The 125,483-nt window shown below is 28.4% G+C and overlaps 9 protein-coding genes across 13 annotated transcripts in view; 3 read left to right on the top strand and 6 right to left on the bottom strand.

Annotated features, from left to right (window-relative positions):
• Nucleotides 1-6,708: 6,708 nt before the first annotated feature.
• LOC119687819 (interferon-related developmental regulator 2) lies at nucleotides 6,709-25,230 on the top strand. 2 transcript variants are annotated; one of them, XM_038102324.1, is made up of 6 exons: nucleotides 6,709-7,512; nucleotides 8,216-8,560; nucleotides 22,245-22,941; nucleotides 23,012-23,255; nucleotides 24,794-25,015; nucleotides 25,081-25,230. In XM_038102324.1, exons 2-6 carry the CDS (start codon nucleotides 8,530-8,532, stop codon nucleotides 25,162-25,164), a joined length of 1,278 nt encoding a protein of 425 aa, XP_037958252.1. In that variant the 5' UTR covers nucleotides 6,709-7,512; nucleotides 8,216-8,529; the 3' UTR covers nucleotides 25,165-25,230. The 2 variants fall into 2 exon arrangements, with proteins under 2 accessions (XP_037958252.1, XP_037958253.1); XM_038102325.1 differs by lacking the exon at nucleotides 6,709-7,512 and adding an exon at nucleotides 7,579-7,944.
• Nucleotides 25,231-33,956: 8,726 nt separating this feature from the next.
• On the bottom strand, nucleotides 33,957-40,448 carry LOC119690069 (structural maintenance of chromosomes protein 2-like). The gene is made up of 9 exons (XM_038105058.1): nucleotides 40,208-40,448; nucleotides 40,053-40,154; nucleotides 39,782-39,991; nucleotides 38,993-39,722; nucleotides 38,505-38,932; nucleotides 38,284-38,430; nucleotides 38,094-38,216; nucleotides 35,472-35,665; nucleotides 33,957-35,412 (listed from the first exon to the last, which is right to left on the bottom strand). Exons 1-9 carry the CDS (start codon nucleotides 40,373-40,375, stop codon nucleotides 33,972-33,974), a joined length of 3,543 nt encoding a protein of 1,180 aa, XP_037960986.1. The 5' UTR covers nucleotides 40,376-40,448; the 3' UTR covers nucleotides 33,957-33,971.
• A 6,653-nt stretch (nucleotides 40,449-47,101) lies between these two features.
• On the bottom strand, nucleotides 47,102-48,352 carry LOC119689395 (RING finger protein vilya-like). The gene is made up of 4 exons (XM_038104219.1): nucleotides 47,909-48,352; nucleotides 47,689-47,846; nucleotides 47,385-47,628; nucleotides 47,102-47,317 (listed from the first exon to the last, which is right to left on the bottom strand). The coding sequence occupies exons 1-3, from the start codon at nucleotides 48,272-48,274 to the stop codon at nucleotides 47,394-47,396; spliced, it is 759 nt and encodes a 252-aa protein (XP_037960147.1). The 5' UTR covers nucleotides 48,275-48,352; the 3' UTR covers nucleotides 47,102-47,317; nucleotides 47,385-47,393.
• A 1,922-nt stretch (nucleotides 48,353-50,274) lies between these two features.
• On the top strand, nucleotides 50,275-53,070 carry LOC119662646. The gene is made up of 3 exons (XM_038072315.1): nucleotides 50,275-51,106; nucleotides 51,166-51,348; nucleotides 52,479-53,070. Exons 1-2 carry the CDS (start codon nucleotides 50,349-50,351, stop codon nucleotides 51,260-51,262), a joined length of 855 nt encoding a protein of 284 aa, XP_037928243.1. The 5' UTR covers nucleotides 50,275-50,348; the 3' UTR covers nucleotides 51,263-51,348; nucleotides 52,479-53,070.
• A 1,103-nt stretch (nucleotides 53,071-54,173) lies between these two features.
• LOC119689369 (salivary glue protein Sgs-4-like) lies at nucleotides 54,174-55,348 on the bottom strand. The gene is made up of 2 exons (XM_038104191.1): nucleotides 55,126-55,348; nucleotides 54,174-55,058 (listed from the first exon to the last, which is right to left on the bottom strand). Exons 1-2 carry the CDS (start codon nucleotides 55,304-55,306, stop codon nucleotides 54,253-54,255), a joined length of 987 nt encoding a protein of 328 aa, XP_037960119.1. The 5' UTR covers nucleotides 55,307-55,348; the 3' UTR covers nucleotides 54,174-54,252.
• A 5,315-nt stretch (nucleotides 55,349-60,663) lies between these two features.
• Nucleotides 60,664-111,609, bottom strand: LOC119688121. Of its 4 annotated transcripts, none has more exons than XR_005253309.1 (7): nucleotides 111,147-111,609; nucleotides 72,243-72,671; nucleotides 72,080-72,175; nucleotides 64,167-64,576; nucleotides 63,652-64,068; nucleotides 61,074-61,475; nucleotides 60,664-61,002 (listed from the first exon to the last, which is right to left on the bottom strand). XR_005253309.1 is itself a non-coding variant. In XM_038102773.1 (7 exons), exons 3-7 carry the CDS (start codon nucleotides 72,654-72,656, stop codon nucleotides 61,145-61,147), a joined length of 1,668 nt encoding a protein of 555 aa, XP_037958701.1. In that variant the 5' UTR covers nucleotides 72,657-72,671; nucleotides 96,665-96,988; nucleotides 111,147-111,609; the 3' UTR covers nucleotides 60,665-61,144. The 4 variants fall into 4 exon arrangements, 3 of the variants coding, with proteins under 3 accessions (XP_037958701.1, XP_037958700.1, XP_037958702.1); XM_038102773.1 differs by adding an exon at nucleotides 96,665-96,988 and having other exon boundaries at nucleotides 60,665-61,475; XM_038102772.1 differs by having other exon boundaries at nucleotides 60,665-61,475.
• A 4,416-nt stretch (nucleotides 111,610-116,025) lies between these two features.
• LOC119689472 (40S ribosomal protein S21) lies at nucleotides 116,026-116,712 on the bottom strand. The gene is made up of 4 exons (XM_038104306.1): nucleotides 116,610-116,712; nucleotides 116,469-116,527; nucleotides 116,151-116,342; nucleotides 116,026-116,084 (listed from the first exon to the last, which is right to left on the bottom strand). Exons 2-4 carry the CDS (start codon nucleotides 116,516-116,518, stop codon nucleotides 116,075-116,077), a joined length of 252 nt encoding a protein of 83 aa, XP_037960234.1. The 5' UTR covers nucleotides 116,519-116,527; nucleotides 116,610-116,712; the 3' UTR covers nucleotides 116,026-116,074.
• A 2,607-nt stretch (nucleotides 116,713-119,319) lies between these two features.
• LOC119687603 (ankyrin repeat domain-containing protein 29-like) overlaps nucleotides 119,320-125,483 on the top strand; it is a 47,821-nt gene continuing 41,657 nt past the window's right edge. The window contains exon 1 of the mRNA XM_038101981.1: nucleotides 119,320-119,397. The gene's annotated coding sequence lies outside the window, so the exon portion shown is untranslated. The remainder of the gene's footprint in view (nucleotides 119,398-125,483) is intronic.
• Nucleotides 123,503-123,763, bottom strand: LOC119688529 (protein dpy-30 homolog). Its single transcript, XM_038103203.1, has one exon. The coding sequence runs from the start codon at nucleotides 123,761-123,763 to the stop codon at nucleotides 123,503-123,505; it is 261 nt and encodes an 86-aa protein (XP_037959131.1).

The raw sequence follows: 125,483 nt of genomic DNA, 5'->3' as shown, positions 1-125,483 counted from the left end.
TCATGTGAATAGCATGCAATTATATTTGTATTTTATGTAATTTTATTAATATTTATTCACATAATTAGATACGTAAATCAAAACTATTAAAAAGAATAGTTACCACAAAAAAGCTGAATGCTTAAAAGACATAAATATTAAATTTTATAAATAAAATTTAAAACTAATTAACGATTTTAGAGTTTACAGAAATTTATATAGTTTGTTAATACGATACCTTAAATCAAGCTTATACAAACCAACTGTGTTAAATGTTTGTATAAACACGATTTACGTAAACATTATCTACTCATGAGTAGCAATTTTTATTTAACTTTAATATAATATTTAATATTACTAGCATTATAAACTTTCAGTTAGTAAATTAATAAAATTAATATAAATAGATATGTTAAATTAAATGCAAAAAATTTAATAATATTTATTTATTTATATATATGTTTATTTATTTATATATATATATTTATTTATTTATATATGTTATTTTATATATAAAATATAATATAATTGTTGTTCGAAAATTTGGCTAGAATACAAATTGTATGTTTGTGTATAGCAAATGTATTACTTTTATATATATAAAATATTAATGTATTATTTAAATATACTTAATATCATTAAATGAACATCAAAACAATTACTAAGTGGGTTGTGCTAACAAAGTTGAATTGTATAGTGAAACTTTAATTTTTTACTGTGTTGGGAAATTCTTGTAAACAAAATAAACGATTTTATAGCACGTTTTTAATTGCACGTATTCAGAAGACTCTTCCATGCACGGGTGAAACTTATGTGTGCTACACTGAGGTGACTTTTACGATAAAGTATTTTGTATCGTGTAAACATTGTAAGCACTCGTAAGAACACATCAACAAACCGATATATTCGATTTTTGATAAATTTTAATAACAGTTTTAATTTCAAATTAGCGTATTTTTTACTTTAACTTTATACATTTTTTAAGCCTTATATTACGTAAAAAAAAAATTTCCGGTTTATTTAGCTTCTAAAATGAGTTTAATATTTCAATTTGTAGGCGTGTTAGTTGTGCATAAATTCACCCTTTATAAAGCCTCAATATTTAATTATTTTAATTCTTATGCTCAACTGATAGTAGATAATGAAGGGACTGTTGGTCTCGGCTAATAGGTTTTTTTTTATTTGATTTTCAAGTGCTTAAAAAAATTTTAAATTTTGCACATTTTTCATTTACGAATAGCTGTCGAGTTGAACCAAAACCAATAATTCTTAAAACTTATGACATTAAAAGCGATTAAAAGCGATCAATCTTTAGGTAAATTGTTCTAGTGGAAAAAATATATAGTCCCATAAAAGAGGGCAAGACCGTAATTAACGTTAAGGAATATATGCTATATATATGCTAGAATAATTTTAAATTCGTAAAGTGTATATTCGAATTCTCCCTGATCGTAAAGTGTAGAGATTTGTTAGAGAACTGTTAATGTCCCCTATAGCAATTTATGTAGCTATTATCTTGTCGTAATTCCAATAAACTTAAACGTTTAATTGTCGAAAAAACCTGAAAAGGAACTGGTCACTATCCCTGTTTGAACATTAAGTAAAATTTATCCATTCTCTTTATATTTATCGAAGGACAATTAAGATGTTGATGCAAAATTAGAAAATTTATATAGGAAGTTTAGATGCATTTACCGTAATTTTACATTGAGACATATTGTCATTATCGTTAATTCTGAAAAATATAACAAAAAAAATTACCAATTTTGAAATAAAATTGTAAAACTTTCAATTTTGATAAAAACCGCTGAGATTTTTTGATCAATCCATTATAAATAAATAAGTAATATATACAAAAAAGCAACTATATCATTTTTAAATGTATTTTACACAAATAATATTTACGAAAAAGATACGTGTGTGTGCGTAAATGCTTAAATTAAAGTTGACTTAACTTAAAGTATTATTTATTTGTTATATTTTATCAAACAGTTAAATAATTGTATTATAATTACAAATTTATTTTTCATTTCGCAAGCAATTTGAAACAAATTATATGAATTTTTTTTCCGGCAGGTGGAAAAGAATTGAAAGCCACAGATTGACACACACCACACTACAACAACCTCTTAGGAATGTAAAATGGACAAATTCCATACTTGGGACCGTAAAGGTCAAAACCTAAAACTCGATTCCAGTTATTAAGGCAAAGACAGACATTAAAGAATACAGAAGGTTTAGAATTTAGACAACAAATATATTTAAGCCAAAATTGGAAATAATGAGGAGAGGAAGGAAGGAATTTTTAACTAGGTAGTAATTACTGACTAAGAGTGACCTCTGTATAAGGGGTTGTTGTAACTACGATTGTAGAGCGGGATCACACGAGAGATGCAGATAATATCGTCCAAGGTATGAAATATATCTTCAACTAGAGAAGGATAGTGAGAAAATTATTTATTCCAAAAATTTAACTTTGACCCAGTAAGTTCTTGGACTGTTTCGAATACCATCAAATATCTAAATATCAGTAGTCTTTGAAAACATCAATGGATTTCATTGTCCATACATATCGTTTGAACTACAATTCTCAAGAACTAAACCTATTTGTGTTATTTAAATTCTGAAGTTTTTCAGTATTTGTTGCTAAGGGCTATCCAGAACAGATCCGATACCGAGCCAATACACATTAATATGTTCATAATTTTTTTTAACAAAAATAAAAATACTGCGATAATGTTATATTTAGTTTTATTTATTTATCAAACTAAAAATACTTATTATTATAAGTAATAATAATCAAAACATAAAAAAATATATTTTAATTTATTATTTAGGATACCATAAAAATAAATTAATCCAATTATACCAAAATATTCCAAAGAAAAATGAGCGTAATTACATAAGAAAAAATGCGCGGGCCGCAGAAATATTAGGCTTGAGTCACAGCTCTGCTATAACTAATGCACAAATCACAGCTATATAAATTTATTCAAGTATTATAAATTTTATGTTTCTCAAATTTAAGCATTTTTGCTTCTAGAAGAAATTTCAGCATACTTGCTTTAGATTGTTTATATATACATTTGTTAGATAATTTAAATAACTATAAATAAATTAAATAACTATAAATAAATATATATAACCATAAATAAATATACATAAATATAAATAAATAAATATAAATAAATTTAAATAAATAACTATATTAAATAGACATCAAAATTAGTCAGTAAGAAATACATTTACTATATCACATTTAACACATTTTCTCATTTATCTCAATACTTTTGCAGCAATTAGTCACATTTAAAAAGTACGAGATAATAGCGCCAAAAAAATAGAATTCTGTTTCGATTTCCTTTGATGTGAGTATGCTTTCTCGAAACATTAGAAGGTGTCAGTTATACTTGTAAGTTTTGAAAAAAAAAAATGTAAAATATGACTACCCATTATATTTAACAGAAAATATCAAAAACAACAAGTGTTTATGTTAGTTAAACCAAATTTATTATGATAAGATCATTCAAAATTTTATTATATATTTAATATTATATTATATATTTTTTAAAGAGATTTTTTCGAACAGTAGTGAAATACAACAACAAAAATTTATATTTTATATTATTTTAATTAATTGAATTTTTGGCTGATCATACAGCTGTTTCGAGTATTGCCAAATACCCATCATCAGTGGTCTTGGAAATAATTCTTGTATTTAATTATTCGTAAATAATTATTTTTTGAGACTGCAAGTATATATTTTTATTGTATTATATCAACATTTTATTAAATATAACATATTAGGTTAGCTCGTACTTTTCAAATAAAAGTCAAGTAAAGTAAAATAACAATAAATCGTATTTTCTCTCCAAGAATATAGCAATTTATATAGAAGGTATGGGAGGGAATACTTTCAAGTAGATCTGTACTAAATCATATGTTTTTATTCCTACTAAAAGTTTTGTTTTAATGCGGAAGTAACAATTTTTTAATTTGTATACGCTTTTTTTTATTGATTTCAATTTTAATTATAACAAAGAATTTGTTTAATTTTTATTTCACAGCGTGTAGAGTTGGTTTTTCACTGTAATTAACAAATATTTCAAGTACATACATCTTTATACAAACACTTTTTTTGGTGAGCTTATACCACATATAAATTTAACACTTCATTTATTATGTTAACTTTATTATATTAATGTTTACTTCGATTCAATTGAATTAGCTATAATATATGGAAAGATTTAAGCATATAAATTTTGCGTCGTGACAAGAAGAAAATTCTTTTAATATTCATTTTGATATTTAATAAATAAACCGAAACACAGCTGACGAAACCGTCATCAGCTGTGTTTCGACTTTACTGATGACGTTTTCGATTGGTAAATCTGGATTCTAACGATCTGTCAAATTTTGTTGCCCAATCAAACATTTTTAGAGTAATCTAAATGTTTTGTAGTTGTGTAAGTAAATAAACCAATTGAATTATTATGTTCACACCCATTTCTTTTTCTGTGTAATTGCACACAACATTTACGATAAAATTTTTAACTCTTCTTTTTCAGTTTTTGTAAATGGTATCAAGTTGAAAAATATATCTTCATCTGAAGGTTTGTCATCGGTTGACAATGCATTTGCAGACAAATATGCTATTATTTTGATTTCATTAACTTTTTCAAAACGATAGCTAAATATATAAATAAACAAATTGGGCACATGTGAAAACAAATCAAACTTTTTTATTTGATAGATGAAAAAGTTTGATTTGTTTTTACATATAAAGCTATTCATTTCAGGATAATCTTGCTACTCGTGCAAAATATCTACAGTGTTATAAATTAATCTCGTGTGTTATACATTAATAGGCCTTTTCGGCGACTGGCAAGTGTAGCGAAAAACAACAAGTTACTGGCAAGTTTTTTCTATCTAAGCCAATAGTTCTATTCTGGCCACACACTTCGGCCAGTAAAGGAAAAAGTGATGCCAACCGATAAGTAAACTATTGTGAACCTTCATTGGAAATTCTAATGAATATTGCAATCATATGTCAATAGTTTGTAAACAAAAATTCAAACGAAATTCAAAAATTTTATAAATTTGAAAATTGGGAAAATTTCAGGATTTTATTTTGAAATTTCCAACATTCTATCCATTCCTTTTAATTTAGTATTAATTTTGTATTATGTGCACATAAGCAAGATTTGTTGTTTGTGAAAACAAAACATTTGATAGATTATAACAGTGATGCCAATGTCTCACTTAGCGCTTAAAAGCCAGTGTGCATTTTTTGCCACACATACGAGCCGCTGAAAACGCATAATATGTGCATTGAGTGGCTCGCAAGGGTGACAAAAAACTAGTGTGCAATCAATCAAGTATCTTGTATATGTGCATATAATGCAAGCAAATTTCATTTTGTATAAAAATAAATATTTATACTATTTTTAAAATGTTTGAAACAATATTAAATAAAGAAATATTGATAAAAATAAAAAATTGTGCGCAAAAATAACGCTAACTCAAATTTTAATTTAACATTAGCTGTATTTTCTTCTTCAGAGTAGGAAAAAAAATACTCGCAACTTACGAAAGAAAATATGTAAAGCAACAACAATGCTTTTAAACTCTTCAAAATTAAGTTTTACTTTAGTGCAATTAAATAGAAAAATCAGTCTATTGGGAATTTTCACTGGAAATATGTTCAAAATTCCAGTCATCCGTTAAAATCATATAAAAATAAAAAGCAATAAAGTGTAAAATATTAAAACAATAGGGGTATTCAGGCAACTGATTAGCTGCTTAGTAGTTGATTACAACAAAAATTTGCACACAAAAATGAAACTAAGCAGGGAATCAACTATTTCGGTGATTCTCAGATTAGTACAAATTTGATTAATAGTGCTGCCAGTCCCAAGTGTCGTAATAACAACTTTAAATGAACTTTTGTATAGAAATTTGTTAGCTATCTCTCTCAGCTGTTTGTATTGTGTGTAAACAATTTTGCAAACACAAGTATGTTTCACTTTTGCTATTGATGCGAGTACTGCCAAGGCATTTACACACAACAAACTAATCAGATTACGCATTTTGGGTCCTTCAAGCAACTGATTAACATCAAAATGCTAAATTTTTTTTATATGAAGTTTTTGAATCAACTAAACAACTAATCAGTTGCCTGAATACCCCTAATATAATAAAAAATGCTTACCATTACTTTTCTATTATTTATTTTGTTGTCTTTGGTTTAATTTAATTAATTTTTAGTGTATACAATTTTTATATTTTATCTTGTACACAACACAACCAAAAACATATATAATTAACATATATACGTTTTTAATATTTTAAAAGTGATGCCAATTTGTTTCAATCATTATTTCAAATTGTTGCAAAAGTCTTTAACATTTCTGTAAGACAAAACAAAATCAAAAATCAATTAAAAATTATATATATTTACCAAATAAAAAATTAACAATAAAGAGAAACAAACAAAAATAAAATTAACTAATATCGTAATTCAATATCACATATTTAATGAGAATGAATTTAAAACTGTAGCTCAGGCTACACTTCATTTTATGATTTGTCAAAGTGTAGCCACTGTTAAACGATGACTAATAAAAATGTAAATGTATATCTACTGCTGAATAGTTCATGCTTGAATGCATGAAATTGTTTTCTCAGTCCTACAGTTTACCAACACTGGTGATTAATATGAGCGCCATCGTGAAGAATTTCGTTCATTTGAGTAAAACTCGTATTGAATGGTACATCGTGGTTCGGGTGATGCGATTAGTTTAATTTCATAACGAAGTGGAATACCAAATGAAAGAAGCAGCAATTTAACAATTGCGAAATTGTTAAAAAATTTCTGTCTTATTCATATTTCACAACATAAATAACGCGGTCGCGCGGAGTGTGCGACGACTTCATTGTGATTTTTATTTTTAATATCATTACTAATATTGTGACTGTGTGGGCATACTTCACGTATTCACGTATTAAAGCGTCGCAAGTGCAAACAACACAAGACAATTTATTGGAAATTCGCAAAAAAGCAGCAGAAACGCGAAAAATTACTAATTAATAAATTTTGAAATACCTTGAATTTTGTTTTCAATTAACATTTATCACTCATCTTGTGTTCTGCTGATAAGTGGTGCAATTTGTGCAATTAATAAAATAGAAAAGAAAAAGCGTGTTTTTAACTGAAATTTACGTTTAAACATGAAATTTGTTGCAACCACAAAAGCTCAATTAACTATACAAGCACTGAGGGCAACGAATATAAATAACTTTCGCGCTGCCAGGTTAACAATAATAAAGAATTTGAACTCGACGAGTACAACAGGAACATCCTCAACTTTAGACTATAAAAAACAATATTTTTTATTAAATACTAAAAACAGTTTTAGAAACTTTCTGAAAGTAAAAGTGAGTGAAACCCAAAGACACAGGAATTTGAGGAAAGGCTTGAAGAACTGGAATAAACAAAACTATTCCATCGCTGGTGCATCTTGATTAAGTGTGGTTAGTGTTTGATTAAATTAAATTTAAAATAATATTCATTGCGTTAATCCTTAAATGAAAAATCGAAAATTGCTTCAATCTTCTATATTTAACATAAAGCAGTAAAATTTCGCATTCCGCAAAAATTTAACTCAAAGAAAACGGCAATCAATATTAAAAAAAAAAAAAAACGTGCGATTTTGAGCGACAGTAATTCATATAACACATTAAATTAAATTTTTTTAAGAAATCTTAGGGATTTCACGTGCAAATTTTTTTTTTTTTTTTTTTTTTTTTGCACTCATTTCGGCACCCTTGAAGTGTGTTTTTATTACAAAAAAAAAAAATTTAAGGTTAAAACCAAACATATTTGGCTAAGCATAAACGCAGTAAGCACACATCGCAACAAACAACACCTCGTGTGTCGGCTGCGTATGCCTCCTTGGCTCTCAGGTACAGTGCTGGTGTATGTGTGTGTGCATGCCTAATTTGTGTGGTGACTTTGACGAATTTTACAACTCTGCATTTTCCGCAAAGGCACAATTGGCTTGAACCAAACATTTTTTAAGTATTAATGTTGCCTCAAAAAATTGTTTCTTTTGCTTCTTTTTGTTTATTTTCAATGCTTACCATTTTAACCATTTTAAGTGATGAGCAAGAGCTATCTTAACATTCATTTTACTATTGAAATTAATTCGAAATTACTAAAATTATTCTCTTTTAGAAAAGAATTTTTGGTGATTGTGCTGATTCTGATTCGTTCAAAACAATCTAGACAGCGAATTTAAATAAAAGGATAAAATTTAATTTGTTTCAAAGAAGTAGTAAATACTTTTCGATTCATTGTCTCGACAAAAGGACAGGACAGGACAACTGATTAAGGAATTACAAGTTTGTGCAGCAGAAAGCGCTAACACGGCAGGCAGCATATCTTCTCTTTCAGTTGCAACCAAATCATTCAACACGGCGAATACCACAGAATCGATTTGCTCATTTAAAATTCTAAAATCAAAGGGGAAAAGGAATAAAAACGACAAAATGCCGCGCCGCAATAAAAAGAACACAAAGAGTAAGTTCAATAACATTTTCTACAATTTATTATTTTTTTTTATTTTTTATATTTTTTTGTTTTTATTTGTTTTCTATACATTTTATATTTTTTAAAGATTTATAAGATATTACTAAATAATCACATGATTAGAGATAACATATATATGTATCTGTGTATATCACTATATAATTAAATTTTATAGCGATTTGTTAATTAGTGGTAGTTAATTTGTTTATATTATTTTAAAAAATATTTTAATCAATAAGGTTTTGTATAATATTATAAATATAATAATATATAATATTTATATATTATAAATATAATAATATATAATATTTATATATTATATATATAATATAATATAATAATATTATATATATTATAATATTATATGAATTATAATATAATAATATTATATATATTATAATATAATAATATCATAAGTATAATAAATATACTTATAATAATATTATATATATTATATTGATAATAATATTACATGTATTATATAATAATACTATATATATTATATAATAGTATTATATATATTATTTAATATAATTGACGCGGGTGGTTGTCGTTGTCAAATCCCATAGAGGTCTTTTGTCTTAAGAGATCCCTGTTGAAACGAGTGGACGGTACTTGTACGTTTGTGCAGACGAGGGCTTTCAAGATACAGATTTGGGTGTTCTTTGAACCGCACTTGTACATTACAACATGTAATATATATCATGTAGTATATTGTGATATTATGTATCCTCTTACTAAGTGTTGCAAAGCAACTTCAGCATTTTACTTAACTATCTCTTTTAATATTTCTTTACTTTGTACGTCTTATTGCGGGACATGCCGTGCTATTGTCTCTGGTTCTTGTTATTATAGTCAGCTATTGTTTGTAGAACTTTAGGTGTGTTTGATCAGTGCTGCTTGTGGCACTGTGTCCATTGGGGAACTATAGTTTTCTGTCTACATAGATGTTTATTAATACTTGTATCAAAATATAGAAGCGGAGGATGAGAGAAGTTAGGTAAGACATGAAAGATGAAACGAATGAAAATAATTAAACATAAGCTGAGCCGAGATGAAGAAACCTTACTACCTGAATAGGGTGGAGTTAAAAACTAGTAGGAATATGAGTGTATGTGTAGTGTATGTGTTGTGACAAGCAACAGGTGGGTAATATCGTGGGTTCCAAAAAAATACAGTTTCTATGACCCGGAACCACTCGTTTACAGAGACGACCAATTATTTTTTCTAATAGAAAAATGGAATGCAGATATACTTTTGTTGATGTAAGTTGTACTGTTTTTAGTAAATCTACTTGATTTGCTTTCAATTGCAAAAAGTACTTAAGCGTTTTATGCATTCATCGTTGAGGAATGGCTTCGCAACGTTTGTCCTACATTGGATACTAGAACTGTTCTTTTTTTTGATTTCTTTGGAACGTTTATAGTGAAACTTCAAATATAAATTCCAACCTCTTTGCACTCTCAATTTTTTTTGTTTCTATTATTTAAAGTGACTGCTAGCAATGATCAAATATAAAATCTTTCTATTGTTTAATATATAGCACTTCCTATTGGTAAAGTAGATTACATTGGATTTATTATATCTATAGCACAACATAAATTTCAGATGTAATTGACTTTAGGTAATAAAATTCATATTAATGTTGATTTTAACTACTTTCTAGAAGTGATTGACTTTAGATGGTGAATATTATATTAATTGAGATATGATATATTTGTAGCAATTACACTGTATTTATTTAGCATACGTTATTTTAAAACTTTCTCATTTTAACAGAGTAACAATAGTTGTTAAGCTTGTAACACGACTAGATGTAACACCAGTTCTTAGCTTAGCATGCATATAGCAGATATATATAATAAAAACAATACTAGTGAGAGACTGCGAAGAGAATGGAAAGAAATTTAACAGTTTGTTATTAAATAATACAAATAAATTAATTACTTTGAGAAACTTTTATTATTTCATAGGTATGGAAATAAAGAAGTGTAATAGTTGTGCCTAACTAACTCTCTAGCATAGTATAATATTGATTTTACTATAACTACCGAAGAATTTTAAAGCAGATATTTTACAGATTAATTTAGAACTTTTTTGATAAATTTTTACAACAACAATATACTTTGTAATCATACTTTTTATTTATATGATATTATAAAGTCTACGAACTTTTTATATTCATTGTCAAACCTACTGGGGTAACATCCATATTTGCTAAATAGCGTTAAGATGATTTTAAAAGTTCCCGTTCAGTTAATTAATGTTTAAAAACTAGAATTGTAGTTAATTTACTACTAATACAATGGAATATCATATGACATGGTAAATTATAGTGTATATATATATCGCGTAGTGTCATTGTTTAGCATAAGTAATGATTTAGTTAATATTTCTATAATTTTATAATAGTACTCAACTTATATATAACTAAATATACACGCTTATGGTTCCCATATCCCAAGCAACTCCTCTTCTTCTCACTCTACTTTCACCCACTTATTCCATTCTGGCCACCATATATTTGTTAACTAATTTCATTCATTCTTTCAACTAAATATATTTCCACACACTATAACAACAAAGTATAACTAATATTTATTTATTAATTGTTTATATTGAAAAAAAGAACTAACTTAATCTTCTGTTTAAGTTTGACAATTTACACTATCGTTTTGAGGTTTAAGTTTAAATTTTTAGATAAATAATTAAACTATAGAATAGATTTTTACATTAAAGTATGTATTGTATTAATTTCAATTTTCTTTGGGCCTAGAAGAGAATTCTGGAATGGTAACTATTATCACCACCATGAATGACCATCTTCGTACATATTCTCATAATCCCTCACATATACTTAATGAAAGATGCTTGTTCGGTTAAATTGTGTTTCTGCACGAAAGTTCTGGCATTATTACGGTGTTTTGTTCTATTAAAAATCTACTCTATCTCTTTCGAATTGTTTTTTATTAACATATAATTAAAACAAATCAACGTTCTTTTAAAAGTTAAATTTCCTTTGGTTGGAGGAGACTTTCGCTTTTAAAACAGTTTAAAATGGTTATAAATTTGGATTTTCACACTTTTAAACTAGTGTAAACAATTTTTTATGGTTTGAACTACGCTAATTGCCTTGAAATTTATAGTGTAAACGCAGTATATGGTATAAATAAGCCAGATTTTATTTTTGTAGATATATATATTATACTGTACTTGTATATTAAATAGAGTTTAAAATATATATGATATTAATATATGTATAATGTTTCTATATATATATATATAAAAAACAATGATTAATTGCAAAAAAGCTAAGGTTTATTTTTTTTTTTTTTTGTGTCGTTAATGTAACATATTGAATGAGTAAATTATATTATATACGTTTTACAAATAATTTTATCTAAATTTATCACTATATTTAAATAAAATGAATAATATTTGATTATATTACCTTTTAGGAGAGGCGAAAATGTAATATAATTAATGAGTTTTTTATCTAACATATGCAAATGATATAACTTTGTGCTATTCATGTGATATCTATTGCTATATTGATTTTCCAATTTTTTCTTTATTTTAAATGAAGTCATTTCGGAGAAATTGCGTTTTCCGTTGAAGCAACGTAACTGAAATTTCACCCATAAGTTGAGTTAGTTTTAGTATCTAAAAGTTTGAATCCTTTAAAGCTTTTATTTGGTTAATAAAATTCTTTCAAAAATTATATATCGTATATATATTTTTAAAAAATAATAATTATTATTATATTTAATAAAGAATAATTATTATTATATTTAATAAAGAATAATTATTATTATACTTTAAAAAAAATAATAATTATTATATTTTAATTTATTAATCGTTCGTTAAATGTTTATAATAAGATATAAAATATATTTTTAGAAAATTCATTTGCCAATTTCTAAAATAAAAATAAATTCAAAGCAATCAGAATTTCTTTGCATATTCTCTTCTGCAGACATTGTAGATTTTTATTTAAATCTTTAAAATAATAGAAAAAAAATTGTTTGTATATATCTTTATCATTTTTTTTAGCATAGATAGGATTCATGAGTTTTCACAGAATTATACTTTCTTTAATAAACTCTTTATTATATAAAAAATTGTGCTAAAGATAGTGTAGATACATACAATTTAAAATATATCTTTATTTTACTAAAAATGCCTTTACGGAAATTAAAAGATTCACCGTTTCAGCGAATAAAGATACAAATATGTAGGGCTTATTTTTGGATTTTCTGTATGTCAGTTTTAGCTCAGGACAATGGAACAATGAAACCTTACAAGTTTTGAAATTAGGTAGTTCCGTAAATTTATATTTAAATTCGCACAACAATGTATTGTTGAAAGAACGAGCAATTTTGTATCTTTCAATTTATAAAATATTCAAACTACCTGTTGGCAACAATTTTAAAACGTCATTTCACAATTTTAAACAAGTTTCGAATTAAATTTAGGTACATTTAAAAACAGAACTTTAAATTCTGATAAATTTGGCAATGAATGCAGAAATTTCCTTTATATAGTATAGATTACCATATGTATACCATATGTTGCTTAAAAAAAGTATTCCTTGTGTTTTGACCTGGTGATATTACGATCGCCATAAAAATAAGATAATTAAAGATAAGATAAAAAAATTTGGCATTATGTCCTGCAATTGTTGATTTTTCCTTTTTTAAATATTTAACAGAACAGTAAGGATTATTTCATTTTGTATCACAAATGCACATATTGAATAGGCTCCTGGGAATGTATATTCTTACGGATAAGGCAATAAAACTCTGTAAAGTAAGTTCTATACTACTTTTTATTGACGCAATAGGGCTAAGAGACCTACTTTAAACCCAGACGAGTGCACAATAGACCGACCCGACGGTCGCAGTCCCACATCCTCTAACAATAATAATAATCACAAGTTTTTTCGACACAATCGAAGTCAGAGAACGTGAAAACTAAAGAAAAAAACTAAGATAAACAAATTGTAATTCTACTAAAATTACAGCGACCTTTTTTACTTCCGTAGTGATATCTTATATTATATTATATATTAGAATACGTCTTGATATATATAATAAAGAAGTAATCCATGCCTGTAACTAAGTTTCATAGTAATAATTTCAATTCTAAAGTTTATTCTTTCCTTCATTTTTTAAATTCAGTTAAGCATACATAGAGATGATAGCTTGATCCTTTAATGTTAAGCATACATAGAGATGATAGCTTGATACTCCAAAAATTTAATATAGTTGGAAATTTGGTGCTTCAAATATTAAACAAAAAGATATTATCAGTGTATATTGAAACTGATTATAAACCATTTGTATATTCCTCAAATGGATAATCCAAAGCTATTGCTTCATAAGGCTAAATGCTAGTGTGTTGGTATATTAACTGTGAGTATAAGTTTATTAAAAGCATAACGATCAGTTAAAACAAGTGATGTTATCGCAATAGACCACCTGAATCGTGGTATATAATAATACACTCGTAATAATAATGTACTATGTGAACTATCCAATCCGTTTCGATTTTTTCTGGCATCAAACCTTTCACTTGTAGATATTTGATAACTACACCAAACTGTTTATTTTTATTCCCAAAAAATACAAAGGTTGTCTGCTTTATCACATAAACAAGTGAAACTTCAAAAAGTCCAATTAAAAGTTTAGAGATACTACTTGTACTTAAGAGTAATGTGATAGAACCTTACCACAGCCATCCGTTGAGTTTTGTAATCAATATTGACTTTGTCTCGTATAGGTATGCACTTCAATGATTTACTAAGATACTATTATGGACGTGTGCGAGTTAGGCTAAGTTGCGTTCTAAATAAGGGAAATTCTAAGATGAGCCGATAATGTAGTGATGTGTCGATACGTGTTGATAAATGGCTAAATGTGTGCAGTGCAAAAAATCCCAAAAAATCTCCCATTTGGTTTAGCATCAACTTAGCCTAACTCGCACACGTCCTATATTAATAAATCACATATTATTACGATAGTTCCCTGAAGATGACTATCGAAGATAGTCGAAATATTGGTATAGTACTACAATAAAATATAATATGTTTAAATATAAATAATAAATTATAGTTTTCAGTTAAATTACGAATAAATCCGCTCAAAAATTATTATATTGTTACCATATATGTTTGAATTTGGTACCATATATCATGAGAGTTATGATATGTGTATATACGGTATCCGTATTTAAAATAAAACGATATATGGGAGCGCTTAAACGGATGCGGTATAGTTAATAGTACTGTGGTTTGTTACGATTAAAAATCATACCACAAGTGGCAGAAGCTAATAGAGCTAGCTAATTGCACGATAATAGGGAGTTATTTTTATAATGGAGAATGAAAGAGTGAAAATGAGTAAAGCAAGAATGTGTTATCTTTTTATTTTTACTTCCTTTCTCAGTTCTTAGCTCTTGTTAGAGCGTATCATGTTAAATAATACGCTATGTTAAATATTAGTATTAACGATAATACAAGAAACGCCTGTTTTTGTTGTAACCCTACTTATGAAAACCTTGGTCGTCACTGAAAACGTGTGGCACAGTGACGAAGACCCAACCGTTCTTGCAACCACAAGAAACTCTTCGTGTACTGTAGCGTATTTATTATTTGGGCTACTACTAATTCTATTCTAAACTTTACTTATATCGTTGCTGTAGATCGATACGATATTATAACACCGTATCTTAGAACATCGATGTATGAACGGTTTAAGATTTATTTACGGATTTAAAAATGATAATAACAGATACGTATTCTGTTACATTCAATTCAATGAAGATTTTTATATTTTGTAAAGATCATAAAGATGAGCAGTAAGTTATATACGGAACATTTCATCTTTTTATTGAAGAAAGAAATAAAAAGATCGTAAAGAAATTGTTTGCTTAAGTCACTAAAAGTGACATATGTAGTTTTCGTGTAGCTTTCATTTAATGAAGAATGCAATAATATATTTTCTTATAAATATACGAATATGTATTTGCCGTTCCACATAAATTTGCGCACACGCTTGGGCATTTTCTCTCAAAGACTCTTGATTATTCCATGTACGTTGGTAAGACACATCAACTATGAAAAAGCAAGTCTCTGTACATAACATTCACTTTCATATTATTGCTCTTGTATTTGTAGATATATATTTGTATATAGTATTTATTTAAATATATTAATTATACAAAATTTCGAAAAATTATACAAAAGTATCTCAGTTTTTTTGTGTATAATTTGTTTTTTTTTTTTTTCGAAACATATGTGTACAGATGAATATGATTCACAAGTGACCTTTCTAACAGCTGATCAAGCTGTGTATTTAATTTATGACTACATTGTATTTAATTATGAAAAAAAAATTTTTTTTTCTTAAATTATAAATATTTTTGTAGATTTATTTTATTTGTATGTGCTTGTTTGAGTACAACAAAAATCGATAGAAGAACTTAATTATAAACGTGTCATGTTTTGCTAGCACTGCTATTATCACGAACACTTATATATATATACCATATACACTTTTCATTTATCTATAGTAGCCAGTAAGTTTGCAAAAATTATTCACAAATAAATAAAGTAGCTTTCGTGTTGACGAAATGACACGGAAGTGTAATTTCTTTTTTAAAAAAAAGCAATGAAAATTAATATATTACTACAATTTTTATTTTTTAAATGAACTAAAATATATATTATTAAGTACGATGATTATCCATTATTTGGATTAACATAATACCTTTTGGCAGGGCACTTCACGTGAACGGAAAAAGTTGGTTAACTATAAGGGTTCACATAAGATAGTTCTCATTGTAATAGTATTAAAGTAAATTATTAATATAATTTACACTCGTTTCATTTTAAAGTTGTATTAATAATATATTATATTATAATATTTATATATTTTACATGACATTAAAAATTATTGTGCACCATTCATGAATCTTGAAGTCCTAATTTCTCAATAAATAGTAGTACTTGTCATATTTTTTCAAGTTTCATTCCATCGACACCATCGACTGAATTATTTTCCCCTAAGCGTTTCTTTCGTTCAATCATCAATCATCAGTAAAGAACAATTTTCCAAAACTTGTCTCATAAATTATTATTTTTCTTTGCAAATTCTACAAATTATATTTAAGCCTATTTCCAGTTTATTTAGGTGGTTAGCTGCTTAAAACATACTCACAATGTTAATTACCATAACTTTACGTGCTATAGTTTAGGAATGTTTGTTGGAAGTACGACCCGGTCTCTCGGAGCCACACGTCTTCTTAGGCCATTAGTTGCAGGGTACTTCTCCCAGCAGGATTTTAAAAAAATTCCTAGTTGAGTAACAACAACAATAAATACCTGAATCTTTTTAAATGTCAAGAAACGCATAACTCTGCGACATAAAAGTAGATGAAAACCTTAATTTAGGGTTTCAAGGTTTTAGGTAAAAGTTCTCAAAAATGCATTGTAGTTATTAGAAATTGTTGATTAAAATTGTTATCATAACTGAGAACTATGCCGAATACTGTTATATCTATTGCTATAACTGTTAAATCAATTGATATAACTGTTAAATCTATTGATATAACTGTTAAATCAATTGTTATAACTCTTATATCTCTTGTATAACTGTTATCTCTTAATATAACAGTTATATCTCTTGTATAACTGTTATCTCTTAATATAACTGGTATATTTCTTGATATAATTGTTATATCGCTTGAAATAAATGTTATATTTCTTGATATAACTGTTATATCTTGTTATATCTAGATATATGACAATATTATTAACAAATATTATGCTAAATAATTACAGAAATTGTTAGATAAAGACTAATATAGAATATATTTCATTTTTATTTATTACTTAAAAATGATATAAATTTAAATAACTGTTATATTTTTTGCTATATCTGTTTAATCTGCAGCAACAGATATAACAGTAACATCTGTTATATAATAGATAACAGTTGTATCTATTGACATACCAGTTATATCTCTTGATATAACTGTTATGACTCTTGATATAACTGTTATGACTCTTGATATAACTGTTATAATTCGTGTTATAACTTCTGATATAACTGTTAAAGCAATTAATATAACTGTTATGCCTATATATAACTGTATAGTATTCTGCTTAATTTATCTGCTAAATAATTACAGAGAATGTTAGAAAAAGACTAATATAGAATATATATAATTTTTATTAATTTTTTTAAAAATGAAATATATCAAATAAAATAAATTAATATGCGTAGGTTGTCTGTCCGTCCGCCTAATTTATGTACATCGTTTAATTACAAACTAAAGAATCTGATTAACCATAATTACTTTGTGTATGTTATATACACAGACTATATAAGACAATTTAATAAAAATTTTAAACTTCAAATATTATTCCAACTGTTCGAAACATTGAGTATTTTGATTTTGTTTAAGATAAAACGAAAATAAAATGTAACATAGAGCAGAAGACCATAAGGTGTTTGAGCATTTACTGATGTACTTCCAGTAGCGCTAATATTTTTGAACATCTGAAGATCCGAAATGTTCCCGTTTTGACTATATTCGATCTGTTCTTATATCGTAAAACTCAAACACTGTAACGAAGCTAATGTAAGTAATAGAAAACAAAAAACTGCAATTAACAGAACAAATGATTTCTCTATTATTTTAATTTTAAATTATTTATTCCTCTTTCTTGATATTGAAATCAATTTATAAACTTATGTATCTATAGGAACGATTGGATTAATCTAACATAAACATACATTAGGCGATTATATGTTCGAAAAGTAGTGAATTGCAACAACAAAAAATTTTTTTATATTATTTGAATTAATTGAATTTTTAATTAAGAGATACTAAGAGTTTTTTGATTAAATTAAAATTATTCTGTATATGTAGAAGGATCGTTTTATGATCAGGACGTTTCTAATGTCTGACTTAATTACTTCAGTCAATAATGTTAAAGATTTATTTCTAAATAATATTTGGTAAACAGATAACATTTAAATAATATTGGTATTGTATAAGATAAATCAATTATTGTAAAAACACTTGGAAAGCATTAGATATTTTAATATATATTATATAGTATGATATGCTATATAATACAGAGAACCTTTCAATTGAAATTGGTACTGAATAAGATAAATCAGCTATTGCAAAAACACTGAAAAATATAATATATTATAATATATATTAAATAGTATATTATAATATATATTATATAGTATATTATAATATATATTATATAGTATATTATTATATATATTATATAGTATATTATTATATATATTATATAGTATATTATAATATATATTATATAGTATAATACATTTGTATAAAAATAGATAATTTCAAAATGACTTGTTAAAATTAAAAACTGTTAACAAATTCTTGCTATTTGGCTCTGTTGCTTATAAAAAATTAAAAAAAATATATAATATTTTTCATTAATACGAATATATTAAGTTTAAATTATAAAATTATTATTTATTACCACTAATTTTTTTTTAATTTGTACATAAATTAATTCGTCTTTGAAGTTGTCTTAGTTGATTTCAATATATTTTAAAATATTTTTTTTTAGACATATTTACAACAAAAGCAAATTATTTAAACATATATATTTTTTTTTTCTTAATTTGTGATGAACAATTCATAATATTTTTGTAATTTTTTTTTTTTTTTGTTAACTCATGTAGTCTGAACGGCCTTAACGTCATTTGGTTCAAATAGACAACTTTCAATTAAACTTACACATATAAATTAAATAAAAACGCAGATAGACTACTAACTGTTAGCACTTAATAAAGCTTTTTGGTTGATTTGAAGTTTTTTAGATAGAGTAACGATGTTTAAAAGTCGAAATATTGTTCATATTGGTTCACATTTTTTGAATATAATTATAAGTTCTTTAAGAGCTTATGGAATATCATACATGACGGCCAAAAAAGACTTTTTAGTAGAGGAGCAATAAAGCGTGTAGTTCTAAATTTATATAATTCACTGCTAGCAATTCCAAAATATAAACCGTTCTTGATTTCTTGAAATGAGTTCATTTTATTATATACCATATTTGTGTGTAGTTATGTACAAACACATATAATATATATTCATATAAATGTAATGGTATACATATTCATGCCTTATTTAAAATCATTTTAAAACCTTCTTATGCGTAAACGTATATCTGTGAACATTTCATAGCAATTAATATAAATTAATATAAATTAATTAGTTTAATTAAGTATTTAAATAACACTTTAATTATTTGCGGAAATTTCTTTGTGTTCCGTTTATATGTCAAGACTCAATGTGAGTTTTTAGAATATTACGCCAGTTTGTCGACAATATTGAAATAATATTTCAAGACGTTTCTGTAGGTGTATAGAGTAATTAAAGCGACTTCCTGTACTTACATATACGTACACCTACCATGTGCCACTAAAAACGTATGCAACTAGTACTCATAATTGTGTAAATTCACTTTCACCTAAATTTAAGTATTTTTTTTTAATAAGCTCATATATTGTTGAAATTATAACCTCATATTATCTCTAATTCTAACTCGAGGTTTATTAATATACACCTATACAAATACAACATACGAGTAGAAATAAATGGTGGCAACATTAGATAAGCCCGTCAGCAGCACACCGTAAATTTTATTAAATTTTGTAGCTTTTATTTTGTATTTCACTTAACATTAAATTTCGTTTATAATATATATACATACATATATTATTTATTTGTGATTGTGTATGAATTAGTTATCAATAGCTGTATTTTTTATACAATTTCAAGGTTTTATTCACGTTGCTCGTTTATTTCAAACTTATGAAAAATTGCTATTGAATTTCTTATCTGGTCGGTATTTCAAGTTTTCTTGAGATGTTGCATGTACGTTGGTTTATTTTTAAGTGAACAGATATTTTTAATCACTGCGATATATGGTAATACATATTTAAGGCAAATAAATTTGAAAGTTGATCAATTTAACTGAAATTAACTCTTATTTGTTCAAGTATTTTTCTTCTTTTTTAATTAAATATATAATTTTTTATATTACCATTAATGTTTACGGATATATCGCTTGTTTTTTAGTTTTAAGTGAGAAGTTTTTCTGTAGAACTAACTTTCTCTGCTCGTTTCTCTTTCTTCCTATATTCTATGGAACTAACTTTCTCCTCCTAAATACACATATATCTTTCTATCTCTTTATATATTATTATTTTGACATGTTCTTCATTATAAAAAAAAAATTAAATTTAGAACTTAGTCTATTTACAAATAGTAGTTATAAAATTCCTCCTCCGTTGTTTCGGTTGCCACTGTTCTTCGCCAAGTGGTTTTGGAATGACCTCGACTCCTTATACCTTGCGGGTTTCATAGAAGCCGCAGGCTTCTATTGACAAAGGTTTGTTACTTTTGAGTCGACGCCCTCGTTAGCGACCATGTTTCGTACCCATATAATAATGTCGATTTTGCGCAGGCGTTGAATATTCTGATTTAGTTTCGACGCTTACATTGTTGACTTTCCAGACTTTGTTAAGCGACGGAAAGAGCCATTTACCTTTTTCACTCTGCTGTCCATGTCCTTTTACGTGCCACCATCGCTGTTGACTATATATATCTTCCCATTTCTTTCTATATACATATATCTTTCTATCTCTTTCTTTCTTTTGCTATATATATACTAGTAATAGAATAGCATTTTTTTGAAATGCGGCTCGACACACCGAGTCGCCACCAAATAATATGTCCACCAAAATATTCCTCAGTTTCCTTCCCACACAGGTAATAGTCACTGGGAGCCAAATCTGGAGAATATGGTGGGCGAGGAAGGAATTCGTGCCGTAATTCAATTAATTTTGCATTGACATGTAGGCGGGTGCGTTTTGCTTGATTTTTAGTCGTTTTTTTTTCTTGATTTCATCATTCAATCGATGCAATAGCAGTTTGATGTTTTCGTTTTTTCTTTTTCCAAATAGTTTATGAAAATTGTTCCACTTGAATCCCAAAATACGAAACCCAAAACTTTTCCAACTTGAATTATTGCATTGAAACTTTTACCAGATACATATATAAAATATAATTGATTTTGTTCTGCTGTTACCACCTGTTGTGAAGTCGTTAATCCACCTCGTATATATCTTCCATTCTCTTTATTCTTCTTTATCTCTGCCTCTTCGTTTCTCTTTTCTATTGATTCTTTGTTATAATTCCTTTTCTCACTACTTACAATATTTTGTTGTCCTCCTCTTGCAATTTTATTATCTTTTAGTTCATAACCTTTTCATTTGTGTTTTTATTTAATATTGCTTTGCTATACTTTAATATATTTGAGGAATTATATTTAAGATTATCTCTGTCTATCTTGAATTTGACTACTAATTAAAAATTTAAGACTAAAAACTGTCCATAGAGTGTTAGTGTACAAATCAGTATTTTATCTTACAAATAGTCGATTAATTTCGAGAAAGGGTTTTAGTTTCTTAAACATTTCTTTTGATTATAAATAATATCTTTGTTTTTATATTTTATCAAGTTATATTATATATATGATAAAAATTCTTATAGAACTGCTATTTTCCATTTAGTAAAATCCTTTTTTTTTTTTAATTTTTTCATTGTATAGATCGCGGTGTAGATTCTAACTCTGAAGATGATTCTTACAATGATAATGTCAGCGTATACTCATACGCATCAGAAAATGCTCCATCATCTGTTAACGATTCTGATGAATTGTCGTCAAATGAACGTTTCGAGGAAAAATTTTCACAAGCTCTAGAGAATGCAACAGAAAAATCAGCTCAGACTAGAGCAATGGCTTTACAAAGTATCTGTGAAATACTGATGCACCGCTATATGCCTGAGTATGTTGAAGATCGTAAAATGACACTCATCGATTGCATTGAGAAGTCATTACGTCGCGGCAAAGGTGCTGAGCAAGTATGGGGTGCACGTCTTGCACCTTTACTTGTACTGCAGTTGAATGGCGATGAGAACATACTCAAAGCATTAAATCAATTCCTTTTGACTACAGTTCAAGATAAGACCGTTTCATTTGATGCTCGCGCTAAATGTTGCACTGCTTTAGGTTTACTCAACTTTTTAAGTGCCGAAGATATTGGCGAATTCTTAAATTTAATGCAATTCTTTGAAGGAATTTTCAGCGGCAGCTACTTACGTGGTGATGACAAAACACCGATTTCAGTTAGTGCAGAAGCAGGAACTCTGCACGCCGAAGCGCTCTCAGCTTGGGGTTTGTTATTAACAGTTTTACCCGCTGGTGACTTTGTCTCATGGATGTCTAGCGGTCAATCGATGTTACCGTATGTTTTTCTTTATTTCTATGTATATAATGTATTTATATTAATATTGTTTTTTTTTTTTCGTTTATAGCTCTTTTAAGAGACTTATGGGTTTGTTACAATCACCCCATTTGGATGTAAGAGTTGCCGCTGGGGAGACATTAGCATTGATTTTAGAATGCGGACGTTCACACGATGAGGACTTTTTGGAAGAATATCTTGGTGATCTCATTGATACTGTAAAACAATTGGCCACAGATTCACATAAATATCGCGCTAAACGTGATCGCAAAGCACAGCGTGCCACATTCAGAGATGTGTTGCATTATTTAGAGGTAAAAAGGAATAAAATCAATTATTATCGTAGAATATTCTACTAAATAATTAAATTAAAGTATTAATTAAGAGTTTGAAGAACTATTGTCATGTATATAAGAACAAACTTATTTATTATTAATTGGACTTTTTAGAAAAAAAGTTGTTGGAAAAAAAACTAATTAAATCAAACAGATTATTCGTAACAATAACAACAATAATAATTAAAACAATAAAAAGAACAATATTTTTATATTGTATATTGTATTAATAATATTATTAATACCTGCGCAATAACCCTTCAGACTTATTCAGATTCAGTCGGTGTTGTAGGGGACGTGGTGACAACTTTGAACACATTATATTTGGATGTAGTGGCAGAATACATGCACATTACATAGTATACTCGCGTAGCAGCATTCACTAGTACCTTAACACAAATAACAGCAGATAACTATACTTCAAAGCCTAACCAAACAACTCTATTGGGAAAGAACTATAACAACGACCAGTCAATACCAACCTAATAACATTCTTTTTCATCAAAAGAAGTAGGATATAGATCTTTAACTTTAGCAGCAGTAACTTTAGTCGAAAACTGTAATCTTCAGTAATAGTACTGAAGTCAATTTTATTCAGTGAGGATGTAAGCATTACCTCCATTGTTAAATATAAAGCATTAAAAAGCTTAATTAGAATAATTTTAAACTGCACATTTACATTAAGCAGTTTCATTAGATATAAGAAGCTATGTCCTAGATTTATAAATATGTTTACAGTATACAACACAACAACCTGGAACAGCATAAAACTTAGACTACGGTCCATCAACACATAATCCCTTAGTATTTATTATTTGCGATATGTTATATCCGCTTAATTATAATTATGATAATAAATAATACAGTATCCGCTGTCTTAAGCGTCTTTTTATAGGAGTGTTTTTCTTACGCCCACGTGGGGTGTCTGTTAGAATAATTATCACTGTAATTACTTCTACTTTTTAATATTAGTTTGACAAAGCTTATAGAATGTTGTGAAATTCATTTTTGGTCAGATATGGCCTACTTAAAAACAACACTATTATAGGTGTGGCATTACTAATAAAACTAAATATATATCCATTTAGAGTTGAATAAGTTGACGACATACCACAACTTTTTGTTCAGTCTATAACAGCCGAAAAAAAATAAAATGAAATAATAAACGTAAGTTTACGTGACATTAGTACTACATAGTGCTAACGATTATAAAGGAAGTTCTACTGTAAATGCAGCTAATGTCTAATTGAGAAAAGGGATTGTTGAGTAATACAGGTGTTGTGTCTTTAACGACACACAATCAAATGTGATGAAGTCAAATTTCACACTGGGATTAGATATAAATTATATGACTTCTTGAATTAGATTCATAGTGTCAAACTTTATCTTTAGAATAGTGCACTATTAATCATTTTAATAAACTTAATTATACAGTAAATATGTTGAAATAAACTATAAAACACAATTATAAATATGCATATGTACAAAATAATAAAATTTTAAATATTTCTTTATAGGAGGATATCTCACCCGAAATTAATATTCGCTTTGGCAATGAATGCCTAGTATTGGATTCCTGGGCCATTCATCATCAATATGCTGCATTATGCGCTGTTATGGGACCAGGCATGTCCTCCCATTTGCAAGAAAATGATTTTGTACGCGATATCTTTCAGTTAGGGACAAAATTAAATGTCACCAATGAATTGGGCAAAGGCAAACAAAGCAAATTAGAACGCGTAAGTATTATACACTATTGATTTAGCATATTTTAGTATATACTAATTTTATTTTTTTTTATTAGCACTTGATGAATGCCGCTGCTTTTAAAGCACGTACAAAATCGCGCGGGAAAAATCGCGATAAACGCACTGCTGTTTTTACTTAAATGTTGAAACATTTAAATCTTTTAAATTTACCAAATTTAAATTTATTCTGTATATTTAGATAAATATGTTATATTTATTATTTTAACGCTCACAAACATATTTTACTACTTTGTTTACATTATATAATTGAATGAACTTTGAATCAAAATTTCTTTATATATCTACAATAAATTTAATAACATTATTTTCATGCTGTTGAATTTTTCCATTTCACTCCTTGTATACATTTTATAAAGAAACGATTTTAATAATTATAATACTTAATCACTTGACGATTTGGTTTATAAATGCCAACGCCCCAATTAGATTAGCTTTCTTTGTTTCATTCAGAGTGACAAACAATGAAAAACATCTAACGAAACGTGTAACAACAACAATTTCTAGACATATAATATCCAGTATTGCCAATATAATGCAAGTGCTTGATGAAATTTCTGTATAGATATTGCAATATTAAAAGACAGCAATCTTAAAAAATTGTCATAAAGAAAAAAGTGTATACAACTTTTTTTGATATAGCTTCCTTTGGTAATACTGACTTCTTTCATTGAGACTTCATTCAGGCTGTTTATTTTTCAACTCTGAATAACAAGGAGTAGGACATTGTAGAAAATAAATCATGCATTGTTTACTTAAATTGAAGTAGTTTATTCATAGATTAAAAATATTATTTATTTTAGTATTATTACAAATAATGTATGTATACATTTCTAAAATTTTGGTACATATTGTTTTGAGTCAGTCTACTTTTATTTATAAAACTAGCAATTTGTCCAATATTTATAATGCCGGCAAAATTTTTGTCAATTGATAATTTATGTTAAATATTTTAACTTATGTAAAATGCTAACATTTATAAAATTTTTGAAAAAAATTATAATTTATGCTAACGATAATTATGCTATCATTTTGTAGAGTGAAGCCAATAAATACTATCAAATAAATATTAATTATATAATTATAGTAATTATGTATTGTATATATAATACATAAATAGTATATATTCATTTATGTATATATATGTTTTCATATACATATATATATATATATATATACATGTTTACATTTCATATAACATATAATATAATTATAACTTTTATTTGAACGGAAAGATTTGAACATTGATGAAATACATTTAGAACATTTTCCTTTTTAACTACCAGTTTTTTGTTGAACACACAACTTTTTGTAATATTGTCAAATACCCTTATCAATGGTATTTGGAATTCTTTCTTTGATTTAATTATTTTAATTATTTAATCAAGTTTATTAACTAATTGATCTAAAACTGTACTTGACTTGTGTTGTTCTAAATTGAATAAAAACGTGAATCACAACTATACATAATTAAATTAACTTATTATAACTATTGCTGTTATATTTTAGTAATATTAATTTTGTGGTGGCAATTAATTAAAAAATGAAATTTTGTTGCTCTAATTCTTAACTGTTCATAATATATATATATATACATATATATATATATGTATATATTTATATTACACAGTCTTATATAAAAGTGTATAACTTATTTCCCCTCCAATGTCGGTAAAATGCACAATAAAATTTTCACAGGAAGAGAAAATTTTGTTACCGATAAAGTTAGGGATAGATGCTTTAGGTTTCAAATTATAAAAGTTTAGTTCTCATGGTATTAACCAATTTAGTTAGTATAAAAAATTTAATTTGACGTAGTGAATATATTCAAAATGTATTGATTGTATTAATTGCTTCATTCTCAATATATAACAGATATATATGAATTTTGACAAAAATTAAGTTTTTTAAGAACCATTAAATCAATTATTATTAGCAAATACATATATTCAATGATAAGTCGGAATAACATGTTATAGATTTTAGAAATATAAAGTATATAGATTTTTTAAAAATTATTTTCTGTAATTTAAAATTCAAATATAGAACATTTAAAAGATTTTCATATGATAATATTAAAGAAGAACACTTGTAAAAGCTTATTACTTGTGTATATCACATTTTTGATTGTGTGATGTGTGATGCATATGAAAAATAGTTTATATATGGTTTAGTTATGTTTATATGTAATATTAAAATATTGTAATGGAATTTAGAAGTCATATTTATTGTATACAAATTATATTTAATAATAAATTAGAGGGCAAAACAATTGTAATAATATAAGACACGACAGACTGAATCAAGATGAAAGTATGTACGATTATTTAAATTGAATTTAAAATATTTGTTTTAACGTGCTCTACTTATAAATTATGCTCTAGTCTATTAGTAAAAAAATGTATACTAAACAACATAAAGATAAAAGATAGTTCTGTTTGAATATATTAAAAAGTATTTGTCTCTTTTGTATGAGGATGTAATGTGTTAAGATAAATTTAATTGAATTAAATAGTTTACTGGTCACATTTAGGTGAAACGGCAAGTACAAAATTAATATGAAGACAAATAATACAGCGTTTGTATGTATAAGAAAGTAACTGTTGAAATAATATAATCATTTATTTTATGTACTCTTGAAATGCAGCTCTTCATTAATTTCACACTTTTACGTACGAATTCTACCTCAGATGTGAAGTTATGAGAGAGCATTCACATTAGTTTGCTTCTCAAAAGAGAGCTTATAATATAAAATGTATATTTTTACATAAACAAATTTTTATTAATTAATTTTATTAGGCTGTTGTGGTATAATTTATTTTAATTATGTTTCGAAGTATCTATTAAATTAGTAATATATGCATTAGCTGCTTTTTAGTTTTTCTTTGAATTGTTTAATTTAATTTATATAATTTTTAATATTTGTTATAAAACTAAATTTAAAAATAAGAAAAGAATAAAAACGCTTAAATTGTTTTAAACAAATATGTGTATCATGTGCTTCATTGGTAATATCAATGTGTTCGATTTTATCTTATAATTTAATGGTTCTGTTATATGCAGCACGTTTAGGACAAAAGTACATTTAACTTTATTTAATTCAAAGGATTGATGGATATTGATGGAGAATTTTAATTGAATATAAAATATGTAAAATTGTATATTATTTGATAAATATTTAAAATATTATATGAATGTAATTTTTAATTAAAATGTAAAAACAAAATGCAAAAAAAATATATATATGTATATATATGTTAATTATTCAGGTAATTTAAAAGTGTAAATGAGTTTATATAATAAATAAGGGAGAAAAACCTTAAAAAATTGTTTATTATTTTACTTTTGTCAGAATACAAAGATTTTGGTGCCAGCAAACACTTTAGATCGAGTTTGTCCACCGCCGTTACACTTTTAGCATTTTCGTTATTGTTATATAAAAAGTTGACAAGATGCTGTACAATGGCGTGTGATGTGGAGAGTGTGGAATGGGTAGATATGTTAAATCTAATATGTTCTTCGAACTACAAACGTAAGATTTCTCATGTAAGAGTTTTAAAATTGTGCATTTACATTTCATTTCAGCCCTATTCTGAATCGCATGGGAATGGGAGTTTTTTCCCTATTCCCAAGTTTGCTATTCTAAATAATTTGGGAATGGGTGTTTTGTTCCCTGTTCCCAATTTTGCTATTCTGAATCGCATGGGAATGGGAGTTTTTTCCCTTTTCCCAATTTTGCGCAAATTCTTTCCCAAGCAAATTGTTTGGGAGACAAGTTAAAAAAGTATTAAAAATAGTTTAAATAAATATGAAAGTAACTTATAATGATCAGATTTTTGAATATATAGTCAAACTTCCATAACTCGAACCAACAACAGTGCACCAAGGTGTTAGAGAGCAAATTACACACAATTCTGCTTCCATAACTCGAACTTCTATAACTCAAATTTCTGTATATCTCGAACAAAAATTTTGTTCCGGGTCGATAGGCAGATGCGGAAAGTACATTCTATAAGTCGAATTTTTATTTTAAGTATAAATGCATTTTGCTGTTAGGGTAAGTCCCTCTTTCCAAACTAAATGTTTCATTTTTTCTTTCTTATGTTGCTCTAAATTACTGGATCCAATTCTAAGCGCAACGGAAAGTGATGATGAGGGTTCTGTGGATGTAATTATTTATCAGCCTTCCAAGAATGAAGTAGGAGACTTATTCAAAATTCTGAATGTATATTTGCAAACGAATGATACTACAACTGATAGATAAGAGTAAGAGTATGAATAAAGTGGAATTTCTTTTTACTGAAAATGAGACAAAAACTAAAGTCTCAAACCCTAATTTCTGCATATTTTACTTTACTATAACTTCTGTGCTTTATTTGATTGCAAATAAATAAATTTCCTTAAATGTAATTCTAGTTACTTTCAAAAATAAAAATAAATAAAAAAATTCTCTATCTCGAAGTCTTCATAAGTCGAACCTTTTCTTTGCAAAATTTGACTTCGAGTTATGGAAGTTTGACTGTATTTTAAAAAAATTATTATTATAATAAATTTAATATTTTTAAAGTTTTATTTATTTACTTTATCCACAAGGATTGATCAGTTTTTCGAATGTATTTTAATAAAATTATTATAATAAATTTGATATAACCACATTTTTATTTAATATATTTTATTAAAATTATTATTTTAATAAAAGTATTATTATAATAAAACTATTATAATAAATTTAATATTTTCTAATTTTTATTTTTTTATTTTATCCACACGTGTTGATTAATTTTTTTTTGAATTTGTTTTAATAAAATTATTATAATAGATTTAATATTACTAAATTTTTATTGAATAATATATTTTATTGAAATTATTATTATAATAAAACTTTTTTAATAAATTTAATATTTTTAAAGTTTTATTTATTTATTTTATCCACAAGGATTAATCAGTTTTTCGAATGAATTTTAATAAAATTATTATAATAAATTTGATATAACTAAATTTTATTTAATATATTTTATTAAAATTATTATGTTAATAAAAGTATTATTACAAATGTAATGTATTTAAATTTTTATTTATTTATTTTATCCACTAGGGTTTTTTTCAACAAATTAAAGCGTTAACTATTGTTATTTAAAATAATAGAATAATGAAAGAAACTCAAATTCTGAAATGAATGGGATTCCTAGAATAAAATAAAATAAACCTTTGCTATTATGCGCAGGTAAAACAGTACTTCTTTTAACTCAAAACATTAATAATTAAAACATTAATAATTTCAATTAATAAATAAGATCTCTTACTTCGTTCTATTGTATATAAGAAAATAATAAACTATATACATGTTTAAATAATAAAATAAAAGTTTTTTATTATTTACTTTTTATTATGACTTTCTCAGCATTACAACAACATTAAACAATTAAAAATAAAAAATATAATTAATTAATTAATTCAATTATTCTACAGCTGTTAATAAAAACTTTCATAGCAAAAGTAACAAAACTCCAGAAAAATATGCGAACATAAAAAAAGTCAAGGACGGCTTTGGATCAGCTGGTTAAGGTGCGCTGATTCTGAGCTTCACATTTGGCAGGACCCGAGTTCGATTTCTGGTACTATTTGCTGTCTCAAAAATAATTATATACGAATATTTAAATACAAGAATTATTTCCAAGACCACTGATGATGGGTATTTTGGCTATACTCGAAACAGCTACGTAATCAGCCAAAAATTCAATTAATAAAAATAATATTAAAAAATAAAATTTTTGTTGTTGTAGTTCACTACTGTTCGAAAAAACCTGAAACACTAAACAATGTTTATATGTAAACAGAAATGGCAGAAATTTTATGTAGGCTAAATTTCAATTTGGTGCCTTTATAATTAATACAAAATTATTATTTTCGATTCAACAGTTAATATCATGATGTCTCAACTGTCGAACCTCGCCATTGGAACCACCGATCCGGATAATATTGTATTTCATCCTTTAACGCTATAATTTTCTGGAAAAATATTGTTTACTACCTAACAGTTCAAAATAAAAAAAACAAAATATTAATTTTTTCTCAAAAAGAAAAACAGACACACAAAAGATATGGTTATATCCTGTAGCCTTTCTGTATTAAGTTGAATATTCACACTACTTGTGAAATTATATCTTTTCCATTGTGATTTAAAAATTACAATTATTTTACTGCAAACACCCTTTCACACAGCAAATTAGACATATTAAACAATGGGATATTTGCAGTGCTATATCTTAAAATATATAGACGCTTGTTTAATTGGAATTGAGGTAGAGCTTGAGTAATATAAACCAAACCTATCCCAATCTGATTTTTTAATTTTCAGGTAGAATTTAGTGCAATTATTATGTTAAGCCTTTTCCAAGTTAGTGCATCTGAGCACTTTTACTCTATAATAGCTGGGAGGATTCTGCAGAGTCCCGCCCATCTCACTGGCTAATTTAAGTATTTCTGATAATCTTAGTCATTATTCAATGATTGATCTAAGATCTGCGTACCACCCGTGCGGTTAGTGATTACTCTGAGATTAGACAGTACTAAGTAGGGCAGCCTGTCGGTTTTCGCATATAGCTTCAGAGCTCTGTCCCTTATGCATTTTTTGACCGGATCTATTCTAAGCTCACCTAGCATTCGTGCGGATGTACCATGGCACTTTGAAGAGCCTTCGGAGAGCCTGACTTTGAGCAACTTGTAGCTTTTGGATAGTAGAGTCAGCAGCTTTGCTATACGCGGCACACCCATAAAGTAGTGCTGGTCTAAATATCGGGCTGTAGATCAGCTTTCTGTTCTTCACGCTAAGGTTGTTGTATTTGAAAAGTGGTTGAAAGCAGTGCAGTGTTTTTACGCAACTACTTCTTTTGACTTGTACGTGCTTGTGCCAAGTGAACCGCTTATCAAATGTGATTGCTAAGTATTTAATGCTGTCCTCCATATTAATCGCGATGTCACCGACTCTCACTCTAAGTGGATGTTGTCTGTGTTTACGAGTAATAAATAGGGTTTTAGTTTTCTCATTGTTAATTTTTATTTTCCATTTCTGGAAGAACTCCAGGATGAGATTAACATGCTCTTGCAGCGTGTTGGTCATATTTCTGGCAAGTTTATCGGAATATAACGAGCAAGTGTTATCTGCGTATAAGGATAGCACCAAGGGACTTAGCATTGGGATGTCAGACGTGAAGATGTTGTAGAACATTGGAGAGCGTGGAGATCCTTGTGGAACACCGGCTTATATTCTGCGCACTGACGACATGGTACTGTTCATTTTTACACAGAACAACCTCTCGCGCAGAAAGCTGCCGAGGATTTTGATTAGCCCGACTGGGATACCATAACGAGACATTTTAACTATCAGGCCGTCATGCCAGACCTTGTCAAATGCCTTGGCGATGTCAAATATAATCATACCCGTTCATTCTCTTCTGCTTAGGGCTGACTGTAACATCTGAGCCGTCACACCAGTTGCAATTCTGTGGAGATGTCTTCCCTAAAACCAAATTGCTCGTCAGGGATATTCTGCGAGTGCACCGAAGTTTTAAGTCTGTCTAGAATCACTCTCGGCTAAGTTGACAATCAGCTTATGGGCTGCCAGTTCTGCGGAAACTTCGAGTCCTTGTCGGGTTTAGGGAAGACTGCAACTGTGGCCTATTTCCAGATCTTAGGATATTCGCCTAGCGTAAACATACAGTTGATTATATTCGCGATGAGATGGATCTCATCTTCCGGTAGGTTACGTAAGCATCTATTGTTAATTTTGTCGTACCCTGGTGAAGATCGTGTCTTCAATCTTGAGGTGATTATGCCGATTTCATCACTAGAGCAGGGCGCGATGTCTTCATCAGGTTCTTTATCCAGAGTCATCATCACAGTCTTCGTAAGGCTGGAATTGAAGCTCCAGCGAGTCAGCAAAGACCTTGGCCTTTTCTGAATCTGTGTATGCTATGCCGGTCGCCCCATGAATAGGCGGCATTGCCCATTTGCGTTCCGGTCTGAAGTATTTGTTTATGGCCTAGAAGGATTTATTACCGGTTTCTAGCCCCAACAAGAATTCACCCCAGTTTTCATTTCTGAAGATGCCAATCTTTCTTCTGATTTCCTTTGACAGGCGGCTGTCCTCTCTTGGACAAATTTACAGACTCTGTTTCGGTGCCTGATTATTTGTTTAATATGCTGAGGAATGTTAAAGTAGTTCCTGGATTTTCTATTTTTGATACTAGAGCTGTTATCTAATGCCTCTTAAATTTGATAAGTAAGGTTGCGGATACACTCCTCCAGGTCCACTAAAGTTTCAGGTTGGTTCAACACACCTCCAACATCTACCAGATTCTTGAAGGCGTCCTTGTCCGTGGTAATGAACGTGGGAGTCGTGATGTTTATTAGAGCAATACAGTAGGTGTTAAACTTTGGAAAGTGGAAGAGCTAACAACATTATTACTATTTTATATGTGTCTGAATTCTCTATCAGATCTGATTAGATGTGTTTTATACGTGAAAACTGTAATAAAATTTAAGTCAATAACACTTCTAAGTAAGTAAATGCAAAAAACAAAATATGAGAAATTTTGGAATACCATGGAAAACCATGTTTAAAACAGTCGTGAATGTTTATGTCGTAAGATAGCTGCATAATAAATTTGTTTGTATCCAAAATAGAAACTATGCTATAGGATTATATTATTAATATATTGCTGATATTATTTTACTTGTATAGATTTTATTATTCCCAAATACAATTGATTTAAACAAAAAAATATATATAAAAGTATATATTTTATGTCATGTACTTTATTGAATATGATATATAATAGAACAGTAAACTTTCAAAAAAGATGAGATAAATATTTTTAAATGTAACAAAAATTAAACAATCAAACGTAATACATTTTCAGTTTAGTATTTATTTACTACCCTGCGCTGCGAGCTTTGAATTGAGAGTTCTTGTAACAACTGATATTCCCTCTTCAAATTTGGTACGAAATAAGACGTTCGCATTGTTAAACATACTATCTTTTAAAGACACAATTATGAACTGTGAATTGGTGAAATGTTCTTTTAGCATATTCCCAATATTTTGTGTATGCGTCATATCTAGCGCAGCATCGACTTCATCAAGAATATATAAAGGAGCAGGCGAAAATTTAAGCATTGCCAGTACCAATGATAGTGCGACTAATGATCTTTGACCACCAGATAATTCATTCAATGACTCCTTCCAAACTCCATTAAATCCAACTTTAATTTCAAGTCCAACCAGGTGATTATCTTGTGTTATAGGATGAAGGCGAGCTTGTGCACCTTGCAATAATGTACCAAATATACTACCAAAATTTTCGTTGACCATTTTCCAAGAACTCTCTAACTTTTCCCGCTTTTTTTCGTCCATTTTGCATATAATGTTTTTAATTTTTTCTTTATCATTTTGGACGATATTTATGCGCCTCATTGTTGTTTGAAAGATTTCTTCTTCTTTATCTAATACCATCATTGCTTTAACATTAATGTGTTTTTCCATTTTCTCTTTTTTCTCACGCATTCTTGACAATTTTTCTTCTGCAGCAATTGGATTTTCTTTGCTATAATCGTAACGAGTATTTTTTTGACCGAAAAATTCGCAATCTTCAAGAATCCAAGAATATCTATTCTCCAGATCTGTTATGTTTGCCAAAGATTCTTCTTTTTCAATAGTCATTTTATTTAATTCAGTTTCTTTTATCTTTATGTCAAGATTCAAATCATTATTTTGTTTATGCAACTTTTCCTTTTTAATTTCTAGAGTATTTAATTCGCGATTTTGTAATCTAATAAATTTTTTCTGTTCATCAATGTGATCTCTAAACTCAGACAGTTGAGACGAAGAATTTTTGCAGTTGTTCTGTAAATCAGTAACACTCGATTTCATTTTAGATATTTTTTCGATTAAAATCTCACGCCCTTTTTTGGACTTTTCCATATTTTCGCGTAGTGCTTCTATTTCAAACTTCAGTGTTAAATATTCGCTTTCATGTTTCGCCACATTCTGTTGAGATATTTGTGCTTTCTTAGCAGCTGCCTCCATTTCCTCTTTTGCCTGTTTCAATTCACGTTTTCGATAACCATCAGCGTCCTGAGTTTTGGCTTTTAAATCTTTAATCTTAGCCCGATTCATTTTAACTGATTCGCGTGATTTAACTAAAGTCGATTCTAAATCAATTATGCTTTGCTTAAGCGAATTTATTTCTTCTTCGTGCTCCTGAAATGAAGTCAGGGATAATCGTTGCAAGCAGCCGGCTAAATGAAGTTGCGCGTCTTCCACATCCGCTTTAATTTTATCATAAGCAGCTGCTACCACTTTTATTGATCTATTCCAAAATAAACAATTTCTTAAATGTATCTAAATCTATATTAAACATCAACTTACTCTAATTTTCTATTAACGTTTTGTAACTCTATATTAAGATTTTTTAATAATTCTTCGTTATGTTTTATATCTGCCAAAATAGGTAGCAAATCATCACTTTTTTCACGAGCGCCACCTGTCAGAGTTCCTTCTGGTTCCAATATATCACCATCTAACGTTACTGATCTACAACTTACTTTAGGATTGAAAGTTATCTATAAAAATATAAATACAAAACAAAAAATTCGTACAAAAGGAACATATCATATTTATAAGATAGAGCAAGTTACATAAATTGAAATCGCATTAAGGATATTTGGTTTGTTTCAAAGGATTTATCGAGTTCAAAGGATATCACCCACCATGTTTATACTCTGGAATTCGCTTAATGGGGATAAACTTGATTAAGATTCAAAAGTATCGGATGTGGTTTTAATTAAACTCAATACTTATATATACGAACTTTCTTCGCTTATTGTATAATCTATTGAGAAATTTCATCAAACTTTTAAACGTATTCGAGACATTTTAATTTATAGCACTATATTTATAGAAATAAATTATCTAAATATCCACTTAAGATAAAAGTGATCTAATACACATAATCACATTTAAAGGAAACTTTTGACAGTTATTCTGTAAGCAAGTTGAACTATATTTAGATTTTAGATTTTAATGGACCCTAAATATGCTTATGTAAACTTGGGACTATGGTACCAACATTAATCTATTAATATGAAATTTTTTTCATTCATTGTGAAAAATGGAAAAAAAGAAAATATTGCGACGTACTTAGGATGCTTGGTTGCCAGCGACGACCAAGTGCCGTTCAACACCTTCCAAAGGGCCTTGACAAGCAGGCCGCAGCAGATTACAACAACGACGTACTTAAGTTCTTATATAGAAATAAAGAATCCCTTAACTTGTCACCATTTTACAAAGAAAATAAAACAGTAACAGACAACGACGTAATTAAGTTCTTAACTAGAAATAAAGTACCCCTTAACTTGTCACCATTTTACCATGTAAACCAAACAGTGGCATATTAAATGTTTCATTATCTCAATAGCTTCCAATTTCTAATGTAATGTAAATTCTGCAGAATTCAGTATTGCAAGAGCTTCGATTATAACTAAAAAGGCCTCAGTGTTAATATTATAATATTGCAATCTAGCTCAGAAACAATTTAGGCGCAGACAGTATGTCTAGCGCATTTACTATAACAGAATTTTGTATACCGTCGTTTAAGAATTTAACTGATATTTGCCTTATATACATTTTTAGTTACTCTGATAGATTTAAAATTTTAAACAAATATTAAGTAAAATGGAAGACCTATTAATTAGATGTTATTTATACTCAAAAAGACAATTCTTTGAGCCGATGTGTGAGAGATTACTTATGGTGGGACGTTGGAACTGCCAAGTTATCACCAATCCAATGGTGTCCCAAGACAGTCTTCCTCCTACTTGCCAGTGCTGGACATTGGCACAATATATGCACCGCTGTCTCCTTTTCTTTTAGACATAGTCTGTAAGTGTCTTCTTCAGCAAGAGTAATCTTTTTGAGGTGATACTTGAAGTTGCTATGTTCAGTAATTAGTGAGGTCAGCCAGCTCAGGGTGCCCCGCGGATAGCTAAGCACTTTTATCGCTTTCCTGAACCACGGATTCGGCAACATGAGTTTGGTCTGTCTACAAGTGTTCATCTCTCTCCATCTGTTAAGATGAAGTGAGGTTATCCATTTATAGACATAGGCTGTCATCATGTTGTAACCCAATGGTATTCTGGGTTCTGGGCCGCAGAAGTTATGGCTTGATCCTTGCTTTGCTAGTTCATCTGCCTTCTCGTTTTGCTCAATACCGATATATACCTTGACCCACATGACCGTTACCTCATTTCCATGAGTACATTCCATGAGCTTGGTTACACATTCTTGAACTAAGCTGTTAGCTATGTATGTCTTTTGCATGCTTTTGATAACTGCTTGATAGTCCAGTGTTTCATAGAACACTTCTGTCTCATAAGCTTTCCTCATAGTCTCCAATGGCATCTGCGTTTCCTTGACGAGGTCAAGAATTTTCCGATGACCCACCAATTTTCCGAAGTTGTTCCATTTGGAGCACCGGTTTATTCGAATTGTTCCCAGTGCCGCTGTTTTCTTTATATGTAAATCCAACGGAAGCAAACCTAGCATCACCTCTAACGCCGGTGTTGGTGTGGTGAGCATAGCGCCCGTTATTCCAACACAGGCTAGTCGGTGGACCCTACCTAACTTCGCTTTTATTGTCTTTTGGGTGACTTCACCCCACCAGACAACTGACGCATATGTTACAATAGGTGAGAGATTACATTGTGCATTATTTCTGGTTGGTTTTCTTTATTTCCTTGAACACTAATGGTGGTGTACCAGTCAAATCATGATAATGAATCAAATTTGCTGAGTAAATTCTTGGCTTTGGTTGACATTAAACGCTTAAATAACAGAAATATCAAGAACTGCAAGTGTTTGTATATAATATAAATAGTGACATTCATAAATACATATACACAATATACATATACAGTTGTGCGCAATTGTTATCAAAATTTTCAACAAATACACAGCCAATAAGAAAGGTAAAAATATAAGAATCATATTTACCTTTTCAGCAACATCTAGATTCTTGCATATTACAGAGTGTCCAAAAGCAAACTTCATTACAGAATCATAGTGTTTATCGTGCTCTATTAAATTAATTGGTGTTTTTATATTTTCCTCTCCAACCTATTACAAAAATACACAATTATTTGAGTTAAAAAATTAAAATATGTGATCGAAAACATTTACTTACAAGTTTTTGTGCATTTTCTATTAATTTGGGATCAATACTTCTTTCTTTAATTGTATTCATGGGAATAATGGTTACCCTTTTAGTAAGGTCACCCTTTTCTAATATTTTTTTACAAGTAATATCATTATCTACAACATGACTGAAGAGCTGGAAGATAATAATTGAAATACATAAAAAAATTATAAACTTAAAATAAATAAAAAAACATTAATTTAACTTACATGCCCTCCAGCTACAGCTTGTAATGCAATATTATACTGAGGATCCTTTACATTAAATAATTTTCCAACCATGCCATGTACTTTAGACCGATCGAAATTTGGTTCTGGATCTTTATAGTCTATATTAAAGTTCTGTGCATTAAGTTTATTTAATATATTGAGTATATTTCGAATTTCCATATTGATCTGCGTTTTACGTTCTTCTACTTTTTCATATAAGCCATCTTCATAATTCATTTGTCTTAGTTTAGCTTCTAGTTGCTTTATTTTTTCTTCAAGTTCCATTTGGCACTCTTTATCCTTAATATACGCATCATCATTTTTTTGTGTCTTATTTTGTTGATCTCTAAGTTTATTACGAACGTGAACCAATTCCATTTCAGTAACTTTTACTGCAGTTTCGGCATCAGTAAGTTGTCCAGTAGTACCTTTAAAATATACATCAAACGTTTATAATTTCATACAATTTAAAAATGGTTAATAATTACTTATTAATTCATCTTGTAAGGATGTGGTAACCCCTTCCTCATTGGTAGTTAGTCCTAGCGATACGTTATCCATTCGTTTCTCCGCTGCCTCATACTTAAGCTTATCAACTGTTTCTGCTTGTTTCAACTGGTCAAAATTAGTTTGAATATTACACAGCTTAGTTTCTTTACTTTCTAGTATTCGTTCATCATCTTTAATCGATTTATCAATTCTACGAAGATTTTTCTCTGTATGGGCAACATCAGTTTCCGCAGATTTGAAATCAGCATTTGCAGCTGAATCTTTTGATACGAGTTTTCGAAGTTCTTCTTCCATTTCTTTTAATTTTCCGCTGCAGACAGTATCGATTTTATCTTGTAGTTCCTTACAATTTTCATCGATTATTTCACATTCTTTTTTATTTTCCTCAATAGTTTGACGAAATTTACTAATGTCTGTAGAAATCTTCTCGAGATTTGCTTTATGAGCATCAAGACCTTGCTTGTGCTTTGTGTATCGATAAGATATATGAATACGTGTTAAATAATCAATATCTTTACAAATCTTTTGAAATTCTGTGTAATCTGCCCGTTCTTTTCGCAATTTTTCCAGTTTTGGTTCAAGTTGTTCAGTAAGTACTTGGTTTGCTTCACGTATCCTCACATCTTTCCTTTCTATCAGTTTATTAGTAGCCTCACGTTTGCTATCATATAAACTTGTGCCAGCAGCTTCCTCAATCATGGAAAGAATCTAATCATTTATGTAAAAAGTTATATCAATCTATTTTAATTATTAACTGACAATCTTACTTCTTTTGGTTTCATATTTATGACTTTAGTTATACGTCCTTGCATAATAAGAAAATTGGGATTATTAACATTGAGCTGTACCGAACAAAAGAAATCCGCGATTTTTTTATTTTGAACAATTTTGCCATTTATTAAATATTTGTTCTTTCCACCTACAACAATTTGGCGTGTTACTGATATTTCCCTGCATTTTTCATAACCTAACGGACACTGTAAATAAAGTTTTTATAGAATTCATTACTTCACTTCTAACATTGCTTTAAAAACTTACTTGCTCTGGGTCCGTATTGTCGAATATTAGTGTAACTGTAGCTTTAGTTATGCCCGCTTGTCCACTTTTAAATACTAAGTCTTGCAATGACGCAGCTCGCACCTGATATCTGATATTAGCACAAAGAAAATACAAATTATATTAAAAAACATTACCTGACTTAAATTCATAATGCCAAGTACAAAACATATCGAATCAAGAATGTTTGACTTGCCGGTCCCGTTTAAACCCGTTATGGCAGTAAACTCTCTATCAAAACCAAGTATCTCCGTACGTTTCCCGTAGGATTTGAATCCATCTATATACACGGATTTAATATACATTTTACATGTATACCAAATCCAACGTTACGACCCGAGAAAAACCAGCGTCTACTATTCAAACGAGGCCGCTTCAAACGAGTTTACTTGCAAGCAAAACAAAAAGTACTAGAATATAAAGGAAATAAAATTAGTAATGGACATGTTGACATATATATCAAAGAATACTTTGGAGTGGGCGAACTTTCCGGAAACTAATTCTTTGCTTAATATTACGTTTATGTTATGTTTACTGCTATGTTCAGACACCCAAATTTCCTTAATTTCTTTAAAAAGAAATTAAGTTAATTTTGAAAGTGTTCATACTGCCCCAACTTAAGGAAATCATATGTTTTTTGTTTACAAATCGAATATATAAAATTACATGCTCCAAACACCATTTGTATCTGAAAAATTTTAAAAGTTGATGATTAAAACTTGAGCGATTTTCGTGTACGTGGATTATTATTTATCACTCTATTAGTAACAGTGCTATTGCGCACTTTTACCCTATTGTGGCTGGGGAGCTTATCCCTACCCCATACTAAACTTTAACAATACTAGAATCATTATCATTTATTTATTTTCTAACTGATGACGGACCGTAGATCAACATATCTTCCTGTGCGTCCTGAGGTGGACTTAAGGTTTGTTAGAGCGGGGTTGGGCAACGTAATCACTTTTTTGAATAATTTTAGGGCTCTATCCTTGATATACTTTTTGACTGAGTCGATTTTTAGATCTCTATGCATGTCTGTTGTTGTAATATACCAAGGAATCTTAATTAGTTTTCTTAAAGCCAGATTTTGTGCTATCTGTAATTGCTTTATAGCAGTATTTGAGGCTTTGCTGTAAGTTACACATCCGTACAGTAGTGCTGGCCTAATTATTTGAGTAAATAATAACTTTCTATTTTTGAGGTTGAAGCGATTATTATTAAACAGCGGCTTAAAGAGATGTAGAATTTTAGAGCAACTGTTCCGTTTGCATTTCATATGTTTATACCAATTAAGCCGTTTATCAAAAATGACCCCTAGATATTTTATGCTTTCCTCCCACTGTATCTCCGTGCCACCGACCCTCACTCCTGGAGGATGCTGCCTTCTCTTTCGTATTATAAATATAGCCTTGGTTTTGTCGTTGTTAATTTTAATCTTCCATTCCTGGAAGTATTCCATCATGAGGTCTATATTGCTCTGTAAGGTGTTACTTACATTTATGGCATCCCGGTCAGAGTAGATCAAGCACGTGTCATCTGCATAAAGCGCCATAGACACTGGGCTTAAGGTGGGGATATGTGCCGTATATATATTAAACAATGTGGGTGAAAGTGGCGACTCTTGATGTACACCTGCTTCTATTGTTCGTGCGGACGAAAGAGTGCTGTTAATTTTAGTTCGGAAGGACCTTTCTTGCAAGAAGTTACCGATAATATTAATTAGCCCACTTGAGACCCCAAAATGGGCCATTTTGACTATAAGGCCATCTTGACAGACCTTGTCAAAGGCTTTGGCTATGTCAAATATTATCATCCCGGTATGATATTATTCCCGGGATGATAGAGCGGTTTGTATCAGCTGCGATGTTCTGGTTAGTTATAGTTCCGTGGAGAGATCATCCCTAAACTCGAATTGTTCGGAAGGATATTTAGGGCGTTCACTACTGTTTTTAGCCTAGCCAGGATAACTCGTTCTGCCAGCTTCCCCAGATTTGGGAGTAGGCTGATGGGACGCCAATTCTGCGGAAATAAGGGATTCTTGTCCGGTTTAGGAAACACTACAATCGAGGCCATCTTCCAGGCCTTTGTGAACTTGTCTAGTCTAAACATGCAGTTGATGATGTTAACGATGCATTGGATTGCGTCTTCTGGGAGATTACAGTTTTTTTCCTATGATCAAAATTACAAATTTTCCGGTTTTAATAACGTCAACTGTCATTGACGTATGTTACAAAAAAATTCATATTTTCGTTATCTCAACTTATCTGTTGCTGAAAATTTTTCTTACGCATAGTTGTATTTGAAATGTCCTTCATTTCAGACTTCAGACTTTACACAAAGCTGTTCGATGAAAATCTGCACTTTATTTGTGTTCCGCTCTCAGTTTGGACTTTACTTGTGTTTTACTCGAGTAACTCGTAGAACAGAGCTATTATTGATGTATGTCGAATTTTCAGAGAACATAAACGAATTTTTTTTGTATAAAGCACTTCTGTCCGTTAAAGAAGAAGTTAAAGTCTTGTTAAACAGTAGCAATATTTATAACCTGTACAGAAGATTAATATGAATAATAATATTAATAATGTACGCCAATCTGACACACAACAAATATGTTATTGTGAATTTAAATAATAATACATGATCTAACTACAAATTTTAAACTCAATGTATACTTAGGACGTGTGCGAGTCAGGCTAAGTTGCTTTCTAAATGAGGGAAATTCTAAGTTGTGCCGATAATGTAGTGATGTGTCGATACGTGTTAATAAATGGCTAAATGTGTGCAGTGCTAAAAATCCCAAAAAATATCCCTTTTGATTTAGCATCAACTTAGCCTAACTCGCACACGTCCTTAAATCTATTTCTTTTATTTGTTATACCGTATAATTTTCCGGTAATACTTGACTAATCGCGTTGACTGTGAGGTCGCTAGAACCTTATGGGCTAGGTTGGAGAAAAATAAAACGAAAAGCCTTTTAGGCGTCAGCAAACCTGCAGTTTGTGTGCTTATTGGAGTACTAACGGGGCACTGTGCCATTGCACCTATGCTCCAACGGTGGCGAATTCGAAAAAGCGGATTATACAGTAGTTGCTAAGATGAAGAGGAGGTAGAATCCATCAACCACCTCCTTTGTCTCTGTCCAGGACTTCAGACAAGGCGACTTCAATGCCTAGGGGATCGCTTTTTCATCTGGAAAACCTAATGGTTTAACAGGGACTACAATATATGCCTCCGAGTGGAAGTACTGACAACGGTCAACACACGCCTTCCGAACCTAACCTAACCTATAAAGCTTGAATTCATTCAAATCACCTCTATGAATGCAAAATGAATAAATTTCACCCATTGAATCGTAAAGGTCGAAAGCTGAAACAAGTATTATTCTAGTATCAATGGAAAGGCAGACATTAATGTACATTAAGTAAGAGTAATATTTAAACAGAAATATATCTAACCCAAAATTAGAAACAAGTGAGGGGAACATGGCAGATTATTTTTGCTGACTTTGTTTAAGGGTTTGTTGTAACCACAATTGCCGGTACACAAAGAATCAAGAGCGCAACATCAAAAACAAAACGTTGCTACGTCTTAACTAATTTCTTAATAAATTCAAAGATATCATTAGGGGGAGTATAATAAATCCAACGTAATAGTCATAAAGTATAGAGCTCTTAATCTTTTTTATGCAGTAATTTCGTAAGACAAATATGTTTTAAAGTGTTATTGCTTCAATGATTTTAATTATATTTCTAACCCCACAGACTTGAAACATAGATTACGAATTGCCTCTCCCCTTGTGAGGAAAATTGTCGGTAAATGCTACATTTTAAAGTTTTTTCGGAACAAAAAGCTTAAATATATGTTTAAATCAAACTTATACTCACCTTAAGTAATACTTTATAATACGTCACCAATATAATTACGTGCCCTCTAGCACTGAGTAATTTGAGCCTAGTTGAAATGAATCTCCGCCTAATTTTTTTGTTTTTTTTTTTTTGTGGTGAGGAGGTGGAATGATTAATGCACCATTAAACCGATCGTCGTCGGAATGGTGTGTCCAACTCCCTAACATTAATATGTAGTATACGGACTAAACCATCGAGGAGGATCTCTTTTATGGTGGCATTTCCAGCCACGCTCTTGTGATTTTTGATCTGCGTTCAGACCTCCACTTTTTTACCGTATTTTCTTGGTGTCTGCACTATTTATTATTCTAACTTCTGGTTCCCCTTTCTAAGTATAATTTCTTCGTTTTGAGGACTTGAATCAAGTATAAACACATAATTACAACTCTCTGGGTTCGTTCTCATCGTTGCCACTATATTTTCGGGATTTATAGGTTCAACTTGTGCTATTATATCCACGGTTGCCACTTATGGTACTTTAGTACCAAAATTGGTACTTTTTTTTCCGTTTGGTACTCTGGTACTCATGTTCAAAAAATGGTACATTTTCGGCGACCCAACTTTATTGTGGATATTGTATTGTTTTATACTTATTGTACATTTTATATAAATTGTATTTTCTTATAAAAAGACAATAGAAAAATTTTGGACCTTTTTTCACAGAAATGGTACCTTTTTAAACCAATTTTGGTACAGAAAAAAATTTTCAAGTGGCAACCGTGATTATATCTTCTCCACTCCTTGCTATCGAAGTAGCAAGATTCTTATACTTTAATTTTTCTCTCATTTTCAGTAAAAAGAAATTCCACTTTATTCATACTCTTATCACTATCAGTTGTAGTAACAATCGTTTGCAAATATAGATTCAGAATTTTGAATAAGTCTCCTACTTCATTCTTGGAAGGCTGATAAATAATTACATCCACAGAACCGTCATCTTTACTTTCCGTTGCGCTTTGAATTGGATCCAGTAATTTAGAGCTATAGTGCTGAATATTATCGTCAACTGTAGGAAAACTTGATGTACAAATTTTTTTGTCAAGCTCAATATAATCGTTAAGAGTAGCATTGGAAGTTATTTTATTTACTTTAAACCACGCTGCAACATAAGAAAGAAAAAATGAAACATTTGGTTTGGAAAAGGGACTTACCCTAACAGCAAAATGCATTTATACTTAAAACAAAAATTCGACTTATAGAATGTACTTTCCGCATCTGCCTATCGACCCGGAACAAAATTTTTGCTCGAGATATAGAGAAATTTGAGTTATAGAAGTTCGAGTTATGAAGCAGAATTCTATATAATTTGCTCTCTAACACTTTGGTGCACTGTTGTTAGTTCGAGTTATGGAAGTTTGACTATATATTCAAAAATCTGATCATTATAAGTTACTTTCATATTTATTTAAACTATTTTTAATACTTTTTTAACTTGTCTCCCAAACAATTTGCTTGGGAAAGAATTTGCGCAAAATTGGGAAAAGGGAAAAAACTCTCATTCCCATGCGATTCAGAATAGCAAAATTGGGAACAGGAAACAAAACTCCCATTCCCAAATTATTCAGAATAGCAAACTTGGGAATAGGGAAAAAACTCCCATTCCCAAGCGATTCAGAATATGGGTGATTATAATAATTTTATTAAAATATATTCGAGAAACTAATCAACCCTTGTGGATAAAATAAAAATCCCTTGTGGATACGATTCAGAATAGCAAAATTGGGAACAGGGAACAAAACACCCATTCCCAAATTATTTAGAATAGCAAACTTGGGAATGGGGAAAAAATTGCCATTGCCATGCGATTCAGAATAGGTTTAATTGTCTTTTCAAAGAAACGATTTTTAAGATGATTATGGCTATGATCAATAATTTACCTAATTTAACAGACTTCTCAAACATTTCAATATATTTTGAAATTTTTCGCAGTTGTATATTATTACTTACGAGCTCTAACGTCGATAATGACAAGATGTACTTGTGCGAATGTATTAACACTTGAAATTGCGGATCTTATCGACCAGGAGTTAAACTGTAGGTAGTGTTGTCTTTTTGGAGTAACCATGCTAATATGTATACATTTTATGACTTCATTCAGACTGTCCGATTTTTACTGTAACCACAGCTGTCGCAGTCGGAATCATAAGTCTACAAGCAGGCAGTACAAAAAATTTTGTTTGAAAATTTTTTTCAAAAAACTCAATTTATTAATTTATTGGAAACTTACTTTAGTGTTTTTTTATAGCATTTAATGCACAAAGTTTTCAAGAAGTTTCTTTGCACGTGTTCACAAAACAACCGAGATAACGATACTTTTATTGTCAAGGATAGCGAAACAAGCGATCAAAAGTCTACAGCTAATCAACGTTCACAAATTACATATAGAAATCATTATTAAATAACTATAAATAATATATTCAGTATTTGAAATGAAATATCATTTTAATAAAGAAGAAGAAAAAACGATTTATTTCACAATATTTCATCGATTTCGACTTAAGTCTATAATATATAATGTAAATGAAATAAAAATTATTGTAAAATTAATCCTTGTTTTGCTTCAAAATTTTTTTTTTTTTAACAATAGTAAAAAATTTTACCAATTAGCTTGTAAAAGCGCTATATTTTAATTAACTCCAATTAAAAATTATAAACAATATAAGTATTTGAATATTTCTTTTGATTCATTTGTATAATACAACAAAAATAAATCAAATTTTTTTCACGCAAATTAAAAACATAATAATAATAAACAATTAAATTTTAATATTAGGTAATTAATTTCTTAGTCATATCCCTTAGATTTTTAAGACTAAATTCTTATCAATTTAACATATTATACGGTTGGTTACGTTTGAGTTCTTACAAACATATATAAACATAAACTATAATTATTTTAGTTCATTTATATTTACAAAGAATGCGTAAAAATATATTAAAAAAGAGCATAAAATTAGCAAATAAACCAATTGAAATTGAATTTGAAATAAAACATAAATGAATTCGAATCATTATTCGACAATTATGAAATCATTATTATTATAATTATAATTAAATAACATAAATATAAAAAAACCAAAAAAATTTATTCATAAAATAATTTTTAAATTCAAAAAACAGGTAGAAATAAATGAATGAACGGGCTTCAAAATATGTACGGTACGGTAATATTAAAACTATAAATCTCGTTGACTGCCAAACTCTGAGAGATTTCGATTGGTTTCAGTTTTTGAAGGACTATACAAAACTATACAAGATATGAATTCTGGAACAGCACAAGGTTTCCAAAAGTTTTTGCTATGAATATTGCAGAAGGGCACTGAAGAAAATGGCAATGCTATCCTGTTTAAAGATTTAAAAAGAAAATGATGAAAAATACTAATTTCGCACTGAGAAGATCAGTGCTTACCTTTAATGTTTACAAATGGAACGCATGCTCTGAATTTTGTGCGAAGCTAATAACGTTCGCTGCAGAGGGGTTAGGCATGCGCATGCCTAATGTTACAAAAGGAGGTACATTTTTACTTTGCTGAGTTGTACTTAGAATGGGACGCAAATATCGTGGACGTATTGAATCACCACATTGCAATAGGGTGCTAGCGACCGACCCATCTGTTGAAAAGTGCGCAGGTTTTTGTGATTTTGGTTGACATCTACGACATAAAACATATCATACAATTACAATATAAAACGTATTGATTTTAATCACTTACGCTGCAGCTTCAATGGATTTCCGTTTTTTGATTAATTGACGTATTTGGCTTTCTGTTTTTCTGCGTTCGTTGCGCATGCTTTCAAGTTCATAGAATATCGACTTAGCGTTACTGCGCTCGATTTCTAATTTTTCTTGCAATTCTTTTATATTTTGTGACTGCAAACATTTCAATTAAAATTAGTTTTTAATAAATTCATTATTTGTCTATTAATACCGACAATTCTATCCATACCGCGAAGGAAGTGTGCACGATGTCTCTCCTGGAATTCCGTAATACGTATTGTGGGTAGATCCTTTAGCCAGGGCTCTGGATGGAACAGTATCTTTATTTGTTGTGGCAAAGTATTATTTATTATTCTGCCACGCACTATTTTTGCACAAATTGGACATTTGTATGTCGGCATGGATTCTGTTACCAATTGAGCGGGACAACAATTCTCGCAGGCAATATGATTGCATGCAAATAACAGAAATTGATGTTCTTTTTTTGAATAAATTTCAAAGCAACGATTACAATGTATCCATTGTAGTCGCTGAGTATTATTATTGACACTATCAATCCATACATCGCTAGTCGACGTCATTTTGCTCTTAATATATGTACATATATGCTTACTTAAAGTTTAAATGCAAAAAAGTTAAATTATTCCATATACTTTTATTTTTTGACATTTTGCAAGTTACGTTACATTTTTACGGCGAATTTGTTTAAATGCAAAATATGATGGCGCACGCTCATTTACAAAAACGAGATATAGTGGGCGATAAGCGCACTAATAACTAAAATCTATTATGGAAAAGGCGATATTATATTTGAAAATATTTTAATGAAATAAATGATGGCGCACTGGTCAGTCAATAACAACAATGAAACATAGCTAGCGTTAGAATCGTTAGGTAAGAACTGAAATTTATAGTGAAAATGCTGGTTATAAATATTGTCGTGTTATTCTAATTATAAATGCGAATAATATACATACATATATAATAATTGAGGAAGAAATTAACGTACAGTGGACTTCTATAGCAGATATAATAGGTCTGTTCTATAGTAACTTTGACTCATAGTAACTTTGAGTGAACACTGTGTATACACAAGCGCGTTCCACCAGCAAATTTTCAAATATTTTTGTGTAAATTTTACTTCTGTTTTGCTCATGTTTTACTATGAGTAGCTCGTGGAACAGACCTAATAATTGCCATTGGTGGAGCAGGTAAAGATGCCAACGGTTCATCTCTATTCTAAATATTCCCAGGAAACAAGTCTCTCTATTTCCACGCTATTCCCAAGAACACAACACCCTTATTCTGAATTGTTTGGGAGACGGCAGTTTTGGGAACAACAAAAGTTTCAAATTTGTTTTGTTAAATTTTGGCAACCATGGCACCATTTCTAATGACGAAAAGTGCGAAAATGAGCAAAACAAAGAAAAGAATTGGGTATCATATCTTGATTTAAATGTAAAAAGCGCATTATTTGTCTGCTGCACAAATGATCACAAATAAATATATATAATGAATATTTTATAAGTAAATAATAAACAATATTTTTATTTTATTTATTTATTTTATTATTTAAACATGTATATAGTTTATTATTTTCTTATATACAATAAAACGAAGTAAGATATTTTATTTATTAATTGAAATTATTAATGTTTTAACTAAAATTTTAGCACTTCTCCAAAATTCGTATTTATTTTTATAATTAGGATAGAAATGTTCTTTAATTAATAAAAAAGTAATGATAATAATAGTTTATAATTGCGCAGATGTTAGAATAAAAAAGAAGCAATGTTTTACCTGCACATAATAGCAAAAGTTTATTTTATCTTATTCTAGGAATCCCATTCATTTCAGAATTTGAGTTTCTTTCGTTATCTCATGTTTTAAATAACAATAGTTAATGCTTTAATTTGTTGAAAAAAATCCTTAGTTGATAAAATAAATAAATAAAAATTTAATTATATTTAATTTATTATAATACTTTTATTAAAATAATAATGTTATTATAATAATAATTTGAATAATATATATTAAAAAAAATTTAAATATATTAATATTATCATAATAAATTTATTAAAACATATCCGAAAAATTAATTGATAAAAAAAATATGATCATAAAAAATATTAAACTTTTTATAATAATTTTATTATAATAATAGTTTTATTAAAATATATTCTCATATCTGATCATTATAAGTTAATTCACATACATATTAAATTAAACTCCTTTTAACTGATCTCCCACACAATTTGCTTGGGAAAGATTTTGTGCAAAATAGGGAAAAAACTCCTATTCCCATATGATTGAGAATAGGGAAAGAAACTGGGAAAAGGGAAAAAATTCCTATTCCCATATGATTCAGAATAGGGAAGGAAACTGGGAAAAGGGAAAAAACTCCCATTCCTATGAGATTCAGAATAGGTGTGATATTGTCAAGCTTTACAAAACCCTATTAAAATATTAAAATAAACATAAAAAATACTAATTAAATTCAAAATATTTAATACAATTTATATAGAAAAGAAAGTAGGCAGAAAAATAAATTTTTTAAAACATTAATTACAACTTATTATTATTCTAAGATATAATACGTTATCAAGTTTACCAGTGTTCAAAATTTCAGTAGTTATAGACAAAAAGTTTTTAAAAATGCAATATAGCACTTATAAGGATGACTTTAGTTCACCCTATCTTGACGATCATTGGAAAGCTTTGGAAAGTGCCCGATTGGTCCATATAAACGTTTACGAAGCGAAATATCGTTACAATAAAATTGAAGATGATACCGGAAAAAATTTAACAGATGACGGGAAAACCAACATTACTGAAGAGTCAGCTGTAAAGCGTTGTTTAAACGAGAACGCAAATGCTATTCTTGGAGTGTTGCGTAGAGAATATCCTGTTATATATGATCAACTAAAAGAAATACCAAATGATGAACTACGTACTCTTTTAAATAGTCAACGGTTACAAACATCGCATCAAAGAGCGTTTGGAGGTAGTAGTATGAGACCGAAATGTGGCAATATGAACCAGATTAATCAGAGAATAGCACCTAAGGATATAAGCTTAAATGATTTGTATTCCGTTTATAGGCCTTGTACTAAGCAAACACATCACAAACAAATAAATTCCGAAGAAACGGATGAATATGGTAATCTTAAGACGTTCTGCAAAAAGAAATGTATGCTTCCTAAGATTGATATTGCTAGTACCGGAAAGCCCATGGCAAAACCTCGAACAATTGTAAAAACAAACTTGTTATCAAAGCATCCAAATGTTACTGAATATTTGGAAACCATCAACAGAAGTGGTTGTATGATTATGCACAATAGAATACATGACCACAGTAGATGTGGCAAGGGTACTTGCTCTCATCACATATATCATCAGTGTGCAAACTTAGGGTTTGACTATTTACTACATGTAATATATATGTGATTTATTTATATCTTTCTTATTGTAGAGATGACTGCTTACATCGTAAGCCTATTACACGATTTAGGGTTGCAAATACTTTAAATTTTTCAAATCGCGCTAAAGAACATCCAAAACATGCATAAATTCAAGGTGACAAAGAAAAAAGCCAATAAATATTATAAAGAAAATCTATAATTAAGCAGGAGTCAATACAAAACTTAAAGATTAAGTAAGTAATATTTTTAAATATATTTATTGTATAAAAATTATGATGTTTAATAAAAATAATGTTAATAAAAACAATTATTCTGTTTCGATAAAGCAAGCAATATTTTTAATGCATACACTGAAGTTGTCAAATAAATAATATAGGAAGTAAGAACCTATAGTGGATAGAAGTCTTCTAGCAACTATGGAGTGGTGATTATTTGATTAAGAAGATAAAGAACTCTCACATTTTTTATGATTGATATTAAAAATTTCCTGATAATTCCTTTCTCTAAAATTTCCAAAGATCTCTAATCGTTCTTCCAATTATATGGTATTAATCCATATAATTGGAAGAACAAAGTAGGAGAGTGTAGAAGTATTTTTGTTTGTGGAAACAAGAATCGACTTTTCTATTGCCTATGAAAGGCATACGAAGACTGCTTTTTCATTTGATGTTATTACTGGGGATAATACTGACTCCAAAGTGGTTAACGTGGACTCCAAGATATATGTTTTTCAACGAGTTGTAAAAGCATTGAAAGTTTATGATAGTAAGTATTTTAAAAGACTCTGAACTTCTCCTCTCGTCCGACCAGATGATTTCTCCTGAAATGATCGTAAGGTATTTCGTCAGGAATATCATCATAAACAAAGAGTTAAAAAGGTGTTGATTAAGTCAGTTCGTGTGTTTCTGCATTGCATTGTAGTGAGTTTGGGTTACCACATCCGTATTTCTTCAGCGTGTTTTATGTAACTCGTACTTGTAGATACATAAGCTATACGGAGAAGAATAGAGTTTGAAGCCAGTAATTTTTTTTTTACTATTGTGTGGACTTGTTGTGCTTCACATCTGTAATAGGACTCCAATCACTCATAAAGGTGTTTCTCCAAATAACACTTGATGCTCCTTAAAACACAATCTAGTATCGAGACTATTCATTCAGGGTAACTAATAGATGGTGGCTAGATGGCAATAATTTTATGTTTCTGTCTTTTTGGTTGCAATCAACTTTAGGCGATGTTGAGTAAGACATTTTTCGGCTATTGGGTCATAATAGTTTTTTATGTTTTTTGAATAAATAAATTCTGTCTTCCAAAATTGTATAGTTTTTGGAATAGCCTTTGTATACATATATTTTTGTTTTGTAGATAAGCCTGCGTAACTATAGATAAACAACAATAACTTGTGATGACTCTTTAAAGCATCGGGAATAAGAATTTTCAGTATATCAAAAAATTACAAGAAGAACTTAGAACATATGTATTATTTTTTAATTGGAACTGTTGTATAGATAAACAACAATAACTTGTGATGACTCTTTAACGCATCGGGAACTACAAATTTTCAGTATATCAAAAAATTACAAGAAGAACTTAGAACATATATATTATTTTTTAATTGGAACTCTTATGGAAGCATTACGGATTTATTAACATAACATCAAAACGGCAAATGTACTCTATTCTATTCTTATTTGATAATGAGTATACATTAAAAGCAATCAATCTGGATCAAACTGATACCTCTATTTATAAATATAGATGATACAGTATTCCAATCATTGTTTGCTTGTAATTTATAATCAATACAAATTTGATTGTTCGTAACTTGTATTTTGTAGTTCAAATAGTGTTAAGAATTAATAATAATCAAAGTGAAGAAATCTGTAATCTATTATATTAAGAGGCTTTAATATATATGTCAAAAACTATATTGCATATTTAAGAACAAGAAGAAATATAGCAAATTTTTTCATTAAACCAACATATTGTTTTTTTATTTCAATATAAAATTGGTTTTGAGAGGATTATTTAGATATTCTTTATTATTTTTAAAATTATTTTATTATATGTAGAAATATATGTAGGAATCGGATTTGCACCATTCTTTTTCCTGATGTGAAGAAGTGTTTCATTAAAAACATAGCGAACTCTAAAAAGAGCATGGTAAAGTGTAGCGTAAAGTTCTACTTTTTTGCAAAAAAAAAAGTAATAAATATAGAAAAGATTGGACATCGTGCAGTGAATCAATTCTCTATAAAAAAGTTTTAAAGGCAATGGAAACTCATACCGAAGTAGTAAATAGAGTTTGGTAAATGTGTTTCTACAGACACAAAGGCCTGAAAGTAGCCAGTTTATTTGAAAGTAATCGTACACGCTTTAAAGAGGATCCATGCGAATGTTATCTAAACACTACAGATAACAATAAAATAATATAAAATAAAGTTTTAGTAGAATGTCGATTGACTTAGATAGATTTAATAAAACCTTTGGGAATTTCAGAATTTTGAAAAAGAGTGCAGGTTTCTGGTAGATTTTGCAGCATCCCACAAAATATAGGCCAACTAACAAAGGCTGATGTCGAAAGGATGATGACCACATATTTTTATAGTCACTATATACAAATCTACCCGACTTTTCGGTGAGGGATATTATATGGTAATATGATACTATATAGGTCTTTCTCTTGTAAAAGAGAGCTTATAGATTTCAGCTCAGATCAAGCTTTAGATTTAATTAACTTTAAGAATATAAATTAAAAATTAAAAAACCAGATATAAAAATATAATAATATAAACCAAATTTGGCACTAGGAGTCTACCTCTTAGTTTTATACTAAAACTATCTTCTAATGTGTAGATACACAAGATCACTGTCGTGTAGCATGTGACTATTTTGTCGATCTGGCACAGAACCAGCCAGTGTTTTTGCTAAGACCGATTGTATTGAAAACCTAAAATAATCATCCATTTAAATAAAAAAATACATCGTTTTGCAATGTTGTAGTTCAATTGGACTACTCTCTACAATTATATATTCAAAAGTCTTAAATAAAAGAAATAGTTTTTACGATTAATTTTAATTTTTATTAATCCCCTCAGGAAGGGAATGGTGTCTGTGTGTGTATTAACAAAAGTTTATCTCAATCAATTTTTTGTTTATTTATAAATAAAGTCACCAAACTTTTTTCTTGCTTATCACTCTTTGGTGTTGCGGACTTATGTTTGCAATTTAGCCGGTCAGTTTGGGTTTCCTGACTCTTCTTCTCAGTCTTACAACATTTTGGGTCTTGAATTGGTTTATTACTTGGATTGCAGTTATTTGTTATTTCCGATTTTTGTTTCTCGGCCTTACTTTTTTCGGAATTCGACTTTTGACTTTTAAGAACGCTAGGGTCAAGTTTATTGCAGTCCGGCTTTTGATTTTTTGCATTATGCTCGGGTTTCTTACAGTCTGGTTTCTGATTTACTGCACAGGGAACAGGTTTTTTGCAGTCCGGGGTTTTAACACAAGGCTCTGCTTTGTTACAGTCCGGTTTTCGGTTTTTAGCACAAGGCTCTGCTTTGTTACAGTCCGGTTTTGGGTTTTTAGCACAAGGCTCTGCTTTGTTACAGTCTGGTTTTTGGTTTTTAGCACAAGGCACTGTTTTATTACAATCTGGTTTTTGATTTTTAGCACAAGGACCAGCTTTTTTATTCTCCGGCGTTTTATTTTTAACACAACGAATTGGTTTTTGGCAGATCGATTTGCTCTTTGCAACACACTTCGAATTTGATGAACGACCACCACACAGCGACATGATGACGTTTTGAACAATCATGCATAATACATAGAATACCAGGGTCACCACAAAGCAAACAAGTAAAAATGCTATTGTCATAAGCATACAGATTATTATTGATTGTGGTTGTAGAAGATCTGTGTTTCCCTTTTCATCATGTAGAAAACCTATAGCAAAATGTTTGTAAAATAAACTACAAAAGAAATTTTAAAATGCTTTAGAATTGAAACTTGCTATGTATGAATCTCATAAAATCGCTTCCCGATTCTTCACGTTTCCAGTCTAGAAAAAGTTCAATCCAGTCCTTGTCACCAAAACCAAGCGGAAGATTGTTCACCTCTTCACCACTTTCGGCAGAGAGAACACTTGGACATGATCCATTCCGTATTTTGTGTTCAAGGGATTTAAATGCCATAACTTAAAATTTTGATTTTTTAATAAGAAAACAATTTCTAAATATTTTTACTACAACTAAATAAAATTAGTTTTTAGTTTGAGTTGAAATTTTTCAAACATATTCTATTACTACTAAGTTTAATGCAAATAGTAATATGGTTGCATAGTAAATATATTGTTTTATATAATAATGTATGGTATACTTCGATGATATTTTATATAATATGTTGTATTGATGAGAAACTCTTACCTATTTTATGGTAAAAAATCATTTGAATAAAATTTGGTTAGTACTTCACTTAAAGTGTAAAGGTGATAGGAGATAGAAGTGGCTGTTAGTCATCTAGAAGAAGTATTAGTTGCTTCCTTTCAGAACAACACAGATACTGGAACTGCCACAGTTCCTTGGTGGAATATACAATTAGTTAATAATCCTGAATAGGTGAGGAACTCATTCAATAGGACAAAAAGCGCTATAAGCTAGGAGAAATTTATATAGGTCAAAATGGATCTCACTTGGCGCAGCCATTGTGAGAGAACAAGTGATGTATGCATCCCAAAGATATCCAAAAAGTGTAGGACATCTTTCCTGCTACTACAAAAATTCATCGATGTCATTCTTGATCCGTTGATCAGGCTCTATTTCTTGATCCATTGATATCCTGTAATTTAGGAATAATTGAGGAGTAAATATTATGGTTTTTTTTTTAAATAAGAGAATAAATTCCTCAACTAACTAAAGTCCTATAGACCAATTAAACTCTTGCTTTCCTTAGGATAGATTACAGTTATAAGTGTGATCGACAATTATATATGTAACAAATAAGAGCACTGTGGCTCTCTATTCCATTCAGTTCGCCTACTCCAAAAGCATATCCGCTTCACCATTTTCAGCAAAATCGTAATGCCTTTCAATTTAAAGATTTATTGTTTTACATGATATCATGGATGATAAACGAACTTTCACATCACATTTCGAATGTATCCATACTTGGAAGCTTGACTTTAAAATACATTAATTCGTTTACAATTGCTTGTATACATAGACAGATTTCTGCAAGCTACAGTACAAACCACTACTGATAGCATCAATATTGTACGGTGCTGCCTTTAAGGTCGTGCTCTCTCACTACTGCTATGCATACTGATAGTCGACTACCTTTCACTACCTACCTTTTACCCTAAAGCAATCTGGGTGTAACATCTTAGATGCAAAAACAATCATCTGGAATTATAATTTGTGGCAAATATGACGTCATTGTTACACCAACTATTAGAACTATTGCAGAATGAAATGCATAAATATAAACCCAAAAAAGATTGGGAATGTACCACTTTTCATCATTCTATAAACTGAATATAAAATCCTTATCTCTTTATGAGAAACACCTATGATGAGATTAAATATATGGATATTACGTTAAAAGAAACATCAGTATGTAATTTATTTCTACTTTAAAAATAATTGTAATAAATATATATTTGTTTATTTATTCAGTATTCATTAAACATTTTATACATGTTTGAGCTTTTATATATATATATATATATATAATTATGTTTAAATTTAAAACAATTTTTTTTTCGCATATTGTATAAAACTGAGATATAATTTTTATGTTAGTAATGTTATAATTATATTAGTAATTATAAAATGCATGCACTTAATATTTAATAATTAGTTAAATTATTTTACCACTACTAATACTCTTACTAATTATTTTGGTTAGTATATGTGGACACTACAAAGCCGTTTTTTTTTCTTGAAATTTTATCATTTTGTTGAATTATATTTATGCAAATAATCTTATTTATTTATTGAAATGACGAACCCCACCACTCTAATGGTAACATTTTTTACATTTAACATTTTTAAAAATTTTACTGCAACATATTTCATATTTATGCGTAATTTAAAAATATGAATTAAGTATCGCTATCAGGACTTCTGGTAATAATTTAATTATATACAATTCAAAGAGAGAAGCATTCATTTTACTAATATATATAATAAATTTGGCATACGATAAATACATAAAAATATAAATAAAAATAATAAAAAATATATTAAACATAAAAACTTAAATCAATACCAATTTTTTTTTTTAATCTATATAATATGTATATTATTTTTTTTATTTGTTTTTCAAGCAATATTATTTTCTAATAATTGAATTAATATGATAAATAAGTGTAACAATATTGAAAGTTATATATACAATGTATACATACTATTATCAAAAATGCATACATTCTGAATATTAAAATAAATTTCAGAACTGAATTGACAACTGAAAGAAATCAATTGATTTTTGTCAAAACAATTTTGATATGCAATTAATATGTGAAATTTAAAACTAAGAGAATTTTTCCGTACTTGATATTTATATCTATTGATGATAGCAAATATATACATTCAGCTAATTGGTTCAAAATAATTTTGGTCGGGAGTATAAATTATCATTAAACGCGATTAATTGATCATTTAAAAACCAAGAAGAGGCTGTTAAGAATTACGCTTGAAAATTAATTTTATGCATTTCGATTTAAAATAAACAAACGGTTATTTTATTAAACAAGTTTTGGTTATTTAATTAAAAACTAATCATTTTATTAATAACGACAACATTGCCTAGATCTGTAATGTTTCAGTTTTTAAATTTGCTTCATTTCAGCATTACTAGTAATGAAAATCTTAAGAAGTAATAAATTGTGATTAAATTTCATTATTTAAAGATCACTAATGATAATTCAAATCTCTTAAATTTGCTATTAAATGATTCTTCAGATACGTAATAATGATTTATGATCCTGTCTGTCAATACTTTAAGATAATGTGAAACATAAAAGTAGATGTGAAAAAAATTTATATTCAATATAATAAAATAAATGTAATAATAATTAACACTATAAGAATGAAATAAAAATAAAATAAAAATAAAATAAAAATAATATAAAAATAATATATTTTAAACAATAATTATTAAAAATATAATAAATAATAAACTAATAATAATAAATGTTATATCTATAATATTAATAATATAATAACTAAAACGATAATAGTTTACACAATTATAATTAAAATAATAATAAATAATACAAAAATTAATGTAATAAAAATAACATAAAAAATATAATAATGATTAATATATAAAAAATTAAAATAATTTTAATAATAATTAATAAATTAAAAATTAAAATAATAAGTAAAATAATAATTAACACGATTGCAATTAATTTAATAACAATTCATATGATAATAACGTATACAATAAGAACTAATATAATAACAATTAATACAATAATACTTAATATTATTATAATTAATATTATAATCACTGATATATAATAGCAACTAATATAACGAAGTAATTATAATCAATTTAATAATTATTATAATAATACTTCAATAATAATTATTGTTATCATACTTATCATTATTATCATATTGACATTATTATAATACTATGATAATATTTATTATTATTATTTCATAATAATAATTATTATTATAATTCCATAATAACAATTATTATAATAGTTCTACAGTGATAATTATTATTATAATTCAATAAAAATAAATATTATAATAGTTGTATAATAATAAATATTATAATAATTCTATAATAATAATTATTATAATAATTCTATAATAATAATTATTGTAATAATCCTATAATAATAATTATTTTAAAAATTCTATAATAATAATTATTATAATAATTCTATAATAATAATTATTATAATAATTCTATAATAATTATTATAATAATTATCATAATAATTCTATAATAATAGTTATTATAATAATTCTATAATAAAAATTATTATAATAATTCAATAATAATTGTTATAATAATTCTATAATAATCATTATTAATATATCAATATCAATATTATAACAATAATAATTATCATAATAATTCTATAATAATAATTATTATAATAATTGTATAATAAAAATTATTATAATAATTCGATAATAATTGTTATAATAATTCTATAATTATTATTAATATATCAATATCAATATTATAACAATAATAATAATTAATATAATATTAATTACATAATAATAATTAATATAATATTAATTACATAATAATAATTAATATAATACTAATTATATTATAATAATTTATGTAATACTAATTATATAATAATAATTAATGCATTAATAAATAATATAAAAATAATAAATTTAATAAGATTAAAAATAATTGTACTTAAGTTTAAAGGTTTAATAATAACTTTAAAATTAAACGTGCAATTTAAGACTAATTAAAACTGGGTTAATGAAAAATAAATAGCGGGAAATTAAAAGAAATTGATTTTTTGATATATCTTTTCGATTAGTGCTAAATTTTAGGAATTGACTTAACTCGAGCTTTGAGCTACTAAGTATATTAGTAATTAAAGAAACATATTAAATTTTTATTAAATGAATTTATGTCTTAATGTGAGCCTGTTTAACGCAACTACATTCAACTGTAATTACGAACATTAAATACAAGACTACTGTATTTATGCTTAGTTACTAATTGAAATGCTTTGTTTATTTAATATTTGACAAGTGTATACCCCCAGGAACCTATTTCTTTTTTATTTAGATTCAGTTATTGATAACATAGTCGTTAAATATTTGCATATTATTTGCTGCTTTATTATTCTTATATACTAATATCTCATATAATTATTCCTTAATACATATTTATATATAAATATCATATACTTAATTAAAATACATATAAGCAATTATTTAAGGTTCGATATAATTAATATTCTTCTGGTATTTAATTTAGTTTTGCTTTAGGAGACTTATATATTACATATGCTCTTAAATAAATTTGGTTGCATTTGACGGAAAATTTCAACAACCAAAAAATAACTATAAATTTTTTACAATTTAATATGTATTCGAAAATATTAAATAGATTTTTGGCATAGCAAAAGTACAAATGAGTAATAGTTTTTTTTTAATCTAATATTAAATTGACTTTGCTAAAATGCTAATATTAATAAGTTAGTCTAATCAATTATGCTTAGTATAAACTACAATGTAGAACAATTAATTGAACTAAAATAATAATATTGCCTTAAGGAAAGAATAGATTTAAGAAATATCATATATTGTGTTCCTTGCAGAACAAATTGTTTTTTGTTTATCTTTAAATATAAAATATTTATTAATATACAGTAAATGGGATCATTTAAAATAAGAGGAGACACGTCTTATTAAGACAAAATAAAAAAAATTAAAGCCATTAAGTGGAGTTGGTTATGTACATGTTTAGAATATAAATATGGCCAATTATTTTTAATTTAAAAATATTTTTACTTTTTATCGTTTGCTTACATACAATATTTGAATCTACAAATAAACAAATAAGCCGATCATATATTTTTAAATTAATTTAAACTACATACAACATTTGAATGCGTAAATACTTTTGCCAATGTCAGTAATTGCTTACATGTACGTATTATATCTGTATATATGCAGTCCATATTTAATAATAATAAATATAATTGAAAGTAATTAAAACAATATGATAGCAATTATGAAATACGTATATTAATAAATTAATAAATTTAAATTTCCTTTGCAATATTATTCGTGGCAGAGACGTTGATACGATCACCACAGCATCGGGTACAAAATCGAAGAATTGATGCACAAATTACAAATATTAACGCTCGTATTCGGTGGTGCTGGAAGCAATTGTGTCAATGAAGTTGGTTGTATCTCACTCAAAAAAAGTGTAAGAGGCAATTATACGAACCATTATGGTCACGCTAATTTTCTACCGATGGCTTCTTATGTACTCTTGTGAATCCAATAAAATTACGCTAATCATTGTTGTGAATGGCTTGTGCCAGCTGTTGAGCTTGTTCGGGTACCAACATCCTCACATATCGTATGTAACTTTTCCATTTCTGTTTTTGTGACAATATTTATGGAACTGACTTTGGCTCGTTGATATGCAACTACGGTATTTTCACCAAGGCATTTAATACAAACATATCCAACAAGTACGGCTACACCAACTGTTAATACTCTTACTAATGGATCGACATATAATTGAATAACGACCCATGCACTAGCGCCGGCAATGCACATAAGCGTTATAAGTATTACAGTTTTCGACCAATGTTGTATCGTAAAGCCCTTTTCCCAGTCAAGTCTACAAAAATAAAAAAAAATTTCAATCATATTAGTAAGTGTTATATATTTATTAATTACACATAATATTATACAACATGCAATACATAATATTTATAAGCAATATTGTGTGAACCATACCCTGTTTATGTATTTAAACTTTATTTCTTATACTGGATTCACACATGAATTTTGTTTGTAATTTTAACTGTTAATTGTTGTTGCTTTGAATGTAAAATAAAAATTTTTGACATCTCAAATCACATCTCATTGAGAAACTATACGCCAAGCTGCGCTGGAAAGCGCATGTTAAGAAAAAACGGGAGGAGCTTAACCTAAAACTAAACATAGTTTTTCACCTTTTTGAAAGGCGCTCTAAACTAGCAATCTGTAACAGACTAATGGTTTATAAACAAATACTGAAGCCGGCTTGGACGTCTGGCATACAATTATGGGGTTGTGCCAGCAAGAAACACATTGCAACTATCCAGTGTTTTCAAAATGAAGTACTATGTGACATCAACAGAATCAACAGAAATCTCCACCGTGATATTGACATGCTAACAGTCGACGACATGGCTTAAAGGTGTGCCGTTGTTTACAAACAGCGTTTGAAAAGACATGTCAACGTTACAGCATCCAGTCTTCTCCAGGCGGTTGCCCTACCTAAATGGCTAAAAAGGAAAACAATGGCAAACCTAATGGACAGCGAGTAGCTTCGTTTTTACTTTAAATATTCCAATCAAATTGCTAATTAGTACTTCTTATTTGTTATTTGTACTAGGCGTAATATTAAAACGATTTTTGTTTATATTTTAAGAATCGTTAATAAAAAAAAAATAAAAATAAAAAATAAAAAAAAAAAATATAAAAAATAATAAAAAGAAGAAAAAAAGAAAAAAAAATCTCAAATTACAAACAAAACTCTCGTGTGCATCCAGTATTAGACTTTGTTTTACTAAATTAACTAATCGGTAATATAACTTAAATACGTGTACTTCATTTGCACTAAGACGGTAGATACCATATTCCTATTTATGGTATATAGAGTTACGCATATTTATTTAAAATCAGATTGGATTTTATTAAGTATATATATAATTAATTTTTGTGAAGTCAGTTATATGGTAACTTTAAGTGGCAGTAAATCTCGCAAAACGACAGGTTCAAAGAACGGCCGTGTCTACGTTTTGGAGTCACTAGTTGTCAGCGATGAGCAAGGGCCGCTCGAAACCTCTCAAAAAGACTTTACAAGCTGGTCTTTGCGGGTTACAATAACAACAACACGATTTATTTAGGTTCTAAAAGTCCTAAGATCTACTGTTTTATCACAATTTTAAATGCACGCTAGTTATTCTAAGAAATTTATTTAAAGATATTGCTATTTCGGATCAATAAAGCATTCGTTGGCTTCTTAGTAAGACCGGCAATGTCTTTGAAACCTATACTAGAAACATCAGACAAAGACTGTTGGACAGTGCCAGTGCAAATAAACAATTTGCACTAATTTTTCTTTCTTCTCTGATCCACAGCTAAAATAGTAAGCCTCATTCGAAGGAACCCCTAACTAGTTAGCACATTTGCTCACTGCACTGTGCTCTGTCAGTATAGCAATTGTATTGGTCAGTGAATGGTGAGCAAATTTAATCACTTATGTTAATCTAGTACTTTTGTACGTGTACTTAGGGGTAGTCATATGCGTGGTTTAGCAAGTCAACTATATGCATTGGTACTGTATGTTTTTTGAAACGATATATCTCTGCAAATTAGTTTAGTTATTATTTACATTTGTTTTTATTTTGTTTCGGGATATTAACATATAATGCTTCATATTATTAGGTGTAATTTGAAAATATAAAAGTTGCATATTTAAAATTCTAGACCGGATAAAGTACATTAAATTATCTTTTGTACAGAACCTGTGAAGTATATGATGGAGATTTTTATTATTTAAATGTCTTTTAATTTATCTATTAATATCATTTAATATAAAAAGAAAAATTCTATGTTATTCTATGATTTCTATGTTATCTACGATATTTTTTTTTAAACGGTGTTTTTTTTTGGGTCATTCAACCCAAACGTTCATAGTATTGTTTACTTCAACAATTTAATTTTAATCTTAATCTTAACATCTAATTTTAATCTCTGAATTTGTATACAATAACACAAATATATATATAATTATTTTTACTCACTTTTTAGTTTTCTCAATTTCGTATGGAAAACCACAGACTTTACAAGATAATTGTGCATCACTAGTACTACAACTTTCCACAAGCCAACGTTTTAGGCATTCGTGATGTACGGAACTAACATCACCAGTGCATCGGCAGGGTTGAATCAGTGGTTCTGGTTTATCATTATCGTAACAAATCCAACAGTCTTTTTTCGCTAAAAACGATTGCCCTTCTTCAGGTGAAAGAGTTTTGCTATCGGCTGATAAAGTGGGTATTGATGGATCGATTTGTCTTGACAATAATTTACGTGGATTTAATATCCATAACTGCTCCGGTGCCATAGAATTCCACAAACAACAAGGAAACCAAACAGCAACTCCTATTTCAACAATACGAAAGACAATATCATGCCAATTACGGGAATAGACAGGAACTCTGTAAAATACATATATATATAAATATATGAAGTTATTTGCAAATATAACAATTAATATAATTTATTGTATTTATTCATAATACAATTGTTTACTTACTTTGTTTTCCAAAAATCACCCAAAGTTTCAGAGGTTAGGAATCCAACAATAACTATAAGCATAATTGCTTGGCTTAGCAGTCCAAAACGCGATTGATGTAGCTGTGATGCATTTACAATCGCTTCACTTGGACCAAGAATTTTGCCCGTTTGATCGTACACAAAACCTCCACGTATTTTAAAGAATACCTCCACTCCATATATCAGGAAGAAAATGACAACTATGAGAAGGAGTACAGCGTAACAACCATTAAAAATGTGTGCATATGTTTGGCGTTCAGCATTGATTAGTGATGAGAAAACCTCAACACCAAACAAACTATACAAAAAGAAATTAAATGCTATAAAGCCAAGAAAGCTCTTTGACAAAAACTGCGACTTTTCCCAACGTATATCACGCAAATGGAATATCTGTTAAAGAAAATGTAAAATTACAAATAAATATAGATGTAAATCAGTCAAGTTAATAACAATTTATATTTGTTATCACAATATATAACACAAAGATATTTGAGAAGTAAAGAAAAATGTTAGAACTCATGTGCTAGACACAGGCGATCTATTTAAATAAAAAATTATGTTTTATACTATTTCAACAATATAAAATAAATTATAACGCTATTAGTCTATTGAAAGATCTTACTATTAAAAACAATATACTAGAAATCATAATTTATTTAACGGAATTTAATATACAATATCCGCGTTGAAAACTCTGACAACTAGTGATCACTTCTTTAATCATAAGATTTTAGGCTTTGTAATTAATTAAAAAAAATTATTAAATTCTGCTTAACGATGATAACATTGAATAGTTTGTACACATAAAATAATTAAAAAGTAATATAGTTTTAATATAAATTAAATGCGCTATATAAAAACTTAGGGTCATATAAGTCATATAATAACTCTACTAAGTTTGAAAGTATTTGGGAAAAAAACAATTACATAAAAGTTAAGAACTTTTGTCATCTCAGAGGAACCGAATTGTCAATCAATGAAACTGTGTGTAATAATTATAATTAATGCAAATGCGGCACCATAGTTTCTTATAAACCAATTAAATTAATTAATTAAGGGTTTCAACAAAAAATTCATATTGTAAAATTTTTCTGTTCTTCTGTGAAATACTTTCCACAGGGCAGTTCATGGTTTCGTCTGCCTTGTGGATTCTTGTGGTCATGAAGTCGTTTTGAATAGGTTGTTGCTTATTGTGCACCATAAATGTGTGTTGTAAACGGTTTTTGGCCAATAGATTTTCAGGATATCTCAAAAACATTTGTTAAGAAAACTGGTTATGGAAGATGGCATTCGTTAAGGTTCAGGCTTTTTTTTCATACAAAAGTACCTGACTTGAAAGCAGTGTTTTTCGCACAAAAATAAAACAGAATCTTAGCGTTAACTATGATGTATATCTTTATTTATGTTTTTCCTTTATTAGGTGCAAGATCTACTCTTTTTTGATAGTCTTCATTTGACTTTATTTGTGAAAATTGGATTTTTGCCATTTTTATATGCAATTACTTTATAAAATGAAATAAAAAAGACTTGACAGACGTGTGAACATTTTTAAATTTTTTAGACAATTTTGTATTCCAGTAACCCTCCATACATTTTTAAGATTTGTAACTGCACTTTTTATCTTCTGCAACTAATATAATGTTTAATGATTGAGTAAAATATTCAGTACAATTTCTCTTAATCATAAATGTTGAAATGATTTTTGTATTCATTCGGAGAGACGTAGTCCTAGTGTTTCTAGTTCTTAGTTCTACCTATATATATCTGGATCGACTAATTCATTTTAAAAACACCATTCGTTGTTATAGATTTAGAAATTAATTGAAAAATATTTATTTTAAACAAATTTAACTATTTCTCTTCAACTACTACTAACATTTAAACCACGCAGCCAATATTAATTTACTTAATTTGTATATTTTGCTGATGATTATTCTGGATTTTCTGCAACTTATAAAAATCATCCACCATAATACACTGTAATAATTCTTATTTAGTTGTAGATATAAGGATTTATCGTTTGTTACAAAGGTTTCCAGATTTACTTACAGAAATTACAAAACGTTTAAAGAAAACGTATAATAGTTACTTTCATATCTTTCAACAAACAAATTTCATAAATTTCGATATACTTTTAATAATAATAGTTAATGATCTATTCACTCAAAAAATGATTCTAAACGTTAGTAGTGTAACTGTTCAAATGATAAATTTTCACTAAAGTTTACTTTTAAATAAAAAAATTTTTTATCATGAGAAGAAACGAAGTTGATTGTCATCAATGACTTTCGGAATTATACTAATTAAATAGTATACTTTTAATCTGCTTACTGCTAAACGTTTCTATGGTACGCAGAATGAAAAACAAAGGAAATCTAATCGATTAATAATAACAAAAGATAAGTTCCACTTACCCATATAAAATTAAATATATTTCTTTAATAAATATTTCTTTATAGTTATAAAAATCTGCATCTCATCACAAGGGACGATTGCGAAACGCAGTACTTTAGAATATTAATTAAAATTTAAGAGAATATAAATTATAAAGATTCAAACTATAAAACTAATAGAGCACTTCAGCTAACGAAAAATAATGACTTTATAATTAATTAAATACATTAATAACTTTAAAAATAATTAATAAACTCCTATAAAAAAAAATTGGAGTCTATAATTAATTATAAATTAATAGATTATATATATAATGGGTATTTAGAATTCCAGTCATGGATAGTACTGTTGCCTGAACAAATCTTTTATACTGCTCCATAAATTCTCTAAACTCTAAATGAGTTTGTTAAGAAGTAGCTAGTTTCAGATGAGAACTTAATTAAAAGTCTCATCTTCTTTTCCAGACTAAAAATGCATTGCTTTATATCAGTCGATTTTATGTTGTTGAGACGGTAGCAGAGGTATCGTCTCAAGACAGTAATAGATATTATATGTAATACCGAAATCCTTTAATGCAATCATTCTACCTAGACATTAATAGGAAGAAGAATTAAGCACATTGAAATGAAAGCATATTGTTTTAATGGGCGCATCAAAGATGGCATAGGGGTGGGTGTAGGAATCCATGTGTATATACAGGACCTTTAAAAGATTTGTTCAACTTTTAAGCTAAATTAAACTAAAGTATTTGCTATCAAGAAAGTCGGCAACTAATCGCAAAACATTGTAATCAGTGCGCAATCTCATTATTTTGTGACATCTTCAGCCATCTTCAGCAAAGAAACAAATACTGAACTCATTAAAAAAAGCAATCCAAAAGCACATTCTAAACGATTTTTTTTTGGAGAAGGAAAACATAATCGAAAATCTTTAAGACGCAAAAAATCCAAACAAGCATGACCTATTTAGAATTTATTGAAAACGACGGGCTAAAATGTTCGTGGCGGTCCGAACAAATAGTTGACCAATAAGCACCAAAGTTGAGAAATTAAGCATCCTTTTAACTGGTATAGCGGAGCCTAAAGTGAAGTAGGAGATTAAGAGACTGCAGGAGACAACGTATGTTATCTTTAATTATTGGCGAAATTAAGAGATTCCAGTACTGTAATCCATAAATTAAGCAATTTCACTGGTATAACAGATAAAAGCCTTACAAAATAATACAAGTTTGATTAAAAAAAAAATAAAAACATAACATAATTACAGAACCTTATGGCCAGGTGTGTAGCGCTTACATACTACTTGGACAGAACTGGAAACTTAGCCGCCACTAAAACTAAATAATAATCAATAATAATTAATTAATATTAATTAATAATTAAATTTATAAGTTGTCGTTTGTGTTTTTAACTGAATTAGAAAAATACTTATAGATAAACATAAAATTGATAACCATCTAAGGAAATGGTGGTAGTGCGAAGTGATTTCTCATAAACAAAATAATTTACTTAAGATATTTTTTAATATTATTGAATAAAAAAATGTCAGAAGATTTTGACACCATTTGAACCATTGCGCCTCGGACAACAGTCCACTTCTCCTTCCCTCTCACGTCCCACTACTGAGCAATAGGCATTTGTATTTATATTATAATATAAACAACTTCACTACCATTAACTGCAAAAAAATTTAGTTGTAATTACATATATAATTACAGAATGCTTTTATTGCTGATATGCGATGTCGTTATTTAAAATACAACGAAAAACAAAAAATATAGTAAATAAAGATACGACTTGTGTATAAATTAATAAATAATAAAAATAATGCCATACATCAAGTGAACTTACTTTTAGAAACGTGTACGGAAATTTGCACTTATTTTAGGTGCGTCTGCACTCAACGGATATTAATTAATAGTAGTGATAACGTAAGTGCTCATTGCGTAGGTATTTTTTAGACAGTAAGATTAATTTTTTTTGTAAATTAAAATTTATAAATTTTATAATGTTAGTAACAGTTTTAAAACAGTACAACTGTTAGTAATTATAATAACATAATCTATGTAATAAGCGAAAAACTATGTCGTAGAATGTTGGATATTCTATATCAATTGACCATGAATAATGAATGAATGAATAATTGCAAACTATAGTTTCGAACACAATTCGAACTGTTCGAATCTTCGAGAATTTTAGTGTTCAAGTTATCTTGCAAGCGAGCATTTGATTTCTGCACAAACAGGTGGTCGAAAACTTTTTAACATCACTGTTTGAGCGTTTGCTGGTATACGGCCGATTGAAGTGTTACCTAAGCGACCATATCTTTTTTGTGTGAAATTATTTTTTATTGACTCAAATAAGAAATATTTGTGGAAATAATCAAAATTTCAGAATCCTTTCACTCTAGCTCGTTGTGGATAAAGACCACCTTTTGCCTTAACTATGGTCTTCAAACGGTTAAAGAATGAGTTGCATGCTTTATGAATGTGACCTTCCAGTATTTTGGCCCATTCTTAAACAATGGCTTCTTTAGCGCATCCATACTGTTATATTTTTTACTCCTCATCTTGCTCACCAAAATAATCCAGATAATATAGTCCATCAGATTTGCATTTGGCGAACTCGAAAGCTATTGTATGGACGAAATGAAGTGTGAAACATGATTTTTTTAAACATTATTGGTTCACACGAGCTTTATAAGACGATGTCGAGTCCTATTTAAACGTCCATGGTCTACAATCGAAATGTTTGCTTGCCAACGGCTTACATTACAAGGAAAATTACTCCGGGTGGTCATACGTAGTCTCCAATTTTCGGCAGTGCGTTCAGTTAAGTTAACACGATCATTATGGTCATGTTGCCACCATAACGTTTGGCGGCGCTGCCTGTACAATTATAACGATATATGTTACGATACATAAACATTTTATTCACTTTGAGGTGGTTGAGCTCACGAACAATAGATGGTTGTGATTTTCCAGCCATAGTTCTACAAAACTTAGAGACAAATACTTATGGTAGCTTGTTAATGATATAAACAGCTGTCATTCGTATAAATTTTACGTTGTTCACAATATCAGTTTGAGAGACATACCTGTGTATATTTGGTAACACTTTAATCGTCTAATTCTATATACAAAATAACACGAAAAAAAAAACACGAAACCGAACAGCTCAGTAGTTTCAACATCCTTAAGTATTCCATGGAAGTAAATAAAAATAACAATAAACAATTTAAAAAAAAAATGTAACGATTCACCTTTTTATATCTTCTATATTTATGAAAACTTTGTAAAGTACACATCTTAATATTAGAAAAGAGAAATAAGGTCTATGTTCAGGATTTTCTTATGAAACATTAATAATGTGATTTAACGAGGAAAAGTAAAACTTAACATATCCTACTGATGTGGAAAATTATCACTTTGATCAACCATGTGTGTTAATGAATGCAAGTTTTGATGTAGTTGACAAATGGTATTCATTAGGTTCTCTCATAACAAACACAGAAATATGCTATTACAAAACTACGAAAAGTTAGCACTATTAATAGATCTACAAAATATTGATTGGTGTACTCTATCTAAAATACCTAGATAAATTAGAGTGTCTAAAATTATATTGATTGCTTTTTTGTGATTGAGGAACTTAGCGTAAAAAGCAGACTAATGAAATTAGTTTCTGATACATAACTGATTCATTTCGGTCCTGTAAAAAAAAAGAGGTAGATCGCTCACTTAATGGGTGGATCAATGAGCGAAGCGATATATTCAGTCTGTGATCGAACAATGAATACATAAATCGTAATATACAATTAAGAATTGTAAAGTACAAGGAACTAAAAAAAGAAGTACAGATGTGTTCAGAAATTTTTAAAAATAGGTGTTTGTAGTGAGGTAATCATTTTATCAATTAAGTAGATTTATTATCGGCTAACAGCACAAATATTAAAAAAAAATAAATAAAAATTTCATTTAAATTTAGTTAAATTTTCATCACACTCTTTCAATTGACACACCGATGCTGATGGTGATGATGCCGTGTTTAAAAACAGTCAACGCAAATTCATGAATATGGTAGAGGATTAGAATAAATATGCAAGAATTTACAAAATATTAATCAAAATCTTCATTGATCAGCTAAAGAACGCAAACGCAAAGAGAAGAGTGGTATGATGTTGGGAAACAAGCTTAGGTTCTAAATGGACTGTATAGCTATGACGATTAAGATTAGTAAAGAGAAACGTATTTTTTAATACTACTTTTAATTATTCGTGGTCTAACTTGTGCAAGATGAAGATATTTTTGAATAGAATTTGTAGTATCTTCATATATTGGCTGCCATAAGTGCCTTTCGCATTATAAACACTTTGCAATCGATTATCTATTTGTACAGACATTCGAGGAATTACTTTTTGAAAAAAAAAATAGTTATAAAGGTTACTTTAAAATTTAGCAAAACTATGACAATCTATGATAAAAATAAATTTATAATTAAAAATAGAAATGGAGCAAATAATAAATTATAACTATAAAAAAATATTTAATTCTTGATTTACATAAAGAGGTTTTTCGAAAAGTAGTGAACTATAACAACGAGTATTTCGAGTATTGTCAAATACCCAATAGCAGTGATCTTGGAAATAATTCTTGTATTTAATTATTCGTAAATAATTTTTTGAGACTGCAAGTACCAGGAATCGAACTCATGCTCTGCCAAATTTGAAGCTCAGAGTCAGCGCTCCTTAACTAACTGACCCAAAGCCGTACTTGATTTTTAAGTTCGCACATTTTCGCAAGTTTTGTTAATTTGTTGTGAAATTTTATATTAAAAAATCCACTTGCCATGTTATATTAGAACGAAATCATAAACCAGTTGTAGAATAATTGAATTAATTAATTATATTTTATTTTTAATTGTTAAATTTCAATACTATTCTGTTTGTAGATGCATTATTTGTTGCATGCTTTTATATTATTCTTTCTTGTGTATAGAACCTTATCTAGAAACGTAATACCAAGAAAGTCATGCTAATGTCACCCCACGATTTGCACAGGCGAGACTGAATTTTTTGGCTGACTGATTTTTTGCTTCGGACTATTAAGAACCTTTATCGATGGTCGTTGAAAATAATTTTTTTAAAACTTTTTTGGTTCAATTTGAACCCTGTTAAATTTAAATCATAGACTCATAGACAATAACAAATTTCACAGGTATACATAAAAGCATTCAAAAAATTCTATTAGTAAAAACTAAATTGTTGTAGTTGTCATTTTTCTCACTATTTGCTTAAAAATTATTAATCTTTTTCGTAGCACAGAAATAGCATATTCAAATATTTTGAATTTATCTTTACTGTTGCAGAGTATCATATTAAAAAAAACAATTATTAAGATTTTAAACTGTCTTAAAAATGAAGCTATGATTAACAATTCAGTCTTTTGCTGAGAGTATATGTATTACCCATCCATAAATATTTTTGTGATGATTTACTTACTTCTGCCCACATGCAAACGATCAGCGACGCACAAGTCATTAAAAGTGGATAATATGCAGACATTAATGTTACCGCCCATTGTGGCTGTAGATCAAGCTATATCACAGATAGAAGAATAATTTTAATAAATTTATAAATTACTTTCATATAAGAAACAACATACCGGCGTTGTAAAATATGCCCCACGCAAGGACGCCGCCACGAACACCATAAAATATAAAACTTTTTGCGTAGTCAAACGACACGCCCGCAGCACAGATGGTTGCTTTAGACGCTGATATTCGGCTACGATGCATATTAATAATTGAATAACAGATACGAGAGCGACTAAATAAAAAACGCCCGATATGCCTACGTAATATGGGAAATTGAAACCACTACACTCATCGCCTGAGTAACGTATTTCGCATAGGCAGGTGCCATTGAGGCAATCGCCTCGACCTGAGCAAGTAGCTGTGTTGGGATCATCATTTATGTTACTGTTGAAAGGCACTGGTACGCCACCAGTCATGGATCCTGTTGTGGATTGTAAAACGCTCGAAGAGCACCTCATTAAAGTATGGAAGCTGGGTAGCATTCTACGTAAAAGTAACTGTAAACAAAAAAATATAGTTTTTATGAATATATTATTTAGGGTAATGTTATGTGGGATGTTTAGATTAATTTATATAAATTATATAAAGGGCGTATTTTTAAGAGGTGTAGAATTTTAAATTTAAATAAAGCATATACAAATAAATTAACTGAACTAAGTTTTCTTTCTATAGACCATTAAATGGTATTATTGACAACAAATTTTATCGAGCATATGGCGATCTCCAACTCGTCTGAAAAAATTTATTATTCAAGACAACATCTAACAAATAGAGCGCAAGTTGTTTATATTCAAAGCTGAAATCGATGTTATTTTGTCCGCATAGACCAATGATGCCACATATCTCTACAGAAAGTAGTCTAGTGGCATCTCCTTGTTTAGTTCCTGAAATTGGCCAATCTCTTAATAGCTTCTGTGAAAGCTCTAAACGAGTCAGTTGTCTCTAATATTGTTATGGGTAATTAAATTGTTGAATTTGAAAGTTTTTTGTGGGTCATGTTATACAAAGTCATGGTCACGTCAAATATTAAATCGTTGTTTTCAATGTAAATTGAGAAATTGTGTGTGAGAGGAACAGATAACTACCCATTTAAATTTAGTTACTTGATGACGCTTTCGGTGCCTCGTCACGTTGATGAAAATAGTAACAAATGTCAGAATTCGCGTTTATTAGTAGTAAATATATGTATTTTTGTATGGATATATTAGCATCTCTACACAAAAATAAATATCACTCAAATTAAGGCACAAAAAACCTACTAAAATAGTAGTAGATTTGACTCTTTGTTTAAGATGCCTTTTAGTCATGACGAAAAAGAGCGTATAATGTCGTGATTATTGGTTGTAATATATATATTTTAAATTGGATAACTTCTTTTCTAGAGCTTTCGTCTCACGTACTCGTAAATTAATTTAACGAATTTTCTTCTGAAAAAAATAACGCCTATTAAGAATCTGAATTGTTGCTTTCTGTACGTTTTGAGAAAGTTATATCAAATCATGTATGTAACTTTGTTGAGAAGTTCTAACAAAATACTCAGTAAAAAAATGTAAGAGAGAGCAGAAGTTTCGTTCGTTCCACAACGAAACTTAGAAAAACAGCATTTTTAAAAATGTACTGAAATTATCAGATGGTATACTTAATTGCTTTGATAAACTATTAACAATAATTATTACAGAATGAATTAAAAAAAAATAATATTAATAATTTTATATTAATATTATATAAATTAATATTAATATTAAATAAATTAAATTAATAGTAAACGGATTTATAATTTAGATAACATATATATGATTTTCCAGAAAATCGGAAAAGATATATGTAAATATGCAAAATATATACATATACATTTTGTAATCTATTTGAAAATTAAAAAAATAAATTTTGATTGATCATTTTTTTAAGAGGGCTTCGAAAAGTAATTAACTATAACAACACAAATTCTTTTTTTTATTATTTTAATTAATTGAATTTTTGGCTGACCATACAGCTGTTTCGAGTATTGTCAAATACCCAACAGCAATTATCTTGGAAATAATTATTGTATTTAATTATTTGTAAATGATTTTTTGAGATTGTATATACCATGATTCGAACTCATGCCCTGCCAAATTTGAAGCTCAAAGTCAGCGCTCCTTAACCAACTGAGTCAAAGCCGTACTTGACTTTTATGTTCGCACCGTTTGTTAATTTGCTGTGAAAGTTTTTATTAATAAATCTACTTGCTGTGTTTATATTAGAACGAAATCATAAACCAGCTGCAGAATAATTGAATTAATTAATCATATTTTTATTTTTAATTATTAAACCTAATCTAAAAACCTAATACTGAGAAAATCGTGCTAATGTTAATTTATGATTTTTATTTAATAATTTTAGATACTTTTTATACTGAATGTACATATTTGAATTATATTTTATTATAAAATTAATTCAGATATTTTAATTCTAATGAAAAATAGAAAATCGAATGGGAGTATTATATATAAATAGATTTAAAAAATTTTAAAAATATTATATTAGGTAAAAAAGAAAACAACAATCAATCTATGATTTGAAGTTAAAATAAAGCCAAAATTTAGAACCAGCACATGGTTGTACCATGTACCAATAATAAACGGGCTGTAAAAAGAACAAATAAAGATATTCTAAAGTTAAAGAAAAATGTTTTTTATCCATAAATCAAGCATTTATATGAAATATATAAATGAATTTTAAACTAGTTCAATTATGGATTGGATTTATATATGTATATGATATGTAAATAAAGTAAATTTTAGAAATATATATGTAATTGATTTTCTAGTGTAAAATTCCTATTTGCTTAGTATAGTACGTAATATTCACTAAATATAAACAAACCAATGAAAATGCACATTAAATCGTTTACTCTTTGGAGGTTACAAATACCAGAAACCACCCAACCTCAATTATGTTGTAGATTATTTAAATAAGCACTTCAATTTAGTGTTCATTGATGCGTACATAATTTATGTAAACAAAAATGTTTACAAATGTTTGCTATTCTGAAAACCGCTTCCCAAATCAGTTACCCCCTCCCTCATTATTTATTATTTTTTATTTATTACAAAAAACACAACCACTCGTATGTCGATATTATGGATAGAGTGATACTTCTCGTCTAATATCGCTGCTTTGGGTATGGATACTTGTGGACTATTTTATTGTTTATTTAATGTAGAAGTTAAAGTTTATTTCTGGCAAACCACTTATCGATGTAGTTGACTAGTTGACAGAGTAAATTTAATCATTTTTATTTGGAATGAATAATCTACAATGTTGTGGAAAGAGAAATACATTATTAAAAATACAAATTGTTATAAAATGGTTTTATTTAATAAATTTAATTAAATAAGAATAAAATCAATTGTTTTTTTTTTTATAATTATATGCATATTCATAAAAGTTTAAGAAACTAAAGTGCTACAGATCTTATAATTGAAAAAGTTATATGTGACCTCGTATAAGACAGATGTTTTAGCATTATTGCTTTATAGGTTAGGTTGGGTTATACCGACAATCTCAAGGGATCCATTTAGATCCCTATAGGCCTATTGTGTTATCATTATCATAAAAGTTTTATGTGACTTCGTATGAGACAGATGTTTTAGCATTATTGCTTTATAGGTTAGGTTGGGTTATACCGACAATCACAAGGGATCCATTTAGAACTATAGGCCTATTGTGTTATCATAAACAGAAAAACTCAGAGGTTAGGTTATTGCTTTATAAAGCACCCCGATTTTATAAAAAATGATTCATGACTTATAGTCTTTATAGTTTATAAAGGCTTTGTATTTCTAAGATTTATTTCTCATTAAAAATAGTATATTGCATATACTTTTATAAATATTTAATGGGTAAGTTGATAAAAGTAAATAATTAACATAGAACGCGGTATTGCACAAATAAGTTATATTGAATTGCAGTAAAGGGCAGTGATGCAACAACAAAATACATAGTAAAAACGGTTTTATATTTTTTTATTATGTGATTTGTTATGATTCAGTGATCTTTCTTGAAGAAGTGGCTTGCAGAATATATCATAAACTTAATATACCTGGTGTGCCATGAATAGGTCAGTAAGTCAAACGACAGTGATTTGCAAGTTACGTACATCAAACCCGAAATCAGTGATTGCAATAATCACAGTGTCAGCAAGTTTCCTTCATCCTATCCAAATGTTTAATAGATTATTTAAAAGTACTAACCCGATTGATATGAAAAAAACTATATCAATTGGGTTCTGCTTTTTTTAATTACTTAATTCTTTGTATAAATTTATCTTATAAATAAACAACTATAAAAATATATTATCTTTTGAATTTTGCAATGAAATCTTTAAACAACTAATATATTATTGATATAGAGCGACTTATGAGAACTATATTGTTTTCATTAAAGAATATAGTTTCATAGGAGGGCATGTCACGTCACTCATGTCAGTTGTCAAATTTTCACTCAGCATTGAAATCAACAACAATTGCCGTGACATGAATGCAATCGTAACGTGACCATAAGCTAACATGAACCAAATAACGCTTTTGATAAGCATTGCAATAATGCATTTTTTTCGATTCCATAAAAGCATCATGAAGGTCCAACAAATCTTTTCTAACAATCATAGGACACGTATATAAGATCGGAAAATATTTCACTCTAAATTTCAAAGAATCTACAGGTGTCAACATTTTTTTAATTGTAACTCTAAAAGATGGCATTTAAATAGGTAGAGCGTCTATTAAAACAGTAATTGTTAATCTGAGTTCAAAACTATCCAGACAAAGAATGCTATAAGCGTTTTTGTTATTAACCGTAGAGAGCTGTTTATAATCTCTTAGGTCTTCGGCCTATGACTGCGCATATAGGCCTATGACCTATATATTCGATAGTGTTAAGTACTGAGGCAGTCTGATAAATGAGTAAGTGAGAAAGGTCTGTAAGCTGTTTCGTTATCGTTGAATTCACTGTGTTCAGATATAGAGACGAATGTTAATTTATTGATGTTAGCCAAATCAGATATGCGATTAATACAGTTTTAATGGGTCTAAATTGAAGATATATTTTTAACTGTCTAATTATCCGAATATAGTTATTCTGACGTTTATGCAATGCTTTCGAAAGCATTTCAGAACACAGATTTCGATGTGTTCTACCTATAAATAAGGTGAAAAAGTTTCTCATTCGAACGGGTAGATTGAATCTGAGTTTATGGACGTCAGTCAGTATCGCTTTTTTATTTTGTTTTTATTTTATAATAAAATATATTGTATATTGCAATTTTAAATAAGTGATAATATGTTTTTATATTGCACAAAAGTTATATTTAAAAATGAAATTTTATTAATTATATTTAAAATGTAATGCAAAGGACATAATTATTTTGTGTAAACCAACACTATGTGACTTATCTCGATATTTGATAGATTAAATTCCTGAAAGTATTTAAATTATGTTCCTTGCAGTATAAGCATCTGTTTCAAAAGTATATAGGTATTTTTCTTTAAAAAAATCTTGTAGTACTTTACTTAAAATAAATTTATAAACAAATCTGAATACATTAACTCGTAAGTATGTTTATTATTCAATTTCTAAATAAGTCTATGTGAAACTATTTTATTAAAATCTTATCTTTGAAATCTTAATAACATTGTATTCGCCTTCAATTGATAATATATCATACAAATTAACTAAACTGTTTTCGTGCACTGCAGTAGCCGTGGTTTTAGATAGAGATAAATTCAAAACATAGCAAGTATTTGGTTATGACACATTCTAATGGGTACGTTAAATGCTTGATCATTTACTTTTAAAACAAAACAAATTGTGGATTAACTTAATAAATGAATGAGTCATATCGATTTCTAATATCCATAAATATGACTAATAGCAATTACGAGTTAGTTGAATTTTTTCACACACATAAAAAACAATTTCTTTCAATTTAAAAACACAACAAGATAATTTTTTTTAATTCTTTTATAAAAATTAAAATTATACTTAAGAGAATTATAATTTATTATTAAATGGACAATCACATCTACGACAAGGACATTTTAAAATAAAACTGATTTATAAACTTTTCTTCTTAATACAGTTAAAGTAAAGTTAAAAGGACGCTCTAGCAAATATAACAAATATCTCTCTCAACCGCGCAATGTTGCTAGTCCCAGTTTTAATTATTAATACAAAATATATTATTTTTTATGGGCACTTCTATTAGATAGAATTACTAATTCTTTCGTTGTTCTCGATTTGAAAATATTTCTTAAATTTAATTATTTGTAGAAGATTTTTTAGATTACTCTCATAAAGAGACATCTCTCTTAATCATGCAATTAAGAGAGATGTCTCCCCAGTTTTCATATTTAACCAGACAGAACTGACATAATCGATACTCTCAATTTTGAGATATATTACTTTCCATAAATTTTGTATAAATAATTTAGAAGATTGCATTTTTCGAGGGTTAAACTTGTATCGTATCAATTTTGAAGCTCAAACTTAAAATTAACCAACTGCCCTAAAGCCGTACTTGCTCCAAGTTTTTCTAACTTGGACTTTCGTCAATTTTTTTGTGATGTTTATAGGAATACAACCATTAAATTGCTACATAATCAATTAATTAACTAATTATAATTTTTGCTCGTATTTATTGCATTTACTACAATTCAAAAGCCTAAACTATTTTTGTTATATTTGACTTAGAAATTTAATATATATTTTTACATTATTTTCGGTATAATGAATGCACTGGAGCGTATGAGTTATAATAAATAAACTTATAATATAGCTAGTTAAGTATTAAAATAAATATGGTATCAATTTTAAGGTTAATGATCTAAAAATTATTATCAAAGCTGTTAGTAAGACCTTTTTTTTAGGTATTTTCTAAAATACCTAGTGTATCTGTAAATATTGAAAATGAATCTGATTTCATTTTATAAATCGACGAATCAACTTCAAACTTTACAAAATGTTCCCTAAGAGACATCTTGTTTGGTGATCGACATATGCAAATACGTAAAATAGTTAAGGAGATATATTTCATAAACAAATCACCATCATCATTTATTAATATAATTAAATTTTATTTTTAACTAATTTAACTAATTTTTAGTTTTAACTAATTATATGCAGTTTTTCTAGGCACTGCATTAAACAAATTTGGGCACTGCATCTGATGAAATTTGAAAGTCCTTAAGAAAGTTCTTAATACTTCGGTATTAATCAATTCAATTAATCGGCATTCTCTGGTTTGGGCAATTTTATGTAAGACTGAAGTAAACACGCGTATCGATCGCATATATTTCCATTTAAAAGACAGTGAGGTTCTTGCATAGACATTCGAAGTGTCTTGTCATTGTCACTCAGTGTGCTATCCGCTTATCCGCTTAACAGTATACACTATTATATATTGTTTAAGTTTCATGTAGATGATCAAAAATATCATCAATTTTTTTTGTATATCTTTAGGGAAAAGTATATTCATTGAAAAGAATATTAACTATTGCATTTGGAATATAAACCTATAATTAACTCCTATCTGCCTTTCCATACAATCGTTTTCAGAAACTTTCTGTCATGTACAATACATATTTGTTTTTAATTTTCTCTATGCTTCAATCAATGTACATGTTGTTATAAAAGTTCCGGAAATCGTTTATTGAATAATCCGGCTTAAAGCTTATAAGGAAAATTTTATGTTTCAAGGTTGGTATAGACGTATACTACTATTGCCACGTAATTTTAAAGCAATCTAGAAGCTAATGTTTCCTGTGCAATCAACCATAAATTTCTTTAAGTGATAAAAATATACACAAAGTGACGTGGCTCCGGATCTCAGCATGTCTAATGAATCCGTTAGAGTTAATGTAATTGAAGTTTTTAGTAACTAACACGCTTCATCGCGTAATGTCGCTGAATTTTCTTAAAGAAAACACACAGCAAAAAAGTTTCGAAAGAATTGCTTAAATGATTTAGTTCAGAACCTACATTCATAGAAGGTGATATAGGAAGACGAGTTTAATATATAAACCAAACTAACATCTATCCTTTTGGAATGGATTCATTTCCTTCAATCAATTATTATGTCAATTATTATACTATTGGTGGCAATAACTCGACCTCAATGCCGGTGAGCATACCGGACTTGCCACCGTATCCGGAAAGATTTGAAATCCCTCCGGAGAGCAAAACAATCAATAAACATTATTATACTCATATGGAAGTTATGATGCGTCTGAGAAAAATTGTTCGTTAGAGATCAGATTTGCAAAACAACAATTTTATGACAATTGTATATAATTTTGCTAAACATTTCATATTTTTTCCACACAAACTTTTTTTTCCATATAATAATGTTGGCACGTCAAACGAAATATTGTATGCTTTTAAATTCATAATAGGAACCTGTATTCTCTAATCTTTCTGGAAAATATAAAAAATTACTTGGGCTAGTATGACACGTTAATGATAATATAAAGCAAAGTTTGCACACATTGATTTCTAAAGCTTTTAATAACTTTACATAATAATTTAAATATTATTTTTAAATATTTAAATAATTTTAAATAGACCCAACGGTCTATTTAATGGTCTAGATTAAACTGAATCTTTTTACTAAACTAATGTGCCTGGACATACTAGATTAATTCCATAGATTGAATCCAATTTTTGTAACACTTCTTACACAGTTAAGTTGATGTTTAGAATGACAATGTTAAATCCTTCTTGAGCCAGTTAAAATAAAAAGGTGATTAAATTATTATCATTATTCTTTTTTCGTTTTTTGGTATGTTATTTTTTTACGCACAAGTTTTAACCCCGCAATTAATCCAGTGTAGCCTCACATAAAAATGACTAAATTAATTGCAAAAATAAATTTTCACGATTAGTTCTTAAAAATCAAACCATTGTGTTTAGGATCCATTTTGGTGGATTATTTTTTTGCTAAATGAATTTCATAATATGATAATATATATGAACTGTTAAAAACTCATTTGTAAAAAAAAAAAAATGAAAAAAAATTGTACATAGAATAATTAATTTTTTAATTAACCGACTCAGGAGCGATGAAACATTTCAATATTAAAAAAAGTTTTTTAAAAATTAGTATCAAATGAAGAAATTAATCTAGTGTGTCCTGGCACAATCTGTTACTGTAAAACTTTAAATTCAGTTCTCAAAAATTCAATTTCATTCTCAAACCCCTACTTCATATCTGTGAGATATAAATATATTTTTTTATATTTAGTCTAGTGTCTTTTGCGTATCAATAACGATACGATAAGTTGTGTTATCATTTAATGCCAAATCATGCAAATACATATAGCTTTAGGTAGGCTGCAATTTTTGGGTATTTAACACCATCAATAAACACCGATAAATTTTAATTTTTAAACATCTGGTGTCACACTGCATTAAACAAACAAAAATAAATAAATTGCAAAAACAATTCAGATACATAAGTACATACATAAAGTTTTATGGAAAGGCGAACGTACCGACAAAAGCGACAAGTAGGCAGTTAAAAAATATTCATGATAAAACCAATTAATATACAACCAAGCGATAAGATATTTAAAAAAGCATGACAAACTATATAAAAACAAAAAAACGAAATTGCAATATAAAATTTAAGAAATTCCGAGTTTAAATAAATACTTAAATACTTGCATAAATGTAAGTAAATGTAAAGTTCTAGCACTTAATACAGAAAATAGAAAATATCTATATTCTATAGTAATAAACGGATGAACATATGTACGTACTGAGATACTAACCTAAACATTTTGTGTCATGTCTTAGAGCTAAAAATAATATTTTTTGTAACTTTTATGTTTTACATATTGAATTTTTTTCAAAAAAAATTTGTTTTTTTTAAACGTTCTAGTAGAACTATAATTAGTCAATTCATGTAATAATTTATTCTTTTATATTTGAGTTTTTTATTTTCAATTGTGCTTTTTAGCATTTTATCAGTAACAGTAACGAAATTTGAATTTTTCAAGCATTTTTCGAAAACACTCCAACTCGTCTATGGCAACGTTAACGTTTAAAATGTGTTGACTGAACTGAAATCCATATCAAACCAAAAAGACTAACAACTTAAACTGTGAGAGCATGAACATCGTGAGTTTACCAAGCGAAAGAGAGGACCACGAGTATAAATAATTCAGTGGTTTCAATTGGCTATTCAACCGAACTTTTCAAACTTAACATATGTGATTTCGCTTTTCTATATCGCCATATGACCCGTAGTACTCAAACTCAACGAGTAGTACTACACTATAGTCTAAAAATATTGAGACACCCCTATGAGGTGTGAAGCAACTGATAGCGCATGCTTTACAAGTTTTGTCATTCATTGAAGTGACACTTCTCAAAAAAATACTGTTGGCACAGAAATCATGAAAATTTGGATTGCAAATTAAATTTAAATTATATGCAGCACAAGATACTAGAACTTTTTCTATAAAAAATAAATTATAAGTGGGGTCGCACAATAGACTTCGTTGCATATATTTAAATATGCCAAGCACACAACTGAAAGTGAAAATATATTGATAGGCTTGAGGCATTTTGCGTGAAAAACATTCATCAAGTATTTTACTCCAGTGTCGGAACGATATAAAAAAGATTTTATATATATATAAATAATATGTATTTATATATATCTATAATATATATCTATAATATATATCTATAATATATATCTATAATATATGTCTATAATATATATCTATAATATATATCTATAATATATATCTATAATATATATCTATAATATATATCTATAATATATATCTATAATATATATCTATAATATAGTAATACTTTGAATAAATTAAGTTATGTTCTGTTGAAAAATTTTTTATAAAAATACTTAGTCATTAATATCAAATTAACTCTATAATTATTCAAAAGTTTTATAATAAATAAGTTTCCAATAAGGTTGATAGAAATAATATATATATCGAAATTTTATCTGAATAAATGCATTTGTGAATCTAGTAAAAATTTATGTGGATATATAATATTTATTTGACATTTTTCTAAAATATTTCTTTTTATTTAACAAAATGTCTTCATTGAATCGCTTTTATTTAAAGCCTAACGATAAGTTTTAGAATCTTAAAAACTAGTAAGGCATTACAAATTATTTTATATATACATATTATATGAATGAATTTCAAAATGAATTGTAAATTATTTTAAGGGGCCTCTGAATAAGTAGCCAGGGCTTATTTACTAGATATCATGGAGCATAGGTTGAATTAAATAATCTTTAGGAAAGCAGGATGGCAGGTGTATTTCTTCCGTTTCAGTGTAGAGGAACTTATCATTATCATAAGATTTGAAACATGTTTCTGCCTTATTCTCTCGAACTCGACTTTATCCATAGGATTTTTCTTAAATATACTCTTTATTAATTTTCTTACAGTCACTATTTATATACCATATATATTTGTATTAATAAACTTCAATGAATAAAATTTAAAAGCCTTTATGTTATTAAAACATACACATATATATTATATAATATATAGAATAGCTCTACGTATAAAATTCATTCAGATATCTATTGTTGTATAAGATTGTTTATACACTTTTTTATAAATGTGCACCAAATATGGTATAGTCAGTCTATATATTGGCACAAAAAATATGTTAAACTTTAGATATAGTTGATATATATATTTCCAATATTATTTTAAGTCAAACCTTTTCAAACATTAATGATTTCGTACATAACGATATGTTGTTAGTTTTACACATTTCAGTGGATATCTTGATAGAGTGATTTAGATATAGTTATAATTACTATATAACCGGCTACCACACTTAACACATGGCAAGAGAAAATCAGGAGCAAACCATCGAACTGTAGCAATAACGATGAAACAATAACACTGAAGTAAGACGGACAGTTGGACTGATACCAAATATAATTACCTGGCTCAAATGCAAGTCCGGAGACACAAATTACTATATCACTCAGATGTTGACCGGACGTGGATATTTTTGCATGTACCTGTACCGCATGGGAAAGGCGAATCTACCCGTGAGAATTTATGGGAACGGAAACTGTTACGACACAGAGCACACCTTCTTTTACTGTAATAGATGGCTCACATTATTAGACCTAGAAAGGAGAATCAAAAAGTAGGCTTATAAATAGTGCAGACATCAAGAAAATACGGTGAAAAAGTAGAGGTCTGGTAACAGATCGTCGGACACACAATTCCGACAACGGTCGGTCTGACGGTTGAAAGAGGTGTTTATTTTTGTTTGTATTTAGTTTGATTTTTAATGTATGACCTTATATTTATGAAACAACAGCATTGTTGCTTTTATATATGTCCTTATTAATAGATTATACGTTGTTAAAACCTTTTTTTATCAATTTCTTAAGCACTGCTACTGTTAATTAAAAATAATAGTCTGTATCTTTATTTAAGTACTAGGTTATGAGAAATACGAAAGTAATAAAAGGGCAGATTGCCTAGTCAAAATAGGCACCGGTAATACAAATCGTTCTATGATGTTAACAATAGTACAAAAACAGTTTAATTCACTATGAGAGGTAAAATCAATCTCACTGAATTCTGGAGAGTTTAAAATGAAATACGGTAAGCAATAAGACTAAACAAATTAAGTTAGGCAAATTAAGGTGTTTTAAACACCTTAGCAGAATATACATAGAAATCTACACTGAATGAATATATCATCTAATCATTTATATGACGATAGTTTTTGTAAACTGCATCATGCGAACCACAAAGTAGCATAACATATTCGAGGTATATGTCATGCTGCTGCTAAACTCATCTAGATCTCATCTCGTTAGATATTCTTAGATTTTGCAATAGGCTATAACTGAGGCAACTGTTATAGAAAACTGTACAAAATATGTTCTTATAATAAAAATATGATTTTTAGAAATGTTACATACATATTTTCTAGTTGTCTATTTCTATGTCTCAGATATCCTCACTTGAAATAAATAAAAGTTATGTAAACTGAGGATATTTTAAAAAAAAATGATTCGTTTAATTACAATTTTAATAATTTACAAGTTTAATTACTTGCTTTAAAAATTTTGTTCAAAAATATTACTTTTAATATTAAAAATACGTAATAAATTCATACTTCTTTTTATAAAAACCAATTTGCCATATTTGTTTTAACACAAATTAATTAAAAAATTTAATGAGTTTTTGAAATTCAATATTGTACTTCATATATAAATAAGTTCAATTAAAATAGGACGTAATTAAAGATTTGACATTGTCGATGGGTACACAACATATGTTTTAATTAATTTAAAAATTAACGAAACTGTAGTTTATTTCCTTTGTCAGAATATAAAATACTTGTGTAATAGAAAAACAAAATTCTGTTCAAAGTTACAAAAATATAAAACAATTATACATTTAAATATTATAAATGTAATAAATAAAAGAAAAAATTCAAATTAAAAATCTAAAATAGAAACAAAAATTCCAAACAAGATATGCATACAAAACACAGTAATTTAATTTGTTGAACGCAGTACAAGCCGGGTACTTATATATGCTTATATATATAAATACATAATTTTTAATAAGTTTAAATAAATAGTAGATAATTATGTAAAAATATTAATATTGGAAGAAATAGTTCTTATTATAATAGCGACTGAAATTGATTAATAAAAAGCAGAGACTCCCAAACTTTTCCATTATCAACCTTTACTCAACACTATTTTTTTTGTAGTAATATAAAAACATATATATTATATATATGTATACATAGGAATTCCAGACTCTGAATATATTTATTATTACTTTTGTAAGCAGTGCTACTATTAAGTGAAAAATTAGGCGATTTTACATAAAAATAAAAAATTACTACAAAGAAAGTGATATACTGCAAAGGAACCAATAAAAACACTTAAGATGTATTATCAAAGCTCTATGGTATACATTTATGATACTTCTCAAAGATTTAACAAAACTTTTGTCAAAGACGAAATTTATATATTAAAAACAAAAAAAAAACAATATATATATATATGCATAAACTAAACTTTTTAACCCTGGCTTATATTTATATCATGCATTATATATACAGATTAGATTATTGAAGTGTTACCAACAGGTAACAGATATATCTGTCAAACTGATATTGCCAACTACGTGAAATTCACATAAATGACAGCTGTTTATATTGTTTACCATACGCATTTCCGTCTAAGTTTTATAGAACAAAAGTTAATTGAAATTAAATTCAAACGTAATAGTCTGATTGCGTTATATTTGCCTGGAAAATCACAACCAGCTATAAAATGTTTGTGTATCGTACCATAAATCATTATAATAGTACAAGCAAGACGAAAAAAAACCAGCTACATCACCTGAAATTGTTCGGAAAGTGAAGTCTAAACGAAATCCACATCGTAGTGGTAATCAAATGGTCAAAGAACTGAAAATATACCAGTGAAACATCTGACGCATATTCCAAAATGAGCACAAAGTAAGGCCTTAGAAGTTCCAAAAACTATAAGATCTTACACTAAAGCAACAAAAAGTTAGAGCAAAGGAGTTGTTACGCTTGCACGAACGTGACGAATTTCCAAGCATTGTGTTCTCTGATGAGAAAAATTTCCCTATTGAATAATTCATAAACTCTAACTGCATAAAATGATGGTGTTTACTGAATGCTCTGCCTTTCACTGCCGGAAATTTGAGACTACGAATAACCACCCGAAGTAACTTTTCTTTTCCATCTCAAGTAATGGTATGGGCAGCTGTGACCGCCGCTGGACACACTCCAATCGTTATCATCGAGTCTGGTGTCAAAGTTAATGCGGTTTATTTTCGGGAAAATGTTTTAGAAGTTGCTTTAGAGCCGTGAGCGCGCAAATATTTCAATCGTAGATCATAGACGTTCCAATAACACCTGACACAGTCTCATAAAGCTCGCGTTAACCAAGAATAGTTACAAAAATCACAATGGTTTTCGATTTCGCCAGATGCAAATCCGAGGTGGAAAGCAAGTTAAAGACTAAAAAATATACCAGTATGAATGCGCTAAAGAAAGTCATTGATCAGGAATGGGCCAAAATACTGGAAGATCACATTCATTAAGCAAAAGGTGGCCTACATCGAGTTATATTGAATAGACTCTGAAATTTTGATTTTGATTATTTTCACAAATTTTTGTAATTTAAGTCAATAAAATATAATTTCACACAAAAAAGATATTATCGCTCTCCCAATAACATACATACATACATACTCTGGCTACATATTCTTTGTAAAACATAAAGACCAGGAATGTATAAACTAGAAGAATTAATATAATTTTGTGCATACAAGCGAATTGGTTCTCAATATTATAAACTATATTATATTAAACTCTCAATATCAATAGATTTTTCTCTTCGAATAAAGGAGTACATTCGAATAAAATCTTGAACTAGTTCGTAAGTTTGCTTAATCCAATTAGGACAATTGCATAATCTAATATATCGCTTTGACCGTCTCGTTTTCGACTAGCGCCACTGTCTGCTTCACATTGAAGAGACTATTCACATCAGTTTTACGAAGCCTTATTAATCATGAACCATTGGTTTTCTTTATTACCTTTATGCAGCCCATTTTTCAGAAACAAAGATCAAAATGGTGATCAGTTTACGGACCTGGCGGACGTAGTACCGCTAGTTATGGATATAAGAAGAGCAAAAACAGAGGATAAATAAAATTAACTTTTTAATTTATATATTCAAAACGTGTCGATATTTTTTTAAAAGCTTTTTTCGTAATTCCACCAGTTGTTAAAAATATTATTAATTTAAAAAAAATGGAATTTTCAAATAAAAAATAGTTTCACTGCAATACTTAAAGAATAGTTTATTAATTTTTTAAATAATTTCATTTTTCAAATTTAATAAATATTTTGCAATAAAATTTTACAGTGTTTCTGCTTTCTTTAAAGTGTAACGTGTGCTGTTGCTTATGAACCTTAAGTTATTAATTGGATTTTTTGTAATTCCATTTAAGAATCAAAAATAATGTTAATAATAAAACATAAACAAAGAAAGAAGCGAAATTTTAATTTGCTAATCTACTATATCGTTTACTGTGACTTATATAAAAGAAGTATATAACGTATAACATATTTGTGAGTTAAGCACAAAGAAATAATCGCATATTTATAGCATAAATGGTAACCGGATATATTGAGGGCTTATCAACACATTGGTGTGGAGATATTTTTCTAAATTACGTCTGCTGAAATTATATTTCGTTTATATAAGGCCTTCTTTTACTTTGGAAATGATAGAACTTTCAATCAATGCAATCATAAGTTAAATATATGATATATCACATTCAGATTTACTAGAATCTGATTTATTTAGAAAAAGACTCATCTCATGCTTACCTATTTTTTTATTGATTTTAGAATTATATTTTCAAGAACAGTAGCCTGGATATTAAAATTAAAAAGAATTAAAACGATTTTATATTTTATTTTATGTCTCCCACATTATTTAATATATATACAGCAGACATCCCCACCTTAAGTCCCACGTCAATGGCGCTTTACGCAAACGACACGTGCTTGATCTACTCGAATCGGGATGCCATAAATGTAAGCAACACTTTACAGGGAAATATAGACCTTATGGTGGCATACTTCCAAAAATGGAAGATTAAAATTAATAATGACAAAACCAAGGCTATATTTATAACTCGAAAAAGAAGACAGCATCCTCCAAGAGTGAGTGTTTGCGACACGTAGATACAGTGGGAGGATAACATAAAATATCTGGGGGTCACTTTTGACAAACGGTTCAATTGGCTTAAACATTTGAAATACAAACGGCTATTCCGTGCTCTAAGATTCTACATTTATTAAAGCCGCTATTTAATAATTATCACTTCAACTTTAAAAACAGAAAGTTACTTTATACGCAAGTAATTAGACCTGCACTACTGTACGGATCTGTTACATATTGCAAAGCCTCAAATACTACCTTAAAGCAATTACAGATAGCTCAAAACCTGACTTTAAAAAAACTGTTTAAGATTCCATGGTATATTAGATCAACAGACATACATAGAGATCTTAGGATTGATTCAGTGAAAAAATATATCAGAGACAGAGCTTTAAAATTATTCACTAAAGTTGATACGCTAATTAACCCCACCCTAACAATCCTCAAGTCCACTTCTGGACTCTCAGGAAGATATGCTGATTTAAGGTCCGTCATCAACTAAAAGATAAATAAATTATATGATTTTTTTTTTTTTAGCCTGATATGATTTTTTTTTTTAGCACTAACTCAAGAAGAAGAAGAAGAATCAAGAATAAGGACAATATGAAATATCGTATAGGTTAAGTATTTATGTAGTACAAATTTTAAAAAAACATTATCCATACCTTATACAATAACAACTCATGTGGTTTTCCGATTTTTCTAATCCACTGAGCTAGTTTTCTGGGATGTCGTAATTTGAGCAAGTTTTTCTATTACGTTTTGAGTTATAGATAATTGAAGTTGTTAAATAAGCAACTATAGAAAAAACGGTGACGTATAACTTGAAGACAATGAATGGGTTGTAACATATATAGAAATTGCTGTATTTATATAAGGAATACACAAGAATAATTGTAAAAATATGCTACAAATTCTAATTAGAGTTTCAAATATAATTCGAGCTGTTCAAAATTTTAGGTATTTTGATGTCCAAAAGTGCTTATGCAGAATTGAATATTTTGCAGCTCAAGTATCTTCAAAATCTTCGAGCATTCGAAAACTTATAATTTTTGGTCTATATATACGAGTTCGAATGTTTTTGAAGTGCTTCAGCATTGTAATGCCAATATACTGAGAGTAAGCAGTTTTAAATGTTAAGTTTGTTTGAACATAATATTAGACTACTTGTTATTATTAATCAATAATTATATTTTTTAATAAGAATATTTGATCAATATAATTTTAAAAAGAAATTTATTAATGAAAAATTACACAGTTATGGAAATAGTAAAAATACTTAATATAAAGATTATAACTACATAAAGTCAAATACGGCTTTGGGTCAGTTGCCTAATCAACGCTGACTCTGAGCTTCAAATTTGGCAGGGCACGAGTTCAACCCTTGGTACTCAAAAAATTATTCACGAATCTTTAAATATAAGAAATAATTTCAAAATAACTGCTGATGGGTATTTGGCAATACTCGAAACAATTGTATGGTCAGCCAAAGATTTAATTAATTAAAAATAATAAAAAAAATTTGTTGTTGCAATTCACTACTGTTCTATTAAAACCAATAGTTTATATTAAAAATTTAGTTTCTTTCTTCAAAACGGACGTTAAAAATCTATTTATTATAGGATTATAACTATAGCTTTTGGATGACTCTTGATGCATATGCAATATGTTATAAAAATAAATCCAAAAATATTAATTATTATTTCAATAAATTATATTTATTTTTAAAATGATCACATTCTTAATTCAATATTTTGTCACATGCCATTTTTCGAGTGCTATGTTTATCTTAAAGTTTGTAACGCCTGAATCAATTAGAGTATAGGGTGTCAAAGGGTATTTAATTGATTTGTAAGTATGCTCAACTTTATTAATTAAGTCCAAAATATATTTGCTGAATACAAACAAATTTTCTTATGTTTTTGATTTTATGAATCATATTTACTTGATTGATTACTGTTGTATACCTATTTGAAGACTTAATTATATATTATAATAAAAAATAATGAAAAATTTTTGGTATGTGAACTTAACGTTTAAATATAATAAAATAAGTTTTATAATAATGTTGTAGTTTGTACGGTCCATTATTAACATATAATAAAATGAGAGAACGTAGAGAAAAATCAGAGAACGTTCCTGATAGTTTCAAAAAAAGCATTATATTTCCCATATTTAAAAAAGGCGATGTAAGCGATCCATCTTATTACAGAGGTATCTTTTTTATTAGTGTAATAACAAAAATATTCACCTCTATTCTTCTTACCCGACTAACCAACTGGGTGGAAACATATCACCCCAGTATTTTTGTGCTGACGTCAATTGCAAATGAGTTCCTCCAAAGTAAACGCAAATTATATATGTTTTAAGTAGATTTCAAGGCGGCTTTTGACACCATCGATAAGCGTAGTCTTTTTTTGAAACTAAGTAATATTGACATCTCAACTAAAACCTTGTTTGACACCACGATTTGACTCAAACCATTCTGATAGATATTTACTATCCCAAACCGCAGTTTTGTTTTTGATATATAAGCTTTGAATTACACTTAAAATATACCATCCTATGCAATTCATCTCGAATAGGGGCTACCAATATTATATACAATCACCTTACAACTGCATTTTGACTATATCAATGAAAATACCAGATCACCTACTCCAATTCAGATCGCAGTTCTTTGCTCAATGGGATGTACTTGCTGAGGAATACAGCAGTTCCCCTTATCTTACTGAAACAGCTTTGTGGCGCCAATGGCAAACACAAATACTCCAAAATATTGACCTTAGCTCGAGAACCCAATTTGAAACACAAGTACGTGTAAGCAGTACAAGAAATACATACAAGATGTTGGAGTATAATCTACACCGCGACGATATCATTATTATTCAAGGCAAGGAGAGAACTGATAAGGCTGAACTATGTCCCATACGCACAAACAACTAATATTTACTGCACCCTATGCAATATGTACGAAAAAGAAGACATCATTCGTCTCATGGGACGCTGCCCTATCCTATGTGAAATTAGATGGTTTCACTGGGGCAAAACCAGTGTGGCGAGTGATTTCGACGTGTAATTTTTAACGTACCACTTCTCTTATATTATGTATATCTGTTATTAGTAATAATATACTTTTTTCTTTTCGTTTTTTATTATTATTTTTATATATATTATGTATCTAATTCTCATATCCTTTTTTACGGTTTTTGAATTTTAAATTTCTTCATCATTATAGCATTATATTAGTATTGCACTATGTTCAAATCGCATTTAAATTTTAATTAAGACAGACAACTTAACCTTTATGTGCTCGGGATATTTTTCTTACGTTGCCGGTCGGAAGTCTACATTTGTAGCAAGTAAGTATGTTATGAAGAAATCTAGACCAACATATTAAAAAAACACTTTTAGGCAGATTATTTTACTTTTACAGACAATTGTACATATTTATTATGAAAATTATTATACAAAATTTGGGTGAAAAGGTTTTAAGTAGCTTTTGAGGAACAACATTCACTCAAAGAATATGTGACTGTTTGTACGTCACACACTGGTTTTTATGCACCAACTGCAAATATTTCGCGTAGTTTTTCTCTTTCAAATGTTACTCTCTTCCACAATAGTTGCCTGATTTGCATTTGAGTTCTTTCCAGTACAAACCTCACTATTGAGAGGATAAAACTACTTCGCATCACAAGCGAATCAAACTTTTTGATGGAATATAATGGGTAAATCTAGTCTATCACGATATGTAAATAGATGCTTATTTACTGTTACTTCTCCGGAAGATTGGTATTACATACGGAGATGGCTATTCATCTCAGCCTACAATTCAGAGATGAGAGCAGCCTAGTCAATAACAAGTCAGCTCTAGTACGGTGAATGTCAAACCGAATAAAATGTAAAATTTCTTTGAAATGGGTTTCTACATTGTTGCACGGTAATAACAAACTGCTTCCTTACTCCACAACATATTCGTATCCTCGTCGCTTGATTTGGTTACACCACCTAGCACTAGAAGCTCAATTAACGATTTTGATTTCATGCCGGTTACAGTATTCAACATTCTCTCCTTTGCATTAGGGTTTTTTTCATTCCCTATTTGAAAAGTTTTCCTGGCTTTTTAGTTTGTTCCTTTCAAAATTTATTCAAGTATCGAATACGGTGTACAAAATTAGACCTTTAGTCGCTCGAATTGGAGCAACAGTAGTGTCATGAAACTCATTGTGAGCAGTAGTGCGACCTACTTGATTAGGTATAGTTTTGAACCAGACAATATCATCTCTTGACACAAATGTATCAAGATGCTGCACAACGACCCATGTCTCTTTGACATTCATCACATAATCGAAATTTATTTCGAATAATACACCTTATTCTTGCTCATATTTCTGAATCACCTTCTTCACCAAGTATCATTTCATTCTCGGCGTCAGATTCTTTAGAATAGAAACCAATCGCAACACTTACAGCACCAACAAAAACATTGCTTGAGCTGGAACTTGTATGATGGTCAGTATGAACTGCGCTTCCTAATCCTCCTATTGTTGCGATCTAAACCATAAAATCATGCATATAAGCACAAATATGCAGCACAAGTATGTACAAGTAAACAGAGAATAAAATAAATTACAAAGGAACATGTTTCTGCACGTTGGAAATAAAAAATATTGAGTTACATAGGTATTTAATATGAATTTTCATACAAATTATATGGTGACTACAAATGTAGACTACCGGCCAGGAGATGATCATTTTGAAAAGTTGGGTCTAGGGCTTTAATAAATTGTTGTTTTGATGCTGTTAAGTTTAAAATTAACTTAAAATTGATTTTTAGGAAACTACTAAAAATCTCGCACCCTGTCGTTGTGCAAAATTCGTTTTTATAAGACTTTTTCTCACAAAATGCTACAAATGTAGACTACCGAGCACATAAAGGTTAATAGGTATTGTCTCAAATAATCTAATTATGTTAATCTATCTATCTATTTTATGTACTCTTTGTTAGGATCATTGTATTATAAAAGCATATCTGTAATAGCGATAAATTAATAAACCTTTACTTACTTACTTATTTGTTTAAGATCAAATAAAGCAGAAAAGCTTTTTTATAAATAAAATTATGTATCTCAGATTTATTCCAAGTCTTAACACCAATACATTTATATTTATTAGTTTATATTTATATAATATTTCTATATATCATACCTATATATATTTTTTAATTTTTTATTTTACTTTGACAGCTCTACGCATTTTACTATATATCAATTAGTTAATCATTGATGTTAATTAACACAATGCCATACTTATATGTACATATGGTAATGAATATTATTTCGATCGTCGCATGGACCACTCATTTATTCAATTAGTATTAATAAAAAAAATTAAAACAAATATAAACATTAATTAAATCAGTACATTGATGTTGAACATTTATGAGGTATATTTTTATTATTTGGTTAAGTTACAAATATCCTTAAAGAAAAGCATGCTTTACTAATAAATAAGTGTGGATTTAAAAATTGATATGTAATCCAAAATAATTGGTGCTAAAATACTTTATTAACAATAATTAAAAAATGTATACACAACGCAGTAGTAGGTTTGTTTAGTTATTGTATCTCACATAATTTAATCAAAGTTCAAGAAAAATACGAGCTTCGTTGGGTGCTAAGACATTTCATGAAAATAAGTCAATGAATCTACAGAGACCGTCATTAATATGGTTAGAAAATAAAAATTAGACATATTAATACTTACATATAAGCATATTGTTGTGATGTGAAGTATAACATGCCAAATTTAAGATATTATAGATAAACAATATTAATTTATAGATCATTTGCGTTATCATCCTGACTTGTAATTTTACAATTTTTTTTTTCATATGTAATTAATAAATAATATACATCCACTTATTATAAATAATATAAATGAAAATAATAACATAAATTGAAGTCCAATAAAAAATTTAATAAAACTGTTTTTCTTAAAAGTTAAGCAAGAAAAACAAATCGACACACCATCTATTTGTCGATTTCAAAGTTGTTTTTGACACTACGGAGAGAAGCATTCTCTATGCCGCTATGTCTGAAATTGGTATTTCAGTTAAACTTATACGGCTATGGAAAATGTTGTTGAGCAACATCACCAGCTCTGTTGGAATCGGGAAGAACCTCTTCAAGCCGTTTGATACCAAACAAGGTTTCAGACAGAGTCACTCCTTGTCGAGTGACTACTGTAACCTAATGTTGGAAACGGTAATATCTCCAACAAATTTAAACCGTATTGGGACAATATTTTACAAAAGTGCGATGTTGCTTGCGTATGTCGATGATATTGATATCATTGGCCTGAACAGCGCGGATGCCGTTAGTGCGGCATTTTTCAATTTAGAAAAACAAGAGAAGCAAAACAAATTATTTTCTGTCAACAAACAAATCTCCTAAGCGTCTTAAGACCCAATCACTGTTGACAGTAATATAAGCTCGAAGTTGTGAAAAACTTTGTTTATTTGAGAAACAGCGTAAACATCAAGAATTATGTCAGCCTAGAGATTCACCGAAGAATCACTCTTGCCAACAGATGTTACTTCGGGCTAAGTAGGCAATTGAGAAATAAAGCTCTTTCTCGACAAACAAAAATCATTATCTACAAATCTCTTATTATGCTTGTTCTGCTGTGTGGTGTAGAAGTTTGAACAATTACCAACAGTGATGGAAAGGCGTTAGGAGCATTCGAGAGAAAAATTTTTCGGAAGATCTATGGATGGAATTGGATGGAACGATGAGCTGTATGAGCTATATCGTGACATTGACATAGTTAAGCGCATAAAAATTCAGTGGCTTCGGTTGTTTGGGCATGTCGTGCGAATCGAAGAAAATGTTCCGGCTAGAACGCTGTTTGATTTGGTACAAGCAGGTGAGGCAGGTATTCCTCGTCACTTAGGCAAATCAGTGTTATTCAGCAAATTACTACAATTTTTGTGACACTCTGCATAACATGCATTTTCTTCAAAGCCCAAAAGAACCAATTTTGACAAGCCCATTACAGCCCATTACAGCCCATTACCATTACAAGCCCATTACCATTACTACCTAACATTGCCCTAAGAAAGATCCATTATAATACTATGTAATGTAATGATCATTGGAACGCTGCCTTAAGAATGATATACTGCGATTTCCCATCGTTGATTATAAAAATATTGCAGAATATAATATATTTGAAGAATGTAGTTATATTTCATTGTTAAAGAGGGAAATCTTAAATTTCCTCTTTAGTTATTGTAGCTAAGATTTTGTTATTAATATTTAAAACTAAGATAAAGTTTTTAAGAAAGATAAAAATTAATTATTAAGATAACTAAATCTAAAGAAGTTTATAATTGGAGGCCATAAGTAATGAATTTCTTATATGGTTAGACTTTAGAACAAATAAAATTATGACATGTAAAACTAGAAATTAAGGATGATCTTAAGATCATACATTAATGTGTCTAACAAAAAATGGCAAATTGCGAAAAAAAATTTACCAGATAAATGATATGAAAGTGAATAAAATTTTAAAAAAAACTAAATTATTAATTATTCATGCAAATCAAATTCATGCCAAGTAAACGATTTGAACGAAAACCAATTGCATTGCAAACAAAACAGATTTTAATTAAAAAATCTTTGAGATACTCACAGATGTAAAATATTTTGCTGTTTTGTGTCTCGACAAGCACACAAAAGTAGTGATTTTCTTTTATTTTCGTATGCAAATCGGTTTTGAATTCTGTTTACTATCTTTTTGCAGATTATTGCATAAATTTGCAATTTTAGTCAAGTGCGCGTGTCTATCACACGCAGTCAATTTAACTCAATTTATTTATTTCCAGTGCAAGATACGAACGATGAGACTTTGGCTAAGAAACATAAGCGACAATGGAGATCAGATCTGCTCTACATTTTTTCTTAGTGCTGGGTACATCAGGAGATGAGCGTATGGAAGTGCAGCAATAGTTTTAATCTTCCGGTGCAAGATGAATTTATGTAAATTAATAAAATTTATATATATTATTACAACTATGATATTTTATAATTTATTATATTTTTTTTAAATATATTATATTTTTATTTGAGAATTTAAATTTATTTAAAATATCTTATATATGCTATATACATAGTTATAAAAAATTAAACAAAATTATAATTAAATTAATTTAATAAAAGTAATTAAATAAAATAAATTTTGTGAGTGTATATCAAAAACGTATTTTAAGTTTATTTTTTTATAAATAAAAATTATTTTATCTGTAAAATTATTCATTCTTTAGATAATGTACTAGTTGTTCCATTTGTACAGAGCTATTGGGAGCAGACCGTACTACGTATGTGAAGTACTCTTATACTATCCTGCTCTACAGCGCTACTCTAATTCACTATCCTATCCAAACTCACATTTTCCGAATACTCTCGCGAACTTCTAACACTCCACGCGCTATTGCCATTTTTCAAACCCCAAGTTCTGTCAGATTGGGTAAGATTGATATTAACAGTGGTGTTAATCTGTGGTTTTTATTGTTAGTGTTTGGTTAGTTTTGACAATTTTAGGGAAAAATAAAACTTATATTTCTTTGTTTTCGTTTGCTATTGAAAATAATGGAAACCCACAACAGGATTGTAAAAAAATAAATGCATCCTAAAATGGACTGCACTACCTGGTATACTGAAGCGCATTAAAAAAAAAACAAATAAGAGAAGAGTATTACGGTTTGAGCAGCCCTGGTCTAAACGTCATTTATAGAAGTTCTGTACAGTAACTCCACCTGTAATGAGCGAAGAGTATTACGGGATGAGCAGCCCTGGTCTAAATGTCATTTATAGAAGTTCTGTACAGTAACTCCACCTGTAATGAGCGAAGAGTATTAAGGGTTGAGCAGCCCTGGTCTAAACGTCATTTATAGAAGTTCTGTACAGTAATTCCACCTGTAATGAGCGAAGAGTATTACGGGTTGAGCAGCCCTGGTCTAAACGTCATTTATAGAAGTTCTGTACAGTAACTACACCTGTACAGTACCTCCACTACTTGCGATGCGATATTTTATTTTAGGCAGTCCGCTTAAAAGTAAGAGTGTAATCCAAATTTATTAAAACATTAATAACATGTTAAAGATGTCAAAAATAATGTCTGCCTGTTTGTTTGTCTGCCAGTAAATCTGATACTTTGTCGGTATCTCTGCCCAATATTAATGTAATCTGCCTAATATATAATATAAGTATATATATATATAATATAAGTATCTCTCAATTTTAAACTAATCGTATGAATCTTTTCATAGGGATTCGTTGGGATCACAGGTAGTAATAAATGTAGTTGACCCGCATAAAATATCTTTCGAAAATTAATTTATTGATAATTATATGTGAATTGGATTTCAACTCAAAAAACAGATTTCTTGTTGTTTTCCGCTCATCTTCATCACCATGAATTAAGAAAAGCAGACATGTCCATGACTATAATTTGCATGACACTGGTCGATAGTTTTTTAGCATCATCAATTATTTAAAATGAGTTTGCGAACATCGTGAAAATGACATACCATACAGTCCATAACTCGAAGTACCATTTTATAAAGAAAAGGTTCGACTTATAGAGACTTCGAGTTAGAGAATGTTTTTATTATCACATTTTAAGATATTTATTTATAATCAAATACAGCTCAGAAGTTGTAGTCAAGTAAAATATTCAGAGAGTAAGGTTCAGGATTTTAATTTTTTTTTTTATTTTCAGTAAAAAGAGATTCCACTATATTCAAAGCCTTATAGTGATCATCAGTTGTGATATCATTCATTTGCAAGTAAAAAGACAGGATTCTGAATGAGTCTTCTACTTCATTTATAAAATGTTGATGAATAATTTTATCCACAAAAAAGCAACATAAAAAAGATGAAATTACACATTTGGTTTGGGAAATGGGACTTCCCCTAACACCAAAATGCATTCATACCAAAAACAAAAATTCGACTTATAGAATGCACTGTCCCATATTCCTATTAGCACGTGACAATATGTTCATTCGAGTTATAGACAAATTCGAGTTATAGAAGTTCGAGTTATGGAAGCAGAATTGTATGTACTTTGCTCTCTAAAACTCTGTTGCACTCTTTTAAGTTCAAGTTATAGAAAATTCGAGTTATGGAAGTTTGACTTTAATTGTATCTTAAATGAAGATACGTATCCTGAAGAATACGTTGTATCAGCTATTTTGCAATAAATACACAATATACATTCTTCACGCAATTGATACTGTTAATCAATACAATTAATACAGCCACATTCTATGTGACTGCCCAGCTTTGATCTGGGCCAGGAGGAGATCACTGGGTCGGGAATTGCTTATTGCTTGTACCTTCCGACATTAGGAGGTCCTCAACAACCGACATTTTGGGCTTCATTCGAAAGGCGGAATGTCTTTTGTTCAGTTAGGGTCTGTTGTAGCACAAAAGATCAATCATGGTCGCGGTGCTCTGCTCAAATGGGAGCTTGTACCCTGTTCTTTCTTATTCTTATAACATATTCGTTAATGAGAACAAACTTCCTTATACCAGTAGGAACACACTTGAGCTCATAGTTCATGTTATCACGAATCTACTGTAAAAAAAAAGTAAGGCTAAGGGCTTTAATAACTTAAAATGCTATATTGAAGTTATTATTCATCGTAATGGCAATACAAATATTTAGTTTGAAAATTAAATATTTGCAACAACAAAAGTATTAATTATTGTTCATGTTCCTTTAATTCATATTAAAAGACCCCTTAAAAATGACTACTGAGTAGACGTGATATTTTGTCCTATGAGCACGCAAGTGCACGTAATAGCATGCAATGCAAAAGAAAAGGTCAATGAAATACACTTAGTTTAAGTTGAATTGGGAGTGTATAACTTCTAATAATTTTGTTTAAATAAAATGTAAATGTAAATAAATAATCCTACAATTTCATTTAATATTGTTACTTTTCAGTTTTGATGTTTGAAGTAACAATGAATCGATTCGAATTTATTTTCATTATACAGAAAATTGTACGCAATTCTGACATGATACATAATTATTATCTATTTTTTTTTTTTTTGAAATCTACAGGAAAGGAAAGCATGTTAAAAAATCTATTTACAAAATTAATAGGTAAAGTCCTTTAAGCAAACTATTGCAGTGATTTGCATAATATGCCTATTGCGTAAAAAATTTACTGGGGTAGTGCAGTACTACAGTACTCCATGTTGGGTTTATAGCGTGTTTTACGAAATAATGGCCCAATAATGGAACGAGTAGAATATAAAAAATATATTCATGATACTCTATGTGTGGTTTATGCATATAATATGATAGACCAATTATCCATTCTACTTCAAATGCAAATTGAAGGGAATGAATTAGCGGATGAGATGGCCAGAGAAGAGGTTCTGAAGTCCATATAAAGGAGGTCGACATTTAGTACAAACACGCGGTGACTAATAATTTATGTGTTAACCGCGAAGACTTTAGATTGGACAAAAATAAAACGAAAAGTGTTTTGGGCATCAGCAAACCTGCAGTTTGTGTACTTACTGGAGTACTAACGGCGCATTGTGCCATTGCGCCTTTGCTACAACGATGTCGAGTTCCAATTAGTGGATTATGCAGAAGATGATATGATCTATCAACCACTTCATGTGTCTCTGCACAGGACCGAGACAAGGCGACTTCAATGTCGTGGGATCGCTTTTTCACTGGAGATATTGAAAGCAAACTTATCGGATCACCTCAACTTCATCTGGAAAACCAAATGGTTTAACAAGGATAGTACACGAAGATAACAAAGATTAGCAACTCGTCTCTTCCGGCAAAATCTTTGAGAGCATCACAATGGGCAATAAATATTTTTGATTGGAAATGCTGATAACTGTTAGTACGCGCTTTCTCAAACTAACCTAAGGTCTAGTACTAACATTCATTTCGTACGAAAATTGACCTAAAACTATATATAAATGTTTATCAAGTCAAAATTTTGTAGAACATATTTGCTGTTTATATCGATTTAATAATTGATAAACAAAATTTTTAATAGTTTATTGGAAACAAACAATTTCAAATAATTGAGAAATAAAATTTATGTAATGTTCAAAAAAAAGATGTTAACAAAAGAAAATAAGATACAAAATTGAAGAAAACTTTCTGAACAATTAAAAATGGAAAATTTGATTTAAAAATATTTTTTTTTTAATTTTAGAAAATCCGTTTAATATAAACAAAAAAATAATACACGTCCACTTTCGATATTTATGAATTAGTGGTTACAACCTCCCAGAAAATAGCTGCTCTTAAATTAAATTGCGCTCTTAAATTACAACATAAATGAAATATAGTATATTATTTTGTTTGATTTTCGATATATAAATAAAAATAATATTTTAATTTAAATAAAAAATAATTAATTTGAATTTTATAAACAAAAATTTTTAAAAATAAATAATGTCTTAATTAAAAATCACGACCTTATAAGCTAAAAATTAACACGAGTAGATATTTAACACTTTAATAAGGAATAGGTCACGAATACCGAAATTTCATATAATGGAAATAACAAAAATAACTAAAAACAAATGAAGTCAATAATTCTAAGTTATATTTATATCTTAATTATATTAGGAACAGAAACTTCATATAAAAAAAATTACAACAAAAAAATAACTTTCGAACGCATCTCTTTAAAAAATTTATTATATATAAAACTATTTTAAAAATGTTATAATGTAAAGAATTTATAGTGAATTAAAAATTTATAGATCTTTCATCTATTTACGGATGAATACTAAGTGGAATGATAATTACCTGACTTTACAACAGGTGACAACGTCAGAACAAAATCAATTATATTTTGTATATATAAAAGGGGACTATATTGAAGCATAATACATAATTTTTCAAAAAAAATGTCATTCTATTACTTAGTTCAGATATTTATCCATACACCCTTTATGCCAAAATATTGATCATAAAATCTGTTACCTATATGTTATAGATAATAAGGAAGTGTAAAAATAATATGTAAGCTATGGAAAATAGTTTTTTTTATGATTAGAGTTACAGAAAACAATAAATGAATTAAATTAATAATACAAATAGTTTTCTGAAATATATATTTAACTTACTAAACTTAAGAAATTTAAGATCATAACAATAATAACAATAATTTGGATTAAACTCTATCAATTGCTAATCGCTTATCTTTACTCTAGCTCTACGTATAAAGTCATAGCGCTGCTTTAAACCACTATAATTTCGATTGAACTCTATCAATTGCTAATAGCTTTTATTCACTCGGGATCTACCTATAAAGTCACAACTCTGTTTCAAACAAAACCTCTTAAATGTTTTTCATGGATGTCTAGGTTTTTTGCTTATAATCAAGAATTTCTTTACGTTGTCTTCTGCAGCACAAATAGAATATGTAATCCATTTGGTAATGAGTGATAGCCTGATTATAAATCATATTTCGGCATTTAGTATTGTAACAAAGACTATAGTTGGCTATGGTCTACAAAGCTTTAAATAATTTATACTTTATTTAAAATTTATTTATAGAATGAAGTGTATCTTATAGAAAATGAACAAAGAAAATAATTAAACTTGTATTTCATATCTTAATATTGTACAAACGACTTTTTTAAGATTTATGGTGGATTAGTAGTGGATAAAACAATGACTAATGTATGTTAAGTTTAGCTTAGCTTAATTTATTAATATAGACAATTATTTATAGAAACTTATGGAAATTTTTTAAAACATTTAAAAGTGAGGACCATAAAAATCTTCTATAAATTTCTATACCAGTAATTTTCTATATTAATAAATTGAGCTAAGCCAAAAAATGTTTCTGTTTTATAACATTTAAAAGTTAGGGTCACGGCCACACCCTGTCCTGGAATAGGCTCCTGGGAATGTATATTCTTACAAAAGAGATAATAAAACTCTGTAAAATAGGTTCTATACTACTTTTTGTTGATGCAACAGGGCTAAGAGACCTACTCTAAACCCAAAAGGGGGCACAATAGACCCGACGATCGTAGTGCCACATGCCCTAATAATACTAATAATAATATTAATAATAATATTAATAATAATATTAATAATAATAATAAAAGTTAGAGCCAATTTTGAACTTTAAACAAGATCAATTGCAAATAGTTGGGATTAATTTTCACAACTACATCAAAGTTTATACAAAAGTAATAGGAAAAATCCAATCGAACTTTTTAAATTATTTTATTATTACTAAAAAATGATTATACAGAATACTGACAAAAATATATAATAATAATATAAACAAATAAATGTCGAATAAAAAGTTATCTGTGTATTAATAGTTGCGAGTACATTTGTATCTACAATCTATGCACATGAATATATTTTTGGCTTCACTCGACGAGGCTTTTCGCTCGCAAAAATGTATCTGTGCGATGTTGTGTATGAACTTTTTAAGCTTGACAATATATCATATTTGCTTTTATTTGTTTTTGTTTTTGTTTTTATTTTATTTTAGTTGTTATTGTATTGTTTGTTTGTGTTGTTGTATTCTTAATAAATGTACTCGGTCGAACTTTGTGATGTTATGCACGAGTACTTTCTACGTACATTTTCGGTGCAAATGTACCGAGTAACAGACAAGTGTGCACTTCTCAGTCACAGGTACTAACTTCGCTGCGCTTTTTGTATCTATGCTGACTGCTAACTGCTAACTGCTAACTGCTGACTGCTAACTGCTTACTGCTTGCTTTACTGTCTTAGCCAAGTTGACTCAACAAATATGGAAGAAGTTATTTCTACATGTAAACTTTTATAAAAGAATAAAGATACACACAAACACACAAATACACAAGACTAAATGCACAAGGAAGTCGAGTTGTACAAAGTTTAAAGTAAACCAGGGCGCAAGAGCCAATTTACTACAAAAATCTAGTTTAGGCTACTATTAATGTTTTCATAGCCTTTGTAACCCGAAGTTAATAGGCAGAGAGAAGAAATAACACGATGGAATCTAATATGACGCAGCATTTGGGTTTCGCATATGAAATGTGAAAGTTTCTATGCATATATATATATATATATATATTTATATGGTATATCGTACATAAATTGCACACAAAAAGGGTCATTAAAACTTTGCAATCTATTACATACGAGTAACGAGTATCTGCCAGATTTTTCTTTGTTCCATTTTTTATGCATGTTAAGTAATTCATGATTCATATACTGTTCATACATATATATATATATATAGATAAATGTATGTATGTGTATTATTATGTATACGCTATTATAAGTATATATATGTGCAATGTGTGCAGTGGCTCATGAAAGCTATAAAAGCAATTCCGTGAATGGAAGAAAAAACTGCCAAATCATGAAGATATGAAATGAACATCAAATGGGATTTTTCTTTTGTATCTTTGCAAATATAATAAAATTAATGAATAGTTTTACTTTAATCAAAATAATAGGGACGGATGCTTACCAATGAGATGGAGTACATCAAACTTTAATAAAAATTTTAGGTTTAAAACTTGACATTTGTTAAGTAAAAAAGTAAATACGTAGAAATATTAAACAATGTTTGGAAGTAACGACTAAACTTATTAAAAATTATTAAGACTTCAATTCAAACTGATTTTTTCCTTCAATAAACCATTATTAGAAGAGAGAATGAATGATATACAGTGATCTATAAGTTGTTTGAGACATGGAATTATTACAAATCCTAATATATCCTAATAAATCCTAATATTAGAAATTATCCTGATGAAGGCAAAAGGGAATTTGCCGAAATACGTATAGAAATACACTAAAAACAACGATCAAAATTAAAGTTCAAATTTTGATAAAACAAAACCAACTTTAAAACTCTTTATTAGTTATATTGTTTATTATAGTATTGTATGGGATTTATAATTACAATTTGTTTCTATGAAAAAAAATCATTTCAATATTAACCCACCCATCTTAACGGTTTCGACCCACATACTACTACGTAATTTCAGTCCCATTGAGTATAATACAGTGTAAAGAGTTTTAGATGGCTGGGATGGTATCAAAACAATTTCTTTTTATCGTCAACAACACTTTGAGGCTCCGTAGAGCGCTTTGTTAACTCAAAAGGATACTATTTCGAATAAACAAAAATAAAAAAACAAAATAATAAACACTTTCTATATTTTTTAAACTAGTCTTATCTAAGTTAGTACAGACCTTCTACAAATGTATTAAAAATTTAATATCTCTAATCTGATAACGCAACAGAAGGCTATGGATGTGGACATTGCTTGTGGTTCGCCCAATTAATTTCTTTGTAAGAAATTATTAGGAAAGTCATTATGAATTTGGTTGTCAATTGAAATAGGGAACATTTTCGATCACTAGACTAGAGATTCACTAGAGATTCGATGATCTAGACAAAAGTCTAGATGACCAGATTATCAACGATTTGGGGGTGCTCGGTATTAGCGACAGCAAGCCACTAATCGGACTGGTTGGGGGAGGCTAAACGACGGGATCAAGGATAATTCAAGTCTATAATGGCCAATAACTCTCATGATTAAAAAATTCGGGGTATTCGTACCTGAACAGGACTTCAAACTATTGATGAATTGATACACTCTGCGCGATCAAGACAGCGTTTATCTTGAAACGCTTTTTGAGTACTGTATAGATTGTAGTTTGATTTATTGTAAAATGATGAAGTACAATGTTAAAAAATTAAATGTTACCTTTAATGATTAGTTATAAGTATTATTAAAGAAAAATTTGTAATATTGTTAGTAAAGGTGACCGCTGATGCTCAAAGTAAGTAGGCAGTCTAAGAAGAAGAATGACCAATTAAGTAAATAAGTAAAACGTCTATTAGTGTAACTTGCGAGTATTTTTTTGCTACTCTGAAAGAAAAAATTACGACTAATACTGCACTGAATCAGAATATTCATTTAGTTATTCCATTTATTATTGTTCATATATTATTATTCATAATTCATTATTATTATTCATTTATATATTTTTATTCAATTTAGCAGCACAAAAGATAAATCTGATCGCAGTGCTCCGACCCGTTGGGAGCTAGTACCCCGTTCATTCCTATTCCTATTATTCATATATTCGTGCTAATACTTTATGGCATAGTAATAAAACGGGAGCCATTCCCATACAATTCAAATATTTAAAGTGAAATTATTTAACTTATCATTGAATCTACAGTAGCAGATAACACTATATAATTGCTGATATATGGTATGTATATCTGTACTTTTTTAAAAACGGTGCCTAAAAATGTAGATGACTGTTATGAATACGTAATGGACAATATAAAAAAATCAAAGTTCAAGTGATTCTAAATATGAGCTAATTTGGACAAAAATTTCTTAATTCATAATCTAACTTATTTTAACTGACGCACACCGTAGTACAAGAACAACTCATCTAGAAAATTTGCAATGATATTATATATATAAAATATGTATCTCAAAAAAAAATTAATATTTTAAACATTTCGTGATGTTAATATAATTAATTTTATTAAGAGGCAGAATCTGTTTTAGTATTTACAATTGCTTAGAATTTAATCGATATTATTGAACATATAATTTTTGATTATTTTTTTATAATTTAATAACAACATAGGTTTATTTCTAAAAAGTATATAAAAGATGTACAAAAGATCATATTTTTCATAGTCTAAAAACTTCGAAAAACGGAGTGTTATAATAATAACTTACAGTATAATTGATCGAATGGTACTGACTATAATATTAAAATCGTGAAGAAACAAAATTTTGGTAGGAAGAAACAAAAATATTAGCTTTAAGTTTGCTGGGCTTTGAAATCCTATTAGGTTTAAGATCCTTAATCTATCAGTAAAACTTTTTGTAATAATGTTTAGTATAAATTTAGTAAATCGATAAATATGTCAACTTGGTGAAATATTTTACTATACTATAATATACTATATATATTTTACTATAACTGAATAATATGATATATTTTATCAATACATAACTATACATAGCTATAAAATTGAATTTCAAGAAAATTTACAAGCTTAATATAGTTTAGTATCTTATGCTAGAAGTTATATCTGTAGTTTTCAAAATACAGTTTATTTAAAAATTGATCAGGTTCTAGTAATGATTATACTACATTGTTGTTGTTGTAATCCATTGCAAGACCGCATCAATCCCAGGATGATCAACAAGTTGTAATAATTGAGTGTGTAGAGTAATAAATAAAAAGACAACCACAACTTTCAGCAAGTGATTATGTGTAATTTAGATTAAAACAGTTTTTGCTGTTTTAAACTCTAACTTCATTTCCTGAAAGATATTAGTCAGCGAGCTGTCAAACATATATCTGCTTTGAAAATGCAGTCTCGAAAAAGGTGGCACATAAGTATGTTTTATATACGAAAATTCTTTGTCAATATTTGATGTTAGAAATAAGTTTTTTACAATAACTCATAAAGTGTTAAGATAACGAATATAGACAATTTGTGAACTGTATGAGACTTTACTATATCTGTATGGTAATTGTGTGTATCACACAGATTAGAGACGATCGAAACTCGTAATACATGAATTTAGAAACAATTAGATGTCACACACATTACGATATATTATAGTTTGTGATTTGTAATGCGTTACTATGACTCTTCCATCGACCAACAACATAGCAATGTAGATGACGGACTGTTCAAAACATTAATCAGAAAGTTAGGTATAGAAGTTATGAGGATTCACTGAAGTGCGCTGTGAAAAGTCAATATCTTTTTAGAAGAGCTTGAAAATAGAGATGTTTTGATACGAAAAGTTGTAGCTATAAATGAAGATGATGAAATTGAATGGATTGAATGGAGAAAGGGGAGACATATCTGTCTTCAAAGAATTTACTCAATTAGGTGAGTAAGCAATTATATTACTTATAAAGAGCGTTGTTTAAAATAATAAACAAAAGCTAATAGGTTCATATAAATTCATTTCTACATATAGAATTAATAATCTTGTAATGATATACAGTAAATAAATAGAAATGTATGTAACATTTTAAAAAAAAATTGTATTTGTTTATACTTTTTTAAATTAAATATTAACAATAGTGAGCAAAGTACGCTAAAATACGACATTTATGAACTTGATGCCCTATCCTCACCCTTTAAAGCTTTTAAAATAATAAACATTTTTAATTTATTTTGTTTAGTGAATTAGGAACTGGAATTTGTGCCTCTTTAAGTAAAAGAAAAAATAAGTAAAAAAATATCTTTCGCTTTATCGACACTTTAATACCCTTCATAAAGAATTATTAAATATGTAATAACAAAAATCTGTTAGTTTATATTGTTTATATTTCAATATTTAGTTTAATATTTATTTTATAAAAGAAAAATTTTTAAATTTTTCAAAATCATTACAGTTAAATAACTGAAGACCTAATCATATGCCAGAGAAAAATATTTGAACTGATGTGGGATTGATTCAGAACAGACATGATTGACTTTAAGTACTTTGTGGTATAATCAGTTTAAACTACCTAAATGGTTCAGGTAAACTGAAAAATCTTCCTCGATAATGTATCATGTTATTAACATTAATATACAATTCTATTCTTAGATTAGATCACTTTCCAAGCCAATGGAAATGTGCAGAGATCCATATGATTCCTAAACTAAACAAATCTGAAAATTAATTAACGTCATACTGTCTTTTGGTAGCTTTCTCGAAAGTATTCGAAAAAATATTTTTTCGAAGACTGCTGCGCTGAATATGATGTCGGAACATCATTTTTGATGTTCATGGTCATGTCACACCTAAACAATGTCATCGCATAGTCCATATAATGTATTGGTTACTTGGAAAAAATTCTCAACTCAGCTTTAGAGAACAAAGTAAGACTGTACAAGCCCATTCTTAAATCGATCTGGACATATGCAATTTAGCTGTGGAGTACAACCAGCAATTCTAACATTGATATATTATAAAGATTCCAGTCAATCACTTTACGAACGATTAAAGATGCGCCTTGGAATGTGACAAACGATCTACTACACAAAGACTTACAGATTGCTTGGATAAGAGACGAAATAAAAACGTTAAGTTGCAAGTACATTAATAGACTTGAAGTTCACTCAAATATTCTTGCCTTGTCTCTGTTAGACAGCAGTGGAACAATAAGATGTATGAGAAGAAATCATAGGAATTTTGTATATAGACTATATTAAGATTATATGATAGGGAGTTATTAGATAATCGATAAGTACTATAAACTAAAAATTGTATTATATGTAATTAACCTCTATGTATTATAAGTTAGTAGTAGGACAGTGATTAGATCTTAAATGATAAGTATGCAATAGTTAATTTCACTGGAAGTTAATTGTTGCTGTTATGTAGTATAAGTATTAATTATATTTAGATAATGTTGTTTTCTAGCATAGTTATTCAACTCACTGTGACTCTATAATAAACCGCTAGAAGACTAATTTCTCTATGGCTTACCTTTAAGAGATTGCTACCTTTTTTCTTTTTTAAAAGAAACCATATGCATATTGTTGTATCATCTTCCCATCTTGTGTTAATACCATTGGCAGAAGATTTTGTGTATATAATTTATTTACATGGTGAAATTTAGTCCCCATCTCGGGATTAAACTTAAATGGGAATTTTTATGACATTTTTTATGATGTAAACGACAACCAGTTAGTGTTTGATAGAAGCATTGGAATAAGGAAATAATATCAGAAGAAGAACAGGAAAATATCAATAGCTTTTATGGTGTTTTGTAATACTGAAGAAGCATAAAAAATAAAAACACAATCTCTATTTAAAACTGATTTTTATAAATCACATGGGAAATCTCAAGCTATACCAGCAGTGTAAATAGTACGAAGAGGCTGCAACAGTCACTTATATTTTCATTATAATAATTATAGTCTCCATAAGTCAATGTCTTTTAAGAACCAATGTGAAATTAAGCCTTATTAGTAAAGATATGTTTGACATCGGATACTTTAGATGTAGACTTTTAATGCTTTTAGGACAAGTCAATCCATATCCTTCAAATATCTGTTATAACATGGCTGAAGATTCAGAAATAAAACTAAATTGTGTTTTGACAAGAGTTCGGTTTTGGCAGCAAGCCTTTGTCGGTCCTGTTAATGTTAATAACAGAATTCTGTTAAATCAAGGTTAATATTTTAAAGTGATCACGTCCAAAGTTTGACTTGACTGATGGCGTATTTTAAATTTGATTAATAAATGCGTTAGACATTGATTTGATTTGATTTGCAATGGTAGTCTGTTAACAAAAATTATTAGTATTTTTATTACCAATTATAATGGATATAAAAGCAAATTTAACATGTGTATTTTGAAATACTTTTTCACTCGAAATATGTTTTTTGTTTTATGTTTTTGTAGATAAATATCTCTGTCAAATGCAACAGTTGCTTTACTCACAACTGAAACCTTTTTGCTAAAATTCTTAATGCTTGTCTAATAAGAAAATAGAGATTATCTTAAAAGAAGTTTTTGTTACGTTAACAACAAAAACAAGTCTTAGTGGTCATACAACAACAAATTTTGGGTTATCCGCTGTGAATTGAAGTATATGCGCAAATAGCTCTGTGTTATTGTTGTTATTATTGTTGTTGTGTTGCATTAACTGTTGGCTACACCAACAAAATATATGAAATCATACTGAATAAAATAAATGTGATTGAGCTCAAATGTTTGCATGAATTGCACAGCTTTTGCTAAATTTATGAAATTCATAATGAGGAAATCTACATGTCTTTTGGTTTCTATAAATTTAGTTAGAAAAAGTCATATATTTTATTTACTTTTTGTATTCAAAAAAAAAAAAAATTGAATGTATGAATTTCAAATAAGAAATATTCTAGTGGGTCTCAGTGATGGCTCGATGGTTTCACCAAACAATGTACAAAAGCAATGTAGTGTTTTGCAATAAACATAAATTGAATAATATGATGTCTTTAGACTTATTTAAATAAAATAACTAATTAACAAATTTAAATATAATACAAAATACAAAAAAAAATAAAAATATCAAAGATATAATAATAACTGTTATGATAACATATTTAATTTACCTTTCTCAAACTGTAGTAAACAACATAAAAAAGGGTTAATGCAAATAATTGACGTAAGGCTACACAAAACTGTTTATTTGTTTTATATTTAAAATATATTTTTGATCACTTTTTGAGCGATGACCTTTTATGTTATACTTTTTATGCTATGTTTATTTTATTTATTTTTACTTCTCTTTATTTACTTATTTTATTAAATAAAATTCTAATTGACATTCATGTATTTTCACATATTAGTTTTCCTTTGCGATAGAAACATGCATTTTTGTTAATCACTTTGTAATTAATATAAACAATTTTATATGCAAAGCAATTTTTAACATCGTATTTCCGCAGAGAAACTATTAGTTTTAATATTTTCACATTTTTATTTGTTTGAAGTCGATTTTCACACCATCTACTCTTGCACTTTTCGCCACTACTCACTTACTATTCTTCTTTCACTTCGTTCGCAATTATAACTGAAGCCTTAAAACAGAAACAACAAAACACTACATTAATTTCGAGAGCAGTAACTAATGTGACTTGTCAGCACGTTTGACAGATTGAATGTCATAATGTGCTTCACTCAACAAACAGATCGTCATACATTTTACAATATTTTCCTAAAATATTTTAAAATATATTAATAACCAAATGTATTTATAAAAATTAATATAATTTTTATGTTATTTTCAAGTTTGTAAATTTTCTAGAAAAAAATTAATGTTAATGTACATAATGTTATAGTGTTTTCGATTGGTAAATCTAGATTTACACTAGATCTGTCAAATTTTCTTGCTCTAATCGACCATTTTTAGAGTAATCTAAAATTTGTGTAGTTGCATTTGTTAATAAATCAATTGAATTAAAATTTTCACATTAACTTCTTTTTCTGTGTATAACTAATACAACATTCACCACAAAATATTCAACACTTTTTTTTCCGTTTTTGCAAATAGTACCAAATTGAAAAATAAATTCTTATCTGCATTTGCAGCTAAATTTGCTATTATTTTGATTTTATACCTTTTTTCAAAACGCTAGATAGACAGCTAGATAGATAAACAAACAAATTGAAGACATATGAAAATAAATCACACTTTTTTATCTGTCAAATCATATAAAACACCTATTAATATCAGGGTAATCTTCATACTCTAACAAAACCTAGAGTCTAGAGTGAGTGTTATCTAGAGTGATTATCTAGAGTGTTATAAATTAATCTCGACTGTTATACAATAATCTTGAGTGTTATATAGACTTGCAAGCAAAAATAAAAATCACACTACAAGTGAATCTCGATTAAAAAACTTACCCCAAATTTAGCAATTGAAAACACCATTAAAAACGTTCAACTTTCTTTTACTTCATGCATAGCATTTTAAAAACTTTTTGTAACACATTTGCTAATTCTAATTTAAGTTGTATATTGTATATCATCAATATATATATATATATATAATCTCTTGTTTTTATAAAATTTCAACATTACCGAGATAATTACCGGTTTTGTAATTTATTCGGTACTCCATAAAACATCAGCTGATTATTATTGTGAAGTGTTGCACTAAATTTAAATTTGAAAAAGCTATAAATAAACAAATTCACATTTATTTAAGTTTTGCTTTTTCATGTTTTGTTGACATTTCGTTGATTGTGGTAAACAAAAACAATTTCACAAATTTGTCACAAAAAACTTAGAAAATCCATCAAATGGTTGTCATTTAATCAACTAATCGATTATTGAGCTACTTTTGAGTACCATGTACCATTAACATATTACAGTCCATTTACGCTACCGAAAGTCACAATGTGAGACTTGGATAAATTTCAGCCATTGAATTATAAAAAGGTTAAAATAAATATGAAGTTTTCAACTTAAACTGAATATACATATATAATATTGAATTTTAAGAAATATTAAAATTATATATAATTTGCCATTAAAGTTTGTAGGAATAACTTAAAAGACTATAAATTTTATAATTTATAAATGCCTTGAGTTTTAAATAATACATAAAATTTATCTTACCGACTTGTAATTGTAATAAAAATTATATATACTTTAGAATTTGACTGCAGTGGTTTAATATCGCGCAATAAATATTTGCAGGTGTAAGCAGGGTATGGCTGAAACTTTTAAAGAAATCCATAACAGCGGAATCGAATTTAAATGTAATATTTCAATAAATTAACATATATGCAAATTTAGTTGAAGGAATGGATTTGTTGTAAATAGTATTACTTAATATGTTTAAATTTTAGTTTTTAATATTGTCTTCGTTATGCTATAACTAAACAGCTGTTTTCGAAATATCGGCGAAATAATTTCGTTTCTATTTAAAATTGAGAATGCTAACAAAAAATAATAATATACATATCTAAAGTTATCTTGAAATTAAATTTAATAATCAAAAAACAAAACAGAGTTCAATAAAGCATATGGAAAATTAGCTATTATTATTTAATGTACTGATCATAAATAATTATGTTATTTAAAAAACTGTAAAACAGAAACTTGCAAAAAAAATTAAAAATAAATAAAACTAATTTTTATCTTTATTTTATTATTAATTTTTTATACAACACATAATGCGAAGAATGAGTAATTCTTTTCAGTACAGTAGTATAAAGCAGCAATCTTCTCATCTTCATATGAATCAGCTAAATCAGGAAAATATATACCAGGTGTGTCTTCTAACATAACTAAGAGCTGGTGCCAGTGAAGACAAGGTAATGTATTAGTTCGACATATACATGATTTTGTCCGTCTGACATAAAACTGCAAAACACACACAAGTTGCGTCCATCGAAAAATAGTGCCTTCGTTTTATCATTCAGTGATCATGTTGGATTTTTTGCCTGAAAAAGAACATTTGCGGTACGTATTGCTTTTTTTATTTAATCAAAAGAAAAAGAAGGCTGAAAGTCATTGTTTGCTAGTAGAAACATACGGTGAGCACGGTTCATCGACAAGAATATCTAAGAAATGGTTTCGACAATTTAAAAGTAGTGATTTCTATGTGACAGATAGTGAGCGCTCTGGTAGACCACAAAAAAGTGAAGACGAGCAATTGTAGGAGTTGTTGGATGATAAGCCAACTCAAACTCAACAGCAATTGGTAAAAGCATTAAATATGTCACAAAAAATAAACAGCAGACGTTTACAAGCAATGGGGAAGATTAATAAGCTGGGTAGGTGAATGGCTAAATGAGTAATACCCATATTGTCTGAATGACATATTCTTTACGAATTATTGCAATGATTTTAAGTTTTAAAATTAGTTATCAAGTTTTAAAATTATTTATTAAGCTATATCTAAACTTCAAAGTAGGTTTATGTTTATTTAAGAAAAAATTCTTTTGTACTGCATTTACATATATTAATATTAGCCCGCTGAAAAATATATAAATAAAATTTGCTCATTAAAACAATAAAAGACGTTTGTTAGAAAAATATAAAATGTCAAAGCACTTGGGTACTAAATAATTATAACACAATTAAGTTGTCAATTAATTATATTACAGCATATCCACTTATTTGTGCTTTTCGCGATCAGTAAATTGCTAGTAGCGATTCTCAGATAATATCGATTTAATATAATAATTAATAATTTCGCCGTATATCTTTTTTTATGTTTTTAGGTATCGCCATTGTGAACATACAAATGATTTCCATTTGTACTATAATTTAAATAACTAATATATCATTGGTTAAAGATGATCGCATCGAATCATTTTTGATGTGTTTATTTCAGTATCAGCGACGAGTCTCAAATGTTCAGTTTCAAACTGAAACTATGTTAATACATATATATATATTCAATGGAATATTTTAAAATAATCTTCCGTAATACTTTTTATACAAGTTTGCTTAGCAGTATTATTGTTTACTTGTAAATAAAAATTTAATAAATATAACTAATGCAAAATTATTTCATTACTGCACATAAAAACTTTATGCTGACTTGAGCTTCGTTGAATTCATTGATGAATTGTTTGACTAACATAACGTTTATAAATTTATCGTAGCCGAAAGAAGTTTGCTTCGATTTAATGAAAGCTACGAGTATGTATCATTTAAAAATCTAGTTTAAATCTATAGTTAGTTTTATGTACAATATAGATGCTAACACTATCAGTGTGTAGTTATAATACAAGCATTAATAAAAAAAATTATAACAATTGGTTTACAAAAATCTACAGACTCCACTGCACTTATTGCAGCGAGACAGGCCCTCCCTTTTTAACGCTATCTCTAAATTGTTTTCGTTTGTCGGTTGCTTTAAAATATTATAAAATAAACTTATATATGGAATATATTTAATACATCTTGGATTTGACACTGGTAGCTGTGGTAACACAAGGAAATAATAAGCTCTTTTTGTTTCTATTGGGCACAAGTAGTCTCAAAACTTATTCCTTTGCAGAAAATAACATAGTTTTGTTTAAAATTTAATAAGCCATCACTTCCTTGATATATAGGTACTTGAAAGCTCCCTCTGCAATAAGCTTAGTTATTTTCCCCAAAGTTAACAATTCTTAACTGTTGAGATGAGATTATGTTTTTCAAATCAAATATTAGAGTTAACACCTTAAACAGTGGAACTTCCTTCAACACTTGCGTGAATTCTTAAACATACACTTTATAGAATATCTTCAAATTACAGGAACTTATTACACAGATACTGTTGAAATATTCCTATACCACTCTTTCATCAATATTCATTTTTAAGAAAATATCTATGTTTCAATGCGTTATTTCAGATTACACTAGCCGCCGTATTTACAAAACTTCCTATTAGTTTCCAACGTTTACACTGAATAATGGCTATTTTGTTTGTTGTTTACCAATTCAATTAATATTGAGATTTAATTGTCCAACAAAGAACACAGATTTAATTTTGTTATTAAAAATTGGTGACTTTATTCAACATATTACAAGTTTAGAAGTTCCTAAAACAGAAAAAATATACATTTAATAACCACAACAAATAAAATAAATAATATATTCAAACTCACTTAGTGATAAGACCATCCTTCTTAGCGAGACGGACAATACAATCATCAGATTCTCCCATACGACGAATTTCACCGCAGATTGCGTATTTCTTGGCACCATCGGTCATACGGCCAGTATCTGGATCAACTTCAACAATGTTCAATTGCACAGAGGCATGATCTTTAGCGTGTATGATTCTGTTTGATGCAGAGCTAAATTAAACAAAATAAAATAAATTAATTTATAATACAAAATTCACATACAAGCCGTGCAAAATAGCGCTTTTTCGCCAATGACAACAGCGGCGAAACACTATTCACCACGTGTTTTGCACTTACCATTTTCTTGGGTGGTATAAATCAACTGATTCGCCAGCGTCGTTCTCCATTTTTATGAACTAAAATATAAAATTCATTTTTTAATATGATTTCAAAATAACAAATTTGAAAAACAAATTATTTTTACCGAAATTAACTTACATTAATATGAAATTATAAGCTCAAGTCACTCGTCAACGGAGGCGCAAGGTAAAAAGAAAGAGAAAAAAATCGCTTGCTTTGACATAAGTTAAGTTGGTTGCATTTTGGCAGTGTTGAAATTTAGGAAATGTCATATTGTGTTAAAGGGTGTTTTTTATTCAAGAAAAATTTATAATTTTGTTGCTAAATTAAATAAATTTACTTAATTTAATTTACAGTTAAATGTTATCATATATATATACAACTATAAAAAATTTTTTACTGCTCTTAAAAAATACTCATTTATAGAATTAAGTTTTGATTGCAATAATGCCGTATATCAATTTTTAGTGTGGTGAATTTTATTGATATTGATTTTATCAAATAGATATAATTCATTTATTTTAACACATATATTTAAAACACATATTTTAACACATATATTTAAAATATTGTGTATTTCTGAAGTTTAACTAATTGAGAATTCTATATCTAGTAACAGTATAATCATGTGCACTCCATTTTCATGATTTTTAAACCTGATCTTATAAAATTTACTAAGATTACAGATTGCATATAAGTTTCGTATCGAACATATTCGGTGAGATGATCGTCCAATCTATTTCATTTCTGTAACACCTAATGTGTTTGTGACAATTCTAATTGGAAACTGAAAATCTAATTGGTCACCTTATTATAATAGGTTATTGCCACCTTCAACGAACAGCTACTCCATCACAATACACAATTGAACATAATTAGTAAAATGAGTACTCAGCGTACTAGGTATATCCGTTTTGCTAGAAAAGACTAAAAAAATAATATAAACAAAATCTGGTACATATCAGTAAAAGATTGGAAGGACTAACTCCTAAGAATACAATATTAGAGAACATTTGGAGCAGCAATGATTTTCTGTAGACTAATATTAGATGATCTTAAGTGAGCTATTAAAAACATTACAAAATATTTAAATAAATAATGAAATATTTTTGTAAAACAAAATGATAAATATATAAAAAAGAGTAATGACAGTGATAAGAAGGCTTTAATTTAATAATACAAAAAATTCAAATTAATTATGTCTGTCCACACAGGCTGCTGGTCATTATTACATACTAAACAGTTGATTATACATGTACATAGTATTAGCTTTATTTTACTTCATTTTAAATTTGTTGTATTACACAGAAATTTACAACAATTATATTATGGGCGTGTAAATTGATACTAAATTGAGCGAAATACTAAATTATGTCGGTATGGCACCGTATGTTGGTATTTACCAGAATTTTAAGTAGGATAAATAAGATAAGAAGATAAGAAGAATTAGGTGTTACCATTGCAAAAATATTATTAAATGTTTAATAAATAAATAAATAAATTTTGAAAACTTTAAACCAAAAATAATATATAAGTACAATAAATATAAATATACATAAGTGTAGTGCAAATTATCCCTAGGAAATTTTAATTTACTTTACTTCAATTTACTCGAACTCGCACACGGCCTATATAAATAAAGCTTACAGCTATGGCATTTTAACCATCTGCCAAATAAATATATAAGCATATGTATTATTTCGATATGACGTATAAATCAATCATTTAACAATTTATTGATCTATCGAAATAATAATTTGTGTTATAGTGCATTATATTAATAAGTTCTCTTGAAGTGATATTGCAATTAATGAATTTCATGTGACATTTAAATACAATTTTTAAACTTAACAGGATTTTCGCAGTTTTTTTTTCTCAGAGTTGTTCAAGAATCACTGATAAAGTGGCACCTTTACGATGTATATCTTACCATATGTCAACAATAGGTATTTCACATATATGTAGATCTGTTATAATTTGTAATGTTTTCATTTATTGTTATTTACCATACATTTGCGTTGCAAAAATAGTTTTGAATACATTTCATGTAAATAAGATAATGATGGCCTAAAAAGAAATGAAGCAAAAAAAAGGATATAAATATGACCGAAGTGCTAACAAAATTTATAACATACCAAATTGCGTCATCTCAACGAAGTGTCATTGAATTTCGTCACAGGAGATAAAATGTGAATACTAAATCTTATACAATCTTATATGCAAGTAAATATTTATTTTATTTAAAAAATAAAACAATTTTTGCATTGTTCAAAAATAATTATAAATTTTTATTGACAAAATAATTATAGTTAAAATTTAAGTGAATAATTTTAAAACGTAGACTCATGTGACGTCATAAGTGACTGCGAGTACATAAAACACCGGATGGTACAATTTCATTTTTATTATTCTTGCAAGAAATCTTATTAGATATTAGGTCTGTTCCACGAGCTACTCATAGTAAAACATGAGTAAAACAGAAGTAAAATTTACACAAAAATACTTGAAAATTTGCTGGTGGAACGCGCTTGTGTATACACAGTGTTTACTCAAAGTTACTATGAGTAGCTCGTGAAACAGACACAGACCTATTATTTTTATATTTTCTTAGTTGTTTTAAGAATTAGCTGTCACTCACATTACCTGCAGTTTGGTTTTGGAACCGGTTTCTGAAAGGCGGGAAAGGAGAGTGTTTATTTGGCGCAAGTAAAAAGTAAAGTAACACACATATAAAGATAAACAAACACATAAACGTTTTTTTTTTTAAATAATTATATTAATTAATTTTAATTATAGTGAGAGAAGCAATTGGACGAGAAAAGAAACGAGCTTCCTATGGAAGCCGTAAAAAATCAATTTGAGAATCGGCATAAGAAAAAACAAAATGCATCACATCTTGCTTGACTTGGAGTCACTAGAGGTTTTGGTAAGTAATCACTTTATGTGAATAATTTTTTAACAGTTAAATGTAAACTCCTACATCTTTAATTTAAATGGTAGTTCCCTAACAGCATTGGCTATAGATGGTTAGTAGCAGAATTTATGTACATTTGCACCTTTTAAACATTTTGCGATATGTGTTAAAATGGCTTTAATCTATGTTACTGAATTGAATGAAAGAATATATCTTATTTGGTGTTTTAGTTGTTTATTGTTCTGATCAAATCCTACAACCTTGCATTTGGAATTGGTGTTTAAAAGTAAAATGAAGGAGTCAGTTGGGCTATCATTTAATGATTTCAATAATGTCTGCTATTTTAATATATTTAGTAAAGGACTTAAATTATTTTTTTAGGTAAGCTATATTTAATACTTTTTCGCCAAATTGTACACATAATTCAAAACAAGATTTTGTAAACAAAGTCAGCTGACATATATGAAGTATTGCCAACTACCTCAATTTGTGATACGGGGCGTTTCAAATGTCGTTGGCAATGCGACTTTTTCTTATGCTAACATAGAGTAGCAATATAAGACAGGCAACAAATTTTAACATGACATCGTTGGCAAGATAGACAAATATTATTTCTTTACTTTATTTTTATATTATCTATACTGTTTCTGTAACGCAGATTAAGATTATCGATTGCTAAAGTACAACTATTATTCGAAGAAGAAGACACGCTTCTGAGAAGACGCGATAAATATTAATGGACGCTGGACCATTAGGTTGTTTGTACTTTGGTTTTTACATCACGCCGAATGACGTTGCGTTGGTTAATGCGTTCGTCACATATATATTTAAATTTATCAAACTAAATGCTGTTTTCTTATCTTCAGCGAAACGTCATGTCATATGAATGACTTTATTATGTTATTTATATTTTTAATTTATTTTATATATGTTTTTTTTTTTATTATTTAATTTATTTAACTCAGTACAACAAATCAGGTGGTAGTTTGACAGTTACATTTCGCGCACAGAACTTCTTAAACGCAGAGTGAAATTCATAATCATTGTGTGAATGCACCAAATGTCGACAAAAACGCGTATAAATTTTCTATAGTTTATGTATGACCAAATCTAATATAAAAGTACATAATTTCAAATAAATTTCACATATTGTACATACGAAGATAAGTAGGATATACGTCCATATATATATCTAAATATCCTACTTATCACAATTTTATTATTGACATATATATCTATTTAAAGAAAAAATTAATTTTATTTTCTAAAGAAAAAAAAAATTATTTTATTTTCTAAAGAAAAAAAAATTATTTTATTTTCTAAAGAAAAAAAAATTATTTTATTTTCTAAAGAAAAAAAATTATTTTATTTTCTAAAGAAAAAAAATTATTTTATTTTCTAAAGAAAAAAAAGTTATTTTCTTTTCTAAAGAAAAAAAAATTATTTTATTTTCTAAAGAAAAAAAAAATTATTTTATTTTCTAAATAAAAAAAAAATTATTTTATTTTCTAAATAAAAAAAAAATTATTTTATTTTCTAAATAAAAAAAAAATTATTTTATTTTCTAAAGAAAAAAAAAATTATTTTATTTTCTAAAGAAAAAAAAATTATTTTATTTTCTAAAGAAAAAAAATTTTATTTTCTAAAGAAAAAAAAAATTTTACTGCGCAAGACATGCATTATCTCTCAGCTGTCAAAAACGCAGTTTCGTTGAGAGTTTTACGTATATATTGAGCCTCTGGTGTCAAGTAGTTTACACTGCTGTCAACAAATATTGCGTTGTGCTGTCAGTGCAAATTTTTAATGCAACGGAATGGCAAATTGTAGGAGTGAGTTTAGTGTAAAATAAATTTATAAATTTCAATCGTAGTATTAATATTTGAATTTATTTAATAATTGTTGTAATTAAAAATGTAAGTAAAAATTTTATATTCATATACTGAAATGTTGTTATGCCTAAAATTATGTTGCGATTTTAATTATTATTGTGCAAACGCTTGCATTCAAAATTTCATATAACAACTATCTATTGTCTTTTAATCAACTTTATCAATTTTAACATACAACATTTTGCCGATAACCACCTAAAAATAATAAAATATTAATAATTTTCATGGAATCTATTTTTTTTTGTTTTGATACTAAAAAAAGCAAAACAAAAATATTGATTTTAATTATTCTTTTACTCAACCAAACGCATACATAAATTCGTTGAACTTCGCAACTCTATTCACGCATTAGCATAAAGCTGTCAGTAAAATGAAGTTCCTTCCTCACTTCCCCAATATTTTCTTTTCCTTAGATGTTACCACGATTTTCAAAACAAACTTACTGCACTGTTACTTCCTAGTTTGTTGTTGTTTTGTTAACACTGATATAGCTCACGTGTATGTAAGGACTACTAGGTCGATTAATTTTCTGGTGATGTGTTTACGGTTTGATTGTTCAGAATTATTTTGGTATGAGATGTAAAAATTAATTTAAAATTATTTATTATGTAAAAAAAATTAAAAGAAAACTAAAAAAGATATTTTTTGGGTGAAATAATTTCAAAGAAGATATTGTAAAGCTTAAATCTTTTTTATCTTGAGCTTTACTTCTTGGCGTTGTCAGAAAATAATCGGGTCTTATAGATGAATATCATAATTGACGACTTTATTAAGCAAACTCTTTTAAAGCCCTTCCTTTTAGTGATTGAACTTGCATTAGTTCTCTTTGAGTCGTCTAATGAATTCAAGGAAATATTTATTGAGGATATTTCTTAGTATAAATGAAAGACGAATGGGTAAAAGAAAGTAGCTCACTTTAGAAGCATATTAAGGGAGAGAAATGTGATTTTTTTGCAGAGTTTTCTTTAAAACTAACCATTAAGCTTAGCTTAGAGAGGTTCTACTCTAAAAAAGCCGAAACTTCTATCTGTCATGAACATATAACAAAAAACGATTATATATAAATACCAAAAAAGATTTTAGCTGAATCAGTCCATAAAGGAAGAAAAAGGTTTGTTTCGTGGTTTACTTCGGCTAACTCTTCACTTCAGTAGGGTCATTTGTTGGACGGTGCGGTGTTTCAACGTCCCACAATATATATAATGAGTCAGAGCACAAAAAAGGTTAGGGAATATTCTGTTAAAGCTTTTATGAATAAGGGTCATAAGGTCTATTATAAGATTTTTATTTTTTGGAAATTGTCGATCTGGGCTAATAAGAAAAAGTAACTTCTTTCGTACATATGATTTGTTTTATCTTCTAGATTTATGATACTTTGAAAGAAGATTTCATATAGATAAGTCCCTATAACTGTTATAGAATAGTAATTGGTGTATTGAGTTTAGATTTGTAAGTTCCATGAAGGTATAGTTGTTATATTAAGTTAATCTTTTGCTATCAATATTTTATTATTTTTGATAAAATAATTATCTGTAAGAAAATAAAGTCTCTTGTCTACTGTAAAATTGTCAATAGATAAACACTATAAGTTGCCGATTTTGTAAACTTATTTTCTTTTTGGAAAATGTTTTTGATCAAGCTGCAGAGAACTAGCTTGATCAAAAAATAAATTAACAATAAAATATCTATTTTAATTATTAACAATTTTTATATTGAACTCTTTCTCTTATTGTAATTTCAAAATATCTAAAGTTTAGTTGTCAGTCTAGTTTTTGGATAAAAAGAATATATATAGGCAATTTGCTGATTGGAAATGTAATGCTTGATTGCACTACACTTGGTCTGGTCAGTAAAATGAGTTCGATCATTCTAATTTGGGACATTTTCTTGTCTAGTTCGACCTTTTAAACCTAATTAGACCTAAATTATATTAAAATTTATTCAGAGACGGAACTTACACTTCGCTTCGGCACCTATCGAAGTTTTTATTGTACATTAGTTCATATTATTATTATTTTTATAATATTCTGAATTAATTTAATTTGATTTACTTTTTTCATATTTGCCAGCTGATTCAATTGTTTTTTAATTAGTAAATATATAATTCAATTAACTCTTTTTGCAAAACAAAAAATCATTTATTAAAATGTTAATGATCGAAAATAAAATTGTATTTGTTAATTATAATGAAAAGTTGCGCATTTGTGCCACTAGTCATTCCTCCCACTTCATTGAAAACGATCCTTATTCTCAATTAAGTAATGTGCCAGAAAATAGAGTGGGTCAGAGGGACGCTCATTGGCCACAGCCTGTAAGCCAGCCACTAGAATGGGTCCAACTGCTCTTTTCAAATAGTCACGACGTGAAGTGAAGTCCCTACGATGAATTGGAATTCTGGGACTTTTCGGTCCAAAATCGAAATGACAATCTGACTCTGGTTCAGACTCAGAGGTAGACTCAGAGGTAGAAAGAGAAACACTTTCACTCATTTTGAGTAACTAATCAAACTTAAATTGTGAGAACAATTTTTGAAAATAATTATATAAAATTTTTATTTCATATAATTTTTTTTTAGTATCACTGATTACTGTGATTATGGAAAAATTCTACTTTAAGGATTGGGATGTAGTTTAATTTTCGGCATATTTGTTAGTTTGATTAGAAACCTAGAAACTAGAAGTGTGAAATAAAGAAAATAAATCAAAGCAAAATATAAACAAAAGTTGGTTTTTCCAGTAACAATAATCCATAGTCATAGCATTGTAGCTATATCCATACATCTACTACTTCGAAGCTTCGATACTATGGAGTGATATTCATGGATGAGTATAACTGCGATGGTCAGATGACCGTATGGCTCTGCTTTTTGTTGTTACTGGTTTTATTATAATTTTTCAACTTTGAAGCCCGATATCTCGAGAACTAAGTTGTATTGACATGTAGCGTATTGGACGAAGTTAAAGCTGGCTTTACTTAAATCCGTTTTCAAGTAGGTGTGCCCGGGATCTTATTGTAGCCAAATATTAATACAAACACACTTTTATGGAGGCGGTTCCGCTTCTGTTCTCTTTTCCTACAGCCGTATATATACATATATATTAACGGGCTCATGCTGTGAACTTGACAAACTTGTTAAGAATTGACAATTATTCACCGTCTTGATTATTTGTCAAGGTTGTTCATTTGTCAGGTTGTTTATTTAGTATTCTGTGTTATAAATAAAATGCACTTTTCTTGACAAATTGTCAAGATGATAAATGCTCTTGACAAATAAAATATATAGTCTTTACAAGCATTTTTATTGTTATTTGTATGCATAAGAAAGTGCTGCAAAAATATAACAATAGTAATAAAATAAAATTTAATAAATATAATGAAAATTTAATGAAATTCTGAATGACATTTTTAGTGATTTTAAGATTAGTTATTAAAGAATTGTAAAAATATAACAATAGTTTTGATATATCTATATGCATAATAAAATTATTTTTTGTTTTTATTTGTAATCTATTAAATAATAATATACCAATCGCATCATGTCCTTATGCTACTTTAGATTATTGAGCTCGATTGTGTTTGATAAATATATTTATAACATTTAGATATTGTACACAATTACTTAATAATAGGTTAGGTTGTACCGGTGATTCCTAGTGGATCCACTTAGGACTATTGGCCCATTGTGATATACTTAATAATAACTTAACATATAAATGGGAGGTGTAATACATGTAACTTCTTAAGTCTTCTAACCTCATCGGCCAGGTCTAACAAAGTTATAGCTAATGGGTTCACGTGTTCGCTTAGTCTTTCAAGTTATTTTGAGGTATGATTTCTTATTGTCTCTTTTATGTAAAGGAATAACAATCTAAATAGCATAAAATAACTGAATATAATAAGTAGTCCGCAGACTACATTTGATTTTTGTACACAAAACGCTTTTCGCCATAGTGTGGTGAAAAGCACTAGATACTTGAGCTTTGAAATTTGTCAAGATTTGTTTAGAATAGCAAAAAGCTTTTTGCTTGATAAAAGTCTTGACTAATTGTCAATACTTGACAAATTTGTCAAGTTTACAGAATACGAGGTATAATATTTAATTGTATTTATAAAGATCTATCAGAAAATTTTTATTTTCAAAAATGTCGAACTCGGCTAATAAGAAAAAATTACTTCCTTTGTATATATAATTTATCTTCTATATCTTTT

This window comes from Teleopsis dalmanni, chromosome X (genome assembly GCF_002237135.1).
Source record: "Teleopsis dalmanni isolate 2A chromosome X, ASM223713v2, whole genome shotgun sequence".
NCBI classification, from domain to species: domain Eukaryota; kingdom Metazoa; phylum Arthropoda; class Insecta; order Diptera; family Diopsidae; genus Teleopsis; species Teleopsis dalmanni.
This window is presented reverse-complemented; position numbering and strand designations above follow the sequence as displayed.

Coding starts and splice junctions, on each gene's coding strand:
- LOC119662646 (XM_038072315.1), top strand. CDS start 50,349: ATGCAATATAGCACTTATAAGGATGACTTTAGTTCACCCTATCTTGAC. Junction 51,107..51,165: donor CATCAGTGTGCAAACTTAGG/GTTTGACTATTT, acceptor TTCTTATTGTAG/AGATGACTGCTTACATCGTA.
- LOC119690069 (XM_038105058.1), bottom strand. CDS start 40,375: ATGTATATTAAATCCGTGTATATAGATGGATTCAAATCCTACGGGAAA. Junction 38,431..38,504: donor AAGCTGTAGCTGGAGGGCAT/GTAAGTTAAATT, acceptor ATTATCTTCCAG/CTCTTCAGTCATGTTGTAGA. Junction 35,413..35,471: donor AACGTTAATAGAAAATTAGA/GTAAGTTGATGT, acceptor ATTTTGGAATAG/ATCAATAAAAGTGGTAGCAG.
- LOC119688121 (XM_038102773.1), bottom strand. CDS start 72,656: ATGCTACCCAGCTTCCATACTTTAATGAGGTGCTCTTCGAGCGTTTTA. Junction 64,577..72,079: donor TCGTTTGCATGTGGGCAGAA/GTAAGTAAATCA, acceptor TTTCTTTAACAG/ATATTCCATTTGCGTGATAT. Junction 61,476..63,651: donor GAAATTGAGAAAACTAAAAA/GTGAGTAAAAAT, acceptor TTATTTTTGTAG/ACTTGACTGGGAAAAGGGCT.
- LOC119689472 (XM_038104306.1), bottom strand. CDS start 116,518: ATGGAGAACGACGCTGGCGAATCAGTTGATTTATACCACCCAAGAAAA. Junction 116,343..116,468: donor TTATACCACCCAAGAAAATG/GTAAGTGCAAAA, acceptor TGTTTAATTTAG/CTCTGCATCAAACAGAATCA.
- LOC119688529 (XM_038103203.1), bottom strand. CDS start 123,763: ATGAGTGAAAGTGTTTCTCTTTCTACCTCTGAGTCTACCTCTGAGTCT.
- LOC119689395 (XM_038104219.1), bottom strand. CDS start 48,274: ATGACGTCGACTAGCGATGTATGGATTGATAGTGTCAATAATAATACT. Junction 47,847..47,908: donor TTCGCGGTATGGATAGAATT/GTCGGTATTAAT, acceptor AAATGTTTGCAG/TCACAAAATATAAAAGAATT. Junction 47,629..47,688: donor AAATCCATTGAAGCTGCAGC/GTAAGTGATTAA, acceptor TTTATGTCGTAG/ATGTCAACCAAAATCACAAA.
- LOC119687819 (XM_038102324.1), top strand. CDS start 8,530: ATGCCGCGCCGCAATAAAAAGAACACAAAGA. Junction 8,561..22,244: donor CAATAAAAAGAACACAAAGA/GTAAGTTCAATA, acceptor TTCATTGTATAG/ATCGCGGTGTAGATTCTAAC. Junction 25,016..25,080: donor AACAAAGCAAATTAGAACGC/GTAAGTATTATA, acceptor TTTTTTTATTAG/CACTTGATGAATGCCGCTGC.
- LOC119689369 (XM_038104191.1), bottom strand. CDS start 55,306: ATGGCATTTAAATCCCTTGAACACAAAATACGGAATGGATCATGTCCA. Junction 55,059..55,125: donor TTTTATGAGATTCATACATA/GCAAGTTTCAAT, acceptor ATTTTGCTATAG/GTTTTCTACATGATGAAAAG.